This window comes from Tasmannia lanceolata, unplaced genomic scaffold, assembly GCF_043159265.1.
Source record: "Tasmannia lanceolata isolate RefF3 unplaced genomic scaffold, GAP_Taslan_0.1 ptg000015l, whole genome shotgun sequence".
Classification (NCBI taxonomy): Eukaryota; Viridiplantae; Streptophyta; class Magnoliopsida; order Canellales; family Winteraceae; genus Tasmannia; species Tasmannia lanceolata.
Window position 1 is genome coordinate 27,485,446 of NW_027518692.1, and position 116,653 is coordinate 27,602,098.

General features: G+C 38.9%; 6 protein-coding genes across 10 annotated transcripts; 3 read left to right on the forward strand and 3 right to left on the reverse strand.

Moving 5' to 3' along the window:
• The first annotated feature begins 12,056 nt into the window (after nucleotides 1-12,056).
• Nucleotides 12,057-14,158, forward strand: REME1 (Pentatricopeptide repeat (PPR) superfamily protein). Of its 2 annotated transcripts, XM_077353851.1 has the most exons (2): nucleotides 12,057-12,382; nucleotides 12,575-14,158. In XM_077353851.1, exons 1-2 carry the CDS (start codon nucleotides 12,109-12,111, stop codon nucleotides 14,035-14,037), a joined length of 1,737 nt encoding a protein of 578 aa, XP_077209966.1. In that variant the 5' UTR covers nucleotides 12,057-12,108; the 3' UTR covers nucleotides 14,038-14,158. The 2 variants fall into 2 exon arrangements, with proteins under 2 accessions (XP_077209966.1, XP_077209965.1); XM_077353850.1 differs by having other exon boundaries at nucleotides 12,057-14,158.
• An 887-nt stretch (nucleotides 14,159-15,045) lies between these two features.
• Nucleotides 15,046-25,593, reverse strand: LOC143846094 (uncharacterized). The gene is made up of 4 exons (XM_077354510.1): nucleotides 24,637-25,593; nucleotides 22,678-22,815; nucleotides 17,722-17,961; nucleotides 15,046-15,385 (listed from the first exon to the last, which is right to left on the reverse strand). Exons 1-4 carry the CDS (start codon nucleotides 25,537-25,539, stop codon nucleotides 15,272-15,274), a joined length of 1,395 nt encoding a protein of 464 aa, XP_077210625.1. The 5' UTR covers nucleotides 25,540-25,593; the 3' UTR covers nucleotides 15,046-15,271.
• Nucleotides 25,594-29,048: 3,455 nt separating this feature from the next.
• Nucleotides 29,049-46,224, forward strand: LOC143845932 (RNA polymerase I specific transcription initiation factor RRN3 protein). 2 transcript variants are annotated; one of them, XM_077354328.1, is made up of 16 exons: nucleotides 29,049-29,291; nucleotides 29,498-29,676; nucleotides 30,973-31,053; nucleotides 31,176-31,247; nucleotides 31,345-31,416; nucleotides 31,521-31,757; nucleotides 33,670-33,780; nucleotides 33,863-33,976; nucleotides 34,105-34,230; nucleotides 34,433-34,501; nucleotides 35,551-35,657; nucleotides 40,577-40,660; nucleotides 40,789-40,885; nucleotides 44,868-44,987; nucleotides 45,365-45,549; nucleotides 45,666-46,224. In XM_077354328.1, exons 2-16 carry the CDS (start codon nucleotides 29,563-29,565, stop codon nucleotides 45,940-45,942), a joined length of 1,866 nt encoding a protein of 621 aa, XP_077210443.1. In that variant the 5' UTR covers nucleotides 29,049-29,291; nucleotides 29,498-29,562; the 3' UTR covers nucleotides 45,943-46,224. The 2 variants fall into 2 exon arrangements, with proteins under 2 accessions (XP_077210443.1, XP_077210442.1); XM_077354327.1 differs by having other exon boundaries at nucleotides 29,528-29,676.
• A 3,509-nt stretch (nucleotides 46,225-49,733) lies between these two features.
• On the reverse strand, nucleotides 49,734-62,378 carry LOC143845937 (RNA-binding (RRM/RBD/RNP motifs) family protein). 3 transcript variants are annotated; one of them, XM_077354333.1, is made up of 9 exons: nucleotides 61,678-62,254; nucleotides 61,067-61,190; nucleotides 53,856-53,982; nucleotides 53,135-53,171; nucleotides 52,781-53,018; nucleotides 51,628-51,755; nucleotides 51,444-51,551; nucleotides 50,870-51,084; nucleotides 49,734-50,436 (listed from the first exon to the last, which is right to left on the reverse strand). In XM_077354333.1, exons 1-6 carry the CDS (start codon nucleotides 61,906-61,908, stop codon nucleotides 51,658-51,660), a joined length of 855 nt encoding a protein of 284 aa, XP_077210448.1. In that variant the 5' UTR covers nucleotides 61,909-62,254; the 3' UTR covers nucleotides 49,734-50,436; nucleotides 50,870-51,084; nucleotides 51,444-51,551; nucleotides 51,628-51,657. The 3 variants fall into 3 exon arrangements, with proteins under 3 accessions (XP_077210448.1, XP_077210449.1, XP_077210447.1); XM_077354334.1 differs by lacking the exon at nucleotides 49,734-50,436 and adding an exon at nucleotides 62,263-62,378 and having other exon boundaries at nucleotides 50,581-51,084; nucleotides 61,678-61,880; XM_077354332.1 differs by lacking the exon at nucleotides 49,734-50,436 and having other exon boundaries at nucleotides 50,581-51,084.
• Nucleotides 62,379-67,405: 5,027 nt separating this feature from the next.
• LOC143845936 (cinnamoyl-CoA reductase 1-like) lies at nucleotides 67,406-77,539 on the reverse strand. The gene is made up of 6 exons (XM_077354331.1): nucleotides 77,151-77,539; nucleotides 75,130-75,299; nucleotides 73,353-73,538; nucleotides 72,207-72,369; nucleotides 68,203-68,392; nucleotides 67,406-67,940 (listed from the first exon to the last, which is right to left on the reverse strand). Exons 1-6 carry the CDS (start codon nucleotides 77,263-77,265, stop codon nucleotides 67,802-67,804), a joined length of 963 nt encoding a protein of 320 aa, XP_077210446.1. The 5' UTR covers nucleotides 77,266-77,539; the 3' UTR covers nucleotides 67,406-67,801.
• A 1,953-nt stretch (nucleotides 77,540-79,492) lies between these two features.
• Nucleotides 79,493-96,674, forward strand: LOC143845935 (cation/H(+) antiporter 15-like). The gene is made up of 3 exons (XM_077354330.1): nucleotides 79,493-79,619; nucleotides 79,956-80,963; nucleotides 95,446-96,674. The coding sequence occupies exons 1-3, from the start codon at nucleotides 79,545-79,547 to the stop codon at nucleotides 96,574-96,576; spliced, it is 2,214 nt and encodes a 737-aa protein (XP_077210445.1). The 5' UTR covers nucleotides 79,493-79,544; the 3' UTR covers nucleotides 96,577-96,674.
• The last annotated feature ends 19,979 nt before the right edge of the window (nucleotides 96,675-116,653 follow it).

Here is a 116,653-nt window from a genome sequence, read left to right on the forward strand (position 1 = left end):
TAAATGAGGCTTTTTTCAATCAAGGATCTAGGATCATTTGATCAAGGTGCTCTCAATAGTATCTTGTGAGACTTATGCCTTTGGATCAATGTATCTAATAAGGTGCGTTTAGTCGTGCAGGATTATAAATCTCTAATGAACTTCACCGATTTGTCATGACACTTTGGGGACTTGGACTTTGAATGTTCAGACACTTGGGATTCTTAGTACTTAGATGGACTTTAGTGAGAACTTTTAAGAGTCACACTGACATTTAAATCGCATGTTAGTCATCAACAAATACATGACTTTGAAGTCCTAGAGGTTTAACATTTGATTTTTACCATTACCCTGTGGGTTATTTGGCCTTACTAATGGATCTAAATAATAGCGTGCATTTGTGAGCCCTACAAATGCCTCCAAATAAAGGAGGAGTTTAGGCCTAAAATGTCAGATTTTACTTTAAAAGTTATTTTTGCTCTATAAGAGTATACACTTCAAAAATGTTACATGGCTTAAGAATGTATACATAGTAAATCTCATCACTTAAAACTCCAAAATACATCACAGGACATAGACAAATGTAGTTCAATCTCCTATAGACCAACCACATGCATAGCCCACAGCGTGTGGCCCATAATTCTAACCTTCCTATAGTCATCAAAAAAAATTGGATGACTCTAAAATATACACGATACTTGCGACAACCAAAATAAGAATTCATATCATACATTCATGTTATGCAAATACAAAACTGGATCAATTTTGTATTTAAAGAAATAAATAAACCGGGAAAGAGAAAAATCTTAAGAACAAGGCATCTTTTAGCACTGATGGCAATATAGCAAATTGAAGTCAATAATTTATCTTCCCAAATCATAATGTCCAACAAACAAAAGAAATCTTCACAATACTAAAAAATCTCAAAAAATATCTCTCAAAGAATCTTGACGAGTCTAAAAAATAAATTGATCGTTACGCTCTCAAAAAATCCTATGAGTCTCTACATCCATACATGTATCTCAAAAAGTCCTACGAGTCTCTACATCCATTCCAATAAGTTATTTTTTGTCTTGTGGTGTATTTAAGAACTCATGAGCCCATACCGTAGATCATGTTCTAAGTTTGAGATCTCATTCAAAGCATTTAGCCAATTAGCATGAGTGGCGTTCTTCGGATGAGTCTGCAATCTCTTCATTGATTTTCACAATAGGTCGTACGCTTTGACAAGACAACGTGCTATACTCATATCTTTGCTTTCGTTGCATTGATGATGTTGTAGAATGGTTTGCAGGCACCTGCGAAGGTCCATGCTACCCACGCTACCCCTTTGGTTGAAGAATGGGTAGCAGACTCTTGAAAGTAAATGTTTTAGTCTGTACTAGATATGCATTTAGCAATTCTTGTATAAATGTTTTAGTTTGCGCATTGTCCTGGGATAAAGTTTTATATGCTCTAACTCTTGTTTTAGTGTAAAAATAAATTATTATTTGTATTTGGTTTGGTGTTAGTATTTAGTCAGTTATTGATGGTTTTCTTAGCAATGTAATCTGCAAAAACTTCTTTGGAAAAACACACTAGACTTAGTCACATGTATTTAGTAATTTTCAATGTCATCAAAAGTTGCATAATATTGATACAAATTTCAAAAGATCAAAAACAACATATTAAAAAATTTGGAAAGTAAAAAAATGTCAAAACATACAAAAAATTGACTGTTGAAACTCTCAATACAAAAAAGCTATGTGAAGAACCATATGTGATCTACAAAGATATTCCATGGAGCAAAACTCAAAATATACCGGTGTTCAAAAGTGGCAAATGTAGGTTTTAAATAGTCAAAGTTTTCACCTCTATAAGAGCATGGATTACAACAGAACGTATGGAGAAGCCTTGCCTAACAATAATAACTCAATCTGAAAAATATGGTAGCATCAAAGAAAATTATATATATATATATATATATATATATATATATCAGAACAGACTGACTGAAAGATCCATGGGAAAAATTCATGGAAGAACGTGATGGAGAAGATAGAAATCTAGGGTTTAGGTAGATTAAAACCTACAGAAAGTGATAAGGGGGTAGCAACATTAAAGAATGGAAGTTGCATGGTCTTGATGACGAACTATAGATTTGTTATCGATTCAAATACTAGAGAAAGAGGGAAGGGGGTAGAAAATGCCAAATATGACAGTAAGTCTTTTTGTAAATCTTACTCATCTCTGGTTATAAAAGAACGTCACAAAATATTCCGTTCGTGTATCTCTTCGAAACTTTTTTTTTATGGGTAAGCTGGGGTTTAGAGGGGACCCCTACCGATTTAGTAGATAAAGAGAAAGATGATACAATAAAAGCACAAAACCAACCCTAACTCGGAACATGCTAGAGAGGGATAACCAAGGCTCACCACATATAAACGACAAACACTAAGCCTAAGAGATCAAAATGTTCAATACTTGGAAGGCGTATGGTGGGCTCTTTGTAAGCGTTTTTGCCAATTTTTGTGTGAACTTCTTGACATGATTCATTTGATTCCTCATGTTCTGGAGTCTCTTCTTCACCACTATCCTCATGCTCGACTGGAATCAGGTGGACTTGATTACGTTCATCCCCCCAAGATACATTCTTTTTGGGAGATTTTTTGGGACCTTTTGTGTTTTTTTGATCGTCCTCCTTTTCTAAGGAGGATTCTAAGGAGGATTCTAATGAGGAAACCTCTTCAGGGTCGGAGTGGTCCTCTGATCCAGAGTCCTATTCACTCTCTTCATCATCCGTCATTGCATCTGAGTCCTGATTTGCATTGTCTTTTATGGCTTCTGAGTCTAGGTCTTGAAGTATGTTAAATTCTTTTGTCAAATTCCGATTGTTTTGCTCAATGTTGGACAATGCTTCAGGGTCTAGATTGTCTAGAATACTGAAATTGTTTCCAATTTGGGTTGGGCATTCTGATATTATAACTTTCTCCCTTAGGAGGTTTTGATGGCTTTGAACACATTCAGTGTCTTTTTCTTTTGGTGGGGCAGCATGAGTGCTTTTCTTTACCCATTCTTGTCTGCCTTTGGGGGTGAAAGATGGGAGACTCATTGGGTTGTGGGCACATCTTCCAACTATGTGGCTGAAGTCCTTGCAAAGAGAGCAGGCTTTAGGTTTCCACTCATATTCTACTGCTTAGGTTTCGTCACCTGATGGGGTTTGCATATGAATGATGTCTGGTAGGGGATTTTCTGCTGAAACTTCCACACAGACTCGTGCATAACTGAGCCTTGAAGCTTCAGCAGTTGTTGAATCCATATAAAGAGGGCGACCAATTAAACTAGCAAGCTTACCCAATCCTATTGGGGTCCAATATTTGAGATGTAATGCAGGAAATTTGATCCATATTGGTATGGATGTTAGATTAAGCTTCTTAAGAGCACAATCTGGTGACCACTTTTGAAGGATCAGGGCTCTCCCCCTATATGTTGTGGCGGATTCTAGAACTTTGGTGCAATCCTCCTCAAGTGTAAATTTATAAAGGAAAAAACTATTGGGGAGAGCTATGATTTCTACATCTCCTTTGAGTTGCCATTTTTGGAGGAGATGGTTTCTCAGAGCCACAAAATAGGGTCTTCGCCCAAGGAAATATCCCATTAAACAGTTATCCCCATTTGGATTTAGCAACTTCAAAATCTCCATCAGCAAACCGGGCCTTGAGGATTCCTTCCTCCGTTTGAATGCAAGTGTAGAAATCAATCTTGGTATCGATGGCTTTATTTTTTCTTTTTTCCAAAGAGCTCACACCACTTACCCTGAGCAAGGCTGTTTTGGGAGAAACCTGAGGTGGTTTGAGAGGTAATGGTGGCTCTGATGTGGGCAAAGGAGGGAAGCCTTGTGTTAGGCCTAAAATCGGTAACACATACGGCAGTGACGTAAGAGCTGAGCTGGAGGACCCGAAGAACCGAAGTGAAGGAGCTAAGGAGCTGAGTCCTGCGCAAGGAGCAAACGAGGTCAGAAGACCAACCCGGAGTCGTGCTCTGGACAGGCCCTTCGACACTCAAGTCAGTATGAGCAGGAGTCCAGAGCGAGTTTAAAAGTGGTGGGTGAGAAGTTATTATTGATTGTTTGAGCTTTGAAAGCCCTTTTATAGGGGAAAACCTGGGGTGGTTGGATTACCTACCCCCAGGACAGGTGTCAGCCTGCTATAGGTTTGAGTTCACCTACTCTCTGACAATTACCGAACTACCCCTGTGCTGACATGGGATTTGCGGTGGGCCATCCTGGGGCCACGTGTCGACAGCTAATAGGCTGCTATTTTTCATACCCCATCACCTTGCGAGTCTTGAGGAGGAGGAGGAGGAGGAGGAGCCTCCCCAGGGGGTGTTTCCTCAGTAAAAGTCATCAAAACTCTCTAGTGCATGCCGAAAATGGCAGCAGCTAGGTCTTGATGATGAAGGAAATAAAAGAGAGAGGGCGGAGGGGGAGAGAGAGAGAGAGAGAGAGAGAGAGAGAGAGAGAGAGAGAGAGAGAGAGAGAGGGAGGGAGAGGGGATAACTTGTGTCGTTTGTTTCACTGCCGGTGTCGTTTGTTTCACTGCCGTTGCACGATTTCGCTTGAGGGTCTGATTGGTTTGTGAATCTCGCCGGGAATGGGAAGTCAAAGTGGATTTGTGTAGAATGGCAGTCAAAGGACCTTATGGGGGTGGGGTTTTGAAGTACCGTTTGGTTGTAGGGATGCTTACTAGAATTTCGCTGGAACCATGGTTTAAAATTTCGGTTTCGGTAACAGTTTCAGACCCTACAGAAAACCGAAATTTTGTACTTTGGTTCGAAATTCCGGGCTGAATGACGAAAAATGGTGCATTTAATCAAAAATTTCGGACCGAATGGCGAAAAATGGAATTTCGGGAAACTTCGGTTTCGGTCTGGATTTCAGTCGAAATTTAAAACCATGGTTGGAACTAAATTCCCAAATGTCATTTGGTTGCAAGAATTTCGCAAGAAGATATACGACGAATCAGTGCTTGGAGCCTCATCCGCCGTTTTAAAAAGCCCATTCCGGTTGAAATTCTAATGAAAAAACTCGGTTTTGGGGCCTTGCCATTCGGTTCTCATTGGAGAGCCACGTGGGCCGACCGTGTCCCGACATTCTTGTGGGTGTTTTGACCATCGGGTTTGAAAAACACAACCAAACGACGGGCGGCATTTATAATTCACACCAAATTCTAATGAGATGCCCGGTTTTTGACAACCAAACAGAGAGTTTCACTTGTTTGAGGTGAACATTAGGCGTGGGTTATTTTCTTATACTTTGTGACTCTAAGTTCGCACATCGTGATTTTTGGAACTTGCCACTAAAGGTGCATTTGAGAGTTCTCGAAAAAAAAGACACCGATCACCTAAATCTGCCACAACTAAACCCCCTAATGTAAATGAGGTAAAAGTGAGGTCCAATGAGTGCCTTTTAGGAAAGAGCATAGAAGTAACTATCTTTTTTTTCCATTTGCTTTAAAAAAAACCATCAACAATTAATCAAATGTGCCATTATCACTGTAGGATCATGGCACTACCAACCATCCCAAAACCAAATGGTAGGAGTGAAGGGTTGTGGACGCAACGGTTAATAAAGCGAAAGTGCTAGGACCTAGATCGTAGGATTATAAGTGCCTTTTAGGAAAGAGCATAGAAGTAACTAGGGAAAATTATTAAAAAAATGCAAAGTTTATGCTGAATTGTGAACAAAGGGTGGACATTTCAAATCTATAAAAAAAGGGCTGTCATGTATGAAAATAGACCATTTAGGACGAAAATACCCCCCCTTTGCTTTTTCCCACCAACTATGTAGGATCTAATCCCTAAGCAATTTCACCTACCACCTTTTCTTTTCTTTCTTCTTCCCCAAGCAAGTTCCAACGTGAGAAACAGCCATTGCCAATACCTGGGTTGATGAAAAACAGCCATTGCCAACTTAAAAAACAGCCATTGTTCTTTGGAAAAAAAATGGGAAATGTTATCCTCACTACCATATTTTGATGAGGACACTCCTCACTTTATTAAAAGTACTGTATGGCCCGCACCATAGGATGATCCAAACCGTCCATTAGATGGGCCACAGCCTAAATCGGTTGTGCCCCAAAAAGCATTTTCATAGGTTGATCCTAACCCTCCGATCAGAATGTTAGAGGGTTGATCCTAACCCTCTATAGATCGGAGGGTTAGGATCAACCCATGGAAATGATTTTTTGAACACAACCCATTTAGGCTGTGGCCCAATCAATGGACGGTTTGGATCATCCTATGTGGGGGCCATACCGTACTTTTAATTAAGTGAGGAGTGCCCTCATCAAAATACAGTAGTGTAGACAACATTTCCCAAAAAATAATACCATTACTTACTAAACTACTTGGGTGATAAACATAGCTTCAAGCATGTCTAAATTATGGTTCCAAGAGTGATACTTGTGATGGGGACATTCTAATAGTATGAAATTGGTTTTGAAACTGATCATGAGTGTTTTAAACCTTTGGAACCATTACATAGGCCCCGGAACCACTAGGGAACCATATTATAGTTGTTCCGAGGTGTTAAGTGGTTCGAAGAGTCTAAATTATGGTTCCAAGAGTGCTACTTGTGATTGGGACATTATAATAGTATGAAATTGGTTTTGAAACTGATCATGAGTGTTTTAAACATTTTGGAAAAATTACATAGTCTCCAGAACCACTTGGGAACCATATTATAGTTGTTCCGAGGTGTTAAGTGGTTCCAAGAGTCTAAATTATGGTTCCAAGAGTGGTACTTGTGATGGGGACATTGTAATAGTATGAAATTGGTTTTGAAACTGATCATGAGTGTTTTAAACCTTTTTGGAACCATTACATAGGTTCCGGAACCACTTGGGAACCATATTATAGTTGTTCTGAGGTGTTAAGTGGTTCCAAGAGTCTAAATGATGGTTCCAAGAGTACTACTTGTGATTGGGACATTCTAATAGTATTTTGAAACTGATCATGAGTGTTTTAAACCTTTTGGAACCATTACATAGGCCCTGAAACCACTTGGGAACCATATTATAGTTGTTCTGATGTGTTAAGTGGTTCCAAGAGTCTAAATGATGGTTCCAAGAGTACTACTTGTGATTGGGAAATTCTAATTGTATTTTGAAACTGATCATGAGTGTTTTAAACCTTTTGGAACCATTACATAGGCCCCGGAACCACTTGCGAACCATATTATAGTTGTTCCGAGGTGTTAAGTGGTTCCAAGAGTCTAAATGATGGTACTAAGAGTGCTACTTGTGATTGTGACATTCTAATAGTATTTTAAAACTGATCATGAGTGTTTTAAACCTTTTGGAACCATTACATTGGCTCCGAAACTACTTGTGAACCATATTATAGTTGTTCAGAGGTGTTAAGTGGTTCCAAGAATCTAAATGATGGTTCCAAGAGCGCTACTTGTGATTGGGACATTCTAACAGTATTTTGAAACTGATCATGAATGTTTTAAACCTTTTGGAACCATTACATAGGCTCCGAAACCACTTGGGAACCATATTATAGTTGTTCCGAGGTGTTAAGTGGTTCCAAGAGTCTAAATGATGGTTCCAATAGTGCTACTTATGATTGGGACATTCTAATAGTATTTTAAAACTGATCATGAATGTTTTAAACCTTTTAGAATTATTACATAGGCTCCGGAACCACTTGGGAACCATATTATAGTTGTTCCGAGGTGTTAAGTGGTTCCAAGAGTCTAAATGATGGTTCCAAGAGTGCTACTTGTGATTGGAACATTCTAATAGTATTTTGAAACTGATCATGAGTGTTTTAAACCTTTTGGAACCATTACATAGGCTTCGGAACCACTTGGGAACCATATTATAGTTGTTCTGAGGTGTTAAGTGGTTCCAAGAGTCTAAATTATGGTTCCAAGAGTGCTACTTGTGATGGGGACATTCTAATAGTATGAAATTGGTTTTGAAATTGATCATGGGTGTTTTAAACCTTTTGGAACCATTACATAGGTTCTGAAACCAGTTGGGAACCATATTATAGTTGATCCGAGGTGTTAAGTGGTTCCAAGAGTCTAAATGATGGTTTCAAGAGTGCTACTTGTGATTGGAACATTCTAACAGTATTTTGAAACTGATCATGAGTGTTTGAAACCTTTTGGAACCATTACATAGGCTTCGAAACCACTTGGGAACCATATTATAATTGTTCCGAGGTGTTAAGTGGTTCCAAGGTATTAACTGTGGTTCCCTAGTGGTTCCGAGGTATAAAATGTGGTTCCGTAATGGTTCCAGGGTATAAAATGTGGTTCCCTAGTGGTTCCAAGGTATAAAATGTGGTTCCGTAGTAGTTCCGGGGTATAAAATGTGGTTCCCTAGTGGTTCCGAGGTATAAAATGTGGTTCCCTAGTGGTTCCGAGGTACACAGTGGGCCCATATTGTTTGGATCATCCAAGGCGTTCATTTGATGGGCCCTCACATATATAGGGTGTGCCAAAAAAATTAGCTCCATCGGATCATCCTAACCCTACAATCTGAGGACGTACCATCGGCTACTAGCCCTACTCGGAAGTCCGAACAAAATTTCAGACTTCCGAATGGAGTCCAGTACCATGCCCATTCTACTGGACTCCATTCGGAAGTTCGAAACTTTTTTCGGACTTCCGACCAACTTTTTTCGATCTATAGAGGGTTAGGATCAACCCTCTAACATTCTGATCGGAGGGTTAGGATCAACCTATGGAAATGCTTTTTGGGGCACAACCTATTTAGGTTGTGGCACATCTAATGGACGGTTTGGATCATCCTATGGTGCAGGCCATACAGTACTTTTAATAAAGTGAGGAGTGTCCTCATCAAAATACGGTAGTGCGGATAACATTTCCCATTTTTTTTCCAAAGAACAATGGCTGTTTTTTACGTTGGCAATGGCTGTTTTTCATCAACCCAGGTATTGGCAATGGTTGTTTCTCACGTTGGAACTTGCTTGGGGAAGAAAAAAGAAAAGAAAAGGTCGTAGATGAAATTGCTTATGGATTAGATCCTACATAGTTGGTGAGAAAAAGCAAAGGGGGGTATTTTCGTCCTAAATGGTCTATTTTCGTACATGACAGTCCTTTTTTATAGATTTGAAATGTCCACCCTTTGTTCACAATTTAGCATAAACTTTGCATTTTTTTAATAATTTTCCCAAGTAACTATCTTTTTTTTCATTTACTTTAAAAAAACAATCAACAATTAATCAAATGTGCCATTATCACTGTAGGATCGTGGCGCTCCCAACTATCCCAAATCCAAATGGTAGGAGTGAAGGGTTGTGGACGCAACGTCAGTAAAGCGAGAGCGCTAGGACCTAGATCGGAGGTTTTGCCGCGTAGTCCTAGGTTCGAATCTTGGCAGAAGCGGCTTAACAGCTATGGGGTAGTTTGAAACCCTTCACTCCTACGAATTGATTTTGGGATAGTTGATAGCGCCACGATCCTACAAGTGACATTAAAGCGAGGTCGGGTGTCTAAATCCCCCTAGGGTCATTGTTGGAGGGGATTGTTGGGCTGGGCGGGTACTTGACCTAGATCGGAGGTTGGTCGCATGGTCCTAGGCCTAGTGCCAGTGATGCCCCCAGACATTGCTATGGTGCTACTTAATAAACACCAATTGGTGGTGAGCACAATGGTTAGTAAAGTGAGAGCACTGGGAGCCAAATCGGAAGTTTGGCCACGTAGTCCTAGGTTCTAATCCTGGCGGAAGTGGCTTAGTTGCTTTGGGGTAGTTTGAAACCCTTCACTCCTACCAATTGGTTTTGGTATAGTTGGTAGCGCCATGATCCTACTATCACAGGGGGTGGTTCTCTAATAGCAAGTTGTGGTTTATTTTTATTCTCAGATAGACTTTCTACTCTCCATTCAAACGAGAAGCCGATTACTGGTGTTTATTCAAGAAAGAATTATCCAAGAATGGAGGGTTATCCTAATAATAGCATATCCAATGATTTCTACCCGTGTGAAAAACAACCCACACTGGGAGTGCATATTCCATTTCATATTCCAAGGGATATTTTCATTATGGGAATGATATTTTTACCTTCTTTCCTAGCATTTTTATGCCCCCTTTATTTGTGTTTTCATTAAAATGACTTCATCTTTAGGAAAAGATGAACATAAAGGAATGAAAATGCAATTATTTTAATGAAAAGGAAAACAAAACGGGTGGAAATGTTGGAATAGGGTGAAAATATCATTTCCTTTTGTTATTTGTTGAGAAACCATGACTCTTGGGGCTTCCACGTGAAAGCAAAGATCCCACATTAGAAAAGCGAATAGATGTGGAAGGCCTTATAAGAACTTGGGCACCCTTCCGTTAACGACTAGCTTTTAAGGGTGAGTTCTACTCAGACCCCAACAAGTGATATCAGGGTCGTACCACCGGTGTACCATCATGGACAAAGAAAACCCTCGGGGAAGATCTCAGTAACCCAAGTGTACCTTCGAGAACGGAGAAATTCCCTCAAGGAAGATCTCATAGTTCCCATGCTACTTCCGCGTAGAGGGAGAGATTGTTTGGGGTTCCACACGAAAATAAAGATCCCACATCGGAAAAGTGAATGGATGTAGAAGAACTTGCAAAGGATTGACAGCTAGAGTACCACTATTACAAAGTGGATCCCACCTTAGGTTGATCCAAATTGTCCGCTAGTAGGACCTATGTTGGATCTTCACCAGCCCAAAACTCTCACTAATCAAACGATCCAAATTGTCTTGTTGGGGGTTTTCTTAGTGAATGCAGAAAGCAAGGGTTTATTTATCCTTGGATAGGCTCGCTATCCTCTTGCTTGGGTGGATAGATCCAAATTGGGCCACCCCTTGTAGTGTAAAAAGGAGTAGTCAAAAATACAATAGTGGCCTAGTGGGGGTGGCCCCGGGAAGAAAGAAGGGTAAATGTATCACTTCCCCCCTAAAGATAAAGAGACCCGTACTAGACCAATGAGAGCATGCTATCTCATTTCTCCCCACACTAACTGAAATATCTCGAAAGAACCATAAATCTTGTAAAGAAACAAATTTCCCAAGAAAATATTTTGCTTGAGAAATATTTTTCTTGAAGCTTTACATGAAAATGAAATGTAGGGATCAAATGAACACGTGTAATCATCAAAGCATGGATACACATGTAGCGATTGTCACCGTCGATCTTCCAGACTTTGTAACTGTATCTGCCATCATTGATTAAGAGGCAGAAACCTGACTAAGTCTGGTTTTGTTTTGTAACAAAGAAAGAAAAAAAACCCATTAAAAACCCTAATTTTGAGTTGCTATTTGGTAACTCCAGCCCTTTTTTTTTGTTTGGGAAATACTACAAATCGCCTCATCAGAAAAAGAAAATAGGAAAACAGGAAGATCCAAATTTTCAAATTGGGTAGTGTAATCATGTATCAGCCGTGACAGGGATGATAATGATAAAACACAACAGGCAAAACCACCTGGTAGGGTTAAGCTGATGGTTTTATTTTGCTGGGTTTGGGAGGTGTAAAGAAACCCTAGAATTCTCAACACCACATCTCCAGCATTTTAATCAAAACAAGAAACAAAACCCACATGGAGAGAGAGAGAGAGAGAGAGAGAGAGATAGAGAGAGAGAGAGAGATTTCAGGGCATATGGGGGAGAGGAGTCCTAGTTAGGGTTAGGGTTAGGGTTAAAGATTTCTGAGACGATGGAGGGAGAAGTATTGCTACGCAAGGAGGGGTTTTTATAACGAGAGATAGATGAGTCAGGATTGGGTTAGGGTTTTTAGTTTGGGAAACGATTTGGAGACACGCTTGTGTCAGGGTTGTCGCAAACGGCATTTGTTAGTGCAATGGTTACCTAACTATTTGGTACTTTATCTTCTATTTTTTGGGAAATTATATATTCTCCCCTTTATTTACTTGGGACAGCCCCTCTAGAGTAAAACAACAATCATCAAGGGTAGTCATAACTCATAAGACTCATAAATTCATTGAATTGGGCTGTCCCAAGTAAGTAAAGGACCCAATATAACCTTTCTCATAAATTTGGAAATTATATGTTGAACGAGACATACTCTCTCTCTCTCTCTCTACAAAGAAACAAAATTTCAGAATCTCTCTTAAAGTCCCCTATGAGATGTCTCTTGAATTCCATCAAAGCACCTTCGTTCTGTACACTCGCTTCACCTCTCTTACACTCTCCTCTCTCTCAACCGACCCAAACAATTCAAAACCCAAACCCTTTCTCCACCTTGATCAACGACTTCACAAAATTCTGTTACCAAAGGGACCTCCCCAGGGCCATCAATGCCATGAATTCCCTCCAAAACCACAGAATTCGCGCAGACTCCGTAACCTACTGGGAACTCATCAAATGTATCATCCAAAACAAAGCAATTCAACAAGGTAAACTCGTCCATCAACACCTTTTCTCAGATGGGTTCGAACCAAAATCCTTTTTAATCAACAATTTAATGAACATGTACGTGAAATTCGGTCTCATGGAGGAAGCACGCCAACTGTTTGATAAAATGTCTGAACGAAATGTTGTTTCTTGGACTACTATGATTTCAGCTTATACTAATCTTAATTGTGGAGAAGAAGCTTTGAGACTTTTTTTCATAATGAATAGAGAAGGGGTGAGTCCTAATATGTTCACTTATTCGTCAATTCTACGAGCCTGTGATGGATTGAGGACCCTTCAACAGATCCATTGTAGTATAATTGAGAGGGGTTTAGAGTCCGACGTCTTTGTTCGGAGTGCTCTCATCGATATTTATGCAAAATGGGGTGATTTGGATAATGGGTTTCGTGTTTTCAGTGAGATGGTTACTGGAGATTTAATCGTTTGGAATTCGATCATCGGAGCATTTGCTCAGAATGGTAATGGTGATGGAGCTCTTAATCTCTTTAAGAGTATGAGGAGGGCTGGTTTTGGAGCGAATCAAGGAACGCTAACAAGTGTTTTAAGAGCTTGTACAGGTTTAGTGTTGTTGGAATTTGGGAGACAATTACATGTTCAAGTGATGAAGTTTGGGAGAGATTTGATTCTTGACAACGCGCTTTTGGATACATATTGCAAATGTGGGAGTGTAGAGGATGCAAATTTGGCATTCGAGCGGATGCCCGAAAGAGATGTGATATCTTGGAGCACAATGATAGCAGGTTTGGCTCAAAACGGACGTAGTCGAGAAGCTCTAGAACTATTTGAATCTATGAAAGCTTGTGGTTCGAAACCGAATTATATTACTATGGTGGGTGTTTTGTTTGCTTGCAGCCATGCTGGTTTGGTTGAAGATGGATGGTACTATTTTCGATCAATGAAGAAACTTTACGGTATCCAACCCGAAAGAGAACATTACGGTTGTATGGTTGATCTTCTTGGAAGGGCGGGAATGCTCGAAGAAGTGGTGAAATTCATTCATGAAATGGAATGTAAACCAGATTTAATTATTTGGAGAGCTCTTCTTGGAGCATGTAGAGTTCATCGGAATGTGAATTTGGCAGCTTATGCGGCGAAGAAAATTATTGAATTGGAACCCCATGACACTGGGTCTCACATACTCTTATCTAATACATATTCATATTCTTGTAGATGGCAAGATGCTGAAAAGGTGAGGAAAGCCATGACAGAGAAAGGGATAAGGAAAGAGCCTGGTTGTAGTTGGATTGAACTTGAAAGGAAAATCCATGTCTTTATTTTAGGAGATAAATCACACCCACAAACAGATAGTATAAATAAAGAGCTAAACAGATTGATATGTAGGATTGTAGAGGTGGGTTATGTTCCTGATACGAATTTCGTGTTGCATGATCTCGAAACTGAGCAGAAGGAAGATTCACTTCGTTATCATAGTGAGAAATTAGCTATCGCATTTGGGGTTTTGAATTCATCAAGGGAAAAGCCTGTTAGAATCATGAAGAACCTTAGGATATGTGGGGATTGTCATACTTTTGCGAAACTTGTCGCTAAGGTTGAGAATCGAAATATTGTGATTAGAGATCCAATCCGTTTTCACCATTTCAAAGATGGTGTTTGTTCTTGTGCTGATTATTGGTGATGCAAAAGCTTTGGGGATGTCAAAGTTCGGAACTGTTGTAATTCGGAGAAGAAATTGAGCCATGTTAAGAGTTAAGAAGGTTCTTGCAAGTATGAAATTGAGCCATGTTAAGAGTTAAGAAGGTTCTTGCAAGTATGGACAGAGATATTTATTTTGGAATATGACAGTTTTATTAATGAAATTGTAAGCTGGATACAACCTGTATATCTATTACAGTAGACATATCCCAACAGAAGGGAAAAAAAAGTGACCCCAATACAGCCACTCTCAAGGCCTCACAACAAAATTACAGAAAAATATATATAAAAAATTAATATAAAATGTGTAAAATATTAAAATTTAAAGATAAAAATCAGGACAATAAGAAATATCATAAATTTATCTCGATATATTCAGAATTTTCGTGGTAAAAGAAGAAATAAGAAGACATCTCTGATGAGTTTTGAGAATTTTATCATTTTATAAAAATTTCGCAATATTTTAAAATAATACTGATATTTGTTACTATGCTTGCAAGAGGGGTTGTTCTATATTTAAATTCTTTAAAGTTTACTTCATAGTTACAAATATCTGTCTCTGAAATTTCTCCAGAAAGGCGTATCTTGGAATATTTTAATTTTTTGTAATTATCGTCTTTATATCAAGAAATAACTGAAGCTCATTTAGTAATTCAAGATCTTGCTGGTATTAAGAGATCTTTAAAAACAAAATGAGGGATAAGATCTAAGATAAATGTGTGTGAAGTGCAATTGGGTCAGCAGATCTTATTATCCGTGCTTTTACACTGTCTGATTCATAATCTTTTAATCAAACAGTCAGGATTGTCCAATAACCATACCGTTTGACACACTGAAATACTTTAAAGTGTGGCCCATCAAGTGAACAGTCCAGATCAACCAAACAGGGGCCCACTATGTAATAGTGGTGTGCAACAATTCCACTTATAACCATACCAATATAATGATCACCTTAAACCTTCTTGGTAAGACATAACCAGAAGATTATAGCTGTACAAAATTCTGGTGTGAATAATCTAAAAATATGACGCCACAGACGAACTTTAAGATCTAGAGCAAGGCCATTATTCAACAAGTACAACAATCTGATGGAACAGACAATCTTCAAATTACATTTGTGGTATTGATCCTGAGCTACATTGAGAAGGGTTTTACTCCTTTGCTATATTGTTTAACAAACAAGCTGTGGGAAAGGGCAATGCTCTTCTGCTCTGCTCTTACAGCTCATCTCTTGGTGCTTCAACACTGGCATGTTCAACATAAGAGGCATAGGCTTCTATTATCGACTCGTACATCTTAATTCCTTTCAGGTACTCAACTTTGTTCAAAAACTGCAACAAGATAAAACCAGAACTTCAGATCTCGAAATGATATAGTTGTGAATGTTCAAGCATGTATAACAGATTGGGAAAAGAAATGTATAATAGACTGGGAAAAGAAATGTACATGACAGTGTTTCAAAATGGGGATGCAGGTTAAAACGCGGCCAAAGCAAATCCTAGTTGACTCAGAAAATAATGAAGCCAAAGCAAAAGGGGGTAAACTCGGAGGGGTTTTGAAACGATGGTAGAATGAAACCCCATTGAAATCACAGCAGGCAAGTCTTTTGTAGGCTTTATGTTTTGTTTGAGTGAACACGACACCTTGTCCCGTCGTTTCTGTACTCTTATCTTTTCCTTGCAATGGAATTCCCATTTTAGAAATGGGGTCTTTTGTAGGCTGTGTACATAGTTTAACCAATTTGGAGTACAGAACTGGCCAATAAAGTTGAAAATACACACTTTGACAACCATCATTCCGAAAGCTGAAGGTGCTGCGAGAGAGAGAGAGAGAGAGAGTACCAGAACCATAACTTCAAATGACCAAAGCACCTTTAGTATCTAACATCAGAAAGTGGCACTAATCCAAGCAAAGTGATTCCAAAGGTAATGGAGGTTTCCATCTATATTATTATTATTCTGGTGGGATTCAAATGCAATTTTCCTCAATTGCACTTCAATCTATATTGAAAAATCCAAGGTGGTCTCTACTCTCAAGTAAATTTGCCTTGTGGAATAGATCTCATAATTTGCTCCAACACACACATCGCATATTTTACATGCATACATTCAACATACGTAATGATATACTATGCAGTGTAAAATCTGTGCAAATCAGAGTGTAGAAATTTATTTCCATCAGCTTCTAACTGAGAATTGCAATAGGTTTGTTTCCGAAATGGTAGCAGAAACTTTGTTTAAAACGGGGACAGAAAATAAAATGTTAGCCAAGGGACAGAGATTGCCGCCCCCACATAGACAATCTCGACCCCCCTCTTAGCAAGGGAGTCTGCAGCTGCATTTGCAATGCAATATATCTGATAAATTACAGAGATTTGGGGCTGCTGCTACTAATAGTCCGTATAGCATCTAGTCCAAGAATGCTATTCGATGAGTTCCATTCGGACAAAAAAGAATCACCAAGGTTGTTCACAGACGGTTGAAGACGGGTTAGAAAAGCACACGCCTCCACCTCGATAGAATAATTCTTCCCGATCAGGCTGGAAAAGGAAAACTTCACAGCACCAAGTGGCCCCTGATCACTCCACCAATTCCTGTCAGGCCCAGGTCGCCAAGGGAGGCCCCACCGAAGTTCATTTTATAGTCATTATTTGGTGAGGAACATGCAAATAAGGCTTTTCAATAACATGGCCACAAGGGCCCGTGTAGAGCTCTAATTTGAACACAAATAAGCACCAAATTATAGACTTTAAAACATATCAAATGATTTACAAGAGATGTCTCTACAACTTGAGTTCTCTTTTTCTTGTTCTCTACACTTCACCTTTTTTTCTTTTTTCTTTTTTTGAAATGGTAGAAACTTCACCTTTTTTTCTCCACACAAATGGACTGCATATATAGACATAAACAACTCCTAAGATTCATAACCACATATTAATCACTTAGGTTGTAGTTCCCATGAGGTTTTGTGTCATTGAAGAATGCTTGGGCAAGTAATGAATAATTTGCATTGAAGATCTAGCACATGAGATCCTAATGATAGGAGCCCATTTCAACAAGGCAAACAACTTTCAAGTTTCAACCATCATTCAAGGTAAAGGCACTGCTGGACTGTATGAGGAACAAGAGGAACCATTATGTTGAAGGAGGGGAAACTAGAAATCGTGAGGATAATATCAATGATTTCATTAGAAGGATGAACTAGCTTTTCTGTGTGTCCATTTGTCTTCAATTGAAGTTATTTCCAGTTCTGATCAGTAGTGAAAATAATTAGAAGTCGGTTTTCCCTCCCTTTTTATCAGGACAGTTTTTTAAGGAGAAAACATGATGGTCATAAGCCACTCTATCACTTCAAATCTAGATTTGGAATTGTACCTTCTAAAAAAATGTATTACACAATGACACAATCACGTGGTGCATAAATCCAAAGGCTGATTGTAAACAAATACACACGGCATACAAATGTTTCCATAATTTGCACACATGCATTACATATCTGAAATAGCAGAAAGTTAAAAACGCACTTATTTATGAAAAAAACGTATGAACATAAGTAGGAACTTGAGAATGAATATGTAAGCATACAGACGTGTATAAATATATGCAAAGATATATAATAAAGTCATTAGAAATGGATCAAAAGCATGAAAAGGACAGTATATATGAACCTCGTTATGATCATGGAGCAGAATAGGAGTGTTCGCCATTGGAGAAAACCCAATCACCGGTAATCCTCGTTCTCGAAAATAACGACCATCGGTTGAGGCTGGAAAGATCTCTGGCTTATTGATTTTGCCACCAACTTTCTTTACAGCCCCCTCTAGCAGTGCCCACCATGGATTTGAACTGTCAGTAGCAGTGACGGCGGGCTTTCCAAACATATCGAGCACAGGAACCTTGTGCTTAAACTGCGCAAGAAGCAAGAATGGTCAGAATAATTGAACTTATGTTTTTCTATCATCACCCTATAAATGGAGTAACCATTTCAACATCCAAGTACACTAAGTTTCATGTAGAAACAAATTAAGCATCTACAGTTTTTTTAGACAATAATAGCTACTTTGGGTGTGCGATCTAATTGAAATATGGGTGAAATTTGTGTGTAAATTTACAATTTATTGAACAAACTAGCCCTAATATTCATAATTCGTGCAGTTTAATTGGACAGCAGGTGCAATTTGTGTACATCCAAAATATCCGTAACAACCATGATCTTTTATAAAGAACAAAGCTCCCCATGACTTTTATAAAATGATCCCACTCCCATTTATTTGTTTGGAACTGACCAAATGCCAATGTTTCCAAATTAAATTGCCCACTGTTTAAAAACGTGAATGCGGGTCAAAACACAGCCAAAGAAAATCCTAGTTGACTCGGCACGACGCGGTTGAGTACTCGGTTGATGGTCATAACTTGGAGAGTCAAAGGAGTTTTAATCGACTTTACAGGGCAAAACATGGACTCGGGCATGAATGCGGGCAGGGCAGAAGGGAGTCGACTCGGGGGATTCGGGGGGAATACACGATGACGCGGGGTAGTTTTGAAACGATGGAATTGCCTACTGAATTTCCAAAAATGGACCTGCACAATAGGCTGCATTACCCTTTTCCTTGGGCTTATCTACGAATGATCATTTTCATTTCATGGCTGACACTCTTCTAATAGCTTTTGCTGAGTGCTTTTTTAAAATTTTATGGCATTGACAACAAAAACCAAAACTATAATCACATTGAAATTTTCCTTGTAGTTATCCGCGAATGATCGTTTACAATTATTCTAATAGTTTTGCTGAGTTCTTTTTAAAAATTGTATGGCATTAACAGCAAAAACCAAAATTATGATCACATAGAAAGAACATCAATGGGAACGGAAATCATGGAGGAGAAGAAAAAAAGGTTTCAGGGGTTGTGTACGTGAACTACCCGAGTGTTTGTAGTTATATACCCTGAAATCCATGGTTGGAAGATGGAACACCAGGTAAGATAACAAACTTAAAAGAGAGAGAACCAGGAGAAAAGGAGATGATAAGGCACTTAAGTTGATGGAAACAGAATTGAAGCAATGTAGTAATCGGCTCATTGTGTTCTTAAGTTGATGGGGACAGAATAGAAGCCAAAAACATAAACCATGTAGTCATGGGAATGAAGGTGGAAGACCAGTCAGTGGAGAAGATTGCTAATGTCCTTGGCTGGGCAAGACTTTATGAAACGCAATAATGGAAGGTTTGAAAGGAACTATCATATTGGAAAAAGGGGGCGATGTTATCTCTTAGTGGTAGAACAGCTCTAATCAAATTGGAGCCAATCTCCCCATTTATTAAATGTCTTTATTCCTGTGTCCATTTAGTGTCATAGACTGAATGGAGAGTATTCAAAAACATTTCAAAAAAAAAAAAAATGGAGAGTATTCAAAAGAAATTTCTATGGAATGACGAAGGAAATCTGTAATTACCATTTGGTAGCATGGGATAAGGTGTGCAAACCAAAACGAGAGGGAGGCTTAGGGGTTAGAAGATTGAAGGAAATGAATCAAGCTCTTTTAAGCAAATGGTTGCAGAGGTTTTGAGCGGAGGGAGGAATTGAGTCTAAGGAAGGAAATCATTGTAACTATGGCTTGAAAAGAACTATTCCAAAAAAATTATGGCTTGAAAAGAAACAGATGGATCCCATGAAGGTTAGCGAGAAACGAAGGTTCTGGAATTTGGAAGAGTGTTGATCATATTCCACAAAAGTTTATCAAATGAAGACATTGTGAAAATTCATGAGGGCATATGGTGCAGTGAATCTCCTTTCACAGAGAACATTATCCATTGGACCGTAGCTAGAACGGAGTTTAAAGGGTATTCATTTCAGGATTTCATTAGAGAATTGAGGGGTCATTATCTATGACTATGGCCGGACTCCTAAGAAGACAGTGAAAATTAGAGAATGAGGGGTCATTATCTATGACTATGGCCAGAGTCCTAAGAAGACGGTGAAATTTGGAGGAAACCTACAGGGAATTCCATCAGATTTTGACCCAGTCTTTTAGAATGAGATTCCTTGATGAAGGACCAAAAAGGAAGACCCTAGGTATTGTGTTCTGATAACAATTGATGTAGGACAGCCAAGATGAAGGAATATCTTTAGGCATTGGGCTCATATTTAGGTCAACTGGGCTATGGACATAGCATGGATTAAGGAACAGGTTTAGGCAAACTTAGGAACAGAGAAATATGGGACTGTTGTGATGGATCTAATAGAGGTGACATCTGGACAGATCTGAAAATTCCTGATAAACTACAATAAATCTGAGGTAAAAGTAAAATCAGGATTAGATGTAGCAACTGAAAGGTTTAGAGGATAGGGAATCGGTTCAGGTTGCAGGCAGGTGATATGAGAACTAATGAGTATTGCAGAATTAAATAAAAGTGGAATATTACAGGTTTAAAAGTGGACTGTTACAGGTAAGGAGGGGAAAACTGTATTGCAGTTAATAGGCTAAAGGTTTAAGGGTCGATTCAAGGTATGTATAGAAGGATTTAGAAAGGGCATTGGGGAGTAGTCTGAAAGTTGAGTGTTGTACAGTCCTAAAGAGGGGACTGTAAGGTCAAAGTGAGATCACGGGTTTATGAACTGGAGGTTGGGCTAACTAGGTTTAGGGAAAGAAGGGTTTTATAAAGAGTTTAAGCCTGTAGCAGGGTTAGTGATGGACTGCTCTGTAGGTTTTTGGGTCAGCTGGATTAAAATTATACCCCAATTTACTTAGTAATCAAACTTAGCGAATATGAAACAAAATTACATTTCTTCTTTCCATAACACCCAAATTGTTGCTAGGAAGGACACATTCCATAAGTGGCAGCCCTTACGATCTCATGGGTGAAGATTATACCTTGCTTCATATTCGTGTCCGCTTTCGACCTTTGGCATGGGTGGAGGAGGATTTGCTTTAGCTCGAATCAGGATTCCAAGAAAGTACAGGATAGGTGATGCAGATAGTAGGCCAAATAAGTGGCATATTTGCCCATTAGTATTTATTTACACGTTTTTAGTTTTCCATGTTATTTAGTTTCTAGGATTTTACTTTCCATGTTATTTTTAGGACTTCTATTTTCCATGGAGGAGCCGCCCGATCCCATTTTTTAAAGCTTAATTTTGACGGCTCGAGCTTGGGGAATCCTAGCCCCTCAGGTATTGGGGGTCTGCTTAGAGACGACTTGAGATCCGTTGGATGGGCTTTTCCGGGCCCCATAGGGGTGGCAGATGCAAGCGAAGCTAAAGTGCGAGCTGTCCTTCAAGGGATCAAGCTCTTGGAGCGGGAATCTTTGGATAAGGTAGTAAAGGGATTCCCTTAATGTGATCCGGTGGCTTAGTGGATTATCAAATGTTCCGTGGAGATTTGCTCTGTTCCTTGAATAGATTCAAGACATAGTAAGCAACCATGAGATTTCTTATCGGCACGTGAGAAGGTCCGCAAATAGGGAAGGCGACAAGGTTGCAGGGGAAGGCGTTTCCAAAGAGGGCTTGGAGGTTCATGACTTCCTCACGCCTTGATCTCGGCTTTATCTGGGTGATGGGGTTGCTATGTACTTTTGACTGTATCCTCCTTTTTCTTCTCTTGTAATTATTTGACAATCTCGGTCTTTTTATCAATGAATTGCCTTGCCATTCAAAAAAAAAGAAGAAGAAACAAAATTACATTTGCAACAGTGAGGTGCACAAAGATTAGTTATTGTATCTTAAAAAAAATTCTCAACTAGCAACAGTGGGCGTAAGATAATCCCAATCCCCCTCACCCACACACACACACACACCCCAAAATCAAAACATGAGTTGTAAAATAGTGGGGCCCATCCTATGCATGTGCTTGGGTGGAGATCGTGGGGCATCACCACATCAAAAACTGAGGTAAAATGGTGGTCCCCACCTGATGCATGGGTTTGAATGGCCTATCAAAACATGGTGTAAAATGGTGGGCTCCACCCTGCGCATTGATTTGGGTGGAGATGGTGGACCACTCATGGGTGCAAAATGGTGAGCTCCACCATATGCAGGGGTTTGGGTATAGATGGTGGGCATACCATGTCAAAACATTAGGAGTAAAATCGTGGGCACACCTATGTTATATTGCTATGTATGGTTGTAAAATGAGGTGCCCCACCTTATCAAAACATGTGTTGTAAAATGATGGGCACCACCCATATTATGCATAGTGTAAAAAAATCGACCATAGAAAAATTCCAGTAAAAAATTTCCATGGGAAAAGCTTTCCAATAAAACTTTTCCATTGAAACAAAATGAATGACAAATAAAAAAAATACATTTAGCATATATCATCGATAGATAGGACCATGAAAGGTCAAACTTGATCTATCAGTGTCCAACTTTTCCCAAAAAAAAGATAGCGCAGGCATATCGTAGTGCGAAAAAAGAAAATGAGCACAGCATAGCTGATCCCTTTGAAGGTGGGAACAGGGGGAGAAATTATGCAGCCAAGACTTGGATTTCGATATATGTACAATATCAGGAAGTAGGTGGTAACTACGAATGATTTATATATGTTTAAAAACAAACGTTCACTACTGTGTAGCAAGTATAAGTGAAATTCAAATCCTAGGTAAATTATAAACAATCAAAGATATCGACCTCAAATGTCATATTACGTGAAGATGGGGCCCATTCTTCAGCTATACGTTTCTCCAAAGATTCTTGATCAAAAGTTGGAGGGACCCGAACATCAAAACCTGCCTCTGCTTCAGATGGCTGCAGATTCATGACGAAACCCTGATAGAAGAAAGTTTCAAAAAACATCAGTTAGTAGGCTTTCATTACAAAATCTTCATGACAATTGAACTTACTCCATCAAGGTACTATATGAGAAAATTATATGCAAGAACAAGGTCATAAGTTCAGAAAAGTGCAGAACCTAAACTAAATCCACAACTCATTAAAGATAATAAGCAAATAACTAAGATGCTTCGTACAGAAAAACCTTGTGCACAGAAGTTTCCAAAAAATCTGCATTAAGTGTATTGGAAAAGTAAGTTATATTAGGATCATTATCTTCAAAGTATCAACCACTTAGATCCCCACATCTGCACTAGTCTGTTAAAATTCATGACTCGCTTGCTAGTATCCCTCTTATTTTTCTTCTATTGAGAGTAATATGCATTAAGAAAGAAGCATGAAATTTTGAACGGAGTTGTGTAAAATCATGTAAGGGAAAGAGTAGGTAACCTTTATGTAGTGAGACATTTTCCTTATGTTGGACGGAGTGTCCAAGCAAGGCTAGCTCCTAGAGTTTACAATTACTTGAGGATACTTATGAGTTTGTTTCTCTCTTTAGTTGATTAATCTGCAAATTGAATCTGATTTTGAAATTTGAATTCCTAGTCCATGTGTTTCAAAGAGGATTATAAATGAGTATGGTACTCCGTACTAAAAGAGTTGTTTCCAAGCAAGTGCTTAAGCAAGCATGAAGGGTATAGTAGAAACTTCAATAATTACATTTTGAATAAAAAAACTGTAGGGGGTTCCACGCGAAAGCAAAAATCCCACATCAGAAAAGTGATCGGACGTGGAAGGGCTTATAAGGACTTGGGCACCCTCCCCTTAAAAGCTAGCTTTTAAGGGTGAGTTCTGTCCAGGACCCAACAAAAACAAAACAAAATGTGAGTGAAATTAGCAGGAGGTTTATTGTCATCCTTTACAAGATTACATCTTTCTTTGAGAAGCTTTTTTGAAATTTGTGCCGCAAATTGGTGTTGGTAGAAACTACAGTTTGGAGACTGAGTTTAGTGGTAGGCAAAGCTTCTTCCCCTCTCTTGACCCCTTGGTTTGTTGTTTGTAGGCAATTTACACCTGAGAATTATGTGCTCGGGTTTGAGATCTTGTAATTCTCCATGTTATCAATAATCAATATGAAACTACGAAAGATTAATTCTCCATGTCGGCAATAATCAATATGAAACTACGAAAGATTAATCCTAGATTTCCAGCAAAAACCAAAATCAACACCTAATTGCCTATAAACCACAGCTCCATATTTCATGCACGATATGAAAAAAATATAAGATGGTAGAGAAAGCACAAAAATATTGGCATTGACAACAAGCAAAACGTACAAGTTTATTGGGAGAGATATATTGATCTCGTTCTATTAGGAATCTCAAGTCCAATATTTTATCAAGTCAAGCATCGGTGACTCCATCAAACAAACATCAACACACATCGACACCCAATATAACATTGTCTTCAAGTGCCTATGTAAGTCGTAACACAGCTCACTACACTCTCAGAATGCATTACACACCTTCTATTTCAACGTATTACACTTGAGAATTGATGAAGACGAGTTTCCATGACATTTATTCAACAAAAATTCGTATACTAGTATGTATTGAATTCTTATTTCTTTTTCTTCTTTTTTTCTTTTTATGTTTGAAACATTCTTATACTGCTCCGTATCGTCCATAACATTCATTCCACAAAAATTCTCATACTACTCTGCATTGCGTTCTTATTTCTTTTCCCTCTTTTTTTTCTTTTTATAATTGAATCTAATTCCTTTCTAACATAATAGAAAAACAAGGTTAGAAATCTTACAGTGGGAGAAGGCGTTCCCGCCTTCAAAAAAACCATATTCACCGAAATCACATCGCCATCAGCCTTCAATCCCGCCTTCACTGCATCAAACTGCGAAGCGCGAAACCTCCTCACACTCTCAACACTCTTCAACAAATTCTCCATCGCGCTATTATCATACAACTTCGAACCATGACCCGGCGCCCCAAAAGCCCTAATCACAAGCCACCATGGGCACCTCTCAGCATAAAAAACCCTATATTTCTCATTCACAGAAGCCAAACCCTCATCGAGAACAATGCCCACATTCAAACTCTTAAATTTTTCAGACCCCGCAAACTCCCTCGCGCCATCAAAACCCCCAATCTCCTCATCGGGAACAAACGACAAATATACAGTCCGAATCGGATCAAACCTTAATTTCTTGAGGCGATTAATGGCTTCTAGGTATTGGAGTCCGACACATTTCATGTCCTGCGCACCTCTGGCGTAAATATTTCCATTTTCGGAAATTCGGGCCGCGAAAGGGGGGTAAATATTTCCATTTTTGTCTACCCATTTGTGATCTTCTGCGGGGACTACGTCTGTGTGGGAATTGAGGAGGATAGAAGGGAGATTAGGGTTTTTTCCAGGCCATTTGAGGAGGATAACAGGTTTTCCGGGGATGAATTCTAGGGTTTCGGATTCTAGGGTTAGGGTTTTGGCTAGGGAGATGATGAAATCTGCGGCTTGGGAGTAGTTAGGGTTTGGTTGGGATGTGTTGATCTGGAGGTATTGCTGGAATCGAGAGATTAGGGTTTCTGATTCTTCTTCTAGGTTTTGGATTGAGAGGTTAGAATTTGAATGAGAAATGTGGAAGAAAAAAAAGAGGAGGAGGAAGGGATGAAAAAGGCGCGAAGAGAAATGTCTGTAGTTTCCCTCCATCTCTCTCCGATCAGATTGGTGTTCTCAAGCAACGGTAGTAGAGAGTGTTAGTAGTCACTCTACTAATTTATTGGATAAGAAAGAATGTTACTATGAAGCGCCGAGCGCGCGAGTGATGGTTAATTCTGCCACTTTCTCGTTCTATTGTCCACGTGGCAATTGTTGTGGTAACTGGATGGTTCGGAAACCTCGACCCGGATGGGATTCGGGCAGTTAACTGGATCGAGTTCACCCGGTGACTTGTGGCTTAACCAGTGGGTTAATTAGATTATGATATGAGCACTCTATTTTGATAATGACACTCTATACTATTGATTGTTGAGACCGTAGTTTTTTTATGAGTAAGTTGGGGTTAGGCAAGACCCCTTCGAGATAGGCAGATATCATAAAAGAAGAGAGCAAATACAGGAAAGTTAGGGGGGCACAAAGGCCAACAAGAAGGGAACCTGATTGATTGTTGAGACCGTAGTTAGTAAAACCTGATTCGGCAATAAAACAAGACCGCAAAAATTCGAGTTTAATATGGTTTTGGTTCAAAAAAACCATATTATAAAAAATGGAAACACAAAAAATGCATTTAAAATTTGTAATTTACAATATAGTGAGAGTGAAGTTGGAAAGTCGGCAAAAACCATGTTTAAACGTATTTAAAACGTTTCCCTTTTTTCCGTAAAAGTTTTAAGAGGAACTAGTAAAAAACCCCGTGCGATGCACGGGCCGACAAAGAACTGTACGGACCACATCACGGGTTGATCCAAACCGTCCATGTGATGGAACACAACATAAATAGGTTGTACCCCAAAAATCATTTCCATAGGCTGATCCTAGCCCTCCAATCTATAGAGGTTTCCATAATTCTTCTTCAATCGGATGGTTAAGATCACCCTATAGATTTTTTATTAAAAAAGCATAAATGAAGGGGGTAAGATTGAAATTATGTGGCTTTAATGGATGCCTTTGTTAAAAAGCATAAAGGAGGGGGTATGATCGAAAATATGTGGGTTGAATGGGTGCATTTGTTAAAAAAAAGTCAAAAAAAGTGATGTGTAATTCTCATAGAATTTTGAAAAAAATCAAAAAAATCTCTTCTTTTCTCTTCTACTGTATAGTATATAGATTATAGACTGAAGGGAGCCCTTTGCAAATAAGAGGTGAAAGGGCTCTTCTATTGGCTACACATCACCATCATACATTAATAATGACTGAAAAGTCAAACATGATGGTGATGTGCAGCCAATGGGGGAGCCCTTTCACCTCTTTTTTGCAAGGGCTCCCTTCAATTTAGACTTCCTCAAGTTTTAAACAACGAACCATTAAAACGAGTTTTAAACTGCGTTTTCTAAACGCTGTTTTTGGTAACTAAGGTTGAGACTAGAGTGCGTCTTTGAAATTGTAAACCTTCCATGACTAAATAGTGAGCACAAGCTAAGCTATTTCTTTACCATAATGCCCCTCAATCATCCCCAATTAATTTAGGGTATGCTGAAATTTCCTTTTTTTTTTCTCCAATCACCCAATGAGTGCATTAGCTACCAATTTTTATATATTTGAACACATTTGCCATTTATATCCAAGGAAAAAGGATTATGAGCTCAAGTGTAGATAGCTTATCTGAGCTCGAGTGCTGATAAATCATGTGGGCCCACATTTATGGGGTGATCCAAAGCATCCATTTGGAAGGCCCTTCAATGGATAGGATTTGTACAAAAAATCAAATCCATAGGATCATCCTAACCCATCCAATAGTGGAGGGGAAAATGGACAGACACTGTTTGTCCACGAATCTGCCCATTTTTCCCCTCCATAGATGGAAGGGCTAGGATGATTCACTGGAGCTGATTTTTTGTGGATACCCCATCTATGACAGAGCCTTCCAAATTAATGCTTTGGATCATACCAACAGTGTGGGCCCACCCTGTTTTCTGCACTCAAGCGCAGCTAAGCTTATCTAAGTTCAAGCGCAGGAATAGTAAGCCCTTTACATCCATGTTGATCCAAAGTTTGATTCATTTGAATGATGTTTTGAGGAAATTGTCTTCAATGAAGCATGATTATTTTTTTAATTCCTTCATAGACTAAATGTACACGCATTAGCATGAATTATTATTTTTTAAAGATAATTTATATGGTGGCCGACCGTCAAACCACAAGGGCAGAGAGAGAAAAAACTCTCCCCCTTGATTTCTGATCCAAGTCAAACCCCCATTTTTTACTTTCCCCTTGATAAAAAATCAAGGAGGTTGATATTTTCTCTCTCCGCCCTTTATATGTAAGGACAACCACCGTATAATTTCTCTTTTTTAAATATGAACCTAAGTAAAACCTTCTCCTTAACACCCCGTTTAAGACTTTATCTATATCTTCTTCCCCTTATATCTTCTTCCCCTTGTTGCTTCCTTTTCTCTCTACTAGGTGCCAAAGAGGTTTGCCCCTTTATTGAGGTTATTAGCAGAAAATGACAAGCAACGGAATCTCATCATCATCTGGGCATAATCCAACTCCAATGGGACAGATTTCGGATCCATATCATAGGATTAGAAATTTAAGATTGAGCGATCCATCCTAGGTTCAACAGAAAAATGTCTGCCATTCTATTTTTATCAGCTTATAAATATACATTTCAGTGATGGGTTCTCTTAATCTAAAGTTTGATTGACAAGATCTAGACATATTGGCATATCTAGGAACAGATTTCGGATCAACATTAGAGGATCCGAAATTATTTCAGACCGGATCCGGACAAACAACAGAAATCCATCCAATAATCCACATCAGACGGTACCACGCTATTTTACGAAAATACCCTCAAATCTTCATTACTTCCATGTACAATGCGAACGGTAGGGAAGTGATATATCCGCCCCTTTCTATTTATAAATTATAAATATACATTTAGGGCCCGTTTGGATACCTCATATTTTGTATTTAGATTTGGAATTGAGTTTTGAGTACAAAATGAAAAGATCTGCCAGCTCATGTTGAGGGAGACAGAGAGGGAAAGGGGTATTTCCTATTGCAAGGGAGAGGTTGAGGAGCCAAGAGGGTCAAGGAAATTGACAGATTTGTGGATTTCCAATTGCTTATTTCCACAGCTTATTTGCAAATCTGATTTTTCTTCACTGTGTCAGTGGCGGAATTGGAAATTCAAGGATTTGATCCGGATTCAAATGTCAACGCAGAAAGGGCTGCAAATGTGAGAATTCCAAATCAAAATCTTCTCGGCATGCAAACGGGCCCTTAATGTCACTGGACCCAGACAGTCCAATGGATCCTCTAAATCTAAACTTTGATTGACAAGATCCAGGTATAAGGGCATATCCTTGGACAGATTTCGGATCCATACCAATGGATCCGAAATCCGGGCCAGCAACAGAAATCCGTCCGATAGGCCCAAGACTAACATTCTCATGGTACTACTCTATTTTACAAAAATACCCTCAAATCTTCATCACTTCCATGTACAATGCGAAGGGTAACTTGGTAAAAACAAAACGCAATATATACATCGTTTTCCCTCTCGAACGAAGCCTCTTCACGGAAGACTCTTCTTCTAACCAATAAACCCTAACCACTGTGCACCTCGCCGCCGCCTCTCTCAGCTCGCTTTTGCCGCTCTCATCTCTCTCTCTTCTATTCTCCTTATTCTCTTTACTTTTATCCCGGGATTCCAGTTTCCTTCTTCGTGCCGTTAATTTGCAACCCTCATTCTCATCTGAAGAATTCCACTCTCCAAGAGCCTGATCAGCTTCCTGGTACAAAACCAAGGCCACTTCCTAGGGTTTTTGCTGTTATTTATTTATTTGTGTGCATATCATTGTTTTGATGCTTGTTTGTAACCCTAGAAGGTCTTAAAACTCTGCACAGTAGTGAACTCGTGCTTGCGTGAATTAAATGCAGGGAATTTCGGTAATCCATCTGAATTAAGGGATATTTTGTTGATTTGCCTATTATTTATTAGGAGGTTGCTTTCTGTTTCCCTTGCTCGCAGACAGCCCTAGTAGATTCAGCATTCTATCGAAGATTATGGGGATGGAATTAGCTACTGACGAGACAGGATATCATGAAATGGCGGACGGCTATGTCAGTGATTCAGAGGTGGTCTCCCATGTTCGCGATGCTCTCAAGTCAGTTGCAAAGGTAAATGCACCAGACTCGAGACATGTAATCTCTACCCGTCATTTCAATTGCAGAATTTTGTTTCTCAAGAGGTTTAAAAAGAAATGGTATGTTGGGAAGGCTTCCAGGGAATATCTCAAGCTTACCTTTTTCTTTGTTGATTCCCATTATCTCTATTAACTTCCCTTTTTTATTGTTATTACTTCTCTAGTGTTATATTAGAAGGCAAACAAGGTGGTGGAAATTGTTATTGAGCACCTATGATTTGTGAACACGGACACGAGTGTCGCGTGTCGACACGACACACGGAGTGTCGGACACGGCAAACTCCCAAAATTTAGAAATGGGGACATGGCTAAAATAGAAAGTACATATAATCATGATTTGTGGATACAGATTCGTGTGCCAAGTTTTGACACGGATATGAGGTATCTGACATGGAAACCCTTGAAAATCTAGAAATAGTGGCACACGCATACACATACATATAAAGTTACTAAAACTTAAGCAGAGCATTTAAAAGTGTCTAAAGGCGTGTCGATACGTGTGTCAACAAGAAATTCAAAGTGTTGGCCAAATCATAGTTGAGCACATATTTGTAACCCACTTAAAACTATTAGAGTGGTTAGGGAGAAAATTGTCGCATGTTCCCTTATTATTTTGCATTGAAATTAATGTGAAGGCAGACTAGGTGGTTGAAATTCTGGTCAATTGCATGCGGATTCGTGTGTTAGAGGGTCAATGGCCTCTGTATATTTTGCTTCTTGGAACTGTTTCCTGTTAGAATTAGTTGACAGTAATGATTGTCTAATCATTTGCTTGGACACTTGAGATGTAGTTATTGGTTTAAAAATATCCTCTATATTTAATTATGAAAATTTCTAGTGTTGGATTTAAGTTACTTAATCGATGGAAGATCTGTTACCCATCATTTCTAAGACCATTTACATATGTGACCTGCGCGATACATAGATTGATTAATTTTATGAAAGATCTATAACATATGCTATTTAGTTGCATAAATTTTAGTGTGGGAAGGTCTTTTTTTTTTCTTTTCTTTTTTTTTAAAGAATGAGTCATTGGTTTGTTTCCCTTTGAAGCAATAACCAAATGCATTGTTTGCTTGTGCTAAACTGCCAATTGCCGACTGGGCCATAGAAGCAACTTATTAAGTACGGGGTTATTATTCTTTTCTTTTTTTGATTCATTTATGAAAGTTAAACATGTTATTTGTTTAAACAAATACACTGTAATTGTCTGATACTCTCTTGACATGTTTGGAGCTTATGTTAAGGCTTTAAAATTTTAATGTCACAGGGTGACGATGAAAATTATAACCAGCTGATTGAGGTTATGAGCACAGAACATGAGACGCCTGATCAGGAGGCAATGCTTGTGGTAATTTATCTGTGCATAAGTGAAATTACATTTATGATTCCACTTATATTTTATCTCTCTCTTAATTACTCTCCGAACTTATTCATGAACTTTTTTATTTCTGTTTTATGTGCATCCACTAGTCGAGTTTGAGGGCACTTTCAGGAGCAGTCTCAGATATTGATATTGTTCACCATGAGTCTCTTCTCTCTTCTGTAAGTTTATGGGTATATGAATGCATTTTATTTTTTTGGCACAAGCATTGGAGTAAACAATTGTGAAAAATTCCCCGCTGTAAATTGTTTTCTCCAGATATTTGGGATGAGTATTTGGAGCCATGGACAGGATGTGATGGATGCATTGGTGGAATTAATCATTTGTTTGGTATGCACTTTTCTGTTTTTTGTTTTGTTTTTTGCATTCATGATTTATGGTGGCTAGAACATTTGAATGGATCATTTTGATTAGTTCTTTGACATCATTTCCAGGCTGCTTCGAGTGGTAAATTTGTTGATGCATGTTTGGACATTCTTGTGAGCAATTTTCTGCCACCCCCAAACATACTATATTTCTTGAGACTACCCCAGGGTATTGCAAGAAAGGAAGAAGTTCTTGGTCGGGTTCATTCGGCACTGCAAGCCATTGCCGATTTAGTGCCTCTAGCTCCGTTGAGGTTGTTGCCTATAATTATTCAGAGAATGCCAAAATTACCTGCTAAGGAGGCTGTGAGTATTAAAATTATATTCTTGGTTCATACTTCAAACTTGGCCAGTGAATTTCTTTACGACTATATATGTATGTATATAGGCACACATACATACATAATTATTTGCTTATTATTGTCAAGAAACTCACATCCTTGGAGATTTGCTGACGTGATTGAAGCAATTCAGGAGCATGTTAAGGGTCACAACGTTCATTTTCAGCTCGTGTGATGTCCGCCGACAACGATGTTGTATGTTTGGCACCTTTTGAAGTCAATATGCTCCGCTTAGAGCTTTCGATTTTCTTTCCCCCGGGGCCTTTCGGAACCATGATCACAAATATCTTCGATATTTTTGAAAATATCACGATATTTTGCGATTTTTTTGATAAAACAACAAAATCCCAAAAATTCCCCGCTTATTATTGTCAAGAAATTCACATCCTTGGAGATTTGCTAATGTGATTGAAGAAATTCAGGAGCGTGTTAAGGGTCACAACGTTCGTTTTCAGCTCGTGTGATGTTCGCTGACAACGATGTTGTATGTTTGGCACCTTTTGAAGTCAATATGCTCTGCTTAGAGCTTTTCGATTTTCTCCCTCCCCTGGGGCCTTTCGGAACCATAATCACAAATATTTTCGAAAATTTCACGATATTTTGCGATTTTTTTGATAAAACGACAAAATCCCAAAAATTCCCCGCTTAGTATTGTCAAGAAATTCACATCCTTGGAGATTTGCTGACATGATTGAAGAAATTCAGGAGCGTGTTAAGGGTCACAGCGTTTGTTTTCAGCTCGTGTGATGTCCACAGACCAATGATGTTCTGTGCTTGGCACGTTTTGAAGTCAATATGCTCCGCTTAGACTTTTCGATTTTCTTCCCCTCGGGGCCTTTCGGAACCATAATCACAAATATCTTCTATATTTTCGAAAATATCAAGATATTTTGCGATTTTTTGGATAAAACGGCAAAATTCTGAAAATTCCCCGAGATTTTAAAAAATCATCAAGATATCTATAAATCTTATTTTTATCGTGAAAAAATCACGAAAATAGTGCCCTAAATTCATGATATTATTTGAGAATTGTTTTATTGTTAAGAGATCATACCAGCACAAATGCACTGGATCCCATCAAAATTCCGAAGTTGAGCGTGCTTGGGAGAGAGTAGTAAGTACTATGATCAAGGTGGCAACTGGGCCGTGCCGGCCCGCGGCACGCCCGGCACAGCACGCCATGGGCCGTGCCGGTACGACACGATTGCTACAATGACATGGGCCGTGCCGGGCTGAGGGTTTAGGCACGCGGCACGAACCGGCACGACATGAGAAGTGGCACGGCACACTCGGCACGACAAAAATCAGTGTAAAAGGGAGTTTATGTGGCTGTTTTCTCGTGCCGGCACGTCGCGGCACGACACGGGCCGCGGGCCTTGCCATGCCTAACCTCGTGCTTATTCGTGCCGGCGCGTCATGTCCCGTGGCCAAATCGTGCCGTTCCGTGCCTGGCCCGCTGGCCGTTAATTTTCGTGCCGTGCCGCCCGTTTGCCACCCTGATATGATACTAGGATGGGTGACCTTATGGGAAGTCCTTGTGTTAGACCGAGAAATTTTTTTATTGTTTCAAAATTTTCCCGATATATATCCGAAATTAACAAAAAAAATTAAAATATCCTGAGATGCACCCTTCCTGAAAAATTCCCGAGGAAAATATTTGTGACTATGTTCGGAACTAGTGGTTCTAATCCTTAAATTTCATTTTTGTTCTCTGTTTGCTTTATTTTTCATTTTTGCTTTATCTTTGTATGTTGAACAACTTGGCCTTTGGGGGGCCATCTCTCGTCTTTTAATAAATTTCTCATTGACATTCAGAAAAATAAAATATATTTCTAAACCGACTAAGATTCTGAATGTTTTCTCACTTGTTCTTGTAGTTGATTGTGATATATGTGGAGAGCATGTTGAGGCTCGAGAGAGGTGCAATTGGAGAACTTGTTGGAACCACGATGTTAATGGCGGTGGTCGATAGGCTCATAGATTTAGATGTGAGTATCTGATATTGCCTTGAAGAATTTGAAAAAGCTTCTCTCAAACTAATTTTTTTTATCCATTTATTTGAATTTTTAGGTGGAGATAGGTTGGGAAGACATTTTACAGGAAGATTCTAGCAAAGGCATATTTGACATGGAATTGGAAGATATGGAGGAAAATGAAGAAGGCGCCGGGGGAATTGGTAATGAGGTATGCTTTTTACATGTATTAAAAAGATTACTCGCTCTGATCTGTAAAATATGGTCTGCCAAATAGAAATGAGTTGGATCATTATTTGAGTCTTGAGTAGAAACTGAACTACCGAGGCTTATCTTTAGCTTCCGAGGGGGACGTTGAGTCGACAGAGCTTGGGTGGCAATGCCATCGCTGACAAATTGGATAGCTTGATGGTCCTCACTTGTGAGCATCTCAGGTCATGTGCTGATAGTGGTCAGCTGGCTAAGGTGATTTCCTATCGCCAATAATTTTCATGCTTATGATATTCGTTTGGTAGTTAGTTGCAGCGATGAAATATTCAACAAGGTTATACTCTGTTAAAATTATGTATGGTATTAGAGGAAAATACGTGCATATCCTGTTTGAGTTTTGGCCAAGAAAATGTTCTGTACTTCCCACTTACCCGTGACTTTTTGCTTTTAATTGTAGGTATTTGAAACACTTATGCATTCTTTTCAGATCACTGTGTTGACCGCCTATAAGTCAAAATTTGCCCAGGTAATCATTGTCGTCACTCTTATATTTCTCTGTTACTCATATTTCTCTATAAAGGCTCCCCTGGTTTGTGCTCCCTGATTTTAGTTCCTGCCTTGGTTGTCAATTCTGTTCCATTTTTGAGTAAGGGAGGCCGAAAAAAAAACTTTACCGGAATGTACCAGCCTGTGTTCCAGTTGATTCCTGTTAACTAACCAACTTCTCCTAAAGCTTAAGCTGTTGGAGAAAGGCGTTATTTATCTTTTATACTTTAACACTCCCCCGCACGTGTGGCCCACTTGGCAAACACGTGGCACATGTGGTCTCACTTTGGGCCGACCATCGCATGTGGATTTTTTTGCTATCCGGGAGGTTTGAACTCTAGACCTTTGGCTCTGATTCCATGTTAACTAACCAACTTCTCCTAAAGCTTAAGCTGTTGGAGAAAGGCGTTATTTATCTTTTATACTTTAACAATTCCAAATGATTCAGACTGTTCTGGTTTGTTCTTGTCTGTTCCAGAAAGTACTCTTTTTATATTTACTTTTACCAATTATCTTAGAAAATTTAGATGTCCTTGGGGACCTATTCATTTGAAAACGAATCAAATGGAGGGTTTTAACTATAAGAAAAACCTCTCTTTATATCGATTATACATATGATACCTACATTTTGTTGATTTTAGATATAAGTTTACATGATGTTAGTAAATGTTAGGTTTATTAAATGTATAGTATGTCTTGTCTTAATCTTTTTCTTTTTTTTTTTGCTCCAATTTAAAATTTTCAGTCTCTTAAAAAATTTTAATGTATTTTTTTCTAAAACGGACCACCAAAACAGGCAGAACACTTGAACATTTCATTCAAGAAAAAAAATGTTTGCACATCGGAATGGAATTGACAGCTAAGGTTTCAACTATTCTATCCATGATTATCTACTGTTGGCAATTAGATCTTGTCAATTATTTCTTGAAAAGTGAAATGCATTTGTTATGTATCTGAGCCAAGCATCTATTTCCCATGCATGATTTTCTTTCAACCTTTATATAATGCTCACTTTCATTCTGATTGCAGTTTGTGGTGTTCTATGCCTGTTCACTGGATCCGGAAAATTGTGGCATAAAGTTTGCGGTTCTACTTGAAGAGATTTTTGTATGCAGAACTCACCCTCCACTTACCAGGTAAATTGAAAGAGTTCTTGAATTCAGAGGATTTGAGTTGTATAAACTCATCATTCTCTCTTGATAATATCCTTTTTACTTGGACTGAAAAGGAATGATGTCTGTGTCTACTTAGACATGTAGATTGCCCTTCATTTAGTTCCTAATCCAAATGGCTTACTTATGACTGGAATAACTTGAAAGAGTTCTTGAAATCAGAGGATTTGATTTGTCTAAAGCCATCATTAATTATTGATATTTATCTTTTACTTGGACCGAGAAAGAATGATGTGTGTCTCTTCATTCATATAGATAACCTTTCATTTAGATCCTATTGCAAATGGTTGACTTATGGCTGGAAATTTGGTCATCACCTTATGCGCACGCTAGGCTGTGGTTTTGATCTGCTCATAGAATATCTGCATTCTGATCCCCCCCCCCCCCCCCTCTCTCTCTCTCTCTCTCTCACACACACACACACACACACACACACACACACACACACACACACACACGCATGCACACACACATGCACGCACACTCTCTCTCACACGCACACACACGCCCACTCTATCTCACACGCATGCACACACACACGTGCACGTGCACACGCACACACACTCTCACTCACACACTCTCGCGTGCACACACACACACACCCTCTTTCTCTCTCTCTCTCTCTCTCTCACACACACACACACTGCCTCTCTCACACACGCACGCACGCACTCTCTCTCCCTCTGTCACACACACTCTCTCACACATGCACGCACACTCTCTCTCTCTCTCACACACACACACACCGATACAAACAAACCCTGCCGCACACCTCAGATAGGGTTTTGTGTGATAGCACCAAGCTTGGTGTTAATTTGTGAAGATTCTTCTATTGGTAGAATCTTCATCATGGGACTGGGGAAATTACAACAAAAAATAGTGTGTTATCTGGAGAGTCTACAAGGTTACTGGTTGGAGTCCTTGAGTTATCGGCAATGAGAAATTATCCAGTTCTTGGATGCAGAAGTGTGTTGTTTTTAAGAATTCACGATTCTTAACATTAGTTATCCTCTTAAGCTCTCTTGCTGACATATTTCTCTTAGGATTAGAAGTTTGACGGTCCTTTTTTGATCTCTTACATAAGATATTTTTTTGGCTTGATCATCAGTTTGACCGCCGCAATGTTACTGAAAATCACAGTTTCCTCTGACATACCCCCCCCCCCCCCCGGCCGGTACCTTTCCTGCCTTTTTACCTATCACCCATGAGTCAGATCCAAATCACAGGTCGTATGGATCTCTTTTGTCAGTAAAAACCAAACTGATGCAGGGTTGTAACTAGCATGTCTTTATTGGTGCACAATTTACCATGTGAGATACTGAAATTACGGTTTATTGTATGATGTATAGAGTTGAAGAGTATTTCCTTTATGCTTGCCCTAGCATCATGTTAATGGTCATGGTTACGTGAGCGAGAATGTAGTCACTCTGATACCTACATGTTTATGTATGGGAGGACCTGCAGATACTATAGATTCACTCATGCTTGTGTGTGTGTGTTGTGGGAGGGGGGTGTTTAGGGTTGGGGGGTAGAGACATTTTTTTTAAAAACTTTGTTTAGCTTTCTTAAGGTGTGATGAGGTTTTTCGATTTATTTTTTGTACTTGTTTATGGGTGTGCTATGTTGAAAATTGTGGGCAAAGGAAGTGATTTCGTGAAGGATTTTTTTTTTTTTGGGAATGGTAAGTAGTATTAATATTAACGAAAAGAGACCGGGAAGGTCTGAACAGGAATTACAAGAAAGACAACAATACGAGGGAAAGGAATAATTCAAGGGGGAAGATAATCAAACTGCTCCAGGCTTTCCCTGTACCCCATCTTTAGCTAGGTTATCCGCTACGCCATTCATCGTTCTCTTCACATGATATGCATTTATATGAGCTCCTTCCACTATAACTTGGATTTCGTCAAAGAATGCCGCAAATGAGTTGGACTCTATTTTTGTTAGGGTTCCTCCCGGAAGAGGAACTCTCTTGAGTCATCTTGTGGATCTTCCGGAGGAGAGATTGATTTTGTTGGCTTAGACTCTTCTTTTGTAAAGGGTCCTCCTGGAAGAGGAACTCCCTTGAGTTGGAAAAGATCTTGACTTTGCATTTTTGTAAGGGGCCCTCCTGGAAGAGGAACTCCCTTGAACCATCTTTTAGATCTCTTGGAGGAGAAATGGATTTTGATGGCTTCCAACTCTTCTTTTGGAAGGGGTCCTCCTGGAAGAGGAACACCCTTGAGCCGGAGTAAATATTTACTCTGCTTTTTTGTAAAGAGTCCTCCCGGAAGAGGAACTCTCTTTAGCGGAAAAAGATCTTGAGTGTTTTTTTTGTAACACCCCCCCACCCCCGCCACCACACACACACCCACACACACAAATGCGCGCGCAGAGAGAGAGAGAGAGAGAGAGAGAGAGAGGAGGAGGAGGAGGAGGAGGAGGAGGAACTCCATTGAATCATCTTATAGGTCTCCCGGAGGAGAAAGATCTTTGTGGAGATATGACTTCTTTTTGTTGAGTCTCCCAGAAGGAGAATCCACTTTCTTCTTGGAGGGAGTCTACAAAAGGCAAAAAGAAATAGAAAGCAATTAGTTAAAAGGATTTTTCTCACCTTTCTCTCCTTTTCTGGCTGTTCTATCATTCACATAGATTTTTCATCCAAAATATTAGATCCCCATTCAAAATGATCTTCCTTCTATTTATAGATTTTTTCTTGGAGTCGTTGGCTACTACCATCTCTTCCCTTATCCTTTTTTCACAGCTTTAACTTTCTCTTTTATGGGAAGTACACAACTTCGCCTTTCAGACACTTCTTTTTTTTGAAAGGAGGATGACTCATTTCTTCGACCTTCATTTCCTAAAATTTAGGAATTTGTTTTCTTTAGTCATCGGTTTCTTCTTTTTTCACCAAAGCTTTTTTATTTTGTTTTTCTCTCTTCTTAAATTTTCTTGAAATTAGGAAAAAGCATAATGCGTAACCATTTTTCTTTTTCTTTTTTTTAATGGCAAGATTAGATTCATTGAAAAAACTGAGACCGAGGGGGTCCCAAAAGATTACAAAGAAAAAGGGGAAAGAGAACCAAAAAGATAACAAAAACAAAAGCAACACCATCTAGGGAGGAAGAAAGTCAAAGAGCCCCACTCTCTCCCTATGTACACCCTCTCTAGCAAACTTGTCAGCTTCTCCATTTGCTGACCGCCTTATGTGGTTAAAGGATATTGAGAAGGATCCAATCCTGTCCTGTATCTCATTAAAAAAGCGGCAAATCTCCAAGGTACAATATGTGAGCCTCTTAGCCACTGGATAACATTGAGAGAGTCCCCTTCTACCACCACCCTACTTAAGTACTTCCAAGATAATTGATTCCTTGGTAAATGGGTCGAACTTCAGCCTCATTTGAGTCTGCCACCCCTATTGGGCCGCTAGATGCCCATATCACCTCCCCATTCTTATTCCTTAACAGCCCACCAATACCCGAGGGCCCCGGATTCCTCAAACTCGAACCATCAAAATTTAGTTTAAGGATCCTTTGAGTCGTTGGGGACCACACTTGGACCACTTAGGATTGTTTGAAGATGCACTACATATCTCTCTCCATTCATACCAAGGTTTTAAATTTCGGTTTCGGAATGCGTTTCGGTACTCACCGAAACCGAAATTTTTGCCGAAATTTTGAAATTTCGTTCGAAATCCCACGGCATAAAAAAAAGTATTATTTTATCCCCGCTTAAATTTTGGTCGAAATTGAAATTTCGGGATGATATTTGATAAAGATTAAATTCCAGATTTTTTAGCCAAATCCCTTAAATTTCGGACTGAAATTTCAGGAAAACGAAATTTCGATCGAAATAATATAACGTTTCGATTAAGATGTATTTTGATTTCGGTGTTGACCGAAATCTGAAATTTCGGATTTCGGTCGAAATTTAAAACCACGATCCATACCACATGTCATATGCCGAAACAAATCTGAAACATTCTAACGTTTTCACCCATGAAAAAGCTAACACAATCATCTTATTGAATAGGAACTGGGCTCCCTTGGAGTAACCTTTAAAGATTCTAGCATTGCAAGGGTGGATTGCATTCCTTCTATAGTACCCAAATGGTAGCGAGGAACGACACAAACCAAAGAATCTTACCTTTTTGCCTCCAAAGAACCATAGCCCAACTCTCAAAATGTTCCACAGTAACCATTTATCTTTTTACCAAGGAATTTTACTTGCCTCTTTTCTTTGATATAATTTTGACTTCAACAAGGGTGGATTGCAATCGGTGATTTTTTTAACGACGGACTCAACTTTAGAGCTTAAGAGGCATTGAGCCTTCTTGAAATCCCAGCCATACACACACTCTAATATGGAGGCATTGATATGCCTTTTTGGCCATAGATTGAGGACTTGAAGAGTTCAATCACGGTGTTGTCTCCGTCCACCAATGCTTCATAACAGAGACAATTCCAACGGGCGTGTATGAGTTTCAGACATATAGATAGTGTGGAAGAGAACGGCAGATCTCAAACCTTTCATATTGTTTTCAATTTGGTAAAGTGTTTTCACGTGCTCCCAATGCAAACAACTTTGCATACCGGCTCCCAATGCAAACAATTTTTCACACCGGCTCCCACTGCAAACAACATTGCATGAACAAACCATGTTAGGGCTTATTAGGTCATTTATGAAAAATATTCTAATAGAGTAAGACAAAAGAAAGGGGGTGGAACGACTAAGTATGGGGTGGAACTATCATTTCCCATCCATGGAATATACAAGTGCTCTTCAAAATGCAAACTGCTAATATTTTATTTGTTTGCAAGCATTAGTTTAGGCAGGAGAGTTTGTAATATAACCTACTTAGATGTTTTCTTCTATATTTCTAATCTTGTTTTTGTTTCATGTAGGATGAGTGCCGCTGCTTATCTTGCTAGTTACTTGTCTCGAGGGAGGTTTCTTTCATCCTCTTTTGTTGCAAGCATATTGAAAAGGTGATTGAGCACTTTGATTTTCATTTGCGTTAGATCCTAAAGCTCACATTCTTCTGATTGGATATATGTCCACACACATTAATAGCAATTGTTCTTATTTGATTCTATTCTTGTGGTTGTGGACTCAGATTGGTAGATTGGTGTTTTGAGTATTGCCAATCTCAGCATGGTGGAGAGAAGATAATAAACCCCACTGCTCATCGTATCTTTTATTCTGGATTCCAGGTGCATGAAAATTTCTCTTTTGTATTATTACGTAATCCTCTATAGTTACATGTCGCCTTCATTTACTAGAATCATGTCACCTCTGATGCAAAATGGCTAGGAATACATATTAAGACGCCTAGGAATAGAGACAGTTTTCCTCGTATTACTTTGCTAGATGTGCATGCACTAGCAATTCATTTTTCTGGTCTGTTCATTTCCTCTGTTTTTGACTGATTTTATTTATGGAAAACTAAAAACCCCCTACATCAAAACTTATCTACCAGAATCCCTTTAAAAAAATTTCTTAATTACCAATACTAACGTCCACTGTCTTGGGTTGGCCAAAGAGGGGGTCCATCTCCCTGAACCTCGAGTAATTTACCCTATTGCCATCGGGTCTACTATCGGGACTACCCTTTGATATTTTAACATTTCATTGTAATTGGAAACTGATGGAAGGAATATATGGCTTGTAGTTTGTGGGACATCTTGTCCCCCTGTTTTTTATTTTAAATAAAAATTTTGTCACCTTAAAAAAAAAAAATACTACCGTCCATTGTCTTAAATAACTTTTGAACTTTTTTTACCAATCTTATCCTTAATTACCAATAAAGTTTACTTTTAGTTAGCAGATTGAGGAAAATAATAGACAAATCCCTAAACACATTAAATGACTAAAAACTAGGAAAAAAAATCAGTATGGATTTTGAAAAGAGGCGTAGAGGGCTCGAGGATTGGCAGTGTTTCCACTGCCAATACCAAAATTTCAGTTGGCGGAAAAATTGCAGAATCTGCAACCAAGCTACAGTAAAATCAATTGCCCGGGAGGGGGGTGATCTCAAAGGGAGGATTAAGCAAGGGGTAAATAATAGATTTGGGAACTGGTTTTGCTCTCCCTGCAAGTATCTCAACTTCAAATGGTGGGGTCATTGTCGATGGTGTCGATGGAATAGGAACCCTTCCAAATGGGTATCCCACCCTAGCCCTCTACGCCTCTTGGAGGTATGCTGTGACGAGGCCGATCGATGGCCTGACACTAGTACAATTTCCTCTCTCATGGGATAGGAGGAAATTCGATCTTGACCATTTCGGGTAGGGAAGTGGAAGTACGAATGGATACATTAAAAGCATGTCTGATAAGGAAATAGAAAAACCTCAATGGATCGTTAGAGGACCTTTGGTTATGGGCACAAAAGTCTTGGGATATCCCATCTTTACAATGCCCCTGTATTTTGGCGGAAGTGATTCAGAATTGCAGGCATCTAAGATCCTCACTAAAGGCCCTGGAGCACTGGGATCCCAATTGTGCTCTCTTGCTCCTTGGAATAAGGAGTTCTCTCAAGGCGATGAAGCCCTATGGGTAAACTTCTATGGCATCCCATTACATGCCTGGGCAGTATCAACGGTTAAGGCTACATGGGGTCTCTTTGGTAAGATCCTGGAAACAAAGATGGAAGGAAACCATCAGCACTGTATAAGCTTTGTCTCAGCCAAAATTCTAGCTCCCTGAAGGAATATTTCAGTTACCTTTGTCAAGGTTAGGATCTTGAACCGGATTTATTCCATAGGGATCGAAGTTTCCCAAAAAAATGATTGTTCAACCGATTCTAAACCCTCTGGCCCATTGGAACGGCAGTTGCCTGAGACCCCTTCGGCTTCTGCCGGATCGGACAACTCAGTTTTGTCTCCGGTTGGTGATTCCCCGAATATTGAGAGTTGGATCTCCGAGGCTCCCTTCGGCCCCAACTTGATTTCCATTTTCAAATCTAACCAACCAAACCTGCCTGGTGCTTTGTCCAAGGTTGTACCTAAGAAAGGGGTGATGGGATCAGAAAAAAATATAGCCCGTCATTGGCGGAGCACGAACCAAATGTCTCTCCTGCCCCTAGGCGGAAAGTCGCATGGCTCGATCAGCCCACCGAGTTGAATTTTAAACCTGGCAATTTTTCAAGAGTTAGGAACACCCATTTTGGCGAGAGTCTTCTCGGTTTAAAACTTAGGGCTAGGATGGTCAAATCAATCGAAAGACTGATTAGCAGTTTGGAGAAATCTTCTGGATCCAATTCAGTAGGGGTAAGGGACATATTATCCCACTTGCCTACTTTAGGTCTTGCTTTGGGATAAGCCATTGGGTCTTCTCCCCAGTCTCTAGCAAAGTATTGAATTTTTGGGTAAGGAATTTCCCTTTATTACCTACAGTAGATGCGAGGTTTGAGAGAATAATCCGCTTTGCAAAAATTATTTTAATTATTTATTTTCATTAATGCTTGGACTTGGGGGAATGGGCCATATTAACATTTAGTGCTAAAATACATCTTTCTCCTTTATCGAGGAGTGAGAAGTTGTAAGGTCTTTGATTTGGAATTATAGGGCATTACTGGTACAATACTTTTAAGAGAAGTAAGAAACCTAAAGGCGTACTCGGCTTTTTGAGCGATTCCTCCTCTTGCCCTGGGTAATCTCAGTAACAAGTAGGAATGGATATTCGAGATAATACGGGTGGTTCTTCCTCTTGTTCAGGTGGATTGAGCAGACCACTCTTTACGGAGATTCCAATTTTAGAAAATATCCTCACGAGAATGAAGTCGATGACTTATGATGAGGAGAGGTCCTCCAGAAGTAGTGGAATTTTTTTAAGAAAGATGCCCAGGACTGCCCCTTCACCTTGTACAGCCTTTGTAGGACAGGCGAGGTCAAAGACACCCACTCGCCGTTATTTAAACACCCTTTCTTCAAACTACTTTTAGCTGAAGAAAAGGATGAGAGGAGACTAAATTGGGAAGCTAATAAGGTGGACTTGTGGAAGAGAGAATCACTCAAAGAATAAACCCTGGTCGCCTGGATCGGATTCCGGAGGAGCTTCTCATTGAGATGCCGGACTTCCAAATCCGGCACATCTTGGAGGAACTGGAGAAGTGCTCGGCAAAGGTGAGCTGTTTAAAGATCAATCACTGCTGAAGTTATTCCGAAAAGAGGGAGTTCCCCATAGTTTTTGGGACATCACTAGGGTTTTAGGTTTTGGAGGGCTGAAATGTATTTGTGGAGGTTGGGAGGAAGGTTTAGTGGTGTTCATATTCATAGCATAGCGTAGTCTTTGTTTTAGATGCTCTTAAGGGCCTAGGAGTACTCTCTTGGCCAGTCTTAACTGATTCTATGTAATGCAAGTTGGGACCTCTGGTCCCCAATGTATCTTTCATAGTATCAATGAAATTGTCACTTTTCAAAAAAATAAATAAAATCCCTAAACACATTAAAAACACTAATCTTTGAAAAGTCTCTCTCTCTCTCTCTCTCAACCTAATGGAATCCCTTCTCCCTACCACCGTACGGAATCTCCATTTTTGGTACTATAGTATCTCTCTCTCTCTTAAATGATTGATTAATAAGCTTACTATCATTCTTGGCTCATGCTATGCATGTGTAAAATAGAGGGCCCCACCCCATAAAAAAAAATGAGGCGTAAAATGGGGGGCCCTACTCTATGCATGGACTTGAGTGAAGATCAAGAGCCCCATCCATCAAAACATGAGGCGTAATATGGTGGGCCATACTCTATGCATGGTCTTGAGTGAAGATCATGAGACCCACCACATCAAAACATGAAGCAAAATGGTGGGCCCACCTGATGCATGGGTTTGAGAAGAGTTGATGGGATACAACCCATCAAAACATGGTGTAAAATGGTGGGCCCCATGCCAAAGCATGGCAGAGTTGATGGCTCCACCCCATCAAAAGTAACTTTATCTTAAATTAAGGGTAAATTTGGCAAAGAAAAAATTATTAGAAGTTATTAAAGGTAGATGATTGTGAATTTGTGATATTGGTAATTAAGAAAATTTTTAGGGGATACGTTTTGATGTAGGGTTTTTTTTTGTACTTTCCCCTTATTTATTTATTTAGTTTTTGAGAATGACAACCAAATCCATTAACAAAAACAGGAAGAACATAATTTGTTAATTTCTCCAAAATGCTGAAACTTAGTTTCTTTTCTGTTTTGCAGGCTGTCATGTATGTGCTCTGCTTTCGTATGAGGTCAATGATGGATGTTCCTCATCTAAAATTACAGCTTTTTCACATGCCTCTAGAACCCATATTGTGTCACCCATTGGATCCTTTAAAGGTATAGTTTGTGTGAAATAGTGTATCCATAAATTCCATACATTCGCCTCTTTATAAATTTCCATATGATGAATCATAATTTCCTTGAAATTTCGCTTGATTATTTAAATTTCGAAGTCCTTTTGTGAACTCAATCTAGCTTGCTATCTTTTGCTTAAACCTTTTTGGGCATTTGATTTTGGTTGGGGGCAAATGATCTGTTGTACCGATCATGTGGGGTTTTTATGGCATTTAGCCTTTTTGAGTTACAAAGCACAATTTTCAAAACAAAAAAAAAAAAAACAGCACAATTTTCTAATTCCTTTATATTATATAATTGTACTTTTCTTTACTATTTCTAGGCTTTAATCTATTCTTTATCTGGTGCATTTGCAACAGGTATGTTTGCCTTCCATAGTAGAGGAATTTCTGAGGCAGTCCAAAGCAGCTCGTCTATTTACTGTCTCAGATACTTTTCTTTTCAACAACTTACTCGACTCAGAATTCTCCAAGGCTTTTGGTGGAATGGAAAGACTTGACATGTTTTTCCCATTCGATCCGTGTTTGCTTAAGAAATCCGACAGGTCTGTTCTGGTCCTTTGCCTTGACTTTTGTTAGACTAGCATACATGGGTTTATATATGTTGCTAAGGGAGCCTCTGATTAACAAATTGATCTCTCTTTGTCTCTTGTTTATGAAGATTTGTAAGGCCGAACTTTTTGTTCTGGTCGATGGTTACAACTACATATGATGATGACGAAGATGATGACCATGAAGATACATACACAGATGATGATCTTGCCGATGATGATGTAGAGCACGACCTTGACCTTGACGAGTTTGAATCTAACATGAACAAAATGTCCATAACTCCTAAGAGTTCCTTAAAGCACAGATTGGCCAGTGACTTGGGGATTCCGAGGCAAATGCCCGCCAGAATCAGACCCTCTATGAGTCCAGAATCGCCCGACTGGTAATTGCTTTCCCCACCCCAATGAGAATGGGATAAAGGAAAGTGAGGAGTTTTGCAGATAGCGATGATGCCGATATCTGGTCTAAGGTGGTCTTAAGGCCGTAGATCATAGTCATGGGAGGATTGTTGCTGAGAGTGTATTATTTATGGTACTGTTCTTTTGTGCTGCTTTTATTTTTGAGTTTTATCTTATGATTAGGTGAGGGGTTTTTGTATGATGCTTTGTATAATAATGAGGTGAGCCATTTCCAGCGAACATATCACATCTGAGTTAGTTTCTTTCTTACCTTCTCTGGCAAGCTTTGTTTGTTTTCTTTACAATAACAAGAGGGAAATTGACCAAACCCTACTTTGTAAGCAGCTTCTTTGGATGCCACCAAAATGGTCCTTATTTTAAAAAATAATTACCATTTGCAATGGTGGGGCCCATAACGCCATAGAAGTCTCATTGTATTACAATGAGGTTGAGTCTAGGGGTGTAAACGAGCCGAGTCGAGCTTGGCCTAGCTCGGCTCGGCTAGTTAAGCTCAAGAGCTCGGCTCCGCCAGTCTCGCGAGCGGCTCGTGAGCCTTACCGAGCACAGGTTATATTAAGGGCAATGATATATTCACACCCCTCGTCTTCCCTGGACAGCCCTATCTAGTGTAATTTGACTACTCTTTTTACACCACGGGGGGTGGTCAAAGTAACAAATGGGGTTCCAAAAAAGAAGTGATATTTTGCCTCCCCCTTTCACTCCCTGGACAACCCTTTTAGTGTGTGTGTGTGTGAAAACGGTTTCTACACACGTGTAGACAAGTTATCTACACACTAGCTTAAAATACAGTGGAGGGCATATTATTTGGGTGATCCAAACCATTCATTTGATTGGCCCTCACATAGATAGGGTGTCATAAAAAATCAGCTCCATAGGATCATCCCTGCCCTACGATTTGTGGAGGTAAAATGGACGTGTATAAACCTTCACAAATCTGTCCATTTTTTGTCTCCACGGTTCGAAGGGTTAGGATGATCCTATGGAGCTGATTTTCTGTGGACACCCTATCTATGTGAGGGCCAATCAAATGAATGGTTTGGATCACCCAAACAATGTGAGCCTCCACTGTATTTTAAGCTAGTGTTTAGAAACCGTCTCTCTCTCTCTCTCTCTCTCTCTCTATATATATATATATATATATATATATATATATATATATATATATATACACACACACACACACACACACACTAGTAAAAAACTCCGTGCAATGCACGGGCCGACAAAGAACTGTACGGACCACATCATAGGTTGATCCAAACTGTCCATGTGATGGAACATAACATCAATAGGTTGTGCCCGTAAAATCATTTCCATAAGCTGATCCTAGCCCTACAATCTATAGAGGTTTCCATAATTAAAAAAGGATAGAGGATGGGGAGTAGGATTGAAATTATGTGGCTTTAATGGGTGCCTTTGTTAAAAAGCATAAATGAGCGGGACGATTGAAAATATGTGGGTTAAATGGGTGTCTTTGTTAAAAAAAAGTAAAAAAAAATGATGCGTACTTCTCATAGAATTTTGGCAGAAATTCAAATATTTCTCTCCTTTTCTCTTCTGCTATATAGTATACTAGTAATACCCGATGTGCGATGCACGACACGACAAAAAAAAGGACTATGATACCAAAAAAAAAATTAGTTAAAAATATGTAGAAACAATGAGCAAAAAAGTATGCACAACCACGTACCAAGTAATGAAAAAAATGCAAAAGAAAGAGTTTTCTAATTACTTTTTTTGTAAAAAAAAAAGATGCACGATACGGCGAAAAAAAAGTATATGATACAAAATTTTCTAATTAATTTTTGTGTTAAAAAAATGCACGACACGGCCAAAAAAAAGTATATGATACAAAAAATAACGTTATTTAAAAAATCTGTAGAAAATTAAGTAAAAAGCAGCTAAAAATAAAAAAAAAGTATCATATTCTTTTTCTAAAAATATATGTTTTTTATATTTTCTAATGCTTTTTAACAAAGGACGGGGGTAGGACTGAAATTATGTGGCTTTAATGGTGTCTTTGTTAAAAAGCATAAAGGAGGGGGTAGGATTGAAAATATGTGGGTTGAATAGGTGCCTTTGTTAGAAAAAGTAAAAAAAAGTGAGGTGTTAATTACACAGAATTTTCAAGAAATTCAAAAAAGCGTAAAAAAAAAGATGCACGATACGACGAAAAAAAAGTATATGATAAAAATTTTCTAATTAATTTTTGTGTTCAAAAATAAAAAAATGCACGACACGGCCAAAAAAGTATATGATACAAAAAATAATGTTATTTAAAAAATCTGTAGAAAAAATAAGTGAAAAAGTAGCTAAAAATAAATAAAAAAGTATCATATACTTTTTCTAAAAATATATGCTTTTTATATTTTCTAAACATATTTTCTAATGCTTTTTAACAAAGGAAGGGGGTAGGATTGAAATTATGTGGCTTTAATGGTGCCTTTGTTAAAAAGCATAAAGGAGGGGGTAGGATTGAAAATATGTGGGTTGAATGGGTGCCTTTGTTAGAAAAAATAAAAAAAAGTGAGGTGTTAATTACACAGAATTTTCAAGAAATTCAAAAAAGCCTGGGCTGTACCCGCCTTTATTAGAAAAAGTAAAAAAAAGTGAGGTGTTAATTACACAGAATTATCTAGAAATTCAAAAAAGCCTGGGCTTTTCTTCCCAGCTTATTATAGTAGATTATATATATATATATATATATATAATCCTTAACGAGCCGAGCCGAGCCTGGCCTAGCTCGGGCTCGGCTCGTTAAGGATTCGAGCTGAGCTTTTACCGAGCTGAGCTCGAGCGAGCTTCCGAGCCCGAGCCAAAATTGACACCCTTAGTTGAGTCCTAATATTGAACCATTCCTCTTAAGCTACGTTTGGATAGTCGGAATAAGAAATTGGACTAGGCATCCAATTCTGATTCTCCTGAAGACAGAATGGAAAAAAATTAAAATACAACATTTAATTCAAAATGATTTTAGTAAAAAATTTATTCCAAGAGGGTGAATTAGGATATTACCTCTAGGGACAGGAAAGAGATTTGGCATTTTCCTCCTCTAATTCCACCCTGGTTTGTTGTTCATTCTTTTGAACCAGCATCAGAATCGGAAAAGGATGCTGATTCCAGCATCAGATTCCAACGCACCCTTAGATTCAGGGTCAATGTCAGAATATCTTAGTGACACATGGCACGCTCATACTGCACCAAGTGTCACTTGTTTTGCTACTTTATTCCATAAAAGAACAACTAGGGTCTCTCTCTCTCAAAACAAACAAAAGAACATACCTAGTTCTACACTTCTACTACCAGTCCTCAAGATGCACTCAGCTGTTTATTCCAACTTTTCTCATGTCCCCTTGTAGTATATAACAACTTTCACATGTTCATCACTCAATTCATTCCTTCTGTTCTTTTGTTTTCATTCTCTTTGTTTCTTACTACTCATTTCCTCATCAACAAGACCATCTTTTTCCAATCTTGGGACTTTCATGGAGGTATGTTCTTGTTTTACTTTCTTTTTTGAATGATTTCTAAGATGGATTTTCTTCATTTGAATCAATAAACAAGAGTAGAAAATAATGGCTATAGTTTCATTTCATATTGTTTACCATCTCATCTTCATCAACATCATTAGTTTTCTATCCCTACCATGGTTTCTAGAATGGGTTTTCTCTATTGGAATGGCTTAAGAAGAATGAGTGTAGGTTTGCTTTAACAAAAAATCTGCTATTTCCAAATAATTTGATCATCATTAATGGTGATGATCGTGGTGCCACAGGTTTATGGTAAGATAACTGCACTAATCAGCATTAGTTTACACTTCACACGATTTAGTAACCCTGATTCAGAGATGGTAGGGATGGATGAAAAGGGAAATGCCTATTCCCACTACTATGCTTTTAAAATGAGACGAACTCACCTTAGTCCCTCTTTATTTAACCACATGTCAAAACCTATTACTATTCCCAAAAAGCTCATATTAGTAGCCAATTAAATTGGAAAAGTGGAGTTTGTCTCATTATCAAAGCATGGTAGTGCAGTAGGCTACTGAAATATGGGAAAGTCAAGGCAATTTCGCATAAAGCCATTTTGCGGCTCACTTTTGCAGTGGAGAACCGCCAGACTAGCAGATTTTGTCTTACTCATTTAATTCATCAGAGGCAGCTGTTCTCTCCTGCAAAAGTGAGCCATGAAATGACTTTCCGCGAAGTTCCCTAGCAAATTCCGAGATATATATTTCTCATTCCTGTGGTTACTGTGTGCAACTCAATTTCATTGAGGCATACTAAAAATAAGATCCAATCATCCAAGCTATCTGACGATCATTGATGGATCACCCTGGCCACCCATAAGATGGACAGCCCGGACTGATCGACGGTGGGGCCACATAAGTGATATATGCCAGCTCTCTTGTATTACAATGAGGTCAAGCTGCACCGGTTCATTCCTCCTTCACCATGGGCTCTGAAAAAAGGCCAATAAAACTTGAAATAATTTGGAGATGTGATTAGTGCATAAGCTCACAGCCCTAATTATGCAGGTGCCTTTCAGTGACAGTTAAGAAAACAAATGAGATGATAATTCAAACTGTTAAACCACCACAGCAAGTTACAGTGAGAATAAATGAATTTCGAATTCATGTTCTTCGATGCTCCGAAGTCAGTTCTAGAGTCATCAAAATTACAGAGTTTCAGTATAGAAAGACGAGAAACTAAACAGAGACTCCATCAACAAACATTGCTATGAACAAGACTCTTCTGATTAAATACAATGCAAGACACATCCCAGGAACACCAGAATTGACACCATTTAAAAAAAAAAAAAGGGGTACCACAGACATGACTCAATCTATACATCAAGTTTAAAAGAATCAGTTTTATTCTATGTTTGAACTTACAGTATCAATCCGATGATGTCGGAACCTGACTCCGGCATCCACCAGTCCATTCCCTCTACTGGCCATTTCAAGCTCCGGCAGGGCATGAGAGGATTTACAGACACTACAGCAGCTGAGTTAAGAGCAATCCACGCTCTTCTAATTTTTAGCTCCAATAATAAGAGCGACTTGACATCGACTTTGTAATATCTCTGGTGACCATGACTATGGATGACCTGCAATATTAGATCATACATAAATCTTGTTAAATCTCAACATCCTGTGTGAGGGTGATAATGATATTTCCACCCTCTTATTTAGCCATTCCCTCCTTTTATCTTGTTAGCCATGCCTCTCAATAGTAAAATATTTTGATTTTCAGAAAAAACCCATAGCTATTATATCAAAATAACAGAATTGCAGTTAATGGTATGAAATGGGGAGTTTTCTAATCAGATTAGTGTATAAGATCAATTCTCCATGTCATTGTTTATATCTTTATGTTAGCATTTTGCTCAATATTATAATGAACATATATTTTATCAACTTATTACTTCTACCAAATTCCAATTTGTAAAATGGGAATTTAGCTTACCTCTAGAATGCAAAGATGATAACTTGCAAGGCTAAATTCGAAGCCCGCCACTCAAGTAGCAGTCCGCTGTTCTTAGTCCTGCTGCAATCTAAGGATACCTATTCATGTCTGAAAAATAATACAGTTGAGAATCTCAATAAAACACTACTTGCAAGTATAAGTTGGGGAATATTAATCGATTTACCTCAAGATGTAATTCATTATGGTATCCTTCTTAACTGGCTGTTTGGTCTGAAACACTACCCTGCGTGAACTGTGGGGAGTGAGCAGGAACTATGAACTGTGGCTGTACTGGAACAGGTGCACCTACACCTGAAAAGTTGAAGAGCTTGCCGAGTTAGGATTCAAACCTTTATATATATATATGGAAATGGTTTGTGAGCAGCGGCTCAAATAGCTTATCTGAGCATTGGTTTTTAAAACAAGGGTGGGCCCACATTTTGGGGGTGATCCTAAGCATTCATTTGGAAGGCCGCATCATGGATGGGGTGTGTACCAAAAATCAGCTCCATTGGATCATCTTAGGGTGTCCATTTGTGGAGGAACAAATGGACAGATACTGTTTGTCCACAAATCTGCCCATTTTTTTCCCTCCACAAATGGAAGGGTTAGGATGATCCAATGGAGCTGGCTTTTGGTACACACCCCATCCATAATGGGGCCTTCCAAATGAATGCTTAAGATCACCCCCTCACCCCCAAAATGTGGGCCCACCTTTGTTTTAAAAATCCATGCTCAGATAAGCTATCTATCGCTTATCTATCTGAGCAGCTGCTCACAAACCATTTCCTTCATATATAGTATTTATCTTCCCTGTTATTGTCTGTAATCTATATCATACTTCATATGATTTCAATGTATTCTATTTATCTAAACCTTAGTTCACACTTCTATGGACTAACGTTTATCTGAGAGCTGCTACGAAGACACTTCAGTGTTAGGGATGTCCCTGACACCCCTCCCTATGCTACCATCTTTTCAAGGATAGATTTTCACATGAAAAAGTACCCTTATCTTTTAATAAAATGGCAATTGTATCACTATTTGGCATACATGGCAATCTTCCTGAGACCTGTCTGGGACAAGCTTGATAGAAGCATGTCCTCGGATCATTTCCCTTTGTATGATATTGTCCTCTTCCTATATTAACTATTGTCTATAAGGGCACGATTTGTTTATTTATTGGGGTTGCTGTCAGGTACTTAACCAATACGCTAAACGCCCCAGAGCTGATGGAACGTGTTAGATTAAGCCCTTTAAAACCTGTCCCATACCACTCTGGGTCCCACCTAGTCCAATAATGAGAAGAAAGAACGGTTACTAGGAAGAAATATTGCCTGTGGGATATGGTGCTTGAATTGTAGCTAGGGGTGCGGCAGTTACTCCATTAATATTGGGCCCACTAAATTGAACGATGGGGTGGCTGGGCATAGGATAGCCCTGAACTGCTGTATACCCATGCCCACTCGGTAGAGGCTGACCCAATTGTCCAAATGGGTACATAGCCGTGTTAACTGTTCCGGGTACACCATATATCTGAACATACTGCTGCCCCAAATAAGGACTGTAGACATTCTGCAAAAAAGTAAATTGAGCAAACACGGAGGCTTTGTTAAAACATTCCACTACTCTTGTTTACTTCTTCTCAAATATTAGTTATGAAGGCCAGGTGGTGTTCTGAAGTTCTCTACCTGTGGATAGACATGTTCAGGCCCGTATGCCGTGTACCTGGAACAAAAACCATTGCATTCATTGAGAAAATTCACTGTATAACAACTTTTTTGTTGTTGTTTTTGGCAAATGAATATATACATGTGGGATTATAAAATAGGATTATTCTTTAAGAAGCGAATAATGTTCAAATACTTGCTGATGGATTAAGAGAGCCAGAAAGTCAACTCACTTAGTACTTGCTGATTGAATAAGAGAGCCGACAAATCAACTCACTTAGACAGGCACTGAACACAAAATCCAACATTGATAGGAAGAATACTTTTTAAAAGAGATTAAAAACCTGACTCAAACAGAGTCCTTTTCGCCTAGATTGAGCCTAAACATGTACGTGCAACCATAACCTAATAGTCACTAAATATCATCAAAGCATTTTAAAAAGAATGTTTTCAAGTTCACCTATCATTTTTAATCTTTCCTATTTTCAATGATTTCTGAACATTTTCTTCTTTTGGGTTGGGAATTACTACTGAATGTTTTGCCCAAACTGGCTCGTATCTTGTAATCAGTTGGTCTTAGTGCCCATTGAGACATCGAATTTTTAATCCATGGTTTTTAGACTAGGACATGGAAATAGGAAGATTCCTTTGGCATCTCATTTTTTTATAAAATTAAGCTGGGAAATCAAAAGCCTAATTTATGACCTGAGTCCTAGTTCTTGAACATTAGAGGACAACTCACCCATATGGATATGCATATCCTTGTTGGTAGCCATAAGAAACTGGTTGCTGATAAGAGGGAGTTCGGACGTAAACCCCCCGGGGACCTTGGATGCCTCCATAGTAGGGGCTCACTGGCCTTAAGTGCCCTGTAAAGAATAGAAGAAGGCAAAAACATACTTCTTTCTTAAACATCTAGTGCAAATATCGTAAAACCATGGTTTTAAATTTCTACCGAAATCCGAAATTTCGGGGACCGAAACTGAAATTCGCTGAAATTCCAAATTTCGGCCCGAAATTTCATTTTAATGCCATTTTTTTTATTAAAAAAAATTGTTACAAAATTTCGGCCGATATTATTTCGAAATTTCAAACCCAAATTTCGAAGCTTAATACCAAATTTCGGCTGAAATTTCGAATATTGGTGGGGTCCGAAATAGGTACCGAAGAAATTTTAAATCTTGCATAAAACCAATGGGGTGTACAAAAGGAGCTCCAACAGAAAAAATAAGAACAAAAGGGATAGCTCACTTTCTCCAGCTTTTGCAAGCTAACTGAATCTGCTACCGCATCTAATAAACAAAATAGTTACATATTTTGTCCCTAGTGGTAACAAAGCACATCATTAACAAAAGATGAGAGAAGTAACAACAAAACAAGACGTGGTGTCCCGAAGGAAAAAGAGAAAATACATAAAAAAAAAACATACACAGCAAAGTTAAGCTAGCATTTACACTACAACGGAACCAAATTGCTGATGGTCAAACTATCCCTTTCCACAACCTCCCCACATAGGGTATCTGCTAATTCATCAGCTGATCTTGGGATATGCTTAAGGATGAAGGGAATTCTCAGTTGAAGTCAAGCATTTAAATGATGAATCTCAGCAGTCTTCATAGACTCAAAGAAAGTTTCCAAGCGACTTAGCCCACTCAGTGAGGTTTTTTTGAGTCACCTTCAACAATTAACAATTCTAATAGGTATACCTTTATGCTTTCCTCCAACAAATTTCTAGATACTCCACCTATACCAGCCAGTCCCACATTCCACAAGAGCTCCCACCAGGGTTAAGTTCGAGAAAAAGGTTCCCCCTAGCAAATAGATGTGCTCTATTTGAACAAGAGAGGAATCCTTGAACCAACTTATTCTTCATTGTGATATGGCTTTTAGGATTTCGGGGACAATCCTACGATGTTTTGATATGGCATGGTCTTTATCGATTGCCGGTGGATGCCTTATTTAATTTGGAGGGCAGGCCCCCTTGTAAACAAATGAAAAGTAATTTGGAGTGGTTCCATTTTGGGGAGTGGGTGGGGTTTGGTTGTTTGTGTGAAGAAATAAGGTAAATTTCAAAGGTTTAGCCTAAAGAATGATTGGAAGAAGGTTTGCATGAGAAAAGTACATACGTCAAAATTAGTTTGTAAATGATGCCCACATCCTCTATAAATACCCACTTGCAGCCTACCATGTTCTTGTTTGCTGGTTTGTGGACAATATCCCATGTGTCATTGCGATACAATCCCCCATTTCTTCTTACATAGCTTTGATCCACGTATCACCGGAAACTGCTTCATTGAATGTCCCTGGCTCTTTTGCCGATGTTGCCGTTTGAGCGGTTTGAGCTTGCTGAAATTACCTGTCTTTTACGTACGTAGTGTTTCTCATACTACTATAATATAACTGGAAGTAATGGGTACAAAAATGTCCGTACAAGTAAGCTCCGACAAAGATGATGTGTCACGAGATATCTCCCCTCAATCTCATGACTGATGTCTGGTACATCGTAGAAATGAGACTCAACATATGTAAACATGCTGGGAGATTATGATTTTGCGAGATGATAGTGAATAGCACAGGCAGCCCTTATAGTGATCACTATACAGCACAAAAATACACATGACAGCATTGGAGGAAGAATATGTGTGAGAGAGATTCATTTTGGATGGGAGATGATGCGTGGACTATGCAAATGCAAGCCCACAATTTAAGAGAAGAATAATTTGAGCATGTCCCGGTAAGTATCTAAGTAGGCGATGCCAGGTCAAGTGGTGGACATAAGCATGTTGATAACATGCACAGCAATGTGGAAGACCTCAATCCAGAGATGGTTTGAAGCCCCGTATTGAAATAGTATTAGATAGACAACTCGACCTCTGTAATATGCCTATGCTTTCGTTCGGCTACACCAATTTGCAACGGCAAGTGGGGACAGTAAAAATGATGATAGGTTCCATGTGAGAGGCAAAATGCTTGAAATGTACTCACCCCAACCATTACTTTGTATATGTATCACAATGCTTAGTAACGAGGGCACAAAATGAAGAAAAAGCATAGAAGACATCGAATTTGTTGTGAAGAAAATAAATCCAAGTGTAATGGGTATAATCATCAATAAAAATGACAAAATAATGTGAACCAAATATAAAGGAAATTGGCAAATCATAAAACATCAAAATGAAAAATCTCAAAGAAAAAAAATGTCTTAAAAATTAGTAATAGAAATAAGCGAGGGTTCACAATACATACCCAGTTGACTACTGGGAAACAATTGCAAATACTTATAAATTTCGTTTCGTTTCGTCCGAAATGGACGAAACATTAAACGAAATCTTCAAAATTTCGTTTCGTCCGAAATTTCGGTCAATTTCGTCCGAAATTGGCTATAACGGCTAGTTTTACTTTTTTTGCAGAAATTACATCAATGCCCCTGTAACGGCTTTTTTGGATTTTTGACCATTTTAGCCTCCAAATGTGACCGTTTATAGCTGTTGGGAAGGGTATTCTAGTCATTTTTACTTGCATAAACAATAAAAAACTCTATAAATAGCATTTTCCCTACCTTCTTCTCCTCCACCTTCACATAAGTGATTCTCCTTCTCTTTTCTACTTTCACTTACACTATCTATTCTAATAAATTTCCTACAAGTCTACACTCTTCTTCAACTTAATCCAAGTCCATTTTGGAGCAACCTTCAACTTCCAACTACAAGAACTATTTCCTAAGGCTTGCAAATTACAAGTTACACTACAAATTTCAAGTGAAGGCTTACAAAGTTACACTACAAATTTCAAGTGAGGAAAGGCTAATATTATCTTATTCTCTTCAAATCAAGTTCAACCTCAAGGTTCTCTTTATTTCTTTCCATTTCCTTTCTTTTATTTCTTACTTCATTTGTTCCCTTCTACTCTATTTTTTTGTAATTTGTTTCAATTTTCTTTCTTCTAATTCATTTTTCCCCTTCTTCTACTTCATTTCAGAATGAGTGGGTCGGGCTCGGGACCTTCTGCAGGAGCATCCTCTATTGGTTCGGCAACCACTAGATCGGATGACCCGGCATGGGCTTACGGTACATTGGTTCCGGGTCAAAAAAATAAAGTAACTTGCATATTCTGTGGCAAAGTCATATCGGGTGGAGGTATAACCCGCTTGAAAGAACATTTAGCGGCTGTTCCTGGTGAAGTAGCATCATGCAAAAAAGTGACTGAAGATGTAAAATATCAAATGAAGCAACTTTTAGATGCAAAGAGAAAAGAAAGGGCTAGGATGAGCCTATCCAGAGCAGAGATTGGAGGTTTTTATGGCACACCAGACGAAGAAGAAGAGCAGAATGAAGAAGACATTGGCACACAATTGCCTCAACGAAGAAGTAAGGAAGTTCTTGTAGAACCGAGTGGTACAAAAAGGAAGAAGAAGGGAATCACAGGAGGTATTAGGAATTTCTTTGCACCACGAACAACCCCTGGAGCCCAGCCAAGCATTAACAGTGCTTTGGCTACCAAAGAAACAATAGATAGAGCAGACATGGCGGTTGACATGCTTTGCTACGATGCCAATCTCCCTTTCAACGTTGCCAATTCATCTTTCTGGCAACCTATGTTTGATGCTGTGAATGCCGTGGGTTCGGGTTATAAGGCACCTACTTATCATGCTTTAAGGGGTTCCATTTTGAAGAATATAGTGGATGAGGTAAACAACTACTTGGAGGAGATTAAGATGTCATGGAGATATACTGCCTGTAGCATTATGGCAGATGGATGGACAGACACCAAACAACGTTCCCTAATAAACTTTTTGGTGTACTGCCCTAAAGGAGTCATATTCCTCAAATCCGTTGATGCATCTGGCATAGTGAAGAATGCCGATAAATTATACAATATCTTTGAAAAGATTGTCGGAGAGGTGAATCCGGAATATGTGGTGCAATTTGTAACTGACAGTGAGCCAAGTTACAAAGCTGCTGGGAAAAGACTAGAAGCCGCCTTTGGTCCATTCTTTTGGACTCCGTGCGCAGCTCATTGCTTAGATCTCATCTTGGAGCATCTGTGCAAACCGACTGTATTTCCTCACATAGCAACCACAATTGAGAGGGCTTGGACAATTACAAACTTCATCTACAACCATGGAAGCCTCTTGAATTTGATGAGGAAGAAGTTCACAGGTGGGAAGGAGTTGTGCCGCCCTGCTGCAACTAGATATGCTACAAATTTCATTAGCATACAAAGTCTGGTGTTGAATCGGAAAGCACTTCAGCAGATGTTTGTGTCTGATGAGTATAGTACTAGTAGGTTTGTCCAACACCCACTGAGTGAAGAGGTAGTTAGTACTGTGTTGGATAAATCTTTTTGGGACCAATGCAAGTACATTCTAAACATCAGCGAGCCTTTAGTGAGAGTGCTGCGTTTGGTAGATCGGTAGGACAAACCGGCGATGAGTTACCTATATGAGGCCATGGATAAGGCCAAAGAGAACATCAAGGAGAAGTTGAAGAGAAAATCAGATTACATGCCCATCTGGAGGATCATCGACCAAAGATGGGATAGGCAACTCCACAGTCCCCTCCATGCAGCAGGATATTTTCTTAACCCTGCTTTCTTTTTCACTCCTACCTTCTCTAGGCACAGTGAAGTAACCAGAGGCTTGTTAGCATGCATCACTCGACTGGTATCTGATGAAGCTACACAAGACCTCATCACCAATCAGATTGAGGATTATCTAGAGGCTAAGGGTATGTTTGGAATGACCAAAACGAAATGGCGACCGAAACGGAATTTACAACTATGATTGCAACCTGAAAGACTTATTATATGATGAAATAAGAGACTTAGGTACTAAAAAATGTAGCCAAGCGTTGATGGAATGACAACAATTGTAGTGAAGAAATTAGGAGCTTCAACACTAGGACACAGATGAGAAGGTGAGAACTTAGAAGTATCTGTCAGGAAGTATAAGTTGCAACCTCTAGCGAAGAGCTTACTCATTCGCAGATCCTTTATAAGAACACAAATAAGAGTAAAGATAAAATAACAACAAATACATTGAATATTGCGGACAACATACACACCGAGAACTCTAAATAAACCATCAAACAATGGAATGAATGCACTTCCAATATGGGCGATGGGAACGGATGATACATACTTCATCATGATACATTAAGAACCAGAGTCAGGAAAAATATAAGAAGTCATTGGCAGTATAATGGGTGGCGCATGTAGCTATGCCCATGGTTTTAAATTTTGGACGAAATTCGAAATTTTGGTCCGAAATTTCGGATTTCAGTTGAAACGGAAACCGAAATTTCACGAAATCCAAAAAATTGGGTTTACCAAATTTCAGAAATTTTGGTCGAAATTTCAGGTATACCAAATTTCAGCCGAAATTTCGGATATAATAAAATATTACCTTTTACTATTACTGGATTTTGGCCGAAATTTCAGTTTCGGCCAAGGCTGAAATTGGAACCTAAACCGAAATTTAAAACCATGGCTATACCCCACAAAACCCCAGATGGGAAAATGAGAGGTAGATCTCCCATGTGATGAGTGGAAGCAGTCAAGGATCCCTCGAACGGCCAAGGATCATATCTATAGTAGCAATCTGCCGCAGTGTGGTTATGACGGCTAGAGATCTAACAACTGTAGTAACCTAGAGAGGAAAACTCTCTTATGTTATTAGATGGCTTAAGGGGTCTTCCTCTTACCCATGGAGGTTTTCTCCATGGTTTTTAATTTCAGCAGAAACATGTCGTTTCCGCCGAAATATTCAATTTCAGCAAAGGCCGAAACGAAATTTATATGAAATTGTTTTTTACAAGATTTCAGGGTAAAATTTCACTAAAATTCGAAATTTCGTTTTGACCGTTTTTACAAAATTTCCACCGAAATTTTAAAAATGTCAAGCGAAATGTTATGATTTCCACCGAAATCGCCGAAATTTTAGACATTCGGTGGAAATCTAAAAAAACGAAATTATTATCATATTTTTACATGATTTCGGCCGAAATTTCTACCCAAAACCGAAACCGAAACCGAAACCGAAATTTAAAACCTTGGTTTGCTCAATGTATTGATGAGAACAAAGACCGATCTGAAGGGTTCTCTATTTCCTTTAAACATGTAAAAAGATGCAAGAATTCTGAAGCTGACAAACTTGCAAAGGAAAGGGTAGCTCGAGAGAGGCTTGAAATGTTGATTTGCTACCCCATTGAGAAGATAGTATCTGTACGCTATTGTTTTTTTTTTTTGTGGTCTTCTGAAATCAAATCAGGATTACACAGTCAAGACTCAAGACCACATTTCAAAATAATCAGACTTCACTTTGAAATTGCTTGCTCAGTTCTGAGTTTGACTCAGCGACTCAAAAAAAACTCACAGATTTTACAAAAAAATTTGTCTGAATTTGAAATCAACCAATTTTTTAATAAACTCGGTGTTTGGACTTGGGACTTGGAGCCCAGACAAATTGAGGCGATTCAACCTAGTTTTGATCCAATTAGTGAATGATTCATTGCACGGCTAAAAGTTCAGAAAGGGATACTAGTTCATAAATTCAAGCAAATGAAGCTTCAGCTACCCAACAGAAACATCAAAAGGGCGGATTAATTGAGTCTCTCATTCCACTGAAGATCAAACCCAAGATCACAAAATCCAATCAAGAAAAATAATGGAAACTACAAAAAAGACCCATATTATTAAAGAAGGAAAACAATTAGTTTGATTGAATTTAAGTTAATTATGTCAAAATATGTGGTAAATTCATGAAATGAAGAAATTTAGGATGTGATTGTCCACAAAAATATTCACAAATATACCATTTCAGTGATCACTATGAAAGGGAGAACATCTGAATGCCACTAGTTAAGTTGAAGAGAATTCCACTGAGCACAAAATCAAATAATTCAGACATGTAGAGGTATTGCTTATATCTATCAAAGAAGGCTCAATGAAACCTACCATAAGGTGGAGATAGGCGAGGCCGGCCGAGTGAAGCCAAATTACAATTCGCCCGTCTACCGTCAATAACGGGACTCGGATCAGCACACGCCCTCCTCGCTGATTCGGGATCACGAAAAGTCACCTAAACCCTCCATACAAATCATCCCAACAAAAACCAGTCATCTCCACAGTTGAAAAGTTCCTTTTTTGTATCCATGATATCAGACAATGGAAGAATTTAAAGAATTTGAATCCTTTTCGCTTGAAATAGAAGAAAGCATCAAACTGTAAAAGCACTAAATAGCCAAAACAAGAAATAACCAGTCATCACCCCAGTTGAAAAGTTCCTTTTTTTTGGTAACTATGATATCAGACAATGGAAGAATTTCAAGAACTTGAATCCTTTTCTCTTTAAACAGAAGAAAACATCAAACTGTAAAAGCACTAAATAGCCAAAACAAGAAAAACTCACAAAACCATAGCATCTCCACAGTTGAAAAGTTCCTTTTTTTTTGTATCTATGATATCAGACAATAGAAGAAATTCAAGAATTTGAATCCTTTTCACTTTAAACAAAAGAAAACATAAACCTGTAAAAATACTAAAAACCCAAAACAATAAATACTCACAAAACCATAGCCCTTTGATCTGCCAGTATTCTTATCAGAGATCACAACGGCCTCGAGGATCTCACCGAATTGCTTGAAATATCGGAGCATTGTTTCGCTCTGCGTCTCCCACGCCAAACCCCCTACGAAGATTTTGGTGTAAGTAGTATCCCCAAAAGGGGAATTCAAGAACTGCAAGCCAGAACTAGAACTTGATCCTGATACTGAACCAGAAATTGGCTGATAAGCCATGAATTCAAACCAATATGAAACTATTTTTAGAGAACAAAAAAACCCAGATAGGGGATTCAGCTAAAATATGATTGAATTGAAAGATCAGGGAGGCTGAGACCCAGTTAGAACTAGGGTTTCTTCTTAAAAGAGAAACCCTAGAATTGAGGTGGGGGGGATGTGATTGAGTCAAAAGAGATATGGGTCTGGTGGGATTTGCTGGAATCTGACATGGGTTTTTCTAAAAGCTGATCAAGAAGAGCTGTACAAGAAACTTATGAAGATTAGCAGAGAAAAAAATGGTTCTTTTTTACTTTGTGAGAGAGAAATAGAAGAGGGTAATGATTTACACAGGAGAGTGAGAAGGAAAAATACCTTTCGAGGATTCTCAAACAATGCATACAGGATGGCTATGTGGGGCCCCTTCTCCCTCTCTCTATCCTTTTTTTAATTATTATTTTTCCTCATAAAATCCTAAAACCCTAGCTTTCAGTTTTGGAAAAATACACTTAAGACCGCTGTGGTTTTTGACATTCAACTTAGCCCCTGAAGTTTAAAAAGTTACAACGAGACCCCTTGTGGTTTCAAAATGTGACAAGTACCCCCGCTGTCAACCGTCCATCGGTTTAACCTGACGGAAAGATTAAAACTAACCATGGTTAATATTTTGAGGACAGAAATACCCTCATTTGCAGAGGGATTCGCGTTACGCCATTTCCCACAGCCGCCGTCGCCCCTCCAGCCACCGCCGTCGCCTCCACCACAGACAGTCGAACCCCAGCCCATGGCTACATCAAACCCACATTTCAAGAAAAAAACTTTGATAAAAACAAAAAATAAAGCCCTTAAACATTAGGGTTTTTGTGCAAATCATTATAATGATGTGAAGGAAGACAAATAAAACTCCTAAATGTAGGGTTTATGTTGATAAATCAACAAGGGTTTGAATCAAACCCCAATTTTTAGTTTTCAAGTATGAAAACCCTAATTTTCAGTTGGGAAAGACGAGGGCATTTTGGTCTTTTCCGCCATGCCGTCAGCTCCGTTCAATTAAAAAAACCCAATGAAACCACAGGGGGCCTACTTCTAACTTTTTAAACTTTAGGAGTTAAGTTGAATGTGTTAGAAACCACAAGGGGTCTAAGTGTATTTTTCCCTTCATTTTTACCAGTTTGACCGTTTCTAGATTTCTTTTTCAGGTTTTCTGTTTCAAGATTAAGATTTGGATTATGTTTTATATCACAAAGTTTAGCTTTGAAAAATGCTAAAAAAAAAAAAGATTAGGCTCTTTCCTAATGATCACTTTTAGGGCAACACTTGTACCATGTGATTGTGGCCGTTGATCCATCTTGATCGGATAATCCTATCCTGTTGATTAAGTAGGCCTCCTCTAGGGTTCTACCAAGAAGCTAAAATGTTAATTTTTTTGGGTGGGCTTTGGATACCACAAAAAAGGGTTCTTATTTTCAAATTAGATTATTTGAATTTAATCTTATTTGCAAATAGGACATCAAATTTACTTTGGAAGAGATATAAAATAATTTTAATCATTATTTGATAAAGATTATATGCAAATAAGACTACAAGCACATATGATTATATGTAAATAATTTTTAGGAGTATCCGAAGAGATTTCATCTTTTTTTTTTATATTGTATTATGTATGTATAGAGTTTTTATAATGTGTTTCATACTTTCATGTACACCCACGTAATTTTTAAAAATAAATAAATAATGAGCTGCAAAATATTGGTGTTCCAAACCATTCATTTGTTGGGCCAGGTCCGCAGTTAATAGGCCATGCCACAAAATAATCTCCGATGATCTTAACCCTCCAATTTGTAGAGGAATGGCACATTGTGGATACATTTATGGATCATATGTCTAGGATGGTCCTGTGCAGATGATTTTGGGGGCACGGCCTACTTACATTGGAGAGTGATTGAGACTAGCTCAATGGTCAATGCTTTGTTCTTCAACCTATAGGTCGGAGATTCAATCCCAGTTTATCTACCAAAAAAGAAGGTAATATTTTTTTTTAGATCTGTAATCCGGCACTTTTCCTAATTAATGGAATTATGGAAATGGTTTTGCATTTCCTAATGGTAGTATGCTAGGCCCTACCAAAAGTGAGAGAGAGAGAGAGACATGGTTGTATTGTGTGTGTGTGTGTGTGTGAGAGAGAGAGAGAGAGAGAGGTAAAAAGGGGTGAACTTATCACTGCCATAAAATAATGAAGCTTATTTTTTGGGAATTTAATAAAAAAAAAAACTGATAAATTTCCATGCCTTCCTTTGCATTTAGGGATCAAGAGCTACATGAGGTCATGAATTACTATAAATATTTTGCTTTTTTATTATCCATTTATAAGATATTAAGGTGACCATTCATTAGCATTTGAAGTAAACTTGGAGTGTTTCACCAAAGAAAGTATATATCCAATGTATTTACAAAATGTTAGAGATGGCCATGCAAACAAGCCTTGGAATCTCATCACTACAATTCATGACATCCAAATCCTGCTGAATCATTTCCAAAGCTGGCGTATCTCCCATACCTGGCGTGAAGGAAATGCAGTGGCTGACATATTATCCAAGCGATTGACAAAGGTAGGGATATCCCCAGCCATTTATGGCCCCCCAGATCTCACTCAATTAGATAAAAAATGGTCTACTATAGATTGTAATGGGTCCTTCCCTTCTGGATGTAATTCCTCTGTCTTTCCTCTTTCTTTTGTAGCTATCTGCCTGCTATGAGCCATGTTCTGTTGGGAGCTTGTTCCCTTTCACTTGGCTTTTGAGCCCCCTTAGTCTTGTTCATATTTTGGCTATCAATGAATCTGGTCGGGGTCCTGCTGCCCATCAAAATAAATAATAATAATAATAATGTTAGAGATGGATAAAGCTCCTGAAGTTGCCCAAATAGTCAAAAATTTCTTTACTTTTTCTAGAAAGGGACCCTAAAAAGGTTGAGGCAGAGTTTGATATGAAATTGTTGTTTTCTTCGTTGATAAGTAAGTGGATATTTTAGCCATGTTCTCTTATTTGAAAAATACAAAGAAGTCACTCTCAGTAACTTAGTCCAGACAAGAAAATTAGTTCAGGTAGAAGGAAAAAATAGAAAAAAAATATTAATTTAGAAAGGGATTCTTATATGATTTTTTTCTAAGGAAAATATGAGGGAGACAAAATACAAGTAGGGTCCACTTGCTGAATAATCCAAACCATTTATTTCCTAGGCTTTTTTTTATTAGCAAAATCCACCCACATTGGCCTATTCTAACCCTACGTTATATAGTAGCTTTATATATGAATACAGAAAGCTGTGTTTTTTTTTTTGGACAATGATATTCCCCCCCTCTGACGGATAAAATCCCCCCCCCCCCCCCCCACCCCCCCCCTTTTAAGTTTTAAAGGCAGAAAAAAACGCTAAAGGGGTGAATTTATCCTTAAGCAGTGAACCATTCTCACAGAAACCGTTTAAGGGGGGGATTTTATCAGTTTTCAAGTGGGGGGGATATCATTTCCCTTTTTATTTTATCATCCCCAATTTAGAGGCCACAAATTAGAGAGTTAGAATCGTCCAATGTGGGTGAATTTTGCTCCACGGCCCATCAATTGCAAGACCTAGGAAAAATGAAAAATGAAAAATAAAAAGAAGAAATTAAGAAGCTAATTTTAACGGGCAGGATTCATTCCTAACTGTGGGTGGATAGTTTCGGGCACCTTAAATTTTATTAAGAAGAAAAAAATAGTTACAAGAGGAGGACATAAAACCTTGCCTCAAACCCAACAAGTGAAAAGATAAAATCCCTTTACCCATTTACAAGTGAAAAGATAAACAACCGATATTTATTTAGTGCTAATATAAGAAATACCCTCATGCACTGGGCCGCCCATTTTTTTTTATTATAAGAAACACGTAATTGGTCGCATCTTATTGCTCCTCTAGAGTTCTTGGGGAGAGTAGCCCATTCCCAAAAAAAATTGGGTTAGTGTTAGTGTCACAAGCATGATTGACCAAGCTGTTCTCAACATGATTAGGGGGCCCTTATTTATACTAACAAAATTGTTGGTTATTTGCAAATGAGATTATTTTAATTTAATGGTATTTGAAAATGCGACTATAGTCTCTAGCACTTTTATGGACATTAATTACAAATAAGAGGGATTCTTAACTCACAGGCCCTTTAACAATTTCGTAGAATCCCTTTTATATATTGAATTTGTACTCGGCACATCCCCAATATTATCAGTTTGTTCTATTTGTGTTGGGGCTACGTGCGAAAGAAAAGATCCCACACTGAAAAAGCGAATGGATGTGGAAGGGCTAATAAGGACTTGGATACCCTCCCCTTAATGACTAGCAATTTGATCCTATTTTATCAATTTAAAACTACAAAAATTAGGCATTTCCACCCACATAATATTATCCGATTCTAAAAAATCATGGAGGCATCTTCATATTTTATTTTTTACAGCAAAAATGTAAAATAAATTCACAATATTATTTCTTGTCTTAATTCTGTTCTTAAACTTTATTTTTTATAAATTAAATAAATTATTTTTCTAATTTTTCCTGAAATGAACCAAAAAATCACATGACTAGAAAGATGCAAAAGAATAATGGAAAATCAAAGGACGCATACTAATCATATTAAAAATAAAATCATAACATGGTGGATCTAGAAGATAATGTTAAATAAACATTCAATTGCAAACTCATAGAGACATCCTCTCTGGAACATATTAACATTAAAATTAAAGATCTAATCTCGTAAAAATTCGCTTTGGTTTATGGTAAAAAAACCAACCTAGTGGTAATTTTTTTTTGAAGCTAAAAGTTGATGGTGCATCCAGAGAATCCTGTATTGCGAGAGGAGAGGTATCATGTGAGACAATAGTAGTAGGGTTAGACTTACTTTCTCGCATTTCTATGATGTAAGTACTAACATGCTAGCCAAAGCTAGAGCTACGATAGATGATCTTCGCTTCTATGCTACTGTAGGGACTAGATTGAATCTGATAGTCTTGTCCTTCTCAACATCATCAAACGTAAAGATAGAACACCTTGGTACATTCACTATATTTTAAAAGAAATAAGAAATATTCTATCTGCTATGTATATTTTTATTACTCATATTTTTAGGGAAGATAATTTTGTTGCAGATAGCTTGACCAACCAGGCTAATGATACCCACATTAATGCGGTTTATTGGGAATAGGCTAGTCTCCTTGTAAACTCTAGAGGAGCTGTTAGATGCAACCAATTAATTATGTATTCCTCATATTCACACTAAATAAATGTTGGATGTTTATTTGTAAAGGATGTTAATTTTTCCTCTTCTTGTGCCTCGATGGGTCAGAGGCAAGGTTCCATGACCTCGTGTAACTATTTTTTCTCATCAATAAAATTTAAAGTGCCGGGTTAAAAACCCAAAAATCACAAAAAATAAATAAATAAAAAAAACTCCGAGATACACAGTTCCCCAAAAAAATTATGTTCAGCACTCCCCCAATATCATCAGTTTGCTCTATTTTTATTTATTTATTTGAATGGTATCAGTTTGTTCTATTTGATCCCATTTTATCAATTTAAAACTACAAAAAATAGTCATTTCCACCCATATAATCTAATCCTATAAATCTTCAATCTTGTTGATATGAAAGTAATAAATTGACATGGCTGAAGTTGACTGGAGTTCTGTTGAGAGATGCCAAGTCTATACAACAAAAGAGAACACCCATGAAAGGCACTTGGAAATGCCCATACTTGAAAGGCATCAGCCCCAACACTTGCCGACATGCAATATAAAACTTGAGGATCAGTTATACTTACTAATATAATAATTGTATTTTTCGATCAAACATTCTCACTATAGAAATCAATGCAAGAGATGAAATAAGAAAGTAGTCTAATCCTTGTCTAAGAGGCCTGCCTCTTGAAAGCATGAAACAGTGTCAGCAAGTGTATCTTCCAATGGTCTGTATTTCCACCCCAATCTCTTCATCTTCTCTGAACTCAGCTTCAAATCTTCATCTACTTCAATATAACTGCAAGTAGAAAAAGAGAAAGTATAAGTGGGGATAAAACCCATATAATTCTACTGATCCTGAGTAGAAAAAAATAGTATAAGTGCGGATAAAAACCATCTAATTCTACTGACCTTGAGTAGAAAAACAAATAGTATAAGTGGGGATAAAACGCATCTAATTATACTGATCTTTAGTAGTAGTAAAGAAAAAAAAAAATAGTATAAGTGGGGATAAAACCCTTCTAATTATACGGATCTTTAGCAGTAGTAAAGAAACTTACTTCTTGGGATATGTGTAGTTTGGGTACATGCACTTCAACTTTTCGACCAAATCCCGGATTTGAATAGGATGCGCCGTACATATGTATCTTCCCGATACTTCTGGTTTCTCATATGCCAGCAGCACAGCTTCGGCTACGTCTCGAACATCAACGATCATCCGAGCTTTGTTTGCTACTGGATCATATTCTCCTGTTTTGTGATCATGTCAGATAGAAGTCGAATGGATAAAGGGATGGACGTATAGAATTTAAAGCTCCATTTTTCATGGTTTAATATGCTCAACCATCATGAGTTTATTGAAAGGAAAATCAACCAAAGCTACTTTCATGATTTTATTGAAAGGAAAACCAATCAAAGCTACTTTGCAACTGATTTTGACGAAACAATTGCTAGGCTTTTATAAGCTTAAAATAAAATCTTTTAAGCTTTTCACTCTTCTAAGTCTGTGTTTACAAGTATTTCATTTTCCCTACTTTGAAGACTTTACAAGATTTTCTTCGAGAGGGTAAATCATCGGCTTTCATCATATTTACCAACTCTGCCAGTGCATCCACACTGTCAAATACACTGTAAAGTAGTAGTTGTATCCTAGACAACCTCACTGCATATAAATGGTGGTCGGACGATGATCTATCTTAAAGGTAGCGTTAACGTGCTTCTACTACTCAAGATCCATGTTAATTTTCTAGCATATTTGGTGTACGTGGAATTTGCGTAGGGATCTTGCAGATTACATAAGGTACAATTGCGGTTGGTTTTAAACTCTTCAGATTAGCTACTTGATTTGCACTATTTGGATTGTTAAGCTGATTATCATATCCCGTATTCCAACAATCTTAAGCTAGATTAACATAGTTCAATATGGCAGGTGGTGATTATACACGTCCCTAGAAGTTAAACGAACAGAATTTCAAGTGCTGGCAACAATGCTTATTTTTCTGGCTATCAACTCTAAAGGTGGCATACATTTTGAATTCATTCCAACCTCTACCCGAAGAGCACGAACCCAGTCAAACCGGACTTAGACAAAGATGGGAAAATAATGATATTTGTTGCCTTGGTTATATTCTTAGTGCTATGGTAAATTCGTTATATGATGTTCATTGATGAATGAAAACTGCTAGAGAAATGTGGGAGGCCTTAAAAAAATACCTGGCCGAAGATGCAAGACAGAAATAGTATTTTGTTGGAAACCATCTTAGATATGAGATGGTGGATGAGAAGTCCATCTTAGGACAACTTCAACTCTTAATATATGGAAACTTAGTAGAAGGGATACAAATAGGTGATCATTTCCATTTATTGGTAAACTTCCACCTTGGAAGCAATTCCAAAAATGTCTTTAAGCATCTGAAAGAGTATTTGTCTTTAGAAAGATTTCCTTGTGATCCTTCTAATTGAAGAAGAGCAGGGGGCGATGCCAGAAATTTTGCACAAGGGGGGCAAAAATTATAGTAATTTTTTTTCTATCTTGAAATTAAGATAGAAAAAAATTTCTATATGAAATTTTGCACAAGGGAGCAAAAATTATAGTAAATTTTGCACAAGGGACATAAAAATGGTAGCATTAAAATTTTACACTTATTTTCTATCTTAGGGATGATTGGAAAGGGGGGCATATTTTTTTAAAAAGGGGGTAAGTATATTAAAAAATAAAGGTATATTTTTTTTTCCAAAAAATTAAGGGGGGCAATTGTCCCCCTTCCCTTTCAAGTGCCATCGCCCCTGAAGAAGAGTATAAGACTTGTGATTAGAATGACACTCAGAAATATTCTCTAAACCAGCCTTGTAGAGATTAGCAGAAAGAAAATTATTAGAAGCATTTGATCTAACCAAAACACGAAGAATGAAGAGAATGATAACTTTTTCAAGAGTAACAAAAAGATAGCTATGAACAATAAGGGGAATATTTCAATTGCGGAAAACTAGGACACTATGCTAGACAATGTCGACACCGAAAGATGGAAGAGAGTCCCAATTTGTTGGCATCTCTCAAGCGAAACCCGCTCCTCAGGCCAACATGGTGGAATTTGGGACCGTTATTCATGGAACCGAAGTGAAGAAGATTGTAACCATGGACTCTGTAGTGAACATGGTGTGCAACGTGTGCGATTGGTGGATAGACACTAGAGACATTATATATGTATCTTGCAGCAAAAGTGTTACCTATGCCCAAGCGAATGAAAGCGAGAAAATTTTCATGGGATCTACTCAATGGTCCAAGTGTGGGAATAGGGAAGGTTGATCTCGAATTCGTCTCAGGGAAGATTCTCAATCTGTAAGAAGTTATCTACATTCTAGTTCCAGATGTCAGGAAGAACTAAATCTATAGTTATTTTTCTGAACAAGAACAGTTACAAACTTGTCTTTAAAATTAACAAGTTTGTCGTCATCAATAGTGGGATATTTGTACGGTAAAGTTATGCCGAGATTTTGTTCAAGATTAATGTATTCATGAAAGAAATTAATAAAATGTTTAAATTATCAGCTCACATGATTGAACCTTATGATAGGTTGCATGGCATATCAGGACTTGTAAACGCACAAATCAAATACATATTCAATCGAAATTCAACAAAAAATATTTTAAATAAATAGAAATTTTTTTTGAAAATACTAGGATCAGTACCCAACGATGTGTGTGACCTAAAAAATACATCTTACCCGAGGAGTTCTAGTGAATGCCTTGTAGAATCTTGCTTACCCATCCAAAAATAAGACAAAAAATATTATGGTGAAAGAAAAAATGTCCCAGAAACAGATACTCCACATGAGTAACAGATGGAGTTAAAGAGCCCAGCACATTCAAGTCTCCATAGGAATGTAAACGAGCCGAGCCGAGCTTAACGAGTCGGCTTGTTAAGCTCAAAAGCTCGGCTCGGGCTCGGCCAGGCTCGCGAGCCTTATCGAGCTCGGGTTATATTAAGTTCACACCCCTCATCTTCCCTGAACAGCCCTATCTAATGTAATTTGACTACTCTTTTGACACTACGGGGGGTGGTCCATGTAACAAATGGGGTTCCAAAAAAGAAGTGTCATATTTTGCCTCCTCCTTTCACTCCCTGGACAACCCTTTTAGTGTATATATTAATATATAATATATATATTTAAATATATTAAATTCTGAACGAGCCTTAACGAGCCGAGCCGAGCCGAGTGTGGCCTAGCTCGGGCTCGGCTCGTTTAGCTTAACGAGCCTGGCCAGCCGGCTCGGCTCAGCTCGTTAAGGATTCGAGCCGAGCTCCGAGCCCGAGCCAAAATTGACACCCTTAAGTCTCCACGAAGGGTCACAATTGAGACCCGTTGGGAATCTGGTGACAGATTTTGGTTAGCCTCAACCGACTTATCTACCAAATTAAAGAGAACACTGACACACCTCCCAAATCAATCAAACAGTCAACAAAGCTTTGGAGTATCAGAAATTAACATCAATCAGATTTCTATGTTAGATGTTTGATAGCATATCCAAATGAGTAATAGGTCTTCCTTTTTAGGTTTTATTAGATTTCCATCTTAAAGTAGAAGGGGATTTTGTGTTCTTTTTCTTTTCATGTTATTTGTGGTGCTTTGATAAGTTGCTTTTGAGTTTGGGCTTTCCATTATTATGTTTATGAATCTGTTAAAAGAAATATTGTTGAGGATTTATCATAGATTCAACTAATGTGATTTATTTGCACCATGGATAAGGTAGAGGAAAGAAATGGCACTAACACCTCTATTTGCACTAGCAAAGATATAAATACACAATCATATTTTTGTTTGGGAAATGTTATCCGCACAGCCATATTTTGGTATTTGCACAAACCCAGCTTTCTTTTCTTCTTACATTGGCCCGTGAGAGCTTTTTGGCAAATGCAATAACCTTTTGACAGCTCTGTAAATACTAAAAGACAAGATGGGTTAGCGGAATTAACAAAATATAATTGTGCCGAAATCATTTTCCTTACGTATTCAAAGTTAAGTTCGATACCATGTCATTAAAAGCTTTAATATGAGTAAATACCTGTCAATAACTTGATGAAATAAAAGATGCTGGCATTCACTGTGGGTTGCAGCAGTGGCCCAAGAATCCAGGATGGACAAACCGATACAACATCGAGCCCATTTTTCACTCCAAACTCCAATGCCTCTTTTTCTGCTAATGTTTTGGAAAGGCAATACCAGTTCTGCACCAAAATGAAATGAGTGCTTAGCCTATACACAGAAACCCATTCTTCCCATCCATTACTTTCAGATTTGATAAAAACAGCAACCCATATCATATAAACAGTCCACATATCAAAATAAGAAACACCAATCAAGTTAATTTGATACCATTTGTGAAGTTCATCACATAGTTGAACCTTTGATCCCATTTTGATTTGTTAATTGACATATTAGAGCTTCTCATTTGTCTTTCATTTTCTGTGTCTTACATGCCTTCCCATGATTAAGTTGCCGAATCCATCACAGAGTAAAAACCATATTAATAACAAACAAATGCTCTATGTAGTACCGATGTTACTCAAATACAACTAAGTTCAACTCAATTGCCATTCCTTGGTTGGATCAGGTTCCCCAACTTGTAAAAGCTGGACATTTACAGCCAAAAGGAGTTAAAAGGATAGCATTTGTGATAGAAGACTCAATGAGAGAACACAATCGACTAACAAATCATTATAACTCTGGCCACAAGGTCCCACTAAAACAAAGGAACAATGAAGTTTGCCATTAAACAAATTAGAGCATATACCAGCACTATGTCAATTAGTGTTATATTTATCAGCTAACAGCATTTAGTTCCACATATTTTCCAGTCAATTAGATATTTTGCTCTTCTTCTACATGAAGTAGAAAGTGCCAATTGTTAATTTAGAATTTCCATTGTGAGAGTGCAGTCAAAAGCTGGCTACTAAGAAAGTGGTGAAATGATACTAAGCACATGCATACATTGTAGCAATAATGAGTTTCTAGATCTACTTCCTCAAATACCACTCGTATGGTTCAAGGAAAATGGTGAAATGGTGGTTGAGGCAAATTTCAATTCTAGACACCAGGATATCATTTAGCATTTACCTACTATATCAAGAGAGGATCTTCAGACCAGTAACCTATTCTGGAGCTCAGAGAAAGTAAAAATGTTAAATGGTATATAGTGTCAAAAAATTACCTCAACTGTCTTGCAATATTGCTCGTCAGACCAACAATCCTCATCCATGAATTTATCTTTTGGCCAGTTTGGGTTCATCGAAACAGAGCCAGTGCTTGACACATAGATAACTCGTTTTACTCCTGTCTCCAAACTTGCCTTAAGCACATTCAATGTACCTTTTACAGCCGGTTCAACCAATTCAATCTGCAAGACAGTTATGTGATCACCTTGATGCAAATAGATTATCAAATGAATAATTCTTCCAGACAACCATTAGTTAAAGCTCCATCCAAAGGGAAAGTAGTTCATATACAGTGATCTGATAACTTACTAGGACAATTGTGGTGGCTCGTAGATAATGACATGTTATATTATTATTTGAACTTAGGTTGTGGAGCAAACATAAGCAGGGTTTTAAATATGAGTTTCGGTATACACGTTGGTCACCATGGAAATGACAACCTGTCAATTTCGACCATAAATTCTGGAGGAAATTCTGTAAAATTATGAAAGTTTATGGAAATGCAGGCAAATGATAGAGAATTTTAGATAAAACTTCAGGAAATGCTTGAATAAGCACAAATACACACTTAGAAATCATCACATAAGCAAGAAAACCGTACATAATGGTGTGACAAGATACCTAATGACATGCATTGTCACACATGTTTAGAATAATAAGGTCCAACTATATACAACCACACATACATATGCTTCAAATAAACACAAAATGTAGGAAAAGAGCCACTCCATCTATTAATTTGATAAAGAGAATACAATATAATGAAGAAGCACAATACAGTGATACAAATTTACCGAATTTTCTAACAAAAATAAATAAAATAATTATATTTTAAAATTTAAAATTTTTGACTCAATTCATCAGTAGATTAGGCAAAAATCATATATAAAAAAAAGCTAATAAGCATATATGATAATTTTTTCTGAAATTATAGTTTTTCTTATTTAAAGGATTTTCTAATACAAATAAATAAATAAATAATTTTTAAAATTAAAATATCCAACTCTGTTAATCAGTAAATCAGGCAAGAACTCAAAAATTAAATGATTAGTTTTTCTTCGAAAAATATACCTTTTCCTATTTTAAGACCATGAATCCATAAAGATGAAAAACCCTGCACTAATCCTTGTGTAAATGCATCAAATCAATAATTAGTTGACGCATTTGCACCATGATTGAATAACGAGCGGAAAAAAGCACTTCTGAAAAAGAAATGCAAAAAATCCAAGCTTCTTTATGTACATTTTTTTGAAATGGAGATTGTCCATGTACTTTGGTCGAAATTTGAAATGTTGACTGAAATTTACATGCTAAAGTGGTACATTTCAGTCAACATGATCGAAATGGATTTCTTCAAAATTGGGGAATATCGATGAAGCTCCTTTAGTGGCCCATCCATAATACGAATAAGAGTCCATTTACTCTGTTTCATCTAGAACAGAACATAAAAAGATTCCTTGACATGTCGGTCATTTCGTGTCGGTTGTGTCCAATATTTAGAACCATGAACATAACTAGGAATTTTATAAATACTGAAATAAGCAATTGAATGTATGTAAGATTTCTTTCTCTCTTTTGTATTGTGCTCACATGAAAAATTGTTCAAGAAGTAGAAAATGACCCATATTCAACCTATGATGCCCATAAATATAACTTGGTTTCATCATTTCATAAATTCTGGATATGGACGTGACACTGGTATTTTGTCTAAATTGTATTTTTAGAAAAACTATATGGCTTAATAGGCACAGTTAAAATGTGAGGTGATCTTGCCTCTGGATTAGGCACACTGCCTGTTGGGACAGGACTTGCAACATGGAAAACTCCGTCACATCCGGAAATGGCTGTGCATAAGGAGCCATAATCCAGTAAGTCTGCCTTGAACAGCTGTAGGTTCGCTGAGGCCTTGTCCAATTTCTTTAAATGGGCATTCTTTTCATCTCCTACACAAGATTTTGGTGGAAGCAACAAGAAGTTAAAAGACAGAGTTTGAGCCGAATAGACCGAAATGAATTTTAAAGTTCATTGCATATTTTTGCAATAGAATTTCATATATACATACACACACATACACATAAGAAAAAATAATAACATTTCGTATTCTTGAATTTAAGAAATTTCCTAAAATGTGGCACAAAATCACTATCTATAGTAATTCATTCAGTATCATTGCCAAACAATATTTCATTTCAATCCAGGTATACCCCTTACTTTCTCCACTTTGAGAAACCAAAAAGAAAAAGAAAAAAAACAAAATCCAAGTATACCCCTGGATTTTTTCCCCTTTCAATCCAGGTATACCCCTTCATGGAATCTATTTGCAGAATACATAAATTCAAAACCAAAAAATAAAGAAAAATAAACAAAATCCATCGAGTAACCCAAGGAAGAAACCATAAGTTGACGTCTAAAGATTTCATGAAACCCAAATAAAAAATAACAACCAGAGACTAGCAAGACGACAGAGATGAGAAATAAGATTAACTTAAAATCCTAGTTGGAGAAAGAGCAGTTAAACTAAAATAGAATAAAAAAGAATTCCACCTCAGAAAACATGCAATAATTACCTAAGAAACATGCCACGGAGTCTCTGGAAGTTCATTGCAATATTGGCAACCAAACGAGGAATGGCATCTGAAATTCCTTCAAAATGTCTATGGCTACCCAGAGTTTGTACAACCAAACACTGCCTAAAGGACTGAATCATTGGCTTATGGTGCTCTTGAGATGAAAAGGATAACAAATAAAGAAAAATTTAATTGGATGCCTACAAGGACAGAGAATGAAGAAATACTCTGCCGGTTAACGTATTAAAATCACACCCAACTCTCAGATCTTCAAAGATTCATCAACCAAGCCAAGAAAACAAAGTAGAAACAAAAAATAGTAGAGGAAGAAATGTGGTAAATTATACAGAAACAAACCCAGAAAAATAAAAAAACAAATAACAAATCATTACTAGAACATTAAGTATGGTCTCATGAGATGAAGATGAAAACAAATCAAGAAATTTTTATTTGGATGTTCACAAGGAAAAAGAAAAGAAGTACTCTGCCAAATCAAGTATAAAAAACACACATTTCTCAAACCATCATAAATTCATTAACCAAACCAAGAAAATGAAGACCAAATAAAAATAGTACAAGAAGAAAGAAGGTAAAGCACGTAGAAAGAAACTCATTAAAATCACTGCTAGAATCTACTAACTCAAGTAGGCCTAAATCCAAATTTTCAATGAATTCATTAACTGGGCCAAGAAAATAAAGAAAAGATGACTATAATTAAAAGGTAGTCTTGTTCAAGCAAATGCAAAAAATAAAAATAAAAAAATTATTAAGCAAATCTATTAACTAAGGTATTAACTACATCATGTAAATGGAGAAAAATCAGTAGAAGAAACAGGCTCCAAATAAAAAAGGATAAACCCAATAGTAATCATCAGTAATCCAAAGATCCAAATCATACCTCTCCTTGAGAGAGCTGTTTCTTTTATTTGCTTATTTGTATCCTTATTTTGTTTGACTTTTTTCTTTCCCTTTATTTAGTTTGGTGTTTTTCATCTTCTCAGTCTTGGGAGTTTCCTTCATCATTCAAAAAAGATTAAAAAATCATATTAAAATAGAAAGAAAATGTCTTGATGAAACATGCTATGAAAACAAAAGAAAAATCAAATGCAGTTAAGGGTCCAAAACAAAACATACAAAAAAAAAAAAAAAAAAAAAAAAAACAAACAAATAAAAGACACTAAAATTCTGTGAAGGGCTAATCAGGTAAAAACATACACAAAAGCGTACCTGGTTCTCTGACGGTTCCATGCACGATGTAACCCTTCGAGAGAAGAAGCTCCACCACCCATGAGGCCAGATATCCTCCTGCACCTGTTACACATACTCTCCCCTTCGCCTCCATTGACACACCTCTCTCTCTCTCTCTCTCTCTCTCTCTCTCTCTCTCTCAGGAGCTTATTGAATCTCCTTAGGCCTTATGCTGATCAGACTAGGGAGAACCCTCCAATGCCATTTTATAGTTTTCTTTGTCATCACACGGCAACGTGGTAGTAAGGCAGAAGTTTGACTGTTGACGGAATTGTGAGAGCGGATGTTCCTTTTAGAAGGGAGGTAAATTGGCCATAAAACAGGGGTCGGGATTCTCACCTTCCCCCGGCTATCGAACCTTTTTGGCGCCTCCTAAATGCCATCTTGTACTCAATTTTCCACAAGTCAATGGTAATTCTTCCCGTCACCCTTTTACGTTATGCTTGTCCTAAGATTGGTTTTTTTTTCTTCTCTTTAAACACATCCATTCACATGTTTTCTCCCATGTAATTTGGTTTCTGAGTGGGCTGGATATCGCTGGTGTGAGCCCATAGTAAAGCCCAGCCCAACTTGTGAAACTACCAATTGCTTCAAAAGCTTAAGCCATTGGAGATGGGCCAGATGGCCTAATTTAATCTTTTATACTTCAACACTCCTCACGTGTGGCACCTCTTTTTAGGGTTGCCCTACAAGTGGCCATTCTTTTAGGTTAGCCATTACATGTGGATTTTTAATATCAAGGAGTTTTGAATCCAAGACATTTGCCCTGATACCGTGTGAAACAATCAATTACTACAAAAGCTTAAGCCTTTGGAGATGACGTTATTTAATCTTTTATTCTTCAACACGACCCAAGCGCCCGCATGTTTTACAAAGATAAATCCATATCCACCCAATAAGGGAATGATAACGGGCTCGAGCCCAGGGCCCCACAACTTGAAAATGACATAACTTGACAATTGCATCTAGCTTTGATCTCTAACCAATTTATCATAGAAATTTATCGAGGAATTTTGTTCATTTTTTTCATGGCGGCCATTTGTAAGACACGTAATAAATAGTAGGGATCATTCGATAAGTGTCATTTTCTAGTTGTCTCTTTTCTACTATAAGGTCTACCAGCTAAAGGGTCTGAATCTGGACTAATATCATGTGGGTGGGTTGGACCAGGCTTCTCATGCACTTAATTTAAAAATATTTATGCTTTTTTGGTAGGTAAGCTGGAATTGAACCTCCAACCTCGAGAGCTACAAAAACAAAGTTTTGAGCAATTGAGCTAGAGCCACAATCCCAATTGAATAAGTGCATTCGTGTTGGTATGATCACACCCTTAAAATATTTATGCTTCATAGCCACACAAAAGCACATTCACATAATCCTTAGCAACCATTTATGGAATGGCTTATGCGGATTTTCCACAGTGGAGAAAGAAAAAAAAACAGAGAATGAAATTCTCTACAACTGAATAACATGCCATAGTAACTGCCCAAGAGGCCTTCCTTTAAGGTTCAAGATCAGCCCATGTTTGGTTTGTGGACCATTAATCAAGGCCCATATCCATCCTAACATGGGCTGGGCCTCGTTGCCCATCAAGAAAAACCATCCTACCTGTTAAGCACTATTCCAAGTGATGAGAAAAAGAAGTAAAAAAAAGATGCGGTCCTCTCTGTGAATATTCTATGTTTTGCACCCGTAAGCACGTACGTAACAAGGCAAGAAGGTGTAATTAAAGTTCTGAAAAGGAGATAAGATATTAAAGAAGGGAATTGTTTTTTGCACCTCTTGTTTTGATATGACACACCCTTTTGGTTGATTTAGGCCCAGTTTGTTTTGGATGTTAAGAACTGACAGTGAGCAGAACGGATTATTGGACTCAAAACGGCCCTGTTTGTTTTGGATGTCGAGAACCGCTTGTGAGTCCAATAATCAGTCTTTGACTGTGGGCCGATCACACAATAACTGTGGGCCCAAAAATCGTGGCTGTTAGGAAACAGTCAAACATCCTCCATGTTTTCATTATTTTGATGCCGTTTCTCAAAGGAGTTATTTTTTTTTCTTCACGAGGTTTTCTCTCCTCCTCTCATCTCTCTCTCCCTCTCCCTCCCCATTCCACCCCCCTTTCTCTTCTCCATTGGGCTCTCTCTCCATTGCTTGCTTACATTTTCTTTTCTTCTTCATCTTGAAAGAGGGGAAAAGACATTCAAGGTTGTGGCAATGGGGGTTATCTCGTACCACCTCCATGTTCAAAATAACATATCAATGGTTCCTGCACCCTTGTGCTTTCCCCGGACTACACCCAATTCAGTCGGTGTATATAATGGTGATACCCCTTTCACTCACGACGTCTCTATCTTTTGTTTTCAAGTCTTTGTCATGACCATGATCATGAGCATAGTTCGACTCCTTCTCAAGCCACTCAAACAACCAGAAATTGTCTCACTGATTATTGTAAGTTTTTTTACGTGAAATTTATCTAAGGACCTAGGCCCTGGGGCGGAGCAAGAAATTTACAATGTGGGGACTAATTTACACTTTGCATGCATTGGTCATTGGGGGGCCGTGACCACTACACTCAACAAAATAATGAACAGAAATCATACTATAAAAGGGATTTTGCAAGTCGTTTGGGGGCCATGGCCACCCCCACGCTATATGTGGCTCCGCCCCTGCCTGGGCCCATGCCTAAAATCTTTCTTCACAAGTTTCATTATCATTATCTTCTTCTTCCTCTTCTTTTAATTACTTCTTTATTTGAACATGTTATAATTCTTTGATTCCTCCCAGGGCGGTGTCATTCTTGGCCCATCATTTCTTGGACGCAACAAAATGTTTGCCACATGGGCGTTTCCGCTAAGTAGTCAATACATGACTACAACATTCTCTAAGATTGGAACCCTTAGTTTCCTTTTCCTCAGCGGAGTAAAGCAAGACCCAAGCTTGTTAAAAAAATCAGGAAGAAAGGCAGTGGTTATTGCACTTTCTGGATGGTCCCTTTCTCTTGGATCAACATTATCTATGGCTTCCATCATTGGCAAACATGTAAATGTAGTGGCAGACATAGGAGGCTTTGGATTCTATAACATCTTAGCTACAACGATTGCAGTAACAAACTTTCCTGTTGCCCACCCCATCCTTGCTGAGTTCAACCTCCTCAATTCTGATCTAGGTCGACTTGCCATGGCCGCATCAATGATCACCGATTTGATTGCATGGGTGGGCTTCATATTTGACGAATCCTTAAGACGTAGTAAGGGGAATCCTTTGATGTTGATGTCCTACTTAGTGTCCTTGGCTATACTATTAATCATCATAATCTATGTCTTTCGGCCCGTGATGAAGTCGATTGTTAAACGAACACCCAATGGTAGACTAGTGGAGAAGAGGTACATTGCACCCATCCTCTTATCGGTCTTTGTTGTGACCTTCTTTTGTGACTTTCTGGGTGGAAGACTAGCTGATGGGCTTTTGTTTTTGGGGTTGGCGGTACCGGATGGGTTGCCTTTGGGAGCGGCGATTGTGAGAAGTTATGAGACTATCAATAACATCTTTTTTCTACCATTTTACTTCATTGGTATGGGTAGATTGACTAATATTTTTTTAGACTCTTCATGGAAGAGCTGGTGGGCGTTGCAGATCATCATCTGTAGTGGATACATTGGGAAGACGGTGGGGACTATATTGGCTTGCCTCTTTTACAAGATGTCTTGGAATGATACGATTTCACTTGGTCTCATCATGAACTTCAGAGGCATTATGGAGTTATTCACATATAGTCATTGGGTTGCTGACAAGGTAAAATACCTCTACCCTTTCCTATTTTCTCTTTTTCCTTTTTGGATAAAGTGTGTTCATTTGGATGGTTGGGCACCTAAATCAATTGCAATTTGGGTATCCATATATTCAACTTCTGGTATGCATCTATTGAGAGAGAGAGAGAGAGAGAGAGAGAGAGAGAGAGAGAGAGAGAGAGAGAGAGAGAGAGAGAGAGAGAGAGAGAGAGAGAGAGATTCTCTTTCTTGCTGTTGATAGAGATGGGTGTGTTTGGATGCCCAAATTGCCTAATTGTAATTTGCGTGTTGATGACCACGGTGGTAAAGCTAGGAACATATGCAGATTTTTGCATTCTGCCCAGTCTAGGGACTAATGCTTCTTGTGACATGATTTTCACCAAGATTTCGATCCATTTCTTTTAGAATTTTTCCCTGATGAAATAAGGAATTTTTTTGAAAAAAAAAATCGTAGACAAAATCCAAGTAATGAGTGAGATATGGATCAATGAGGCACTATAATTCTAAAATTTCTTCAGAATTTTGTGAAATGCTTGCAATTCAAGCTCAAGAACAAATGCTAAATCTTAGATCTGAGCGAAAACTTATTTATGAGGTATCATCAATTGTAGAACACGGAAATTCCGAGGAAGATCTCACCAAATTCATAAGGAGAAACTTCGGATTCACCACAAGTTGAACACTTAGGATGCATTTCTCAGACATATTTGCACATCTAGTTGATTTCATGATGAATTTTCATCTAATTGACTTCAGATCTTGCCAAGTGACGCAAGAACTCTTGCACAATGACAATCTTTCATTGGAACAAGAAAAGATAGGAGATATATAAGAGAAAAGCACCAACATCCTTACAACTCTTTAATCTCAAAGATACAAAGAAAAGATCATTGCACAAGCAAAGGAATTCCCTCCAAGAAACCAAATCTCAGATCTGCTTCATTCAAATTCAAATAAAAACTACAAAAAAAAGAGGGAAAGAGGCCTTATACCGGCATCCTCAATATAAGAAAATGACCATACTACCCTTACGCACAATTATGGAAAAATACCACCTGTAGACACCCCATTTTGTTTTGTTTTAATCAACAAATAAATTAGTGTGTTAAATCCATGTGAGAACCCCCTCTATCATTGATTTATATGTTTTAGGTCATTAATATCTTGATCTGACTTTACGGATCATCAATCGGGACAAAATAAGCTAGGGTCACTTCATAGCCCGGACCCTGATTCCATTCCGAGACCCGATTTCCGTAAATCGTTAGATCAATGGCAGATCATGACCTGGGTCTAACCATCCAAAACCACCTAACCTCTCCTCTCATCCTAACCATTCAAACCTCACCTAACCTCACCTAACCTCTCCTCCCATCATAACCATCCAAACCTCACCTAACCTCACCTAACCTCACCTAACATCACCTAACCTCACCTAACCTTACCTAACCTCACCTAACCTCACCTAACCTCCTATCCCATTCTCCTATAAATACCCTCTCATCTCACCAAAGAAAAGAAGGAAAAAAAAGAAAAGAGGAGAGAACCCCTCTCTTAGAAAATTCAAGCCCTCTCTCTAGACCAAATCCCTCTTCTCCATAAGTTTGCATGGAATATCGTCTACAAAAAGGTATGTCTTTTGGAATTTTATTTTCTTTTCTATATTTGTAGGATTGAGTGTTGTTTTGCGTATATTTTGGTTGATGTCATGTTTAATTTTGTACTAGTTTGGCCTTGGTCATGTTCTCACTTATGCTAAATATAATTAATGTGTTAGGGTCATTAGAACCTATTTGCGATGGGATGTTGAAATCATTGGCTTGTTAGGGAATTTAGATTTCTTTTGGGAAAACAATTCATTAAAAATTTTGAACATTTACAAGAAAGAAAACTTGAATTTTACATGAATTATCAAAACCCATTTAATTTGGCTTACAAAACCTCCATCTTTCAATTGATAACAACAGCCCCCACTCCAATTTGATAACAACAGCCCCCACTCAATCTCAAGAACCCAATATCCATACCCCACCTTGCCAAGTAGATAAAAACAACCCCTTTTTCAAACATCCCATTTGAATCTAATCTCAGGCCCATTCAAGCCATTTTTCATATTCACCGTCTTTTAATCACTAAAAAAAATAAGAACTATCAAAAGAAAACATGGGGGTGCCAATATCATTCCCGTCATAGTGCTAGCTGTTAGACTTTAAACAGATTTTTCGACCTCTAAACAACAGAATCGTGGGAAATGGTTAACTACAAAGTAGTAGATATTTTCGTGCCGTTTCCAACGAGTATTCGTGCTAGATCAGACAGCGAGCGGTTAAAAAGTTAAGTCCAAAATGGTTGCGGCACACCTTTAGGCATTTCCAGTTTAATGTTGCTGTCCTTTTGTTTGCAACACAAATTCGAACCTCTAAATCACAGATTTACAAACAATGGAGAACTACAAAGTTGTAGCCCTATAAAAGATCTTTCCAACGCATGTTTGTACGTTGAATTTGGCCAAGCGGTTAAAGAGTTACGACAGTTTTAGTGGGCTGCATTTGTCAGATCTTTTAATGGTCAATGGTTTGTCGAATTTGTGCAATTGTCAAAACTTGGTTGTGTTAACGTCATTTTCCAAACCAAAATCGAAAGACATTAATCTAAAGTACATCCAACCTAAAATTAACAAAACTAAAATTCACCCATTTAAAATCCACTGATAAAAATCCGTTAAAAGCCATTAACCAAAAGACCACTAAAAATTTCAAATGAAACTAAAACCTTCTAAATAAACAACTTTAAAAGCTACCAAACACACTAAATACCTTCAGATAATAAAAGCTTCAAGAAAACTCTAAAAGTTTCCACAAACCCAAAAGAATTCGAGATTCCCAAGAGCCGGTGGATTCAAAATTCCTTTAGGAACCCTTAGAGCCCAATTTAGGAACACTGGTGTCGTGTCGTGTCGTGTCCTAAGTTTTAGGGAGTCCTAGGTTTTAGGGAGTCCTAGAGTCAGGAGTCCAGCCTCATCACGGACGTTTGCTATGTATAGCAACCGTGCCATAGGTTTAGTTACACTAGTCACCCGATCTTTTCCATAGGACAAGCCTAGTAAACTAGGATGTAGGCTAACCTGCATTAGTCTAAGGGACAACTTGCATTTAGATAAGAATCATATAGCATCTTCGATGAAATCCTAAGATAATAAAATCCTCAACTTGAATTAAATAACTTCTCTTAAAACTGTTGAAACAGTCAATCCCGTCTAGGTCGGTGTCTTAGTTGAGTTAGGCATATGTAACTTAGCTTAGGTGCACCGAACTACGTCGACTCTGATCCCAGTGAGGCTTGGGTACGTAGGCAGCTTGGATGTCTGACGGCATACCACCCGCGAGTCGGCACCACAACAAATTGTGGTGTTTTATATATTAATTTTCTTGTAAATGCTTAATTAAATCACTTAGGATTTTCCATGAAATTAGAATTCTAGGAGAACTGTCACTTAGATTGAATCCAGACAAATTAATAAATCAAGATACACATCTAGGATTCACATTGAAATTAGATTCTAGGATGCATGTCACTTAGTTCGCACATTAACATAGAGTTGAATGAGCCATTTAAAATAAATTTAAAAGAGTTAGCTTTTGGAATCGAAGACCGATTATCGGGCAGGAATGGTGCATGTGGCGGATAACTCCCCATACCTTCCATTCTCGTAACCAGGTAGCGAGTCTAGATTTCTGGTTAATTACGGGTCCTAGATCCCACATCTAGGTGGCGACTCTGTCAGTCTCTTTCGTGTGGAATTCGGATTGCCTTAGTGATCCCAAGTTCACAGGAAAGATTAATTCAAATCAACATTAAAATGCACACGCCAATCGCGTGGATACGAGAGACCAAAAGAGAGAGAGAGCGGCGGCTCGCGCCCCACACCCCTCTCGCGGGATCAGGGTACCACAGTCTGGCGACTCTGCTGGGGACCACCTAACTTCATTAAAATTTCAAAAGATAATTCATTTGAATTTAATTTAACTGGCTCATAAAAACTCTATACTTGTTAGATTAGTTTGTCTTGTTTTATTTTCTCATCACATTTTACTCGAACTTAACCTAACAAAACCTGAGGGCATCATAGATTGCGCAAACATATTGCACACACTTACATCACTTGCATCTAAACTCTTGCATCTCACGTGCACACACGTCCTATTTTAGGAACCCGGAGTGTTATCTAGCATGGTTGACTGGGATTTCATCACCTGGTGCCTCTGTGCTATAGAAGCATTCCACCCTTAGCCTAGTACCTTTATGGTACGTAAACGGATCTCTTGTTCACGTACTGATACGCCGGACACTGGTACAGTATATCGAACAGGGATTCGCGCTAAGGGAACTCTTGGCCTTAACCCTAGATTAACCCACACATGCATGTAGTATACGAACACATGTGCATCATGTGTGTGAGCCTAGTTTAGGATATCCTACCCATTGGTGTCTAGATTAGGCCGTGGTCCATCTTCCAATGGTCACGATCGGTCCTTAGATACACGAACAAAGTCATGAGTCGAGATTCTCTCTCCACTCCGATAGATTAGGATTAGGGTTGATGCCTTCAGGTAACACTGATAAAATGTGAAAAAAAAAAAAAAAAAAATTTCCCTTTGGGTTAGGATATAAATCCCATAATTTTCAAAGATCTCATAGGATTAGTCATTCATGATCTATCCGTTGAAAGCAATCTTATGCTATCTCATCTAATCTTTTGATCGTGCGTCTTTCGTTCTTCTGTCATACGATTCGATCGTATCTTCATGCCATCCCCTAACTGGCAGATGCAGAATCTCACAATCTTTCGATTATGCGTTCTCATGATCTGATCATGCCTGGTCCAGATAATCCAATCTTGCTTGTACCCCTGGTCTGTTCCTCCTCTAGGGGCTACCTTTTTCAAGATTATTTTGCTAAGTCCTTCAGAGTTCACTCTCAGAATCATTGAGCTAGGGGCATTTCCCTATGCGAATCAGTCATCATTGTCCAAAATTGAAAGTATCAGCCATGATGATGTTCAGAACGAACCAGCCTTCGCCGAGCCTTCAACGCCAAACAGTTGCAGCAGTTAAAGTTTTAGTCACTTACTATTTTATGTTGAGTCAGTCATCATGGTCAGTATAATTGTTGAGTCCGGTCTTACAGTTAAAGGTCAATGCCTAGTCCAGGCAAGTTATCTTCTGTTTCCCTTTCTTATTTAGAGTTGTGAATCCTGAGCATGTTCAGGATAGGTCGTCTGATGTAATAGCTTTTCTTTAAATAAAATTTCAGTCAGTTCCAAAAAGTTCACTTGTGTCTGTTTCTTAAGTGTGCTTCTGATCTTAAAATAAGACTCCCTCCTCAAATGAGGACAAAATTGACGAAACTCCACTTGAGTCACAGCAATTACTTGAACGAGAGGAGGAGCGCCAATCCCAACCTTTCAAAGATGAAATTGAAATGATAAACACTGGCACTGAAACTTTGATTCAGTGAATGCCGATTGAAAATACATTACCCTCTAAAGAGTGTGAAGAATTGATAAAATTATTTCAAGAATAAGAAGATTGTCTAGAAAAGCTACAACCGATACCAGGGGCAAGACATAGATGGAAAGCTCAAAGAAAATGAAGAAAGTGAGAAGATATATGCTATACAAGGGGCATAGAGTGGAAACAACTTTCATATTTCCAATCAATGACCTTGGTTCTCAAATTCATAACATGAAGCTAACAAATTCAAGATAAGAAGTTCAAGAGCATGTATTGAAAAGTGGTCATCAGATATCAAGAATTACGAATCCATAGATGGAGGATGTCAAAGAACATATTTCGCTCTATGAAAATCGAAAGCACATATTAGAATCTTAAAAGAAGAAGATCCATTATCTCTTACCTGGAAATGCCGTCAAACTTCGAAAAAAAAAGAAGAAAAAAAAGAAAAGAAATAATAAAAAAGAAAACTCATCAACCTAGATCGATTCCCAATTTGAACATCGGAAGGCCTCCTTTGGCCGAATAAATCCCAAAATCAGAACCCAATGTCAAAACAAATACCTGTTTGCAAACCCTTTGAGCCTGAATGAAATTTTCTTGAAAACCCATCAAACTAGGGGCATCTGCCCCGAACTACGCGAGACCTGATCCCTACACTGGGGTACGTAGGCAGCTCGGTTAAACTGAGTTCGGTCGATTCAAAAAAGAAAAGCAATTCAGTCGATCCAAAAAAAAGAAAAAAAAAGAAAAAGAAATTCAATCCTTTCAGAAAAAAAGAGGGACAAGTTCCTAAAGAAGAGAAGTCAATTTTTCCAGAAAAAAAAAAGAAAAATCAATAAACATTCGAACAATTTATCTTCAAACTAGGGGCATTCGCCCTGAACTACACACAACCTGATATGTAGGCAACCTGTTCACAGGTTCGGTCGAAATCTTTGTTGAAACCTTAAGCCATTCTTTGAAAAGCCCTATCCTACCTATAAAGTCCCTCCGGTGTTCAGATTTAATGATCTAGGTCCCGAAACACAAAAAGAAAAAAAAGGACGGAGTTTGAAGATCTGCTAGACTGAAAACCTGAAAGGGCGGTCTAGGCAAAATTTAAGATCATTTCCCTGCTAAGTTGAAAACCCGAAAGGGCGGCTTAGGCAAAAACTAAGGGGATAGCCTGCTGGATCGAAAACCTAGAAAGGTGGTTCAGGCAAAAGTTAAGGCTAGCGCGGTCCGCCAAGTTAAAAACCCTGAAGAGGTAACTTGGTCACGGTAAGAGAATCAGTATAAGAAGGCTACAGCCGGTATCAAGACTGAAGATCAACTGAAATTCAAGCAAATTCAAGTGATATCCTCAAAACTGGGGGCATTGAAGCTAAGCAATCTTAAGGGGCGTAATTAAATCCTTGAGGCATTACTGTTTCAAGGAAGAAGTCCCATGTGCACCAATTGAAAAAAATATTCCTTGAAAGGATAGACTTACCAAATAAAATATTAACTAAGTCAGAAGTATTACTGTGTCTGTCAGTGTAGTCAGTCAATCTTTGTCATTCTATGTTCACTCCTTCAGAGCTGCTCAATCTTTTGAGTAGTGCATTTTATCTAAGTTTTCTCTTTAGAAAGAGTCAATCGTCGTCCTGGTGTCCAAATGATGCAACTGTCTCGGTGAAGAAGGCCCAGCCTCGTCAGCTCCCTGCGATCGTATGAAGGAGTTCGAGAATCTAGTCAAACAGCTACATTTCAAAGAAGATCAACTCAGAAGAGTTCAGAAGTAGAAACATCAGAAAGCCCAACTTTCGTAAAAAGATCATACCCCAGGAAGGCACCTTAAGCTTGGAAGAGCCCCAGATGCAATGGTGGTTGAGCCAATTTCTCAGAAAGATGAACCATTAAAATTCGGAATCTCCTTCCAGTTGTTAAATACTATCCTGGTCAAGAAATGTTTATCTAAACACCTGTCAAGAGGCAAATCCCACTTTTCCATGATTATATCCAAGAGAGCCATTGTTCTAAATTACCAATCTCAACTGTCTTGTTCAAGGTTTCAGTTATCAAAATCCCCAGAAGACAAGACCAACAGTCTCATTGAGAAAAATCTTGTTGAAGTTTCATAAAAGTGTTCCTAATCCATTCTTGTTACTAATGGTTCTTCGTTCATAAGGTTGGTCGTCTCATCATTCGTCAAAGTCTTGGTTTCCACTGTCTTTACTGGGCGCGATCTATAATGTCCCCGATTTCATTGAGTTCAAAAAAAAAAAAAAAAAAAAAAAATCCAAAATTCATCAAATCCAATTCTACGTCAAATTCAAATTCATGAAAACCTCTAAATTCTTCGAGCCCGTTTGTGAACGGTGCCTCTTTTCTCGAGGCCATTTGTGAATGGTCTCGTCTTCTCCTTGAGCCCGTTTGCTGACGGTACATCATTTCCCAAAAATAAAAATTCATCAAATCCAATCCCTGATTCAAACAAATCCAATCTTACGTCAAATTCAAGTTCATGAAAAATCTCATGTCCTCTTTGAGCCCTTTTGTGAAAGGTGCCTCATTTCTCGAGTCCATTTGTGAATGGTCTCGTCTTCTCCCTGAACCCGTTTGTGAACAGGTTTCTCATTCTCTGAGTCCATTTGTGAATGGTCTCATGTCCTCTTTGAGCCCGTTTGTGAACGGTGCCTCTTTTCTCGAGGCCATTTGTGAATGGTCTCATCTTCTCCTTGAGCCCGTTTGCGGACGGTACCTCATTTTCCAAAAATAAAAAAAATTTATCAAATCCAAATCCTTAATTAAAAAAAAATCCAATTCTACGTCGAATTCAAATTCATGAAAACCTCTAAATTCTTTGAGCCCGTTTGTGAACGGTGCCTCTTTTCTCGAGGCCATTTGTGAATGGTCTCGTCTTTTCCTTGAGCCCGTTTGCGGACGGTACCTCATTTCTCAAAAATAAAAAAAATTCATCAAATCCAATCCCCGATTCAAACAAATCCAATCTTACGTCAAATTCAAGTTCATGAAAAATCTCATGTCCTCTTTGAGCCCTTTTGTGAAAGGTGCATCATTTCTCGAGTCCATTTGTGAATGGTCTCGTCTTCTCCTTGAACCCGTTTGTGAACAGGTTTCTCATTCTCTGAGTCCATTTGTGAATGGTCTCATGTCCTCTTTGAGCCCGTTTGTGAACGGTGCCTCTTTTCTCGAGGCCATTTGTGAATGGTCTCATCTTCTCCTTGAGCCCGTTTGCGGACGGTACCTCATTTTCCAAAAATAAAAAAAATTATCAAATCCAAATCCTTAATTAAATAAAAAATAAAAAATCCAATCTTACGTCAAATTCAAGTTCATGGAAAATCTCTAAATTCTTCGAGCCCGTTTGTGAACGGTACCTCTTTTCTCGAGCCCATTTGCAAATGGCCTCGTCTTCTCCTTGAGCCCGTTTGTGAACGGTGCCTCATCTCTCGAGTCCATTTGTGAATGGTTTCGTCTTCTCCTTGAGCCCATTTGTGAACGGTGCCTCATTTTCTGAGTTCATTTATGAACGGTCTCATGTCCTCCTTGAGCCCGTTTGTGGACGGTGCCTCATTTCTCAAAAAATCAAAAATTCATCAAATCCAATCCCCAATTCAAAAAATCCAATCCTACGTCAAATTCAAATTCATAAAAATCTCTAAATTTTTCATTGTTGAATTCATCAATCAAAGCTATCTTGTGTCGTTGAGCCCGTTTGTGAACGGTGCCTCATTTCTCGAGCCCATTTGTGAATGGTCTCGTCTTCTCCTTGAGCCCGTTTGCGGACGGTACCTCATTTCCCAAAAATAAAAATTCATCAAATCCAATCCCCGATTCAAACAAATCCAATCTTACGTCAAATTCAAGTTCATGAAAAATCTCATGTCCTCTTTGAGCCCTTCTGTGAAAGGTGCCTCATTTCTCGAGGCCGTTTGTGAATGGTCTCGTCTTCTCCTTGAGCCCGTTTGCGGACGGTACCTCATTTCCCAAAAATAAAAAATTCATCAAAACCAATCCCCGATTCAAACAAACCCAATCTTACGTCAAATTCAAGTTCATGAAAAATCTCATGCCCTCTTTGAGCCCGTTTGTGAACGGTGCCTCTTTTCTCGAGGCCATTTGGGGATGGTCTCGTCTTCTCCTTGAACCCGTTTGTGAACATGTTTCTCATTCTCTGAGTCCATTTGTGAATGGTCTCATGTCCTCTTTGAGCCCGTTTGTGAACGGTGCCTCTTTTCTCGAGGCCATTTGTGAATGGTCTCATCTTCTCCTTGAGCCCGTTTGCGGACGGTACCTCATTTTCCAAAAATAAAAAAATTTATCAAATCCAAATCCTTAATTAAAAAATAAAAATAAAAATCCATTCCTACGTCAAATTCAAGTTCATAAAAAAATCCCTAAATTCTTCGAGCCCGTTTGTGAACGGTGCCTCATTTCTCGAGTCCATTTGTGAATGGTCTCGTCTTCTCTTCGAACCCGTTTGTGAACAGGTGTCTCATTCTCTGAGTCCATTTGTGAATGGTCTCATCTTCTCCTTGAGCCCGTTTGTGAACGGTGCCTCATTTTCTGAGTCCATTTGTGAATGGTCTCGTGTCCTCTTTGAGCCCGTTTGTGAACGGTGCCTCATTTCTCGAGTCCATTTGTGAATGGTCTTGTCTTCTCCTTGAGCCCGTTTGTGAACGGTGCCTCATTTCTCGAATCCATTTGTGAATGGTCTTGTCTTCTCCTTGAGCCCGTTTGTGAACGGTGCCTCATTTCTCGAATCCATTTGTGAATGGTCTCGTCTTCTCCTTGAGCCCGTTTGTGAACGGTGCCTCATTTCTCGAGTCCATTTGTGAATGGTCTCGTCTTCTCCTTGAGCCTGTTTGTGAATGGTGCCTCATTTCTCGAGTCCATTTGTGAATGGTCTTGTCTTATCCTTGAGCCCGTTTGTGAATGGTGCCTCTTTTCTCGAATCCATTTGTGAATGGTATCGTCCTCCTTGAGCCCGTTTGTGAACGGTGCCTCATTTCTCGAGTCCATTTGTGAATGGTCTTGTCTTCTCCTTGAGCCCGTTTGTGAACGGTGCCTCTTTTCTCGAATCCATTTGTGAATGGTATCGTCCTCCTTGAGCCCGTTTGTGAACGGTGCCTCATTTCTCGAGTCCATTTGTGAATGGTCTTGTCTTCTCCTTGAGCCCGTTTGTGAACGGTGCCTCTTTTCTCGAGTCCATTTGTGAATGGTTTTCTATCCTCCTTGAGGCCGTTTGTGAACGGTGCCTCATTATCCAAGTCCATTTGGGAATGCTTCTTATCCTCGTTGAACCCGCTTGTGAGCGGCGTCTCATCTCCTTCTAAAAACTGTTTGAGAGCGATCTTTGTCCTTTCCCTTCAGAATCCATTCGAAAATGATATCTCATTCTCTAATTGCCCGTTTGTGAACGGCGCCGCATCGAGTTTTTATTATTATTCAAGTTCTAGGGTTTCATCTAAGGTTTTGCATTATGTTAAGGTGCGTTGTGTCTAGAGAGTCCTTTGTCGATTAAAACTACGCAAAATGGTTCTGTCATTTTTAACTTTGGTATTCAATGACTACGTCATCTCTACCAAAGAGGGGCATCTGTAGACACCCCATTTTGTTTTGTTTTAATCAACAAATAAATTAGTGTGTTAAATCCATGTGAGAACCCCCTCTATCATTGATTTATATGTTTTAGGTCATTAATATCTTGATCTGACTTTACGGATCATCAATCGGGACAAAATAAGCTAGGGTCACTTCATAGCCCGGACCCTGATTCCATTCCGAGACCCGATTTCCGTAAATCGTTAGATCAATGGCAGATCATGACCTGGGTCTAACCATCCAAAACCACCTAACCTCTCCTCTCATCCTAACCATTCAAACCTCACCTAACCTCACCTAACCTCTCCTCCCATCATAACCATCCAAACCTCACCTAACCTCACCTAACCTCACCTAACATCACCTAACCTCACCTAACCTTACCTAACCTCACCTAACCTCACCTAACCTCCTATCCCATTCTCCTATAAATACCCTCTCATCTCACCAAAGAAAAGAAGGAAAAAAAAGAAAAGAGGAGAGAACCCATCTCTTAGAAAATTCAAGCCCTCTCTCTAGACCAAATCCCTCTTCTCCATAAGTTTGCATGGAATATCGTCTACAAAAAGGTATGTCTTTTGGAATTTTATTTTCTTTTCTATATTTGTAGGATTGAGTGTTGTTTTGCGTATATTTTGGTTGATGTCATGTTTAATTTTGTACTAGTTTGGCCTTGGTCATGTTCTCACTTATGCTAAATATAATTAATGTGTTAGGGTCATTAGAACCTATTTGCGATGGGATGTTGAAATCATTGGCTTGTTAGGGAATTTAGATTTCTTTTGGGAAAACAATTCATTAAAAATTTTGAACATTTACAAGAAAGAAAACTTGAATTTTACATGAATTATCAAAACCCATTTAATTTGGCTTACAAAACCTCCATCTTTCAATTGATAACAACAGCCCCCACTCCAATTTGATAACAACAGCCCCCACTCAATCTCAAGAACCCAATATCCATACCCCACCTTGCCAAGTAGATAAAAACAACCCCTTTTTCAAACATCCCATTTGAATCTAATCTCAGGCCCATTCAAGCCATTTTTCATATTCACCGTCTTTTAATCACTAAAAAAAATAAGAACTATCAAAAGAAAACATGGGGGTGCCAATATCATTCCCGTCATAGTGCTAGCTGTTAGACTTTAAACAGATTTTTCGACCTCTAAACAACAGAATCGTGGGAAATGGTTAACTACAAAGTAGTAGATATTTTCGTGCCGTTTCCAACGAGTATTCGTGCTAGATCAGACAGCGAGCGGTTAAAAAGTTAAGTCCAAAATGGTTGCGGCACACCTTTAGGCATTTCCAGTTTAATGTTGCTGTCCTTTTGTTTGCAACACAAATTCGAACCTCTAAATCACAGATTTACAAACAATGGAGAACTACAAAGTTGTAGCCCTATAAAAGATCTTTCCAACGCATGTTTGTACGTTGAATTTGGCCAAGCGGTTAAAGAGTTACGACAGTTTTAGTGGGCTGCATTTGTCAGATCTTTTAATGGTCAATGGTTTGTCGAATTTGTGCAATTGTCAAAACTTGGTTGTGTTAACGTCATTTTCCAAACCAAAATCGAAAGACATTAATCTAAAGTACATCCAACCTAAAATTAACAAAACTAAAATTCACCCATTTAAAATCCACTGATAAAAATCCGTTAAAAGCCATTAACCAAAAGACCACTAAAAATTTCAAATGAAACTAAAACCTTCTAAATAAACAACTTTAAAAGCTACCAAACACACTAAATACCTTCAGATAATAAAAGCTTCAAGAAAACTCTAAAAGTTTCCACAAACCCAAAAGAATTCGAGATTCCCAAGAGCCGGTGGATTCAAAATTCCTTTAGGAACCCTTAGAGCCCAATTTAGGAACACTGGTGTCGTGTCGTGTCGTGTCCTAAGTTTTAGGGAGTCCTAGGTTTTAGGGAGTCCTAGAGTCAGGAGTCCAGCCTCATCACGGACGTTTGCTATGTATAGCAACCGTGCCATAGGTTTAGTTACACTAGTCACCCGATCTTTTCCATAGGACAAGCCTAGTAAACTAGGATGTAGGCTAACCTGCATTAGTCTAAGGGACAACTTGCATTTAGATAAGAATCATATAGCATCTTCGATGAAATCCTAAGATAATAAAATCCTCAACTTGAATTAAATAACTTCTCTTAAAACTGTTGAAACAGTCAATCCCGTCTAGGTCGGTGTCTTAGTTGAGTTAGGCATATGTAACTTAGCTTAGGTGCACCGAACTACGTCGACTCTGATCCCAGTGAGGCTTGGGTACGTAGGCAGCTTGGATGTCTGACGGCATACCACCCGCGAGTCGGCACCACAACAAATTGTGGTGTTTTATATATTAATTTTCTTGTAAATGCTTAATTAAATCACTTAGGATTTTCCATGAAATTAGAATTCTAGGAGAACTGTCACTTAGATTGAATCCAGACAAATTAATAAATCAAGATACACATCTAGGATTCACATTGAAATTAGATTCTAGGATGCATGTCACTTAGTTCGCACATTAACATAGAGTTGAATGAGCCATTTAAAATAAATTTAAAAGAGTTAGCTTTTGGAATCGAAGACCGATTATCGGGCAGGAATGGTGCATGTGGCGGATAACTCCCCATACCTTCCATTCTCGTAACCAGGTAGCGAGTCTAGATTTCTGGTTAATTACGGGTCCTAGATCCCACATCTAGGTGGCGACTCTGTCAGTCTCTTTCGTGTGGAATTCGGATTGCCTTAGTGATCCCAAGTTCACAGGAAAGATTAATTCAAATCAACATTAAAATGCACACGCCAATCGCGTGGATACGAGAGACCAAAAGAGAGAGAGAGCGGCGGCTCGCGCCCCACACCCCTCTCGCGGGATCAGGGTACCACACCACCACAACAAGAAAAATTACAAAACTAGACACCCCATAAACCAACAAGGAAATAAATGAAAATAACTACCCTAAGTAGCCATATAGAGTTGATGTAACGTGTCTAAGGTGCCCGGGAGTGTCACCCTCTACACGCCCTACATGTGGGCTAGAAAATGAAGAAAACTAGATGGTCACCCATCTATGCTTAGTTTTTCTGGTCACTGGGAATCTGAATGTTTACTTGTACTAAAATTCATTCCACCGAATTTTATTCATAAATAATCATATTTGACTTCAAAACCAAATGAAAATACGATCGTATGTAAATCTTTTTAAATCTAGCAAAAAATATTTTAATTTATAAACTAATTTGCAATTATTTTACAAGTAAACAAGCAAAGTTACATTGTTGCTGTGATGATTAAAACATTAAACATTTGTGTTAGTTTGTTACTATTTGCAATAAATTCTTGTTTTACTTACGGATCTTGTACTAACTCTTTCAGCTTATACTTCAAAGTGCTTTTCCGGGTCTAGTATTCTCGACGGTGATGGTGACGGCAGTCACGACGTTCCTAGTGAACATCTTAAATGGAAATTCAAGGAGATACTTGGCCTACAATCGAAGAACGGTTGAACACTTTAAGTATGGCACCGAACTTGGTATCCTAACATGCATCCATGGCAACGAAAACATACCTTCCATCATCAACCTCCTCGAAGCGTCCAACTCCACCAGAGAAAACCCTATCTGTGTCTACGCTTTCCACCTTGTAGAACTCGTTGGCCGTTCCATTCCTGTTTTCGTAGCCCATGATTCCCAACGAAAATCATCTCACCCAACTAATGACGAGCACTTCGTGAAAGCCTTTCGAAATTACGAGCAGCACAAAGGGGGCCAAATATGCATCCAACCCTTCACCATGGTTTCTCCTTACAAGACCATGCATGAAGATATCTGCAAGTTTGCTTTGGACAAGAAAGTAAACCTCATAATTATTCCTTTCTACAAGCAACAAACGATCATGGGCAATAGGGAAGCGATGGACAGTGCCTTGCGAACTGTAAATCCTAGCATCCTAGAAAATGCCCCGTGTTCTGTGGGTGTTCTTGTCGACCGTGGGGGTGTCGGTAACAAAATCTGGGCTACCCTCGATAATTTCTCATATAGCATTGCCATTATATACTTAGGTGGGAAAGATGATAGAGAGGCGCTTGCTTATGCCTCCAGAATGACCAAGCACCCACAAGTAAGCCTCACCGTGGTGAGGTTCCTTCAAGCCAATAGCAAGGAAGATTCTATGAGGGATATGGAGTTCGACAACAAGTTGTTGGAGGAATTCAGATACAGGAATTCGATGAATGAGCATGTAGTTTATATAGAGGAAATTGTACAAGATGGACCGGAGATGGTTACTATGATACATTCCATGGGTAATGGCTATGATCTTATGATGACTGGCCTAAACCACAGTTCCAAGTCAGAGCTTCTCAATGGACTCTCTGAGTTTAGTGAGTCTCCAGAGCTAGGGGTAGTCGGCGACATACTGGCCTCGCCGGATTTCTTCGGTGGTATAGTTTCAGTGTTGGTGGTGCAACAACAAACTCAAATCCAAACTGTTGTATTCAAGATATAGGTGTATTTTAAGAAAGGAGTGTTTAATAATATAGGAGGGATTTTAAAACTTTCATTGATAGATGGAATGAGAAACATAACTAGATTTTTCTTGCAATTTTATTTTAATGTTTGGTTCACATTATCAACTTGTTTGTAATTCAAAATTCTACTATTTAGTGTTGACTTTTATTTCTTTAAAAGTTCTTTGTAATTCAAAATTACAAATGAGATTTTCTTTGTCCTTTTGTGGCTTGTCCTTTAGGACTTACTTTATGCTTTTGAAAGTCTCTTCCAAAATTTGAACTTCCCTCCAAATGGGCCAAAGTCATGTGGAAAATCTTTAGTCCTAGATGGGAAGATTGAGAGGAAGAGAGTGGGCATATATATACTTCCACTTTCCTTTGTCTTGTGAATGAGAACGAGAAAAAGGGGAGTCCCTCCCGCATGAGCCAACGAGTGGCCCGTTAGGCTAGACCCCACACAAGCGCACCGCCTGGCCTGGCGCGTGCGTGGGTCCAACGCCTTTTTTCTTTTCTTTTATTTTTCTTCATCTTTTATTAATTATTTACACCTTCAGTTTTATCTTAACTCTTTATTACCATTTAAGATACGATGTAATCGTGATTTAGTGACCGTTTGGGAAACGTCTCTCACGCGCTAAAAGAGTGCGACGTTTCACCCCAACGTGTGTTTTGACTTTTTTTAAAATCAGAATTGGAAAAACAGAAAAGGCATCCTTTGCGGACTCTTATTTTGTTCTCGTTCTTATCTTCCTGTTTTCTCTGGTTTCCCTAAGTTTTGTGATCAAGGCTTTTTGGCTCATATAAGCAAGTTCTAAGGCATCCGGGTTGCGTGAGTGCACACCCCTGGAGTGAGAGTTCTTGTATCCTAGAGGCATACTCCGAGACGCCAATTTGCACCGTTGATTAGTCATAGTGGGGGCGAGATTTGCCTTAAAGACAACGAAGATTCTTCGTGCCTCAACTCGATAAGTGATCTAACAATTTTGTTTATTTGTGTGGGACATGATCCCGCGAGAGGGGTGGGGCGCGAGCCGCCGCGCTCTCTCTCTTGGTCTCTCGTACCCACGCGATTGGCGTGTGCATTTTAATGTTGATTTGAATTAATCTTTCCTGTGAACTTGGGATCACTAAGGCAATCCGAATTCCACACGAAAGAGACTGACAGAGTCGCCACCTAGATGTGGGATCTAGGACCCGTAATTAACCAGAAATCTAGACTCGCTACCTGGTTACGAGAATGGAAGGTATGGGGAGTTATCCGCCACATGCACCATTCCTGCCCGATAATCGGTCTTCGATTCCAAAAGCTAATTCTTTTAAATTTATTTTAAATGGCTCATTCAACTCTATGTTAATGTGCGAACTAAGTGACATGCATCCTATGATCTAATTTTAATGTGAATCCTAGATGTGTATCTTGATTTATTAATTTGTCTGGATTCATTCTAAGTGAAAGTTCTCCTAGAATTCTAATTTCATGGAAAATCCTAAGTGATTTGATTAAGCATTTACAAGAAAATTAATATACAAAACACCACAATTTGTTTGTGGTGCCGACTCGCGGGTGGTATGCCATCAGACATCCAAGCTGCCTACGTACCCAAGCCTTACTGGGATCAGAGTCGACGTAGTTCGGTGCACCTAAGCTAAGCTACTTATGCCTAACTCAACTAGGACACCGACCTAGACGGGATTGACTGTTTCAACAGTTTTAGGAGAAGTTATTTAATTCAAGTTGAGGATTTTATTATCTTAAGATTTCATCTAAGATGCTATATGATTCTCATCTAAATGCAAATGGTCCCTTAGACTAATGCAGGTTTGCCTACATCCTAGTTTACTAGGCTTGTCCTAGGGAAAGATTGGGTGACTAGTGTAACTAGACCTATGGCACGGTTGCTATACATAGCAAACGTCCGTGATGAGGCTGGACTCCTAACTCTAGGACTCCCTAAAACCTAAGACTCCCTAAAACTTAGGACACGACACGACACCGGTGTTCCTAAATTGGGCTCTAAGGGTCCTTACGACGGAAACCGTAATCCAACGGTTCCGAGAGACACGAGGTGAATCGATTTCAGTTCTTGAGGTTAGTGAAAAAAAGGGATGGAAGAGATGATGAAATAGTGTGAGGGAATAAGAAAGATAGAGAAAGGTGCGACTGAACTTGGGAGTGCCAAATTGCCTACGTACCCCGCGATGGGGATCAAGCCACACGTAGTTCCGCTGGCGAGGTTGCTTGGATTTTGGAAGACAGAATTGGTATTTGTATCTGGAATCGGGTTTGCATTTGAGCATTGGACTTGAGATTCAGAAACATTGATCTAGCAATGGGATTTTGGAATTGGGAATTTGCATCAAAGAATTGAGCATATAGGAATCATCAAGGGTTTGAATTTTCGGAATTCAAAGTGGGCGGGCTTATGAGATTCGGCCAAATGGATTCAGACATGCGACTCGGATTGTGTTGGGATATTACTTGGTTAGATTGGGTTAATGGTTAGGGTCAAGTGAGTCGGGTCTAAGTTAGGAGCAAACCCGAGACTAGCCATGGTCTAACTAGGAGGAAGCAGGGTACAAACCAGGGTGCGGACCAGGGTGCACCAGGGTGCGAACCAGCAGGGAACCAGGGTGCGAACCAGCAGGGGAACCAGGGTGCAACCAGCAGGGAACCTGGGTGCAACCAGCAGCGAACCTGGGTGCGAACCAGCAGGGAACCAGGGTGCGAACCAGCAGGGGAACCAGGGTGCAACCAGGAGGGAACCTGGGTGCAACCAGCAGCGAACCTGGGTGCAACCAGGGTCTAACCAGAGTGCGAACCAGCAGGGAACCAGGGTGCGAACCAATATCGAACCAGGGTGCGAACCAGTAGGGAACCAGGGTGCAACCAGCAGGGAACCAGGGTGCAACCAGTAGGGAACCAGGGTGCAACCAGCAGGGGAACCAGGGTGCGAATCAGTAGGGAACCAGGGTGCAACCAGCATCGAACCTGGGTGCAACCAGCAGCGAACCTGGGTGCAACCAAGGTCTAACCAGAGGCTAACCAGGGGGAAAACGGACCCTACATGCTTCCTAACATGGTTTTTCTTTTAAAGTAAAAGATATGCATGAAAACAGACCCTACATAGAATTGAAATAAATGCCTACCTCTTTGGAAACCCACTTTGTGTTTGATTTTTCTTTGATGTTAATTCCTTGAAGATGATTCCTTGCTTGATAATGACTGCTTTTGATATATATCACCCAACGTATAAAATCACCCGATCCGACAAGGATGGCCGAACCCTTGAAGAGATGAGGGAGAGGGATGAATTTTCTAAGAGAGGGGTTCTTTTTTCTTCTCTTGGATGGTGGGATGAGAGGGTATTTATAGGAGAATGGGATAGGAGGTTAGGTGAGGTTAGGTGGTTTTGGATGGTTAGGATGAGAGGATGAGGTTAGGTAAGGTTAGGTGGGGTTAGGTAAGGTTAGGTGAGGTTAGGTGAGGTTAGGTGAGGTTTGGATGGTTAGGATGAGAGGAGAGGTTATGTGAGGTTAGGTGAGGTTTGGATGGTTAGGATGAGAGGAGAGGTTAGGTGGTTTTGGATGGTTAGACCCAGGTCAAGATCTGCCATTGATCTAACGATTTACGGAAATCGGGTCTCGGAATGGAATCAGGGTCCGGGCTATGAAGTGACCCTAGCTTATTTTGTCCTGATTGATGATTCGTAAAGTCAGATCAAGATATTAATGACCTAAAACATATAAATCAATGATAGAGGGGGTTCTCACATGGATTTAACACACTAATTTCTTTGTTGATTAAAACAAAACAAAATGGGGTGTCTACAGATGCCCCTCTTTGGTAGAGATGACGTAGTCATTGAATACCAAAGCAAAAAATGACAAAACCATTTTGCGTAGCTTTAATCGACAAAGAACTCTCTAGACACAATGTACCTTAACATAATGCAACCTTCACATAATGCAATACCCTAGATGAAATCCTGGAATTTGGAATGCAAAAAAAAAAATCCCGCTGCGGTGCCGCTCACAAACGGGCAACGAGAGAAGATGAGACCATTCACAAATGGATTCAGAAAATGAGATACCGTTCAGAAACGGGCTCAAAGAGGATAGGAGGCCATTCACAAATGGATTCGGACAATGAGGTATCGTTCACAAACGGTCTCAAGGAGGATAAGAGACCATTCACAAATGGACTCGAGAAATGAGGCACCGTTCACAAACGGGCTCAAGGAGGACATGAGACCATTCCCAAATGGACTCAGAAAACGAGACACCGTTCACAAACGGGTTCAAGGAGAAGACGAAACCATTCACAAATGAACTCGAGAAATGAGGCGCCGTTCACAAACGGGCTCAAGGAGAACACGAGACCATTCACAAATGAACTCGAGAAATGAGGTGCCGTTCACAAACGGGCTCAAGGAGAACACGAGACCATTCACAAATGAACTCGAGAAATGAGGCGCCGTTCACAAACGGGCTCAAGGAGAACACGAGACCATTCACAAATGGACTCAGAAAATGGGACACCGTTTACAAACGGGTTCAAGGAGAAGACGAGACCATTCACAAATGAACTCGAGAAATGAGGCGCCGTTCACAAACAGGCTCAAGGAGAACACGAGACCATTCACAAATGGACTCAGAAAATGGGACACCGTTTACAAACGGGTTCAAGGAGAAGACGAGACCATTCACAAATGAACTCGAGAAATGAGGCGCCGTTCACAAACGGGCTCAAGGAGAACATGAGACCATTCACAAATGGACTCGGAAAAAGGAGACACCGTTCACAAACGGGTTCAAGGAGAAGACGAGACCATTTACAAATGGACTCGAGAAAAGAGGCACCGTTCACAAATGGGCTCAAAGAAACAAGAGAATTTTTATGAACTTGAATTTGTCGTAGGATTGGATTTTTTTGAATTAAGGATTTGGATTTGATAAATTTTTATTTTTGGGAAATGAGGTACCGTCCGTAAACGGGCTCAAGGAGAAGACGAGACCATTCACAAATGGACTCGAGAAATGGGGCACCTTTCACAAAAGGGCTCAAAGAGGACATGAGATTTTTCGTAGGATTGGATTTTTTTTTTGAAGTAAGGATTTGGATTTGCTAAATTTTTATTTTTGGGAAATGAGGTACCGTCCGTAAACGAGCTCAAGGAGAAGACGAGACCATTCACAAATGGCCTCGAGAAAAGAGGCACCGTTCACAAACGGGCTCAAAGAGGACATGAGATTTTTCGTAGGATTGGATTTTTTTTTTTTAAGTAAGGATTTGGATTTGATAAATTTTTTATTTTTGGGAAATGAGGTACCGTCCGCAAACGGGCTCAAGGAGAAGACGAGACCATTCACAAATGGCCTCGAGAAAAGAGGCACCGTTCACAAACGGACTCAAAGAGGACATGAGATTTTTCGTAGGATTAGATTTTTTTTTTAGTTAAGGATTTGGATTTGATAAAATTTTTATTTTTGGGAGATGAGGTACCGTCCGCAAACGGGCTCACGGAGAAGACGAGACCATTCACAAATGGCCTCGAGAAAAGAGGCGCCGTTCACAAACGGGCTCAAAGAGGACATGAGATTTTTCGTAGGATTTGAATTTGACGTAAGATTGGATTTGTTTTTTTTTTTTTTGAATTGGGATTTGATTTGATGAATTTTTATTATTTTTATTTATTTATTTTGTATTTTTGGGAAATGTGGCACCGTCCGCAAACGGGCTCATGGAGAAGATGAGACCATTCACAAATGGCCTCGAGAAAAGAGGCACCGTTCACAAATGGGCTCGAAGAATTTAGAGGTTTTCATGAATTTGAATTTGACGTAGAATTGGATTTGATGAATTTTAGATTTTTTTTTTTGAACTCAATGAAATCGGGGACATTATAGATCGTGCCCAGTAAAGATATTGGAAACCAAGACTTTGACGAATGATGAGACGACCAACCTTATGAACGAAGAACCATTAGTAACAAGAATGGATTAGGAACACTTTTATGAAACTTCAACAAGATTTTTCTCAATGAGACTGTTGGTCTTGTCTTCTGGGGATTTTGATAACTGAAACCTTGAACAAGACAGTTGAGATTGGTAATTTAGAACAATGGCTCTCTTGGATATAATCATGGAAAAGTGGGATTTGCCTCTTGACAGGTGTTTAGATAAACATTTCTTGACCAGGATAGTATTTAACAACTGGAAGGAGATTCCGAATTTTAATGGTTCATCTTTCTGAGAAATTGGCTCAACCACCATTGCATCTGGGGCTCTTCCAAGCTTAAGGTGCCTTCCTGGGGTATGATCTTTTTACGAAAGTTGGGCTTTCTGATGTTTCTACTTCTGAACTCTTCTGAGTTGATCTTCTTTGAAATGTAGCTGTTTGACTAGATTCTCGAACTCCTTCATACGATCGCAGGGAGCTGACGAGGCTGGGCCTTCTTCACCGAGACAGTTGCATCATTTGGACACCAGGACGACGATTGACTCTTTCTAAAGAGAAAACTTAGATAAAATGCACTACTCAAAAGATTGAGCAGCTCTGAAGGAGTGAACATAGAATGACAAAGATTGACTGACTACACTGATAGACACAGTAATACTTCTGACTTAGTTAATATTTTATTTGGTAAGTCTATCCTTTCAAGGAATGTTTTTTTTCAATTGGTGCACATGGGACTTCTTCCTTGAAACGGTAATGCCTCAAGGATTTAATTACGCCCCTTAAGATTGCTTAGCTTCAATGCCCCCAGTTTTGAGGATAACACTTGAATTTGCTTGAATTTCAGTTGATCTTCAGTCTTGATACCGGCTGTAGCCTTCTTATACTGATTCTCTTACCGTGACCAAGTTACCTCTTCAGGGTTTTTAACTTGGCGGACCGCGCTAGCCTTAACTTTTGCCTGAACCACCTTTCTAGGTTTTCGATCCAGCAGGCTATCCCCTTAGCTTTTGCCTAAGCCGCCCTTTCGGGTTTTCAACTTAGCAGGGAAATGATCTTAAATTTTGCCTAGACCGCCCTTTCAGGTTTTCAGTCTAGCAGATCTTCAAACTCCGTTCTTTTTTTTCTTTTTGTGTTTCGGGACCTAGATCATTAAATCTGAACACCGGAGGGACTTTATAGGTAGGATAGGGCTTTACAAAGAATGGCTTAAGGCTCAACAAAGATTTCGACCAAACCTGTGAACAGGTTGCCTCCATATCCCCATGTAGGAATTAGGACGTGTGTAGTTCAGGGCAAATGCCCCTAGTTTGAAAATAAATTGTTTGAAGGTTAATTGATTTTTCTTTTTTTCTTTTCTTTCTGGAATAATTATCTTCTCTTCTTTTGGAACTTGTCCCTCTTTTTTTTTTGGAACGATTGATTTTTCCTTTTCTTTTTCTTTTGAATCGACCGAACTCGGTTTAACCGAGCTGCCTACGTACCCCAGTGTAGGGATCAGGTCTCATGTAGTTCGGGGGAATGCCCCAAGTTTGATGGGTTTTCAAGAAAATTTGATTTAGGCTCGAAGGGTTTGCAAATCGGTATTCTTTTGACATTGGGTTTTGATTTTGGGATTTAATCGGCCAAAGGAGGCCTTTCGATGTTCAGATTGGGAATCGATCTAGGTTACTAGAGTCTGTCTGGTACTGATTATTTATTTCTTTTTTTTCTCTTTTTTTTTTTTCACGGAGTTTGACGGCATTTCCAGGTAAGATAATGGATTTTCTTCTTTCAAGATTCTAATGCGTGCTTTCGGCTTTCATAGAGCGAAACTTGTTCCTTGACATCCTCCATCTATGGATTTGTAACTCTTGATATCTGATGACCACTTTTCAATACTTGCTCTTGAACTTCTTATCTTGAATTTGTTGGCTTCATGTTATGAATTTGAGAACCAAGGTCATTGATTGGAAATATGAAAGTTATTTCCACTCTATGCCCCTTGCATAGCATATGATATTCACTTCATTCTTTCTTGAACCTTCTATCTGGGTCTTTCTCTTGACATTAATGGTAACGCTTACGGGACCATCTTTTTATCCTCAAAACGGGTTTACCAATTCTTCACACTCTTCAGAGGGTAATGTATTTTCAATCGGCATTTATTGGATCAAGGTTTCAGTGCCAGTGTTTACCACTTCAATTTCATCTTTGAAAGGCTGAGATTGGCGCTCCTCCTCTTGTTCAAGTAATCGTTGTGACTCAAGTGGAGTTTCGTCAATTTTGTTCTCATTTGAGGAGGGAGTCTTATTTTAAGATCAGAAGCACACTTAAGAAATAGACACAAGTGAACTATTGGAACTGAAACTTTATTTAAAGAAAAAGATACTACATCTGACAACCTATCCTGAACATGTTCAGGATTCACAACTCTAAAAGAAAAACAAAAGATAACTTGCCTAGACTAGGCATTAACCTAGAACTGTAGAACCGGACTCAACAATTGTACTGACCATGATGGCTGACTCAAAATAAAATAGTAAACGACTAAAACTTTAACTGCCGCAACTGTCTAGCTTCGGAGGCTCGGTGAAAGCTGGCTCATAAATGGTACTTTCAACTTTGGATTCGCAACCGGACCTGTGCCCCTTTGAACCTTCAGTTATTTAAGCATTGCGAACGGCTGGCGGCAGTACTGCATGATTCGGTAATAGGTTATTGGTAGCAACGGGACTTGGCTCAAACACAAGGCTTTTATTGTCGAGCAACCTCTGGATTCTGAATTTTAAGGCAATGCAATTATCAGTGAGATGGCCAGAATTTCTATGGTATTCGCAGTGTTGATCTGTTCGCCAATTTGCTGGTAAAGGATTAGGAAGAGCCCTAATGTCGGGCAGGATTATGCGACCTGAAGCTAGACACTCCTTGAGTATCTCAGATGGCGGAAGAGGGAGAGGGGTAAATTCTGTCTGGGCCTGTGGCCGAGGTGCGACAGCAAGTTGGGTATAATCCATCACCATGGGGTTCTGAGGTTTTGAAGGCTGAGGCTTGGAGCGGGAAAGGTTATTAATTTCAGCTGATGGAGGCTTCCTGAATTCTCTGGTATTCGGGTTACTTCGGTTGAACACACCTTGAGCCATAGCCTCCTCTATTTGGGTGCCTGCCACGATAAAGTGTTTGAAGTCCGGATAATACTGCAACGACATGTGATACTGGAGCTGGGGGGAAATATTTTTCATGATTATTTGGACCTGCTCTTCCTCAGAAGGGCGCTCCATCATCTGCGCTGCTGTTCTCCTCCATCTTTTCACAAAAATTAGGAAGGACTCCCTCGAGTCTTGCTTGGTCCTTTCCAAATCCTTTCTAGTGATTTCTGTACCATCATCATATTTGAACTGCCTGATGAATTGCTCGCCGATATCCTTCCATGTCTTGTAACGAGTCTTGTCCAAGACCATGAACCACCTCCTGGCAACCTTGGTCAGGGAAACCGGGAACAATTGAGCCATTTGCTCAGAAGATAAGCCTTGAGGCTGACACATGATGGTGAACATTTGCAAATGTGTGATTGGACAACCCACACCATCATATTTATCAAAGTCCGGCATTTGAAAATTGGCTGGGAGACGGATTTCTGGGAACAGTGTGAGATCACTCGGATTGAAACCACCTTGGTCTTGAAACTGAATGTCCTGAACCTTCCTGGTAAGACTTTCTAATTTCTCCATAACTACTTTATCAACCATGGACTGAGAAGGCCTGCTGCGATTTTCGCTGTACTGCTCTTTTTCAAAATCTTCTTCAGTTTTGTCAGGGATAGGAATGAACACTGGCTGGGCAGGTGCGGCTGAAGTAACTGTATGGTGCATGGACCCTTTATCTTTGGACAACGATGGCCCCAACTTTTCAGAAAGCTGGGCCTTGATAACTCGGTTCTCTTCTTTGAGTTCTTGAAGCTGCTGGAGAATCAAGGTAAGAGTATCGATAATGGCAGCGGGTGGAAGACCATCTTGGTTGTCTGCCATTGGTGAAGATGAGGTTGAGAAAGAAGGAGATGCTGGGATTCTCAGGGAAGGTGGCGGAGAGACAGATTTTCTCTTTAACAGTGAAGAAATCCGAACCCAAGGAGTAGCAGGGTTAGCTATGGTGTTTACTGCTCTGTCATGGAAATAATGAACACGAGGTATATGAGCTTGACATTCATGGAGTGTTTCTTCTCAATGACTGAAAAATATTACACATTTAAGCAAGTAATTGGGATAATAGAATGAATCCTAAAGGACCAAGACATGACAATGATGACAGATTCGCATAGGGGAATGCCCTTAGTTCAAGGATTATGAGAGTAAACTCTGAAGGATTTAGCAGAAATATTCTTGAAAAAGGTAGCCCCTAGAGGAGGAAGAGATCAAGGGTACAGGCAAGATTGGATCATCAAGATTGCACGATCAAATGATTGAGATACAATTTCCGCCAATGAAGACACAATCGAATCCCACAAAAGACGAATGATAGACACATGATCAAAAGATGAGATTGCATAGGATTACTTTCAACGGATAGATCATGAATGACTAATCCTATGAGATCTTTGGAAATGATGGGATTTATATCCTAACCCCAAAGGGAAAGTTTTTATTCTTCACACATTTTATCAGTGTTACCTGAAGGCATCAACCCTAATCCTAATCTAGCGGAGTGGAGATAGGATCTCAACTCATGACTTTGTTTGTGTACCTAGGACCGATCGTAGCCATTGGAAGATGGACTACGGTCTAATCTAGACACAAATGGGTAGGATATCCTAAACTAGGCTCACACATGTGATGCACATGTGTTCGTATACTACATGCATGTGTGGGTTAATCTAGGGGTAAGGCCAAGAGTTCCCTTAGCGCGAATCCATGTTCGATATACTGTACCAGTGTCCGGCGTATCAGTACGTGAACAATAGATCCGTTTACGCACCATAAAGGTACTAGGCTAAGGGTGGAATGCTTCTCTAGCACAGAGGCACCAGGTGATGAAATCCCAGTCAACCATGCTAGATAACACTCCGGGTTCCTAAAATAGGACGTGTGTGAATGTGAGATGCAAGGGTTTAGATGCAAGTGATGTAAGTGTGTGCAATAAGTTCGCGCAATCTATGATGCCTTCAGGTTTTGTTAAATTAAGTTCGAGTAAAATGTGATGAGAGAAAATAAAACAAGACAAACTAATCTAACAAGTATAGAGTTTTTATGAGCCAGTTAAATTAAATTCAAATGAATTATCTTTTGAAATTTTAATGAAGTTAGGTGATCCCCAGCAGAGTCGCCAGACTGTGGGACATGATCCCGCGAGAGGGGTGGGGCGCGAGCCGCCGCGCTCTCTCTCTTGGTCTCTCGTACCCACGCGATTGGCGTGTGCATTTTAATGTTGATTTGAATTAATCTTTCCTGTGAACTTGGGATCACTAAGGCAATCCGAATTCCACACGAAAGAGACTGACAGAGTCGCCACCTAGATGTGGGATCTAGGACCCGTAATTAACCAGAAATCTAGACTCGCTACCTGGTTACGAGAATGGAAGGTATGGGGAGTTATCCGCCACATGCACCATTCCTGCCCGATAATCGGTCTTCGATTCCAAAAGCTAATTCTTTTAAATTTATTTTAAATGGCTCATTCAACTCTATGTTAATGTGCGAACTAAGTGACATGCATCCTATGATCTAATTTTAATGTGAATCCTAGATGTGTATCTTGATTTATTAATTTGTCTGGATTCATTCTAAGTGAAAGTTCTCCTAGAATTCTAATTTCATGGAAAATCCTAAGTGATTTGATTAAGCATTTACAAGAAAATTAATATACAAAACACCACAATTTGTTTGTGGTGCCGACTCGCGGGTGGTATGCCATCAGACATCCAAGCTGCCTACGTACCCAAGCCTTACTGGGATCAGAGTCGACGTAGTTCGGTGCACCTAAGCTAAGCTACTTATGCCTAACTCAACTAGGACACCGACCTAGACGGGATTGACTGTTTCAACAGTTTTAGGAGAAGTTATTTAATTCAAGTTGAGGATTTTATTATCTTAAGATTTCATCTAAGATGCTATATGATTCTCATCTAAATGCAAATGGTCCCTTAGACTAATGCAGGTTTGCCTACATCCTAGTTTACTAGGCTTGTCCTAGGGAAAGATTGGGTGACTAGTGTAACTAGACCTATGGCACGGTTGCTATACATAGCAAACGTCCGTGATGAGGCTGGACTCCTAACTCTAGGACTCCCTAAAACCTAAGACTCCCTAAAACTTAGGACACGACACGACACCGGTGTTCCTAAATTGGGCTCTAAGGGTCCTTACGACGGAAACCGTAATCCAACGGTTCCGAGAGACACGAGGTGAATCGATTTCAGTTCTTGAGGTTAGTGAAAAAAAGGGATGGAAGAGATGATGAAATAGTGTGAGGGAATAAGAAAGATAGAGAAAGGTGCGACTGAACTTGGGAGTGCCAAATTGCCTACGTACCCCGCGATGGGGATCAAGCCACACGTAGTTCCGCTGGCGAGGTTGCTTGGATTTTGGAAGACAGAATTGGTATTTGTATCTGGAATCGGGTTTGCATTTGAGCATTGGACTTGAGATTCAGAAACATTGATCTAGCAATGGGATTTTGGAATTGGGAATTTGCATCAAAGAATTGAGCATATAGGAATCATCAAGGGTTTGAATTTTCGGAATTCAAAGTGGGCGGGCTTATGAGATTCGGCCAAATGGATTCAGACATGCGACTCGGATTGTGTTGGGATATTACTTGGTTGGATTGGGTTAATGGTTAGGGTCAAGTGAGTCGGGTCTAAGTTAGGAGCAAACCCGAGACTAGCCATGGTCTAACTAGGAGGAAGCAGGGTACAAACCAGGGTGCGGACCAGGGTGCACCAGGGTGCGAACCAGCAGGGAACCAGGGTGCGAACCAGCAGGGGAACCAGGGTGCAACCAGCAGGGAACCTGGGTGCAACCAGCAGCGAACCTGGGTGCGAACCAGCAGGGAACCAGGGTGCGAACCAGCAGGGGAACCAGGGTGCAACCAGGAGGGAACCTGGGTGCAACCAGCAGCGAACCTGGGTGCAACCAGGGTCTAACCAGAGTGCGAACCAGCAGGGAACCAGGGTGCGAACCAATATCGAACCAGGGTGCGAACCAGTAGGGAACCAGGGTGCAACCAGCAGGGAACCAGGGTGCAACCAGTAGGGAACCAGGGTGCAACCAGCAGGGGAACCAGGGTGCGAATCAGTAGGGAACCAGGGTGCAACCAGCATCGAACCTGGGTGCAACCAGCAGCGAACCTGGGTGCAACCAGGGTCTAACCAGAGGCTAACCAGGGGGAAAACGGACCCTACATGCTTCCTAACATGGTTTTTCTTTTAAAGTAAAAGATATGCATGAAAACAGACCCTACATAGAATTGAAATAAATGCCTACCTCTTTGGAAACCCACTTTGTGTTTGATTTTTCTTTGATGTTAATTCCTTGAAGATGATTCCTTGCTTGATAATGACTGCTTTTGATATATATCACCCAACGTATAAAATCACCCGATCCGACAAGGATGGCCGAACCCTTGAAGAGATGAGGGAGAGGGATGAATTTTCTAAGAGAGGGGTTCTTTTTTCTTCTCTTGGATGGTGGGATGAGAGGGTATTTATAGGAGAATGGGATAGGAGGTTAGGTGAGGTTAGGTGGTTTTGGATGGTTAGGATGAGAGGATGAGGTTAGGTAAGGTTAGGTGGGGTTAGGTAAGGTTAGGTGAGGTTAGGTGAGGTTAGGTGAGGTTTGGATGGTTAGGATGAGAGGAGAGGTTATGTGAGGTTAGGTGAGGTTTGGATGGTTAGGATGAGAGGAGAGGTTAGGTGGTTTTGGATGGTTAGACCCAGGTCAAGATCTGCCATTGATCTAACGATTTACGGAAATCGGGTCTCGGAATGGAATCAGGGTCCGGGCTATGAAGTGACCCTAGCTTATTTTGTCCTGATTGATGATTCGTAAAGTCAGATCAAGATATTAATGACCTAAAACATATAAATCAATGATAGAGGGGGTTCTCACATGGATTTAACACACTAATTTCTTTGTTGATTAAAACAAAACAAAATGGGGTGTCTACAATTTGTTTACAATTAATTCTTGCAGAAATAGTTACTGTTGATTTCTGTTTGGAGTTACAAGAATAATTCGGTACAAGGTATTCTCGAATCCTATATTACAGATTTGCACATCAAATTTCTAAGATTCTTAAGGCAAATCTTTCACGATCTGTGATCTGTAATTTTGGGATTTCGACTTCTGAAAATTAATCATCATGGCTTCCCAAAATGAAAGACTAAAAAAATTTGACGGATCGAATTTCGGTAGATGGCACGAAAAGATGCGATTCTTTTTTACCTTTCTGAACCTAGATTACATCTTGAAACAATCAGAACCCTTAGAAAATGAGGAAGAACCTGCTAGAACCCATCTCACTGAGAAAAGGAAAAGAGATAATTATCTTTGCAAAGCGCATATTCTGAGTTGTCTTAACAATCAGTTGTTTGACGTATTTTTAGAATTGAGTCTGCCAAAGAGTTGTGGGAAACTCTAGAACAGAAATATCTAGTCGAAGCAGCGGGTTCAAAGAAACATCTCATTGGAAAATATTTTCGATATCAGATGATAGATGGTAAATCTATTATAGATCAAGTGAATGAGATCCAGTTAATTATTTCTGATATACTTGCTAGAGAGATCAAGATAGAAGAATAGGTCCAAATTGGTGCAATTATAGAAAAACTATCACCTTCATGGGGGAAATTCCAAGACACTTTCTGCATGATAGAAATGATTTTTCTCTTCAAGATCTATTTGTATATCTTCAAACTGAAGAGGAAAACCGTTTCAGAAAACAGAAATCAAAGGCCTATGAGTTTAACTCTAAGGCAAATCTCACTCAATCTTCATATGGAAAGAAAAACTCTTACAAACCTGGGTCTGGATCAGGAAAATATCATTTCAAGAAAAACAATATGGATCTCAAGAAGAAGAAGGGTAACTGCTTTGTATGTGGAAAAACAGGTCACTATGCTAAAAATTGTCGAAAAAACGATAAGAAGAAAAACCCTCAAGGAAACAATGCGCCTCAGGCAAATGTGGCTGAAGATCAATATCTGTCTGCCGTAGTATCTGAAGTGAACCTAGTTAGTAACGTGAAGGACTGGTGGGTGGACATTGGTGCCACCAGACACATCTAGTGACAGAAGTGTATTTTCTTCCTACAAGCTTGTAGGGGATGTAGAGCAGCTTTTCATGGGAAACTCGTCATCATCTGCTGTGGCGGGTAAAGGAACAGTGTTGTTAAAGCTTACATCTGGAAAAGTTCTAAAGCTCTATGATGTCCTTCATGTACCAGATATAAGAAATAATCTGGTGTCTGGGTCACTTCTGATCAAGAAAGGTTTTAAACTGATTTTTGAGGCTGATAAATTTGTAATCACTAAGAGTGGTGAATTTGTGGGAAAAGGGTTATTCTAGTGAGGGTTTATTCAAACTGAATGTAACTGAGAAGATTATGAATAAAGCTTCATCTTCTTCTGCTTATATTACTGATTCTTCATGTTTATGGCATGGTAGACTAGGTCATGTTAACTATGCATCTTTAAAGAAAATGATGACCATAGGTCTAATTCCTAAAAGTGATCAAGTAGTAGATAAATGTGAAGTATGTGTGCAATCAAAGTACTCTAAAAAGCCTTTTCACAAAATAGAAGAAAGAAAAAATAACTATTAAGTTTAATTCACTATGATGTATATGACTAAAACAATATTTTAACTAGAGTAGGTAAAAGGTATTTCATTAGATTTATAGATGATTTCTCTAGATATTGTACTGTTTATCTTATTAGAAACAAAGATGAATCTTTTGATAAATTCATTACATATAAAACTAAAGTAGAAAATCAGTTAGAAAAGAAGATCCAAATTTTAAGATCTGATAGAGGTGGTGAATACACCTCTAATGCTTTTAGTGAATTTTGTGAAAACCAAGGCATAATACATCAAGTTACTGCACCATACTCTCCACAGCAAAATAGAGTTGCTGAACGTAAAAACAGAACTCTAATGAACATGGTAAACTATATATTAGGAAGTTCAGGTTACCTCAAAATTTATGGGGAGAGGCTCTTCTCTTTGCTTGTTATATTCTGAACAAGATAACTTTTAAAGATTCTGACGAAACTCCTTACGAGTTATGAAAGAATAAAAAACCACATTATAGATACCTTAAAGTGTGGGGGTGCTTAGCTAAAGTTAGGATTCCAGATCCTAAGAGTACTAAGTTGGGTCCTAAGACTGATGATTGTGCATTCATTGGATATGCACAAAATAGTAGTGCATATAGGTTCTTGATTTATAGGTCAGATCATGTTGATATGCAACCTAACACCATAATAGAATCCAGAGATGTTGAATTCTTTGAAACCATATTCCCTTATAAGACTAGTCTAAGTGAGAACACACTTAAAAGACCCATTGAATCTATAGATAAAGACCATCAAGTGTCTGAGGAATCAGTAGAGCCTAGAAGAAGTAAAAGGGCAAGAGTAGAGAAAAACTTTGGTCCAGAGTTCATTGCCTATCTTCTAGAAAGAGATCCAAAGACATATAAAGAGGCAATGCCATTTCCACATTCTTCATTCTAGAAAGAAGCTGTCAAGAGTGAAATAGACTCAATTTTGAGTAATGGGACATGGATCTTGACAGATCTGCCTCCTGGTTGCAAGTGGAACTTTAGGAAGAAACTAAAAACTGATGGATCTGTAGATAAATACAAAGCTAGACTAGTAGCTAAAGGGTTTAAGCAAAAAGAAGGAATGGACTTCTTTGACACCTATTCACCTGTAACCAGCATAACTACAATAAGAATCTTAATTGCCATAGCTGCAATCTATAACTAGGAAATCCATCAAATGGATGTCATTTATGAATGGTGAATTAGGTGAGGAGATCTATATGGATCAACCTGAAGGCTTTGTAATCCAATGCCAAGAGCATAAGGTGTGTAAACTTATAAAATCTCTATATGGTTTGAAACAAGCACCAAAATAATGGCATGAGAAGTTTGATAGTGTGATGCTATCAAATGGATTCATAATAAATGAATCAGATAAATGTGTATACAGCAGATTTAGTGGAGATAGTGGTGCTATTGTTTATCTGTATGTAGATGATATGTTGTTCATCGGAACAGACATAAGTGTAATTAAAGACACTAAGAATTTTTTATCAAATAATTTTGATATGAAAGATCTGGGAAAGGCAGATGTAATTCTGGGTATTAAGATAAAAAGAAACCCAAAAGAAATAATTTTAACTCAGTCTCATTATGGAGAAAAAATATTAAGGAGGTTTAATCAATTTGATTGTAAACCTGTAGCTACCCCTTATGATTCTAGTATAAGGTTATGTAAGAATAAAGAAAGTGGAGTTAATCAACTTGAATACTCTAGAGTCATAGGGAGTCTAATGTATTTGATGAACTGCACTAAGCCAGATATAGCCTATGCAGTAGGTAGACTCCATAGTTATACCAGTAATCCTGGTAGTGATCACTGGGAAGCACTTATTAGAGTATTGAAATATCTTAAAAGAACCATAAACTATGGTTTACATTTCACTAAATATCCTGTTGTACTAGAGGGGTATAACGATGCCAATTGGGTATCAGGATTTGAGACTAAATCTAGGAGTGGATAGTCTTCACTCTAGGAAGTGCGGCAGTTTCTTGAAAATCTACCAAGCAAACGTGTATAGCCAGATCCACTATGGAGTCTGAGTTCATTGCTTTAGAGAAAGCAAGTGAGGAAGCCGAATGGCTTAGAAACCTTCTGTCTGATATTCCACTTTGGAATAAGCCAGTTCCGGGTATTACAATCCACTGTGATTATCAAGCTGCTATTGGAAGAGCAGGTAAGAATGTATATAGTGGTAAATCCCGACACATTCGTTGGAGGCATAACTCCATAAGACAATTGTTGAAGAATTGAGTGATAACCATAGATTTTGTAAGATCAATTGATAATATATCAGATTGTCTTACAAAATGACTAAATAAAAATTTGGTCATGAGCACATCGAGGGGGATGGGGCTGAAGCCCACTATTTAGATCATCTATAACGGGAACCCAACCTATCTAACTGGAGATCCTAAGAAGTAGGTTCAATGGGAAAAATAAGTTATTTGAGTGATCTGTTTTGCACCAAGTTGTATGTGAATTAAGTTCACCAAGCCTATCCCTATGATTTGGGTGCAACCTGTAACGATAAGAGGATGAGTTGTAGGACTCTTAATGTTATCTATAGCTGACTAGTTGGCTAGCTGATTGTCAGTGGGGTGCGTAGTTATAAGTCACTCCTGATAGAAACACCTATATGAGTGTGGAAGTGTGGCCGCTTCTTATGAGAACTGGGCTAAATTCTCTAGAAATCTCATGAAAGCAGGATACAGCACATGGCCAAAAAGTGTGACACCGTATGAACTTACTTATGCTTTCTTTGTTGTGTGTGTGGTGTGTTGTTTCAGTTTCTCACTCAAAGTAATTGGTTCAAGACGTATGTTCACCAACTACTTGATAGACTCGATATACCTATACTAAGTAAAGGTTCAAGTTCAAAAGACACCTCTACTAATGCATAACATGTTTTGCCTTGATCAAATCAGTTTCTTTATGATTTCATTATTTTCTTGCAATTTTGAATTAGTAGGGATTGTTGACTTTTATTTCTTTAAAAGTTCTTTGTAATCTAAAATTACAAATGAGATTTTATTTGTCCTTTTATGGCTTGTCCTTTAGGACTTACTTTATGCTTTTGAAAGTCTCTTCCAAATTTTGAACTTCCCTCAAAATTTGAACTTCCCTCCAAATAGGCTAAAGTCATGTGGAAAACCTTTAGTCCTAGATGGCTTCATTGAGAGGAAGAAAGTGGGCATATATATACTTCCACTTTCTTTTGTCTTGTGAATGAGAAATAGAATAAGGGGAGTCCCTCGCGCATGAGCCGATGGGTGGCTCGGTAAGCTAGACCATACCACACACGCGCGTCGCCTGGCCTGGCTCGCGCGTGGGTCCGACGCCTTTTTTTTTAATTTTTCTTCATCTTTTATTAATTATTTACACCTTCGGCTTTATCTTTACTCTTTATTACCGTTTAAGATACGGTGTAATCGTGGTTTAGTGACCGTTTGGGAAACGTCTCTCACACATTAAAAGAGTGCGACATTTCACCCCAACGTCTTTTGACTTTCTTTAAAATCAGAATTGGGAAAACAGAAAAGGCATCCTTAGCGGACTCTTCTTTTGTTCTCATTCTTATCTTCCTGTTTTCTCTGGTTTCCCTAAGTTTTGTGATCAAGGCGATTTGGCTCATATAAGCAAGTTCTAAGGCATCGGGGCTGCGTGAGTGCACACCCCTGGAGCGAGAGTTGTTGTATCCTGCAGGCATACGCCGAGACGCCCATTTGCACCGTTGATTAGTCATAATGGGGCAATATTTGCCTTAAAGATAACGAAGATCCTTCGTGCCTCAACTCGATAAGTGATCTAACGATTTCGTTTATTTGTTTACAATTAAGTCTTACAGAAAATAGTTACTGTTGATTTCTGTTTGGAGTTACAAGAATAATTCGGTACAAGGTATTCTCGAATCCTAAATTACAGATTTGCACATCAAATTTCTAACATTTGGTTCATGTTTGTTAGTTTTTTTTTTTTATGAAAAATTATCAATAAAGTAAAGGGCACCCTTGCAAAAGCCCAAGGGCAAGAGTGCCCCATTGGATCCATGTCTCTAAACCACAATCGGGGCAACTGCATCTCGGGAAAAATGGCCAAAACACCACTATCTTATAGAAAATGGCCACAATACCTTATTTCATAGAAAGTAACCAAAATATCCCATCTCATGAAAATCACAAAAATATCTCTATCTCATAGGAAATTGACATTTGTACACTTATTCATAGAAAATAACCAAAATACACCTAATTCCTATGAAGTAAGGCTGGATTAAAGATAAGGCTATGAGATTAGGAGTTGCAACTTATATGTAAGG

Excerpts from the sequence above, each read along its gene's own strand:
- REME1 (XM_077353850.1), top strand. The coding sequence starts at position 12,109 with ATGAGATGTCTCTTGAATTCCATCAAAGCACCTTCGTTCTGTACACTC.
- LOC143846094 (XM_077354510.1), bottom strand. The coding sequence starts at position 25,539 with ATGGAGGGAAACTACAGACATTTCTCTTCGCGCCTTTTTCATCCCTTC. Across the intron at positions 22,816-24,636 it reads CGGGAACGCCTTCTCCCACT|GGTTTCGTCATGAATCTGCA; the intron begins GTAAGATTTCTA and ends TTCTTCTATCAG. Across the intron at positions 15,386-17,721 it reads TGCTCCATGATCATAACGAG|TTTTTGAACAAAGTTGAGTA; the intron begins GTTCATATATAC and ends ATCTTGTTGCAG.
- LOC143845932 (XM_077354328.1), top strand. The coding sequence starts at position 29,563 with ATGGGGATGGAATTAGCTACTGACGAGACAGGATATCATGAAATGGCG. Across the intron at positions 31,248-31,344 it reads ATGAGTCTCTTCTCTCTTCT|ATATTTGGGATGAGTATTTG; the intron begins GTAAGTTTATGG and ends TGTTTTCTCCAG. Across the intron at positions 45,550-45,665 it reads TTGCTTAAGAAATCCGACAG|ATTTGTAAGGCCGAACTTTT; the intron begins GTCTGTTCTGGT and ends TTGTTTATGAAG.
- LOC143845937 (XM_077354333.1), bottom strand. The coding sequence starts at position 61,908 with ATGGCTTATCAGCCAATTTCTGGTTCAGTATCAGGATCAAGTTCTAGT. Across the intron at positions 61,191-61,677 it reads GATCAAAGGGCTATGGTTTT|GTGACTTTTCGTGATCCCGA; the intron begins GTGAGTATTTAT and ends TGGAGGGTTTAG. Across the intron at positions 53,019-53,134 it reads CTGAACATGTCTATCCACAG|AATGTCTACAGTCCTTATTT; the intron begins GTAGAGAACTTC and ends ACTTTTTTGCAG.
- LOC143845936 (XM_077354331.1), bottom strand. The coding sequence starts at position 77,265 with ATGGAGGCGAAGGGGAGAGTATGTGTAACAGGTGCAGGAGGATATCTG. Across the intron at positions 73,539-75,129 it reads GCAGTGTGCCTAATCCAGAG|ATTGAATTGGTTGAACCGGC; the intron begins GCAAGATCACCT and ends ACTGTCTTGCAG. Across the intron at positions 68,393-72,206 it reads TTTCATCAAGTTATTGACAG|GAGAATATGATCCAGTAGCA; the intron begins GTATTTACTCAT and ends ATCACAAAACAG.
- LOC143845935 (XM_077354330.1), top strand. The coding sequence starts at position 79,545 with ATGACCATGATCATGAGCATAGTTCGACTCCTTCTCAAGCCACTCAAA. Across the intron at positions 79,620-79,955 it reads AAATTGTCTCACTGATTATT|GGCGGTGTCATTCTTGGCCC; the intron begins GTAAGTTTTTTT and ends GATTCCTCCCAG. Across the intron at positions 80,964-95,445 it reads GTCATTGGGTTGCTGACAAG|CTTATACTTCAAAGTGCTTT; the intron begins GTAAAATACCTC and ends TAACTCTTTCAG.